Source organism: Acomys minous, assembly GCF_964271855.1.
Source record: "Acomys minous genome assembly, chromosome: 10".
Classification (NCBI taxonomy): Eukaryota; Metazoa; Chordata; class Mammalia; order Rodentia; family Muridae; genus Acomys; species Acomys minous.
In genome coordinates, this window is record NC_140491.1 from 48,688,438 (window position 1) to 48,832,616 (window position 144,179).

At 43.5% G+C, this 144,179-nt stretch overlaps 2 protein-coding genes and 1 long non-coding RNA gene across 10 annotated transcripts; all 3 read left to right on the plus strand.

The window, feature by feature from the left end:
- Positions 1-28,578: 28,578 nt before the first annotated feature.
- MTMR3 (myotubularin related protein 3) lies at positions 28,579-120,645 on the plus strand. 8 transcript variants are annotated; one of them, XM_084798677.1, is made up of 22 exons: positions 28,579-28,844; positions 61,038-61,222; positions 69,467-69,519; positions 80,831-80,908; positions 82,002-82,091; positions 82,648-82,764; positions 89,210-89,292; positions 92,122-92,288; positions 96,022-96,118; positions 99,295-99,408; positions 105,083-105,288; positions 105,951-106,082; positions 106,594-106,705; positions 108,864-109,059; positions 109,840-110,025; positions 110,685-110,855; positions 112,003-112,148; positions 113,164-114,562; positions 115,726-115,836; positions 116,244-116,332; positions 116,911-116,937; positions 118,638-120,645. In XM_084798677.1, exons 4-22 carry the CDS (start codon positions 80,906-80,908, stop codon positions 118,807-118,809), a joined length of 3,618 nt encoding a protein of 1,205 aa, XP_084654803.1. In that variant the 5' UTR covers positions 28,579-28,844; positions 61,038-61,222; positions 69,467-69,519; positions 80,831-80,905; the 3' UTR covers positions 118,810-120,645. The 8 variants fall into 8 exon arrangements, with proteins under 8 accessions (XP_084654803.1, XP_084654802.1, XP_084654808.1 ...); XM_084798676.1 differs by lacking the exon at positions 61,038-61,222; XM_084798682.1 differs by lacking the exons at positions 61,038-61,222; positions 89,210-89,292.
- On the plus strand, positions 116,944-118,592 carry LOC311607159. Its single transcript, XR_014782546.1, has 2 exons — positions 116,944-117,679; positions 118,180-118,592. It is a non-coding gene; the product is annotated as an uncharacterized lncRNA (long non-coding RNA).
- Positions 120,646-134,489: 13,844 nt separating the features above from the next.
- Positions 134,490-135,410, plus strand: LOC311606929 (uncharacterized protein). The gene is made up of 2 exons (XM_084798338.1): positions 134,490-134,531; positions 134,802-135,410. The coding sequence occupies exon 2, from the start codon at positions 134,975-134,977 to the stop codon at positions 135,281-135,283; it is 309 nt and encodes a 102-aa protein (XP_084654464.1). The 5' UTR covers positions 134,490-134,531; positions 134,802-134,974; the 3' UTR covers positions 135,284-135,410.
- Positions 135,411-144,179: the final 8,769 nt, after the last annotated feature.

The following is a 144,179-nucleotide window of genomic DNA, read 5'->3' on the forward strand; positions in this document are numbered from 1 at the left end:
GGAGGTCCAGCAACATTATGTTGAGCTTTGGGTCCAGTGGATCCAACAAGTCACTCATACCCACAACAACCAGCTCTGCCGCTTTGCTCTGACCCCAACAGTGAGGGATGTGGCCGACTCCTCTCTGGATCTTAGAGTATCTTTGAGTACTGATGGAACGGTGCGCTTCCTTCTTCTCTTCAGTGGCAGAAGGGACACATTTTATTCTCAGTTTCCAAGCCAGAGTCCTGGGAGTCACATTGGGTGAGGCATGTAGGTCACACGCCTGCTCCACAATTAGTGTGAGTCTTCAGTCAAATGGACGTGCAGGTTGGTTTAACCCCATCATTCTCCACCCCTGCAATTTAGGATGAAATTGCATCTCACATGCATACGGCTCTGTAGCTGCTCAGAAGAAGATCTAAGCACCATCAGGGCCCTATTGACTGTTTCCAAAACCAATCATCATACTGGAGAGAAGGAACAGAGGCTGTTGATTGGCTGGACCTGGCACCTAACTTGCCCCTAGGGTTAGTGGCATCCAAAAAAAAATTGGGAGGTCAGCCTGCCTCACTCAGTCACCAGGTTCCCTATCCCAAAATAGAGACGCTGTCAAAACAAAGGAGAGGAATGCTGGACACACAGGAACGAAGGGTGGATGTCCACTGCATGAGGCGGGGAAAGACAGTGAAGACTGGTGCTAGGGTGTCGATAGCGTGTACCAGATACTTCCGGTGGACCCCGGCTGATCCCTCCTTTATCCCAACCAGAGACTGGCGCTCTCAGGCGCAGCTTGACGGCACCTCGCCTCTCTCATCCTATGCCACAGGGGTGTGGAGCACCTGCCCAGCTAAATGCTCATCCGTATGTAAGTAGGAAGGATTAGACAATAGGCAATCGGTCCCCAGCGAGGCAACCCTTGCCCAACAGGAATAGGAACGGACGGACAAATGTGCTGCCCATTGTTAGTCAGAGGGCATCTTTCCAAGAGGTTTTTCCTGAGGCTCTTCAGAAGGCCTCCAAGGATTGAGCCATTAGTTACCATATTAGGGCCATTGTTTATCTTAGCATTAAAAAAAACAAAAAACAAAAACAAACTGCACGCCTGCGTGTGCCCGTGCGTGTGTGTGTGTGTGTGTGTGTGTGTGTGTGTGTGTGTGTGTGAGAGAGAGAGAGAGAGAGAGAGAGAGAGAGAGAGAGAGAGAGAGAGAGAGAGAGAGAGGAGAGCGCATGTGGAGTCCGGAGGCCAACCTCAAGTGTCATCTTCAGGAATGCCACCCATCTCCTGAGCCAGGATTGCTCAGTGGCCTGGAGTTCACCAGTGAGGCTGGGCTGGCTGGCCAGCATGCCCAGGAATCTGCTTGTCTCTACCCTCCCAGAGCTGGGATAGCAAGTGCATTCCACCAGCCCTGGATTTTTCCTCAGGTGTGTGTGTGGGGGGGGGGGGTTGTAGGGGTGGCGGGGGCGGGGGGGGGGGGGGAATGTGGGGAGCTTAGTTCCTCACATTTGCAAAGCAAGCACTTTATATACTGAACTAATGCGTTAGCCCCCGGTTTATTTTCATTTCATTTCATTTTATACAGGGTCTCATGAATTACAGATTCTCCTCCAATTTATTATGTAGTCTGAGGATGATGCTCTTAAATGTTTTTTTTTCTTCCTTCCTTCCTTCTTTTGTTTTATAACATATTAAAAAAAAAAAGGCAGGGTTTCATTCTGTAGCCCTGGCTGGTGTGGAACTTAGTAGGTAGAGAAGGCTAGCCTCTCAGTCACAGAGATCCACATGCCTCTACCTGCCAGTGCTGGGGTCTATGCCTGGCTAGTGCGATGCTGGAGACTGAACCTAGGCTTTGTGCACACTAGGCAAGCGCGCTACCAGCTGAGCCACGTTCTTTACTCCCATATTTTTGTTTTGTTTTGTTTTGTTTTGTTTTGTTTTGTTTTGAACACTCAGTATGTTAGCATTGGCTGTCCTGGAACTCACTATGTAGACCTCAAGGCTGGCCTCGAACTCACAAAGATCTTCCTGCCTCTGCCTCCTGAGTGCTGGATCAAAGGCGTGTGTCATTGACCCAGTTCTGTATTCTTGCTTATATTCTTTGCCTTCTGCTTCCTGGGGTTATGAACAAAAGCTGTCCACTTGGAAGCTTTATATCAGAGCTGCATTCTGGGTAACCAAGGACAATTAAGGACAATCAAGATTCCTATAGTCGGAGGTTTATAGTTTTACATTTGGTGTGTGTGTGTGTGTGTGTGTGTGTGTGTGTGTGGCAGAGCATGTGCACGCACACATACACATGTGCTACAGCACACATGTGGTGATCAGAGAGTAACGTTTAGGGATTTGGTTCTCTTCTTCCTCTGTGTAAGACCTGGGGATTGAACTCAGGACATCAGACTTGGTAGTAAGCACCTTTACCTGAGAAGCCATCTGGCTGGCCTGTCTTCATATGTATAGATAATATATAAAAGAATAAACATTTGGGGCTGGAGAGATGGCTCAGAGGTTAAGAGCACTGGTTGTTCTTCCAAAGGTCATGAGTTTAATTCCCAGCAACCACGTGGTGACTCACAACCACCTATAATGAGATCTTTTGACATGCAAGTGTAAATGACAGCAAAACACTATATATATAAGTAAATAAACCTTAAAAAAAAAATAAGTGTTTGGAGGCCTGAGGTTGTAGATAAGTGGCAGACTGTCTATTATGCATAAGACCCTTGGTTCAGTCCCCAGCAGAAACATGAAAGGCAGGATTTGCAGCTTCATATTAGTGTCCTGACTTTTGCTCAGGGGCTGCTGCATCTCAGGGTCTGAAAGTCAAGGTTTTGTAATCCTCATGAGGCCCAGGCCTTTCCTGCAAGGAGGCTGCACCCTGCCAGTTCTCGTATCTGGCAAGACCAGACAAATGGCAGAAGTGTCCCAAGATGCACTGCCATCCAGAGAGGTTGTCAAGGACTGACTTTTGGCCTTGCAGGCTTTATCAAGATGTCACTGGCCAAACAGGGAAGGCGGCCCTGACTCTAGCTGAGTTCCTATAATTCAGGCATCCCAGGACACTACCACGTCCCTGAGCGTGTTAAACTTGCTTAGGGTAGCTTGCCTGCAAAGGCAGAAAAACAGCCTTTGTGGAGATCCCGAGGGAGGGACTGAAGCACGGATCGTCAGCTTGTCTGCAGGAGCCTGTCCTCCACTGACCACAGATGACCAACACATCTCTGCTGCTTGCTGCCCTGGACTCAGGCTCCTTTCCCCCAATGCCTGCCGATAATCCCTGACACTGTTCAGAGGAATGCGTCACTTTCTCAACTATCTGGCCCTTGCCCCACCATGTACTGTGCCTCCTTTGGGATAAGGCTGTTGGCCACTTTCCCAGAATAAAAATCCTCCTTGTTCCTTGGTGATGGCCAAAGATGCTGCTTACTTTTCTCTGTAACAGAGAACCACAGCAGTGTCTTCAAGGTGCCCGCTTTATACACATCTAGCAGTGTCCACTCGGGATGGAGGCAGGACTGATTATCCCAGACTGATCCTTTTCAGTGGCTCCCATGACAGGTCTAAGGCCTCATGTGTCACTTCTTCAACTTCCGTCCACCCTTAAACCAGCTGTGTTGCCTAACCAGCCCATGCTATACTCCTCTGCCATGCCTGTGGCCCAGCAGGCCAGGTCTCTCTCTGCAGGATGCTCCATCTGCTTCTGTTTAATGCACGCCTTTATCTCCGGCATGCTCTGAGTCATCTTTCAGGTCCCAGCTATGCACTCCAGGAGTCTTTGCTAGCTCCAGCTTAGCAACGTTTCTTCTCTAAGCTCCCAGGTTGCCTAAAACAAGCCTTAGCACGCTGCCTTGTGCCCATCTGCTTATGTGCTTGTCTCCTGCAGTAGGCAATAAATTCCTAGACATTCAGGTCCCATTTTGAGTTGACTCATCAGGCCCTCAGGGTCACATAGAGAAGGTGGTTGGTTGAGACGTTGAGTAAAAGGAGCTCAGCTGTAGAGCAATTGTTTAGGGCGTGTGAAACCTTGGGCTGAGTTCTTGGCACTGTTCCCACCCTCCACCCTCCCCAAAGAATTTCAGATGTCAGGATGGCTTAATGGGCAAAGTCACCTGCCACCAAAGCTTGATCACCTGAGTTTGGTTGCTGGGACTCACATGGTGGAAGGAGAGACCCAACTTCTGCAAGTTGCCCTTTGACCTCCACACACTAACTATGTACACCCCCACCAGGTAAATAAATAGATAAGATAAGTTAAAAAAATTTTTAAATGTCTGGGCAGTTGTGGTGCACTGGTGAGGCAGAGGAAGGTGGATCTCTGAGTTTGAGGCTAGCCTGGCCTACAAAGTGAGTTCCAGGACAGCTAAGGCTACGCAGAGAAACCCTGTATTGAAAAAAAAAAAAAAAAAAAAGATTAATCCCGGCACTCGGGAGGCAGAGGCAGGTGAGTTTGAGGCCAGCCTGGTCTACAACCTGGTGTAGCCAGGACAGTCAAGGCTACGCAAAGAAAGTCTGTCATGAAATATATTTTAGAAGAAGAAGAAGAAGAGGAGGAGGAGGAGGAGAAAAAAATAAAAGGAAAAAACAAACAAAAAATTTAAATGTGGCCAGCTTGGTCTACACAGGAGAGCCAGGGCTACACAGAGAAGCCCTGTCTTGAAAAACACAAAACAAACAAACAAACAGAATTAACATGTGTGTTTTGGCGAATGTATTTGTGTGTATGTATGAATTTGAACACATACAATTATAAATAAATCAATTTTTTCAGGTGTAGTGGCACATACCTTTAATCTCAGCACTCAAAAGACAGAAGCAAGCTGGGTGTGGTGGCACACACCTTTAATCCCAGCACTAGGGTGGCAGAGGCAGGCAGATCTATGTGAGTTCAAGGCCAGCCTCGTCTACAAAGAGAATCCAGGACAGACAGTGTGACACAGAAAAACCCTGTCTCGAAAAAACAAAACAATTGAGACCAGCCTGGTCTACAGAATGAGTCCAGGACAGGAAGGGCTATTACATAGAGAAACCCTGTCTCAAAAAACCAAACAAAACAAAAACAAAAACCATGAGTTCCAGATCAGCCAATGCTATACAGTGATCATGTCTCATAAATAAATAATTTTAAAAAGTATCTAAGAAGTCTATTTGAGGGTGTACTCAGAGAAAGTGAAATCTCAGGTCTCATATAATTTTAAAAAAGAAAATAATTCACATGTTAACATGGCACATTAGTATTATCAAGTTATATTAACATATGGAGTACATATTTGCATAGGCAAGTATCTTAAGAGTCATACAAACTGGGTATGATGGCATATACCTTTAATCCCAGCACTCTGGGAGGCAGAGGCGGGTAGATCTCCGTGAGTTAGAGGCCAGCCTGATCTAAAAATCGAGTCCAGGACAGTCAAGGCTACACAGAGAAAGCCTGTCTCAAAAAAACAAAAACAAAACCAAAAACAAACAAACAAACAAAAAGCCATACAAGCACAAACTAAAAACTATTATTAAATGTGGACAGAAAATAAGCACACAGCAACAGAAAACACAAGCACCATGTTTCCTGCTAGCCCCTGCCTTTAGGCAAAAATATTTTTCTAAGTAGCAGCACATGCTTTTTCTATCCTTTCACTTAGCATTACAACATCAACATTTTTTTCCAAATTGGAATGATGACCTTTCAAGCGAAAAGGAACTTTAGAAATGGTCCCATCGGTCTGCTTTTTTAGAGATAGAAAAAAACTAAGGTTTAATACAAAGACTGATGCCAAATCTCCCAATAAAACGACTTTAGTTTCTTAACTTTCTGACCCATGATGTCACCTTCCTGCCCCATAGCATTTGAGATCTCTTTTGGTCATTTCTCTGTTATTGGTTCTGAATAAGAAAACACTTGGAAGCTGGGCATGGTGCACGCCTGTAATCCCAGCACTCAGAGGCAGAGGTAGGTGGATCGCTGTGAGTTCGAGGCCAGCCTGGTCTACAAAGTGAGTCCAGGACAGCCAAGGCTACACAGAGAAACTCTCTCTCGGAAAAAAAAAAAAACAAAGAAACAAAAACAAAAACAAAAAAAGATTCTGAGGCTAAGAACAATCAAAATTTGACTTGTGTGAAATCATTTATTAGAGTTTAATAAATAATGATGCAAAAATTGTGTAGTCCTGTGGATGTCTCACACACTGCTGGCTGGGAAAGTAGATTAGTTTGATTATTTTGGAAAACTAAAACTGTTCTAGAAGTTGGGCATAGTGGTGCACATCTTTCATCCTAGCACTAAGGAGGCAGAGTCAGGTTGACCTCTGTGAGTTCAAGGCTAGCCTGGTCTACAAAGAGAGTTCCCAAAGAGCCAAGGCTATACAGAGAAACCCTGTCTTGAAAAATAAAAATCAGGTAACAACAAAAAAAAAACCTGTTCTAGAATCTATAATTCATTTCCAGCACATTTTTTTCATCAGAAATGGGGGAGGGGGAAGCAGTGAGATAGCTCAGAGGGTAAGGTAGAGTGTGTGCTGCCAAACCTGGTGACCCAAGTTCCAGCCCTGGAGCCTATAAGGTAGATGGAAAAAATTGAATTATGTAAATTGTCATCTTCCTCCATGAGTGTGCACACACCTCCCTTTGTCACTCTCCATAAAAAAATGAATATAAAAGGGATAAGTCCTTAGGTTTACAAGCATCATATATATACAAGCATACGCTTGTATATTCATGGTGCCAGAAATTGGATACAAGTCCTATATCCACCCTCAGCAAATGCATAAATAACTTTCGTCTATTCATTAAAACAACAACTACATGGGGCTGGAGAACTGGCTGGGCAGTTTAGAGACTGGCTATTCTTCCAGAGGATCCGGGTTCAATTCTCAGCACCCACATGGTGCTGCACAACCATCTGCAACTCTAGTTCAGGGGATCCAACACTCTCTTCTGACCTCTGGGGACCCCGGACACACATGTGATTATACATAGGCATTCAGGCAACACACCATACACCTCAAAATAAAGTGAATAATTTTTTTAAAAGTAGATTAAAAACATACCGCACGTCACAAGGAAAACCAATGAACCATGCCACATGCCAGGTCAGAGGTCTCATGAACATAGGATTGACTGAACAAAGCCAGGTATAGGAAGGAACCTGGCTTGATTTATTTAAGGTTCAAGACAGAACAAATGATAACAACAAAAGAGCCCAATGGCAGAGAGTTCAGCTAGCATGTACAAGGCCCTGGCCTCCAGCCCATGTGCTATAACACAAAAATAAAAAAGAGTGGTGGCTCTGTAGGAGGAGGGGCCTGGAAACATGGCAGAAGCGGTGATAACATTCATGTCGATTAAAACCAATTATTTTGAGACAGAGTCCCAGCGGCCCAGCCGGGCTTGGAACTCACAGAGAGCAGCCTCTGCTGCCTGCAGACATTCGGAATTAAAGGACTGTGTCACCACACCTAGTGAACAAACAAACAAACAAAAATGACCACCAAAACTACACACAATTTAAAAATAAAAATAAAAAGAAGCATTTGAAAAAAAAAATGTGGGCTGGAGAGATTAGCTTAGAGGTTAAGAGCACTGACAGCTCTTCCAGAGGTCCTAAGTTCAATTCCCAGCAACCACATAGTGACTCAGAACCATCTATAATGTGATCTGACTGATGCCCTCTTCTGGCCTGCAGGTGTATATGCAGGCAGAGCACTGTATACATAAGTAATCTTTTTTTTTTTAAAAAGATACATTCGAAGCAAAGAAAACAATGTAGCTATAGGTGTCTTACATACATCAGATTAACGTGCAAAGGAAAGAACTGACTCCTGCAAGTTCTCAGACTTTCACACACTCACCATGTGCCCTTCCCTAAAATAACAAACAAGCAAGTAAATAAATCTAGTTAAATCGTTACATATCTTGCCAGGCAGTGGTGGCGCACGCCTTTAATCCCAGCACTCGGGAGGCAGAGGCAGGCGGATCGCTGTGAGTTCAAGGCCAGCCTGGTCTACAAAGTGAGTCCAGGACAGCCAAGGCTACACAGAGAAACCCTGTCTTGAAAAACCAAAAAGAAATTTATTTACCTTTATTTCATGTGTATGGATGTTTTGCCTGCACGTAAGTCTGTGTACCATGTGTGTGTAGTGCCGGAAGAGAGTGTTGAATTCTCTGGACCTGGAGCCACAGATAGCCCTGAGCAGCCATGGGGGTGCTGGGAACTGAACCTGGGTCCTCTGCAAAAGCAAGAAGGGCTCTCAACTGCCGAATCACCTCTCCAGCCCCAGTAAGTGTCATTTTTATAAACTGAAACCAACCAAACAAAAAGCATACCACGGTCTCCCAGCAGCATCCACCTGCCTCTGCCTCCCGAGTGCTGGGATTAAAGGCGTGCCTGGCAGGGTTAAAGCTTTATCCTTGGAGCATTTAACACCAGGACTCCAGCATGCATGAGATGAAAGTCTTAAACAGATTTTATGCCTCTCAGACTGGTACAATCTGATTACAATCTGTAGTAATCATTCATTATGTTCCGACAGCTTCCTAGCTTTGATAATGCACTGTAGTCAGGTGAGAAGTTGCTACAGGTGAGACGAGCGTTGAGTAATGGGTACGCATGACCTTGCTCTATGACCTTTTTGCCGTCTCTTGTGAGTCTGTAATTCCAAATTTGAAAATAAACTCTCTGCCTAGATTTTAAAATCGGGTGGTCTAAAGATAGGATTCTTAGCCGGGCGTGGTGGCGCATGCCTTTAATCCCAGCACTCGGGAGGCAGAGGCGGGCGGATCACTGTGAGTTCGAGGCCAGCCTGGTCGACAAAGTGAGTCCAGGACAGCCAAAGCTACAGAGAGACCCTGTCTCGAAAAACCAAAAAATAAATAAATAAATAAAGATAGGATTCTTTTAGTCATGTTACACTTACCTTGAACCAAAGTTTAAAAAAAGTTTCTATTAATTCTTTGAGAATTTCACAATACATTATAAACACACTTATACCCTTTAATTCCTTCCCTTACGACCCTTAGGACTACTATTATTATTGTTTTGGTTTTCCGAGACAGGGTTTCTCTGTGTAACCCTGGTTGCCCTGGGCTTACTTTGGAGACCGAGCTGGCTTCTTGTACTGTTATGGTAAGGCTTTTTCCTCTTTCCAACTCCAAGTCCAGTATATGTTCTGCCAGCTCTGAGGGGGACATTTCCACTTCGCTTCTTCTTCTTTTTTTTTTTTTTTTTTTTTTTTTTTGCTTTTTCAAGACAGGGTTTCTCTGTGTAGCCTTGGCTGTCCTGGACTCACTTTGTAGACCAGGCTGGCCTCAAACTCACAGGCTGTGCCTCTGCCTCCCGAGTGCTGGGATTAAAGACGTGAGCCACCACGCCCGGCTCCCACTTCGCTTCTTGTAAGCACTTACTACCCAACATTTTGGTGAATCCAAGAGCTAGGAAGTCTAGAATTTTCTATCTCATTTTTTTCCCTTGGCACTCAAATTTGATAGGTAGTGGAGCACGAACCCCTAATTCTTCTGCCTCTGCTTCCCGAGTGACGGCATTACAGGTGTGAGCCACCACGCCTGGCTTCTAAGTCTGGAATTATTTCTATTCTCCTCCCTGCTCCAACCCCTGGTGACCTGTGGACAGGCCTTTAATTTGTAAGTCTGGGTTTACCTGTTTGGAAATGTGTTGAATAATATATGCCTCCTCCCTCACCGGGGAGCTTTAATTACTGTTTGCAATGTTGCTTAAGATGTGGAGATGAAAGGTACCTTTAAAAGCCCATGTTACTGGCACTAGCAATAAAGCTGAGGAATTTGTTTGTGAATTTGCAAGGTTGTCTGTCATAGCTGGGAAAGCAGAAAGAAAGAAAAAAAGAAAAAAAAAAAGGGTTGATTTTATGTGGAAAAACCTTGTCCCAAAACCAGCCCACAGGTCCTGGTTGGTATAAATAGCAAGGGCATGTTGTACCTTAAAAGTACTTTGCAAATTCCACATTCTTGTGTGCTCCTGAAAAGACAGAGTCCACATTTGCGAAGTTGAAAACAAGGAGTTACCTGGGGTTAAGAGACAGGAAACCCGGGGGCCGGTGTCTGGCTGAGACCATTCTCTGTTCTCATCACAGTTTCCGAGAAAAATTCAGTTAGGGCACAGGGCTTTTTATTTATTTATTTTTTATCATCAATACTCTTCTTTTACTTTCTGATCGCATTCCATCAGGATCATAGTAAACTGGAACCTTTGGAGACCTACCACTTCAGGGGGCGTTTAGCAGGTGTTAAGATAAAGTAAGGCCGGGCGTGGTGGCGCACGCCTTTAATCCTAGCACTCAGGAAGCAGAGGCAGACGGATCTCTGTGAGTTCGAGGCCAGCCTGGTCTACAAAGAGAGTCCAGGACAGCCAAGGCTAAAACAGAGAGACCCTGTCCCGAAAAAAACAAAAAAACAAAAAACCAAAAAAACAACAAAACAAAACAAAACAAAAGATAAAGTAAAGGTTTCAAACGCAGCCTCAAAGCATTCCCCCATCAAACCAGAGGACAAACCGGACCGAGCGGCCTATATTTAGACTTTACTTCATCGTGCCCTGTCATTAATAATAACTGCCCCCTTTGCTGTGCCCAGAGTCCTTTGAAACGCATGACTTCATCCGATCCTCTGACAATGCTGGAATCTCAAGCTCAGAGAGAGGCGACATGTGATGCTCCTAGAATTTAAGCCCAGTCCTGGGAACTAGAAGGATCTGAGGGAACCGCAAGGAATTATATAGCCGGGAAGCCTTGGCTAGTCACAGGCCAAAGATCTGAGACAGGGCATCTGACAGAGAGGAGGCATGCTGTGAAGGTTGTGGGTGTGGAGGCTCTGGCTTGCTCTTGACTGCTAATCTCTGTGTGGACTGGAGCTCGCCATTCCAGGCTGAGCTTCCATTTCCTCCTATGCTAGACGGAGACATAACAGCCATGTTTCTTTCCTCCCTGGCTCTGTTAAAGAGATGACGTATAGAGGGCACAGAGTCTTAGAGAAGACTGAGTGACAAATAAATGGCAAACTCACCTTGAGCCATGAGGCAGCCATCTTGGAAGTTAAGAACAGCAAAACTCTTCTGAGATAAACATAGATTTAAATGCAGCTATAAGAAATCACTCTGCCGGGTGAGGTGGCACATGTAATGTAATCCCAGCACTCTGGGAGGCAGAGGTGGGTGGATCTCTGTGAGTTCGAGGTCAGCCTGGTCTACAAAACCAATCCAGAACAACCAAGGCTATACAGAGAAACATTGTCTTGGAAAAAAGAGAAAGAAAAGAAAATCACTCCAAAGAAGCTATTTCTCAGCTTCCTGTTCCTGCTACGCTGACTACTACTTGCTGCTGGACCCTACTCATTCTGATGGGCTATTATTCTTTTGGAACTGTAAGCCAAGATGAACTCTTTCATAAGATTAAAAGAAGCAAAAGCACCAGGTGTGGTGGCGCACACCTTTAATCCCAGCACTCAGGATCTCTGTGAGTTCGAGGCCAGCCTGGTCTACAAAGCGAGTCCAGGACAGCCAAGGCTACACAGAGAGACCCTGTCTTGAAAAACAAAAACAAACAAACAAAAAAGAAGCAGAAGCAGTAGAAACAGAAGAAAGAAGAAGAAGGAGGAGGAGGAGGAGGAGAAGAGGAAGAAGAAGAGAAACAGCAGCAGTTGCTGGGTGGTGGCAGGTACAGGTGGCACACACCTGCAATCCCAGCACTCGGGAGGCAGAGGCAGGTGGATCTCTGAGTTCGAGGCCAGCCTGGTCTACAGGGTGAGTTCCAGGACAACAGCCAAGGCTACACAGAGAAACTCTGTCTGGAAACACACACACACACACACACACACACACACACGAATAATAAACTAAGGGACTGATGAATGAGTACATTCAACGTTTAACACAACTTACCCATCTTTGGATTTTACCCGCTTTACAGCTTTCATTTATGTGTTTATCTCTGTCTGTATATTTACTTCTATACAATTTTATTACGTGTGTAAATTTGTTTGGCTAGCACCACAGTCAAAATACAGGCCATTTCCACTGAAAGCTTGCCTTGTGCAGCCGCAGCCCTCTCCGTTTCTCCCTAATTACCAGTAACCACCAATCTATTTACTGCCTCTACAATTTTCTCATATAAAGAATGTCTTATATATAGAATCACACAGTGGATTGGTTATTTTTCTCAATTGCTGCAGCAAAATATCTGACAAGAGCAGCTCGAGGATGGAAGGGGTATTTTGGTGTTTTTGTTTGTTTGTTTGTTTGTTTTGTTTTTGGCTCCCACTTCCAGAGTATAGTTTATCACAGTGGCCCGGGAAGGAGGCAGCTGGTCATGTTGTGTCTCTAGCCAGGAAGCAGAAAAAGGCGAGTGCAGGTTTCAGTTCATTGTCTCCTTATACAGCCTGGTACCCGCCTTATAGAAGGCAGCTCCGCTGCCTGTGTTCAGGAGGGGTCGCCCCAGCTCAATCAGCTCAGTCTGGACACTGTCTCACAGACTTGCCCAGAAGTCTGTTCTTAGCTGGGGCGTGTTGGCGCACGCCTTTAATCCCAGCACTCGGGAGGCAGAGGCAGGGGGATCACTGTGAGTTCGAGGCCAGCCTGGTCTACAAAGCGAGTCCAGGACAGCCAAGGCTACACAGAGACACCCTGTCTCGGAAAAAAAACCCAACCCCCCCCTCCGCAAAAAAAAGTCTGTCCTCAAGTTGAAACTCAAGATCCACCACCACATAGGGTATGCATGCCTTTGAGATATTATTTTTTAAATTCTCTTTTACTGGTTTCATCATTAGAGTTTCTTTTTCTTTTTTCTTTTGTTTGTTTTTGGAGACAGGGTTTCTCTGTGTAGCCTTGGCTGTCCTGGACTCACTTTGGAGACTAGAGGTGGCCTCGAACCCACAGAGATCCGCCTGCCTCCTGCGTCCCTGAGTGCTGACATTAAAGGTGTGCGCCACCATGCTCAGCCTAAAAAGGCTATTTTTTTTCCTCTACTGGAACTCTTTGGCATCTGTGAAATACTGATTGAATCTATTTATATAACTCTACTTCTGAGCCAAGAACCCAATTGGAATTTTAACTCGAATATTGAACTTGGGTGAACAAAATGCAGGAAGTCAATCCATACAGAGACTGAATGAAGACCAACAGGAGAAACCTTTATCAAACTATCTAATGTTCTACATAACTAAATACGACCCTGTAAGGAACTGACGGTGACTACTCTGGTCAGGAGCTCAGGGACGTGGTTCAAATCATCAGAACACCGACAGTGGAGCCAGGGAGCCTGGCATTTATGCTGTGAGTCTGTCACTTGCTACCCGACCCTGAGCAGGTAAACACATTAACTAGCCTCTTGGAGCATCCCTTCACTCATTCACTGTAGATCACATTAACTTGCCTCATAAAATTAGTTTGAGGCCCGATGAGTGGGTCCTACAAAGTGATTGACATTTTATTATTATTATTATTATTATTATTATTATTATTATTATTATTACTACTACTACTACTACTACTACTACTACTACTACTATTACTATTATTTATTTATTTATTTTTGGTTTTTGGAGACAGGATTTCTCTGTGTAACCTTGGCTGTCCTAGACTCGCTTTGTAGACCAGGCTGGCCTCAAACTCACAGCGATCCACCTGCCTCTGCCTCCTAACTGCTGGGATTAAAGGCGTGCGCCACCACACCTGGCCCTTATTATTATTAGTTTATTATCTCATGTTTATGGGTGTTTTTCCTGAAGTGCTATGTCTGTGCATCACCTGTGAGCCCAGTGTCCAAGGATGACAGAGGAAGGCATTGGAGTCCCTGGAACTGGAGTTAGTGGCATTTATGAGCCACCATGTGGGTGGTGGGAACTTAAGCCAGGTCCTCTGGAAGAGCAGCCAGTGCTCCAGGCCCTGACCCTGTTTTCTATAGCAGCCATAGCATGGCAGATCTAAGGAATAGTTTGAAGGTTTATCCCACATTCTCTGTTAGCAACTGCAAGCAGAGATGCTACAATTACACAGTATGGTTCAGTGTCTTCTCTCCTAAGTATTAGCGTCTTGTGTGTTCTTTGAAGGCCTGGCATTTAAAAATTTCTACCTAAAAAAGAAACCCTGGAGCCAGGCGGTGGTGGCGCACACCTTTAATCCCAGCATTTGGGAGGCAGAAGCAGGTGGATCTTTGTGAGTTCAAGGCCACCCTGGTCTATAAAGTGAGTCCAGGACAGCCAAGGCTACACAGAGAAAGCCTGTCTCAAAAGACAGAGAGAGAGAGAGAGAGAGAGAGAGAGATGGGGGGGCTGGGGGGGTGCTGTAGAGCTGTACATGGCTTACCAAGACTAAAATACTTACTGTCTGGTCCTTTATGGAAACAGTTTGCTGTTACTGTACCTTGTACAAATTAAGCATGAGACTTCCGGAACTGGGAGGCAGGGACAGATGGATCTGTGAGTTTGAGGCCAGCCTGTTCTCCACAGCAAGCTCGAAGCCAGGTAGGGTTACGTAGTGAGACTCTTATGTCAGCACAGACCAACCAAACCCCCTAACAACCAAAGGGGAGAGCACTATAGGGCTGGAGAACACACACCAAGGAGCTGAACATCCATTCACTCATCCGAGATGCTGATTGAGCTCAGCCTGTACCTAAGAATATATGCTTACCAAATTATGAGGCCAGTATCCAACGCTACCCAAGTGGGTTGTCAGTTGCAGGAATTTGCTCTCCAAAACCTATAATTTCCTTTTTCTTGTTGTTTGAGACAAGGCTCTCTCACTCTGTAGCCCAGGATGGCCTAGAACTCACTCTGTAGTCTGGTATCACACTTGTGGCATTATTTTTGCTTCACCTTTACAGGGGTTGGGATGACAGATCTGAGCCACCACCATACCTGGTTGTAACTTTCTTTTGTGAAAACACTGTGTGCACTAGAGTATAACAAGGCTCTGACTTTCTCTCTCTCTCTCTCTCTCTCTCTCTCTCTCTCTCTCTCTCTCTCTCTCCTTCCCTCCCTCTGTCTCTCTTTGTCTCTGTCTCTGTCTCTGTCTCATTCTCTCTCCCACCCCAAGATCTCACTATGTAGCTCAGGCTATCCTAGCACTCACTATGTAGACCATGCTAGCCTCAACTTCATGGAAGTCCACCTTCCTTTTCCTCCTCAGTCCTGCAAGTCACAGTCAGCATGCCAGCTCCTTGTTCTCCTTAGTTTTAAGACTGACTATGATAGCACACCTCACAACACACGGGAAATTCAGAAGTCACGGGCTGGAGTGGCTGCCTCTTTGTCTGAGACAGACTCAGGCAGCTTCTCTGGGTCTTTGATGGGAGCTGGAGACTAATTTCTGTATGCATTCTGGCACTCTTGATTTGGGACTTTAGAGCCTATTTATTTCCCAGACCTTAGGGCTGAGAGTCAGAACGACTCTGGCTGAATACAATTCTGTGATTTTTCTGGAGAGCCAGAGGCCTTCATGTCACAGTAGTTGCCCTTTGGTGTCACATGTGCCCTGATAAGGGAGGATGGGGGTCCATCAGTTTATACAAACTCAAGCTTAAAATGTCAGGAATGTGGGCCACGAGGAGGCAGCCGGAACAAGCACCACAAAAGGACCCATCACCGTCTAGAGACTCCAGGGACAGGGCTGGCTGTTCCTAGAGGTGCTGATGAAGCATTTGTCAAAGCGAAAGAATGTAACTGTATGGAACCCAGCCTGCCCTTTATGACTAACACCACATTAAATCATAGCATTTCAGCATCCTTCTCCTCTCAGGACCATAGTGAGCTGCTTAAGTAAACCAACACCTGCTTCAGTTCATTGGTTCAATGGTTCAGTGAGTAGATCAGCCATCTTTTGCCTCTTGTGCTGTGTCCTTTTTCTTTCCCCTCAAGTTTTATCTAATGTACACATCTGTTTCGATTGCTTGTTTTTCTTTGCTTTGAAACAGGATCTCATGTAGTCTGGTTTCCTCAGACTTGCTATGTAACAAAGGATGACCCTGAGCTCCTGCCTCCACTTTCTTCTTCTTCTTCTTCTTCTTCTTCTTCTTCTTCTTCTTCTCCTCCTCCTCCTCCTCCTCCTCCTCCTCCTCCTCCTTCTCCTTCCTTCCTTCCTTCCATTTTGTTTTGTTTGACAAGGCTTCTCTGTATAGCCCTGACTGTCCAGGACCTCACAGAGATCTGAGTGCTGAGATCGAAGGCATGTGCCACCACTGCCCCAGCCTCTGCTTGGTTTTCTGAATGTTGGTGTTACAGATGTGGGCCACCATTCCTGGCTGGTCAGTGTACATCTGGTTCCCCTTTCAGTCTCTAAATCAATGTTATCAGGGCCTTTGTGAGTCTAGGGTGGCTTCCTCTACATCGTCCCCACAGGGAATCCTTAGTTTCTCCATCTGAGCACTAACCTGGGCTGCTTGTTTGCCTACCTGACTAGGCTGTGGGTCTTAAGAAAGAAGGGGCTGGGCTTCTTCATTGTTGCATGAGCAGAACTTGTTCCTGTGCTCAGTCAAGGCACTGTTCAACCAATGCTGGCAACAAAGAGATTGACAAGGGTGGATGTGTAGTCAAACAAGCATGACGCTCTAAGCTCCAAACCCAGCACTGGAGAGAGACAGACAAACAGAGAGAGGCAGAGCGACAGAGAGAGAGAGAGACAGACAAAGAGGGAGACAGAGAGAGAGAAGAGAGAGAGAGAGAGAGAGAGAGAGAGAGAGAGAGAGAGAGAGAGAGAGAGAGAAGCGTGATTGCCTTTATTTTCCCACAAGGCAGAGACAGGAAGATCAAGACAAATTCAAAGCCAGCTTGGTCAACACAGTAGGTCCTAGGCCAACTGAGATTGCATATGGATCCCTTGTCAGAAATAACATGAATTTTGAGCCAGGCGTGGTGGCGCATGCCTTTAATTCCAGCATTTGGGAGGCAGAGGCAGGCAGATTTCTGTGAGTTTGAGACCAGCCTGATCTACAGAGTGAGTCCAGGACAGCCAAGGCTACACAGAGAAACCCTGTCTAAAAAAGGAAAAAGAGAGAGAGAGAGAGAGAGAGAGAGAGAGAGAGAGAGAGAGAGAAACCAAAGACGAACAGGAGACAGAGGAGAGGAAGGAAGAAAGAAAAGATTGAGCAAGTGTGTGCATCTCATGTGGCTCCTTAGTGGAATCCAAACTCTGGGTAGCAGCCTGGCAGACTCCAGACAGGCATAGCAGGGCTGGAAATGGAACTGAGATTCTCTGACACACTAGTTGTAAACTCTTTTCAAGCCTCTAAAACTTTTCTTAAACAACCCAATTCCTCCCCCAGCAGGAGGAATTCCCTTGGCCTCATTCTCTTCGGTCTTGTCATCATCACTGCAGAGGTTAAGACTGTTTAGAGAATTACTTTACTAGCAGATGGGATGCGGGGAAGAGGAAAATATCTCTAGCTCCCAGGAGCAGGAGAAATGCGGGCAGTCGGGCCTTGGATTTAAATGAGCCAGCAGATTTCTGCAAATCCTCTCTCTCCCCTTGCTGGGTCCCGTCTGCTTCACAGTCAGCAAAGGAGAAAGCCGGCCTGTGTCACCCATGATTTATGTCCTGCTGTTTGTTTTCTTCCCCTAGAACATTAAACACCCTGAGCAGGGCGGGAAGAAGAGGTAATCTTAGGATGCCTGCCTGCCAGATCCCAGAGCAAGCGGCAGGGGCTTTACCCTGCCGCCCCGGGGCGGCCGGGGCCAGGAGGAACAAGGGAGATTCTGTTTGCCTCAGCTCTGAAAAAAAAACAAACAAAAAACGATTGGCTTTCAAACCGAGAGACCTGGCTGCTCGATTTGCTCACTTATTAAGTGCGTGCTTTGAGAAGAGTCCTCTCTCGCTGTGTGCCTCAGTTTCTTCAGCTGTCAAAGGCTGGCCTGGCCGGTCTGAGCTTCCTTTGTGACTGGCGAGTCGTGAAGGAATGAAGACACTCTTAAACTGGCGCTGTATGTGGCACTCCGGCTCCCTGGGCTATTGAAACGAGACACACCCCAAGGGATTGAAATTTCCCCCAGGCCTTCTAGGAGAAAGAAGATGTTGAGGCTGGTGCCAGCCAGAAGGGGAATTTAGAATGCTGATTTTTTTTTTTCTGACCATTTTTCTTGCAGGAAACTACTTAAATATTTGTATCTCTTTTTTTGTTTGTTTGTTTTTGTTTTTCGTGACAGGGTCTCTCTGTGTAGCCTTGGCTGTCCTGGACTCACTTCGTAGACCAGGCTGCCTCTGCCTCCCGAGTGCTGGGATTAAAGGCGTGCGCCACCACGCCCCCGGCTAAATATTCGTATCTTTTGCCCTCTGTTTAACCTGACCCTCATCTTAGGACCCTCACATAGACTTGTATTGGAGGTCCCCTGATCTGTTTATCTCTTTTCGATGGGGATCACAGTGAATAAACCTTTTTCGTTATTAATTTGGCACTTTGAATTTGCTTGTCAAGGTCCATCCTGGCACAGGCCCAACTCTAAGCATGGCAACATTTTCAGCCTCAAGGGTCTGAAGCTGGTTGGTCTTGAGTGGAGATGAGTGTACCACCTACGGGGAAGGAGAGGATTCGTACTCTGTCTCTGCCTCCCATTGGTTGTGTGGCTTTTGGGGAAGCACCTCACCTTTCTGAGCTTCAAGTGGACTCTTGCATCAATAGCAGAGACTTTGTGTCTTTTGTTTGTTTGTTTGTGCTTTCAAGACAAGGTTTCTCCGTGCAGCCCAGGAGAGCGTAGAGCTCATGCTATAAACCAGGCTGGTCTCAGAGATCCACCTGCTTCTGCTTCCCCAGCGCTGGGATTAAGGTTGTGCTCCACCTCAAGCCCCACCCGGGTTTAGGCTCCTCTTTCTTGGCTTCCTGGGAACTCTAGCTAGGAGGAGACCTTGATGCTGGCAGGGAGCCAGCACTGAAGAGCCAGCCATTACTGGGGCTCCTGCTCCTGTGCTGGTGATCCATAACTCTTGGGGGAGGGGGGCTTGCCTGGTGCTCCTCTGTTTGAGTTCCTGCCTTGTGGCCTGCTTGAGTGGGGGCAGGGTTTCCTAATGAGCGCTTGGAAGTCCTGGGCGGGAGGAAAGAGGAGCTATTTTCACTGGGTTCTGGTTCTATTTGTAGCTGGCGAGTTGGCTGAGGCTGCAGTGAAGGCTGCTGCACCGTCAAACCGGTGCGGAGAGGGGTGTGTCCTGTTACACCGCGCGGAGGGGAGGAGAGCGAGGAAAGGCCGGAGCCATCAGCCCCTTTCTAACGTCTTGCCAATTTCATTTCCTCTGCCTTTCCGGGGAGAGTTTAGAGGGGTCACCTGACCTTTTAAAGGTGGATTTACTTAAAAACATAAAGCATCCCTCAAGCTTGTTAACCTACTGTATTGATTTTTCTCAGGCTCAAGTGAGGTTTGTATCCCCAATGGAGCTGCAAGTGCTTGTGAAAGCATGCGGTGGCTAAACTGCCAAACCTCAGAGTCATTTTTCAAAGTCATTTCCCCCACTGAGCCCTAGTAAGGACCTGCCATTTTCTCCCCACTCTTGGCAATGTGGCTAAAGCAATTGCTTAACTTCTCTGGGTCTCAGTTTGCTATTCTGTGAAATGGGATGTGGGTGCCAGGGAAGACAGCTTGCTCTTGAGTCCTTTCCAGGTTCGAATCTGTGATTCTCTGATGCAGCGATCAAACAAAGGCCGATCCTTTAATGAGAGCACGGTGGGAAAGGCCTGGCAGGCAGGCTCCAGAGTCTGTGACATCCTAACCTGTCATTTTCCGGATGGGAAAACCGAGGCTCTCTGGGTGAGGTCGGATCAGCCAGTGAGTCAGTGACGCAGGCCTTCCACCTCCCACGGCCCTCGGCCCTCGGTCACTCTGATCCTAGGCTGTAGGTAGCTCCCCTGAGAGGACAACAGAAGTCACTTGTGCTATCTTACTCTTTTAACACCTTCAGTGCCTTGTTTCCCAGATGGAAGCCACACGAAGTAAAGAGGGCTAGCCGATAAGCTTTGATTCAAAAAGGGCAGCCACGAGTGTTTTTGCAAAGTCCAGTCGTTTGGGAAACAAACAAACAAGCAAGCAAAATGTACAATAAAATAAGCAGAAAGGGCACTTGAAAACCAACTCTCTTACGCAGTGCTGTAACTATACAATTTATGCGCCATATAACTACAATCACTTGTGATGCGATCATATCTTGAACCAATGCCTTTTGTCTAATATCTTGTGGGCTTTTTTTTTTCTCTCTCGCTCTTTTTTTTTTTTTTTTTTTTTTTGGTTTTTCGAGACAGGGTTTCTTGTGTAGCCTTGGCTTTCCTGGACTCACTTTATAGACCAGGCTGGTCTTGAACCCACAGAGATTTGCCTGCTTCTGCCTCCCGAGTGCTGGGATTAAAGGCGTGCGCCACCACCGCTTTAACCCATAGTTTCTCAGTCGGCCTCAGTCCTAACCTTTGGTGACTACCTCTTTACTCTGTTTCTTTGAGACTGACTCCTTTTAGATTCCATATATAAGTGAGTGTGTTCTCTCTCTGTGTCTGGCTTTATTTCACTTAGCGTAGTATTCTATCTTATTCTATCTTATTGGAAACAGCAGGATGTTGTTGTTGCTGCTGTTGTTGGTTTTTTTTTTTTGGTTTTTCGAGACAGGGTTTTTCTGTGTTAACCTTGGCTGTCCTGGACTCACTTTGTAGACCAGGCTGGCCTCGAACTCACAGTGATCCACCTGCCTCTGCCTCCCGAGTGCTGGGATTACAGGCATGCGCCACCACGCCCGGGTTGTTGTTGTTGTTGTTGTTGTTGTTGTTGTTGTTCTTCTTCTTCTTCTTCTTCTTCTTCCTCTTCTTCTTCTTCTTCTTCTTCCTCTTCTTCTTCCTCCTCCTCCTCTTCTTCTTCTTCTTCTGGTTTGGTTTTGGTTTTTCAAGACAGGGTTTCTCTGTAGCCCTGGCTATCTTGGACTCACTTTGTAGACCAGGCTGGCCTCGAACTCACAGAGATCCCCCTGCCTGCCTCTGCCTCCTCAGCACTGGGATTAAAGGCGTGCGCCACCACGCCTGGCGGTTTTCTTCTTTTTTAAACCGAATAGCATTCCGTTGTATCTAGATCACATCTTCTTTATCCATCCATCGGCTGTTGTAATCCACATTTGGATTCCTTCCATTGTTTGGCTATCGTGACTGATGCTGCAATGAATACAAGATGGTAGATATTTATTCTACACATGACGTCATCTCCTTTGGCTATGCACCCAGTTCTCAGATTGCTGGATCCTAGTCCGCTGGTATCTTTAGTTTTCTGGATATGGTATTGTATTGGCTTCAAATTTACTATGTTGCCAAGGATGTTTTTTTTTTTTTACCCCCAAGGATGATCTTGACCTTTTGATCCTGCTGTCTCCACCTCCCAAGTGCTGGAATCACAGGCACGGGCCCCTGTTGCAGGCTTATGTGGCCATGGGCGGGGGTCAAGCCAAGGGTTTCTTGTACGCCTTGGCGGCATTCTGCTAACTGGGTTACGTCACAGCACTTCTTTAATTTTTTTGAAGTGTCTTCATTTGTTTTTCGTAATGCTTTACTGATTGTCGTGGCAGCCAACAGTGGAGTTTCCTTTTCTCTATATTTTCAGCAGCATTTGTTTGCCTGTCTTATTGACAAAAGCCACTCTAAAAGGCATCGTATTCTTTCTTTCTTCTTTTTTTCAAGACAGGGTTTCTCTGTGTTAGCCTTGGCTGTCCTGGACTCTCTTTGTAGACCAGGCTGGCCTCGAACTCACAGCGATCCGACTGCCTCTGCTTCCCGAGTGCTGGGATTAAAGGCGTGTGCTATCACCATCTGCCTACATTTATTTCTCAGTTAGGTTATTTGTTTGCTTTTTTTTTTTTTTTTTTTTTGAGGTCCTGGGCAACTAGCCTGCCATAAATCCAAACCTATGTATTGTTTGTTTTGCCTGCATGTATGTATGTATGTACGTATGTGTGAGGGTGTTGGTGTCAGGAACTGGAGTTACAGACAGTTATGAGTTGCCACATGGGTTCTGGGAGTTGAACCCAGGTCCTCTGAAAGAGCAATCAGTGCCCTTAACTGCTGAGCCACCTCTCCAGTCCTTTGTTTATTTTTGAGTTGACTTCCTTGAACAGTTTGTATTTTTCCTAGATACATGGTTTGCAAATACAGTTTCTTATTCTATAAGTTGTATGTTCACTGTTGCTTTCTTTGCTATACGGAAGCCTTTTGGTTTGATTAATCTTATTCATTTATTTTGCCTATGCCTTTGGGGCCATGTTTTAAAATCAGGATGGGCATGGTGGCACACACCTTTAATTCCAGCCCTTGGGAGGTAGAGGCAGGCAGATCTCTGTTAGTTCTAGGCCAGCCTGGATGACAAAGTGACTTCCAGGACAGCCAAGGATCTGTAGAGAGATCCTGTCTCTAAAAAAAAAAAAAAAAAAAAAAAGCCGAGAAGTGGTGGCGTAGGCACTTGGAAGGCAGAGGCAGGAGGATCTCTGCGAGTTCGAGGCCAGCCTGGTCTACAGAAAGAGTTCCAGGACAGCTAGAGCTGTTACACAGAGAAACCCTGTCTCGAAAAATCAAAAATAAATAAATAAATAAATAAATAATTTCATTGCCTAGATCAATGTTATGGAGGCTTTGTTTCTCTGGTAATGTTTGTTGATGCTGCTTATTTTATTTTTCATTTATTTTTTGTTTTCCTTATTTATTATTTGAAAAATTTATACTTGTATACAATAGAATATGATCATTATCTACCCCTATTTCCCCCTTCAACTTCTCAATTCTACCACACATCCTTCTCCCAACACCATTTCTTTTTCCTTAAAAAAAAAAAAATTAAAATGCCGGGCATAGTGGCACATGCCTTTAATCCCAGCACTCAGGAGGCAGAGGCAGGCAGATCTTTGTGAGTTTGATACCAGCCTGGCCTACAAAGTGAGTCCAGGAGAGCCAGGGTTATCACACAGAGAAACCCTGCCTTGAAGAATCAAATAAATAAATAAATAAATAAATCTATTTTTGTTTCTGAGTATGTGTGTGCACCTGCATAAATGTGAAACCTGAACTTGTTGTATTTACATCTGCATTTGGTTTGTGGCAATTTGCTCTGGTGAGAGTGCTAAAGAAGGGCCTGGAGAGATGGCTCAGTGGTTAAGAGCATCGGCTGCTCTTCCAGAGGTCCTGAGTTCAATTCCCAGCACCCACATGGTGGCTCACAACCATCTGTATTATGATCTGATGCCCTCTTCTGAAGTACACATGAAGACAGTGTACTCATATACATAAAAAGAAAGAAAGAAAGAGCTAAAGAAAATCTTGTCTCCTATAAATAAGATATTTGGGGGTATTTTTTTCTTGGTATACTAAGACTTGCCAGAGTCTACGGTTGGGTTGGGTAATTTATACTAATGAACTTTTAGCATTCTGCTGCACTGACATTCACTGGTCTACCTTCCCTTTGGAATGGTACCATCTGGTAATATACTGAGCTGATTCTATAGAAAATATTAGTTCACTGGGCTCTCTCTCTCAGCTTATTTCTTTATACGTTATCAAATATTCGCTTTTGCTAGTATTGTTACTCATCTCAGTAGAAAACACTTTCCTTTGTTTTGTTTTAGAGACAGGTTTTTCTGCATCCTGGAACTTGCTCTATAGACCAGGCTGACTTTGAATTCAGAGATCCACCTGCCTCCGGAGGGCTGGGAATAAAGCGTCTGCCACTGTGGCCAATCTTCACTAGGAGGGGCTTTATGTATTGAGAAGCAGTCAGACTTACTGTAGGACAGTCAAGTTTCCCCAAAATCATAATTAGGCTTTAATTTTATCATTAGTAACAAATACAATAAACTTTTTTTGCATGAAGTCACAAACTTTAAATATGTTTTGGGACAATTAAGCCAAACAACTAATGATGGCAAACTGGAGGTTGCATGTTAACCATTCTTTTTTTTTTGCCGGGTGTGGTGGTGCACACCTTTAATCCCAGCACTTGGGAGGCAGAAACAGGCGGATCGCTGTGAGTTTGAGGCCAGCCTGGTCTACAAAGTGAGTCCAGGACAGCCAACGCCACACAGAGAAACCCTGTCTCAAAAAACAAACAAACAAAAAACCATTTTTTTTGTTAAAGATTTATTTATTATGTATACAGTACTGAAGGTCAGAAGAGGGTATCAGATCACATCATAGATGGTTGTGAGCCACCATATGGTTGCTGGGAATTGAACTCAGGACCTTTGGAAGAGCAGTCAGTGCTCTTAACCTCTGAACCAACTCTCCAGCCCCCTCATTCTTTTTTTGTTTATTTGATTTTCTCTGTGTAGTCTTGGCTGTCCTGGACATGCTTTGTAGACCAGGCTGGCCTCGAACTCACAGTGATCTGCCTGCCTCTGCCTCCAGAGAGCTGGGATTAAAGGCATGCGCCACCATGGCTGTGTGTTAACCATTCTTTCATGTAAAAATAGTGTTCCTTAAAACAAGAGACTAGTAGCAGGGCGTAACATCTTTAATCCCCGACACAGAGACACCCTGTCTCCAGAAAACAAAAATAAACAAACAAGAAACAAAAAACAAGTTCTAATTTTAGCCAGACACAGTGCCACACCCTGGAATTCCAGGGAGGCAGAAGCAGGCAGATCTCTCTGAATTTGAGGCCAGCCTGGTCCACAACTTGAGTCCAGAACAGGCAAGGCTACCCAGAGAAACCCTGTCTTGAAAAACAAACAGAAGCCGGGCGTGGTGGCGCATGCCTTTAATCCCAGCACTCGGGAGGCAGAGGCGGGCGGATTGCTGTGAGTTCGAGGCCAGCCTGGTCTACAAAGTGAGTCCAGGACAGCCAAGGCTACACAGAGAAACCCTGTCTCGAAAAACCAAAAAAAAAAAAAAAAAAAAAAAAAGAAAAACAAACAGACTGGGCAGTGGTGGTGCATGCCTTTAATCCCAGCACTTGGGAGGCAGAGGCAGGCACATTGCTGTGAGTTCGAGGCCAGCCTGGTCTACAAAGTGAGTCCAGGACAGTCAAGGCTACACAGAGAAACCCTGTCTCAAAAAAACAAAAACAAAAACAAAAACAAACAAACAACCCTTCCAAAAAAGCAATAACAAAAAAAATCCCGAAAAACAAACAAACAGACAAACAAAAGAGACTAATTCATCTGCAACTCAGACAATGGCAGAAGGCTTTTCCTTGAGATAATGTAGGGAGCAACTGCTCATAGGACATAGGATTTTATTTTAGAGTGATGAAATGCTTTGGGCCGGGATAAAGGTGGTGGTTGCATAACACGGTGATGGTATTAAATGCCGCCAATTTGTTTGCTTTAAAAAGATTAATTGACTGCTTTGTGAATTTCAGCTGAATCCTTAAAAAAAAAAAATGCTTTATACAGAATTTCCATTTCATCATGTGGAAGTTCAAAAGGCTGTTAGTCAAAGGCCTGAAGCCAATGAAATTAACCTTTATTATTATTATTTTTAACTGTTTCATAAAGGGCATTTTGTTTTGTTTACCAGGCTGGCCTCACAGTGATGCACCTGCCTCTGCCTCCTGAGTTCTGGGATTAAAGACGTGTGCCACCACTCCTGGCCATAAAGGACACTCTTAAACCACCCTGAGATTTGTTTAGTACCAGCCCACTTAAATACAATGGCTTAAATACAAAAACACAGTGTGCCCACTGCTTTGAATGTGACAAAGCACCATCAATGAAACCGGGGTCCCCTTGTGCCTTTGGTATAAATATCATCATAGTTAAAAGACGGGTAACTAATTAGTATTGTTATGAAAACAGTTTTAACTCCTACAGATCCCTGAGACTTTCAGGTTATCTGAAGTACCTGTGGGCCACACTTTGAAACCCACTGTTTCACACTGAATTAGGACTGAAATAGAAATGATCCACTTTGATGTGTAGGGGAAGCATGTGCTGGGTGAAAAATCCTTGGAGATTTGTTTAACTTTTTTGCTTTTCTTTTTTTTAAAAGTTTTTCGAGACAGGGTTTCCCTATGTAGCCTTGGCTGTCTTGGACTCACTTTGTAGACCAGGCTGGCCTCGAACTCAAAGCAATCTGCCTGCCTCTGCGTCCTGAGGCTGGGATTAAAGGTATGTGCCACCATGCCTGACCTTGGCAATTTTAATTTAAGTACACACACAGTGATATGTTTTCCTTATTTTAGGTTTATATCACTGGATACAGATAAAAGTAAAAATTCTGGTAATGGCATATTGTTTTTAAAAAATGATCACTTTTGTGCTTTTTGTTAAAGTAATAATAATAATATCATTAATGCTTTTATCATTAATGTTATTAATGTCACTGTAATCTTTTAAAAAATTTTTTAAATATAGAGTTTCCTTTAAAATAGGTGCATATATATATATATATACATATATATATATATAATCACAACAATTAAAGAAAAAGAGACATGGATTTGAAAGGGGGGATGGTAAATGGGAGGGCTTGGAGGGATAAAAGAAAAAGGGAAAATACTGTAGTCATCTATAATCTCAAAAAGACCTTAAAAATAGACCCAGAGACAAATCCACATAAATGATGTTCCAATCCATTGTTAACGTCTTGCGATGGCACTATGATAAGAATGACTATTCTGAGGCAGGCACGGTGGTGCACGCCTTTAATCCCAGCACTCGGGAGGCAGAGGCAGGCGGATCGCTGTGAGTTCGAGGCCAGCCTGGTCTACAAAGTAGGTCTAGGACAAGCAAGTCTACATAGAGAAACCCTGTCTTGAAAACAAACAAACAAAAGACTATATTGTAGTTAATGCAACTTGGACTAGGGACTATGTAAAATTAGTTGGATATGACAAGAAGTTCCAAAAGTTTTCTGTCTGTCTTGAATTCACATCTGAAAGAAACAAGACTTCCTTCCAATTTCTGTCTGCTTCGGACAAGTTGTTTTTCAGCAGCTGGAACCTTAATTACCGTGTTGATGAGCCAGATTGGCAGGTGAAGGGGCTAGGCCTGAAGTTTCTGAGGACTGGAGGCTAAGCCACACAAAGCATCACAGAAGCAAGTGGTTTTTATCATTAAGCCTCATGACCTAGTGTTAGGAATTCTGCATTTTTTAGGGGTTGAGGGATCCCCAGGGGCACTGTGAGACTCTGGGAAGCCTCCACTCTCCAACAGTAAGCCTTGTCATCCTGGGCTACTTCAGAGAATCTTCAAGAAGCGGGAAGAATATTTTTCACCTTTGAATATGGGGGGCGGGGCCTGAAGCTGAAAGATAGCAGGAAGAGGAGAGGAGGGTCAGGTGTGCAGAGGAAGCCGTGTGTGAAAAGTAGGGCAATGAGAAGAACCTTCCTGAACTGACTTGCATTTCCTCTCTGCCTGTGACTCTCCCTTGCGTTTTGTCTTCTGCTTGCAGGGATCTTATCTACTGGCATAGTTTGTCCATAAGATATAAAATGTCCTCAAACCTTGGGACCAGGAGAGATGATGGTTCAATGGTTAAGAGCACTGGCTGTTCTTGCTGAGGACCTGGCTTTGGTTCCTAGTATCCCCACAGCATCTTACAACCATTTCTATCTCCACTTTCAGGAGATCTGGTGTGCTCATCTGTATTGGGTGTACACATGGTTTTGTTTTGATCCCAAGTGTGGGATTGGGAACGGACCTGTGAGAAGAAGCACCTCAGGTTGGGGCTTGGTTTTGCCAGCTGAAACACATCTTAGTACAGACTCTGAAAGGCGGATCACTGTGAGTTCGAGGCCAGCCTGGTCTACAAAGCGAGTACAGGACAGCCAAGGCTACACAGAGAAACCCTGTCTCGAAACAACAACAACAACAACAACAACAACAACAACAACTTTAGCCTTGAGCTTTTCTAGTGGACACAATCAGCTGCACTGAGGAAGAAGACATCAGTTTCTTGGGGAGTAAAGTGAAGTCTTTCCTAACTGAACTGTGATGTAATTCCTTCCTTGAGATTTTGTGATGTGGTGGGTACCACAGCCTAGTGAGTGATAAGATAGTCTTGCTGCCTGTAATTTTGCTATTGGTATAAATCATAATATAAACATCTGATGTGCAGAATGTCTGATATGAGACCCCTTGGATGAGAACCGCTGACCTAAGATAAGGTATTATAAAGTCGGACTCTGGGGTTCTTCCTCAGGCCACTGTAAGTTATTTTTCCCTTTTCTTTTCTTTTCTTTTCTTTTCTTTTCTTTAATACTGAGCTTTCTATTAGGAGCTGAGGTTGAGGAAGTTTGAACTTGTAATCTGGGCATAACCTGTAGTACACTATATTTACACGCACCATATTAAGTTAGCTTTATATTGACTATGCCTGCTGAGGAAATAATATCACTACTGTTCTGTTTTAATAGAAAGTAGAGTAAGCTGAAGTGCTTACTCTAGGTCCACTAGGTTAGGAAAGATTCCTGAGAATCTTTCTAGTCCTTGTTTTCCTTTTTCTTAATTTGTAACGGTTCTTCTATTTACTTCCCATTTTTTCTATCCTTTTTTTTCCGTCTGTCTCCTCCGGGAGCTTTTCTGCAGCCCCTTTCCAGCCAACCTGCAGCCCCACCCACTTCCTGGGGCGTGACCAAGGCGCCAGGCCCCGCCCCCGCCCGTCCCGTGACCGCAGGCCTACTTCTCCCTCCCTCCCCGCCCCCGCCCCGACCGCGGACAGCGCGCCCGAGCGTGCGCGCGCGCCCCCGCCTTCAGCTCCGATCCGTCTCGGGAGCGCGCTCTGTGTGGCCGCTGCCGCCATGTTGTTGTGGTTGTGAGAAGGCGGCGGCGGCGGCGGCGGCGGCAGCGGCGGAGCAGCCGGCGGAGACGCTCCAAGCGGCCCAGGCGCTGCCCCCCACCCCCCGCCGACCCTGGCTGGCAGCCTCGTGGGGTGGCGGAGGAGGCCGTGCGGTGGCGGGCCTCGCCATGTCCTGCCGTCTGGTAAGAAGACCACCCCACCGGCTCCGGTGGCGAGGAGGTGCTGGAGGAGGGGCGGGCCTGGGCCGGGTGCGGCGGCTGTCACCGGCCGGGGAGGCGGCAGCGGCGGGCGGACGGCCGGGGTGGGACGCGGCCTCCCGGGACAAGTTCTCGGAGTGGAGCGCTGAGGTCCGGCCGGGCGACGCGGGGGAGGCGGGGTCGGTCGCGGAGCTCGGCGGCCATCCTGAACCTGGCGGGCCATAGCGCTCGGATTGTTGGGCGCTACCCGTGGAGGCGCCCCGGAAAATGCTCGTGGGCCCCGGGGAGGTGAGCGTGTGGCCTGAGCCCCTGGCCGAGTCTCTGAGAGTCCTCCTCTGTGTCGAGAGGCCTGAGGTCGTGTTGTTGGGACCCGCGGGCGAGCCGTGCGGGCCTCAGCCTGACTGCAGCAGGGCATCTTCCTGACCTGGTGGGACTTGAAGGGGAGCGAAGGTTCTGGAGTGGTTGAAGGAGCTCAGGGAGCACTGGTCAGATAGCTCTGCAAAAGATGAGAGTGTTCTTTCTTTGGTAGAAATGGTGCCGGATGTATTGCATTTAATGACCCGAGTTGATATTGTTGGGGCCAGAAAACTTACTTCAAAATTTATGAAGTAGAGTTTGCGCACTCTGTTAGGCACCCTGGAGTCTGCTCGGCTCACTTGTGAGTCTTACACAGGGACTTCTGTAAGGTCGTCTTCAGACTGAGGTTTACATTTTTACTCTTCTTACTATCTTGACATCCACTTGGCCTTTTGACATTTAATTTTCTGTGTTGTGTGCGTATATCCTTGTAGTGGAGGCTCAGCTTCGTTTCCCATAATGTAAATAGTGAGCCGTCAGAGGTTATGATTGAATGATAGATGATTTAAAATGAAAAAAAAATTTTTTTGTTTTGAGACAGGGTTTCACTTCGTAGCCTTGGCTGTGCTGGACTCACTTTGTAGACCAGGCTGGCCTTGAACAGAAGATGATTCTTTATCAAAATGATTCTGTTTGTAGGGATGGGAAGGAGATTCTTTGAGATTCTGAGATGGTTTAGTATGGCACGAGACATATACTCTGTTTTTCCTTGGAGACCAAATAATGCGCGTTGGTGGCCAATGAAAGACTTCTTTTCCATGACTTGAGTGAGTAGAAGAGTTTAAGAGTTTATAGAATGACAGACGTTTTGGGTAAACGCCATGCTGTATGTTATTATGCGAAGTTTGGAAGCTTCTAGAAGGTTAGATTGATTGCCCGTGAAGACCTCTTTCACCGCTACCATTTTTACATTTAGGGAGCCCTGAGCAGAGTAGTGAATTTGTTCACAAGATAGTAGAACACAGTTTTACCAAATTCGATGCTGTCTGACTGAAGGCATGTCCAGAGATACACGCCAGAACCTAGAAGAGTCAGGCATGAAGTCCGCTTCCTGCCCAGAGAGGGGTCCTGGAGGTGCTCCCTAACATGCCAGCATTGTCGTCACTCCCGAGCCATCTGACTCAGGTTTCTAGTAAAGTGGAGGGTAGCAGGGTGTGTTACAGTCATTTGAGACCAGGGTTATGAACCTGGAAGGTGTACTGTGGGTTGTGAAAAGTTCTTGAAATCTGCCCCAGGCTGTGAGGCGTGGTAAAGTCAGTTTAAAAACCCGCTTACAGTCCTGGTTAATACTTCCTGTGGTAGAGTGGAATTCGGAGTTATCAAGGGATGTCTTCGTAATATCAGAAGTGTGTGTTGAGGATTGTTACAATCTTGGAAGAGGTGAAAGAAACTGTTGTAGTTGCATAGGGTTGAACCCTGTCATATCACAGTAAGATTTTTAGAGAGGTACACTCAGTTCACTGAAGACCAGGGCCTTGTCTTGTTTTGTTTCCTGATATCTCCCAAGCACTTAGCATAGTTCTCAGAATTTTCTTTCTTTCTTTTTTTTTTTTTTTTAAGCAAATGAATAGTACTGGTGTGAGAAACCCAAGTGTTAGTTATTAAGAATTACTTGATGTCTTACACTGAAGAGTGTTCATTCCTTGCAACTTTGACTTTTCCTTAAGAGACTCTCTTTTCTGTAGACTGTGAGTCTTAATGTATTGAAAACTTCAGGTGTTAATACATTTTATTTATTTTAGAGGTGGGATGGACTGATGGGAAATTCTGCACTGGGAGACAGATCTGGGTTATGATTTCATTTGTGGCATTAATTGCTTTTGGGATATTCTCTGAATTTGTATCACTTTATCAACGTAATTTAGAGCTCCCACTGAGACCAAATTTTTGCACGCTTTAAATAATTTTTTTTCCTGCCTCTGGGATTAAAGGGGTGCACCACCATGCCGGGTTCCTTCCCCTGCAACAGGGTTTCTCTCTCCCCGCCCCCCTTTCTCTCTCTCAATTTATTTAAAAGATAGAACTCCTCAGGCTAAAAATTGCTAGGAATTTGAGACCACTGTGGGCCGCATAAACAAGTGCCACATTAGGCACTTTAGGGCTTCATAGTATGACCCTGCCTTAAAAAGTGAAAACCTTCGGGTGGTCGCGCACGCCTTTAATCCCAGCACTGGGGAATCAGAGGCATGCGGATTGCTGTGAGTTTGAGACCAGCATGGTCTACAAAGAGAGTTCCAGGACAGCCAGGGCTGTTACACAGAGAAATGTTGTCTTGAAAAACTGGAAACAAACAAACAAACAAAAACAAAAAACCAGAAGCAGGAGAGAAGGCTCACTGGGTGAAGACACCGAGTTTGATCCCTGGACGCATGTGGTTGAGGAGAGAACAAAAGTTGTCTTCTGGCCTCCACATGCATGCAGTGGTGCACACACGCCTTCAATCCCAGCACTCGGGAGGCAGAGGCAGGTGGATCGCCGAGTTCGAGGCCAGCCTGGTCTACAAAGCAAGTCTAGGGCAGCCAAGGCTACACAGAGAAACTTTGTCCCGAAAAACCAAAAAATAAAATAAAATAATAAACAAACTCCTTTTTGTTTAAAAAAAGTATTGTGTCTTGGGCTTTGCTTTTAGCTTATGGATCTTACATGTTTTCCAAAAGTACTCTGGAAATTGAGTGCATGTTGCAACTATGCAGAAATAACATGCCTATGCTGTTGTAATTCTCTTCATGTTGAAATCAAGTCAAGTTTCACAGAGGGAACTTCATAATCTGGTGTGAAGGCCCAATACTAAGAATGTTTTGGGAGAAGTTTGTGCACTCTATATGTCTAGTTTTTTTTTTTTTTTAATTTTTAACAGATTACCCAGTTCTGTAATTTTAAATGGTGGATTTGTTTTTAAGTTTTAGAAATAAAATTTATTTGTGCGTATGAGTGTGGGTGCAACATGGTGCACATGTGTAGGTCAGAGGACAGTTTGTCGGAGTTGACTCTCCATCATGTGGGTCCTGAAGATGGAGCACAGCTTGTGAGGGCTGTCTGTCACTGCCTCTATCCCCTGAGCTACCTCCCTAGACGGCCTGTGGTGAATGTCTGTGTACCATCATAATCAGTGAAACATTGACTTAAAATTGAGTATGAGGGCACAGCTATATTGCATTGAACTAGGGTTCCCAGTAATTCAAGACTGCTACTACAGTTATTAACATGTCATTGCTATTTTTAATCTTTTTTGATCTTGATACTGGCGTGCGTTCATTTTCATTTTTGTGCTGTATCTAGAAACTAAATAATACCTTTAAAGTTCATATTTCTATCCTACACTAAAAATGAAAATTATTAGCTGGGGTTGGTGGTGCACACCTATAATCCCAGCACTCGGGGAGGCAGAAGTAGGCGGATTTCTTTGAGTTTGAGGACAGCTAGGGCTACACAAAGAAACCCTATCTCCCCTCCCTTCCCCAGTAGCCATAGTTGGCTTGTGTGCAGAAGTAAACCATGAGTATGTTAAATGCAGAATTTTAAATGTGACTGATAAGGCAACAGAAGTGGGGAAACCTTTCAGCACTTGCATCTGTTAATAGAAATGCTTGTGGGGTTGCAGGAGCTCCAGGAGAGTGGATCTCATCTTGTAGGGTGAGCCCTGGTTGGGCCTTGCTACTGAACTGAAGTAAAACTCATCAATTCAGTGCCCATAAGGACCAGGCTGAATAGGCTTAACTGTATTTGATCCATTTTCTTACTTTGGAGCTGTGGTGGAAGGTGGTTGGACCAAAGAGCTTAGCATGTTCTGTGTAAAGTTTTAGAGCTGTGTTTTTGATCCTTTCTTAATAAAATTTTTTATTTTATGTGCATGTGTGTATACTATGCATGTGCAGGAGCCTGTGGAGGTCAGAGAGATGTCAGATCCCCTGGAGCTGGAGTTATAGATGATTATGAGGCTTCATGTGGTTTCTGGGAACCAAACTCAGGTCCTCTGCAATTTCACCAGCCCCAGAACTGTGTTTTCTAAATGGCAAGTGCCATAATACAGGGTAATGAAATCAGTGTGGTTACTTTAAAAAAGCACTAAAAATTAGTACATTGCTAATGGTAATATTGTTGATTTGGGAACTGTGTTTATTATTATCTAAATTTATACTGGGCGTGGCATACCCTTTTAATCCCAGCACTCTGGAAGCAGAGGCATAAGGAGGGCATCCTGTTCTACATAGTGACCTCCACGCCATGCGTGTTCATGGATATGCACAGGTACACAAAGGCTAGAAGTTAACCCACTGTGTTCTTGAGACAGTCTCTCATTGGGCCCAGTGTTCTGTAGTTGGATTGGTCTAAGCTGACTAGCCAGCTAGCTGGCCTTCCAGCTCCAAAGAGCTACCAGTTTATAACTCTTCCCCTATACTGGGATTACAAGCATGTGCCACCAACACACAGCGTATTAGGTGGTTTCTGGGGATTTAACGCAGGTCCTCCTGAAGCCCTTTTCCTATTGAGCTATCTCCATAGCCTCACCAGTTATAAAGTTACAACTTGTTTTTGTGTCTCTGTATGTGTTCATGTGCAAGTATGGGTGTAGGTGGGCACATGCAGATACCACAGAGTGCATGTAGAGGTCAGGGGACAACTTGCTGAAGTCAGTTCTCTCCACTTTTTTGGTCCCAAGGATTCAACTAAGATTGTCATGTCGCTCTTCACAGCAGGCTTCTGCACCTACTGAACTATCTTGCTGACTTAAAATTGAAATTTCTTTTCTTCTCAGTGTAAAAATAATTTCATTCATGTATAACATTGTACTTTGCATTTAAATTTATTTACCCATTGTCCTTTTGTTCCCCCCTTCCTATGGTGGACTTTTTCCCACCTCTTCTGATTTCATGCTTTCACGTCGTGTGTGTGTGTGTGTGTGTGTGTGTGTGTGTGTGTTTGTGTGTGTGTGTACACATATATAGATACACACATACATATACATATATATATATACTTATATATGCCATGTATACACATACACATGTTAAATTTAAATTGCATGGGGGGATGAAAGACATTATTTACCTTCCCCCCCTTTTTCCCCTCGTCTCTCCTCATACAGTTCTATTTTAAAATAAAGTTATTTGTGATCATAAATGTAGTACATGTTCATTGTAAAAACCCCACAAGATGCTGGGTATAGTGGTGCACATGTGAAATCTCAGCACTTGGGAGGTGAATGTAGAGGATCAGCTACCTTTATCTACATAATGAATTTAAAGCCTGCTTGGGCTACAGGAGATTCTGCCTGAAAAAGCAAACAATCAAAACACATTCCCAACCCCAAGCAGCCCACCCAATGCCAAACCAGTTGAACCATTCCAGAATACATAAAGATAGAGATGGTCTATATGACTTGAATGTAGTTCTAACTCTTTCATTATCCATTATCCATTGGAATACTTAGAAGAAAAGTTTTCTATGTGAAGTTTATATTCTCATAGTGGGTAGTTAGTATTCTGTAATCATAGTTTACAATACTTTGTTGTTAATTTACATTGCTTTCTTTTTTCTTTTTCTTTCTTTCTCTTTCTTTCTTTCTTTTTTTTTTTTTTGAAACAAGGTTTTTCTGTGTAGCCTTGGCTGTCCTGGGCTCACTTTGTAGATCAGGCTGGTCTCAAACTCACAGAGATCCACCTGCTTCTGCCTCCCAAGTGCTGGGATTAAAGGTGTGTGCGCCACCACTGCCTGGCCCCCCCCCCTTTTTTTTTAAAACAGCGCTGTGATGAACTTGTATGGATATTTTTCTTTCTTTCTTTCTTTTCTTTCTTTCTTTTCTTTTCTTTTCTTTTTTTTTGTATTTTGTTTTACGAGACAGGGTTTCTCTGTGTAGCCTTGGCTGTCCTGGACTCGCTTTTGTAGACCAGGCTGGCTTTGAACTCACAGCGATCCACCTGCCTCTGCCTCCTGAGTGCTGGGATTAAAGGCATGCGCCACCATGCCTGGCCTGATATTTTTCTGAAGTATTTTTCTTATACTTGTAAGTTTGCTTATTAGGTCAAAGGGTATGCTTTTTTGTTTTTTGTTTTCTTCTTTTCTGGCTATTCAATCAAGAGCCTTGAACAATGCTTAGAGCCTCCATCCCTTGAAATAGAGGTCTTTTCAAATTTGGATATGTTGAAGGTATCATATTGATAGGATGGATGTCTTCATTTTTCATCAACATGTTACAACCTATTTTCACACATCCCTATTAGTAATTTACCACATAGCTTATAATTGTAACATTAAAGTGGATTAGAACTTACTCTTTTTTCAGCACTAAGACTTAACCTCTATAGTTTAACTGTGGAGGGGTAAAGATGAGTTAAGAAACAAAGTAGTACTTAAGGCCTCTGGTGTTGAGGCTTTTTGATTGCTTGCCCCATCAATAGAAAAGTGTGAGAACCAATCTTTAATACCTTAGTGTTTAATTTACAAACTATGTATTTGCGCTTTATGAAATGGAAGTCACAAAATGAACAAGGATGAGAGTTATAAATGAAGCTCAAATCCCTTTTTCTTTCACCCAGTGGAGCATCTTTGGGTTCCTCTTGAGGTATATTGTATTTTGTTCTGGCTGTCAGTGCTTAAGATTTCTAAGATGGCCAGGCAGAGGCAGGGCAATCACTATGAGTTCAAGGCCAGCCTGGTCTACAAAGAGAGTTTCAGGACAGCTAAAAACCAGAAAACAACAACAACAAACAAACAACCCCCCCACCAGGATGGAAATTCTTTTTTCTTTTTCTTTTTCTTTTTTTTGAGACAGTCTTTCAACCGTGTGACTGGCTAGGCTGAAAGAATGGCTGTGTAGACTGCTAGTCTGGGCTGGAACTCACAGAGACCCACGTGCCTCTGTTTCTCATGGGCATTTCTGCAGTTTTACAAATAGTTCTGCTTAGTTGGATTATGATAATTTATATAAAGTGCCCCATGCTCTTGAAAGTCATATTTGTATAAGAGTAATATACACCTAAATCACCAACTTGATGCTTTTTGTGATTTTTGACTAACTGAATTAAAGAGACAGACCATGTGATATAGAGAACAGTATAAACAGTCTGCTGCTTTAGGAAGAATAGATACTATGTGGAGTGGCATACTGTCAGGAAAGCAGTTCTGCTGCAGCACATCCTTATTCTTCTAAGGGTTTGGGTTTTGGCCCTCTTACCTCTCTCCTTCCTCTCCTGCTGTCTCTATCTCCCTCTCTGTCTCTCTGTTTCTCTCTGGGGTACCCCCTTTCCTGCTCCTCCATGCTCGTCCGTCCTTCCTTCCTTCCTTCCTTCCTTCTTTCTTTCTTTCTTTCTTTCTTTCTTTCTTTCTTTCTTTCTTTCTCTTTTTTGGTTTTTCCAGACAGGTTTCTCTGTGTAGTCTTGGCTGTCCTGGACTCACTTTGTAGACCAGGCTGGCCTTGAACTCATAGGGATCCGCCTGCCTCTGCCTCCCGAGTGCTGGGATTAAAGGGGTGTGCCACCATGCCTGGCTTTTTTTTGGTTTTTCAAGACAGGGTTTCTCTGTGTAGCCTTGGCTGTCCTGTACTCCCTTTGTAGACCAGGCTGGCCTAGAACTCACAGAGATCCACCTGCCTCTGCCTCCTGAGTGCTGGCATTAAAGGCCTTTACCACCATGTCCAGCCCACATTTTTATTTCTTTGGACAGATCATATAATTTATCTGGACCTCTTGATTTTTCTGTGCAACAGGGATAACATTTAAATATTTTGTAAAGTGATTAGGTAAAATTATAGGACTTTCTAATAGTATTTCTAGACAGGCATTTGTTTGGGTCATTGAATGTACTTACAGAGCAGGATTGTAGTTTATAGTAAAGTGACTGAGTCAAGGCCACACAGCTGATAATTATTAATGTCATTCATTTATTTTATCGTAATATCTAGTAAGGCTTACTTAAACAAAGCAAGCACTGACCTAAGTAACATTTATTTACTCTCGACTGTCTAAGTTTAATTATTGGAATCAGAATTGGGAGAGGAGCCTCATGATTTGACTACCGTTATGACTCTGGAGAAATTATATTAATATTTTGGGTTTTTTTAGTTTTTAGAGACATGATCTCACTGGTATCCCTGGCGGGTTTGGATTTGTGTAAACCAAGCTGACCTTAAACTCAGAGATCTGCCTGCCTCTGCCTCCTGAATTCTGAGGATTCTTGACTAAACTAAATTTCCTCTAAAACTACTAAGATTTGGATGTCTGTATAATTTCTTCCTTCCTTCCTTCCTTCCTTCCTTCCTTCCTTCCTTCTTTCTTTCTTTCTTTCTTTCTTTCTTTCTTTCTTTCTTTCTTTCTCCAAGACAGGGTCTCTCTGTGTAGCTTTGGCTGTCCTGGACTTGCTTTGTAGACCAGGCTGGCCTTGAACTCACAGCAGTCTACCTGCCTCTGCCTTCCGAGTGCTGGGATTAAAGGCACGCGCCACCACGCCCGACTTGTAATTTTCTTTTAAGAATAAGTTTATTGGGGCTAGAGAGATGGCTCAGAGATTAAGAGCACTGAATGGTCTTCCAAAGGTCCTGAGTTCAATCCCCAGCACTCACATGGTGGCTCACAACCATCTACCCTGAGATCTGATGCCTTCCTCTGGCATGCATGCAGAACACTGTATAAAAAATAGACAAACAAGTCTTTAAAAAAAAGAATATGTTTATTTATATTTAATCCTAAAGGAAGTTGTGACTGAGTTACAAACATTCTTTAGATTTCTAGGCAAAATATATGATGGGAAAAAGTCCATCCTTTTATCTCCCCCCCCCCCCCCCCCCCGAGACAGGGTTTCTCTTTGTAGCATTGGCTGTCCAGAACTTGCTTTGTAGACCAGGCTGGCCTCGAACTCACATCGATCCCTTGCCTCTGCCTCCCAAGTGCTGGGATTAAAGGCGTGAGCTACCATGCCTGGCTAAATCCGTCATTCTTGTTTTTATTTCAATATCTGGTTCTAGTTTTGGAAATAATTGAGATTCTATCACATCCATGGTTCCATGGTTTAAAAATCTTCTTTACAAAGATACACTTTACATACGGAAATGTGGTTCTGTATTATGATCAAGAAGGAATAGTTTCATTATCTCAAACAACTTTTAAAAATATTTATTTATTTATACAGTATTCTGCCTGCATGTGTGCCTACCTGCCAGAAGAGGGCACTGCATCCCATTATAGATGGTTATGAGCTGGGAATTGAACTCAGGACCTTTGGAAGAACAGCCAGTGGTCTTAACCTCTGAACCTGCAGCCCTCAGACAATTTTCTTATGGTCCTTTGTGTAGTTAGTCTGGCCTCTGGCTACTTATTTTGTCTTTATGGCTTTGTCTATTTTAGAATTCTATAATATGGATCATGGGGCATGTAGCATTTATTTATTTATTTTTAATTTATTGTTGTTGTTGTTGTTATTTATTAGTTTAGGTTTTTCAAGACAGAGTTTCTCTATGTAGCCTTGGCTGTCCTGGACTCGTTTGTAGGCCAGGCTGGCCTCGAACTCACAGAGATCTACCTGCCTCTGCCTCCCGAGTGCTGGGATTAAAGGCATGTGCTACCACGCCCAGCTGTATGTCCATGTCCCGTCCGTCGTCCCCCCCCCCCCCCCAAGACAGGGTTTCTCTGTGTAGCCTTGCCTGTCCTGGACCTGCTTTGTAGACCAGGTTGGCTTCGAACTCACAGCGATCGCCTGCCTCTGCCTCCCGAGTGCTGGGATTATAGGCGTGCGCCACTACGCCCAGTTGTATGTCCATGTTTTATGATGAAAAAGTAAGTACCTGAGGTTGAGGAGATAGCTCATTTGGAAGAGTGCTTGATAGAATTTATGCAGGTCTGAAAGATCTGAGTTTGGATACCTATCATCCACATATAAAAGCCAGGTGTGCAAGTGTCTGTCATCTCAGTGCTGGGAGAAGCAAAGGACCTCACTGGTAAACAAGCCTAGTGGAATCATTGGGTTCTGGATTCAGTGAGAGAGCCTGTCTCAGAAAATAAAGTGGAGAGTAACCGAGGAAGACATACTGACCTGGCCTCTACATATTTGTACACACAAATACAATATCTACCTTTTATGTTTGTTTGTTTTTTAAGACAGATTCTTTTGTGTAGCTTTGGCTGTCCTGAAACGCACTCTGTAGATCAGGCTGGCCTCTGCCTCCTGTTCAGAGTACTGGGATCGAAGGCGTGCACCACCACCACCTGCCTCTGACCCACCTTTCTGATGCTGTGACATGACATCTATGAATGTGCTGGGGCATACTCGGAACTGTTCTGGGACAGGTGTGTGAGCCTCAGGTTGGATATGTCTGGATGCTAGACCGTCTGTAACTTTACCACAGGATCTGAAAAGGCTGCTAATTTTTATGGAATATTGTTAGTTGCTTAGGACAATAACCTGTTTATATGAGTATTCTTTTTTGGGGGGGAGGGTTTCGAGACAGGGTCTCTCTGTGTTAACCTTGGCTGTCCTGGACTTGCTTTGTAGACCAGGCTGGCCTCGAACTCACATCCATCCACCTGCCTCTGCCTCCCTAGTGCTGGGGAGTATTCTTTTTTTTTTTGTTTTTTGAGATAGGGTTTCTCTGTGTAGCCTTGGCTGTCCTGGACTTGTTTTGTAGACCAGGCTGGCCCCAAACTCAGAACTTACATTGACCTGCCAGCCTTTGCTTCCTGAGTACTGGGATTATAAGCATGTGCCACCATGCCCCATGGTAGACCCATTTTCTTAAAATTTCATCGGTGTCAGTATTTCTTGAGAACATAACTGTATGTTGAGGATTGAACCCAGGATCTTGAACATGAAAAGCAAATGCTATATTTGTATGTTAGAGGGTCGTATGATTTATGATTTGGTGCTTGGACCCTTTTGTTTGCATAAAGTGGTTTAAGATAATGCTTTTTGGGGGCTGGAGAGATGGCTCAGAGGTTAAAAGCACTGCTTGCTTTTTCCAAAGGTCCTGAGTTCAGTTCCCAGCAACTACATGGTGGCTTACAACCATCTATAATGAGATCTGGTGCCCTCTTCTGGTGTACATGCAGGCAAAACACTGTATACTTAATAAATAAGTAAATCTTTAAAAAAAGAAAAGATTAAAAAAAAAGTATTCTAACTTAAATGCAAGCTGTTTGAATTACTTCTTAGGGACTATTTTGCCTTTATTATAAAATTATTAAATAGAATTACATAGTTTAGAGTTACATAGTTTATATATCCTAAAAATATCTAGAATTTTTATTTTTGTTATATATGTATAGCTTATTCATCTTGGGTATTAAATAAATTTTTATGTTTTTGATGAAGACTTTATTTACTAAAACTTCATAAGTGCATGTGTATTTCCCCACTCCCCCTCCTTTTTTAAATGGGATTTTCTATGCAGTTATCCATGTCTTCTCTCTATGTAGTACAAGCTGGCCTTGAATTCAGAGATCTGCCTGCTTCTGCTGTCTGAGTGCTGGAATTAAAATATGTGCCACTATGGCTGGTTTTAAAGGGAGGTAGAGCAGGCGGATCACTGAGTTCGAGGCCAGCCTGGTCTACAAAGTGAGTCCAGGACAGCCAAGGCTACACAGAGAAACCCTGTCTCAAATACAAAAACAAACAAAACAAAACAAAAACCAAAAACTCAACAACAACAACAACAACAAAAAACAAACCAAAAAACCCAAACCAATACAAAAAACATGTGCCACCATTCAAGGATATAGTCTTTTTGTGTTGCTTTTCAAGACAGAATTTTCTCCATGAATTTGTAGATTAGTCTGGCCTTGAATCAGAAATTTGCCTGCCTCTGCTTCCTGAGTGCTGGGGTTAAAAGTGTGGGCTACCACCACTAGGCAAGACCATAGTCTTTTTTAAAAAACACCTTTTTTTGTTTGTTTGTTTGTTTTGAGACAGGATTTCTCTGTGCGGCCTTGGCTGTTCTGGATTCACTTTGTAGACCAGGCTGACCTCGAACTCACAGTGATCCGCCTACCTCTGTCTCCCAAGTGCTGGGATTAAAGGTGTATGCCATCACTGCCCGGCTTAATGTTGTTTTTTTGTTTTTTAAAGATTTATTTATTTATTATTATTATATATAATGCTCTGCCTGCATGACAGAAGAGGACGTCAGATCACATTACAGATAGGTGTGAGCTTTCATGTGGTTGCTGGGAATTGAACTGAGGACCTTTGGAGGAGCAGTCAGTGCTCTTCACCTCTGAGCCATCTCTCCAGCCCAATGTTGAGTTTTTAAAATCAGTTAATTCAAATGTTTTTTTAAAAATAATTATATGTCCATTTAATAACAAAACTGAAACAGGCTAGGAATCCATGCTGGAGTTATGTTTTTGTGCACTGTGTAAATATTGCCTTTGTATATTCAAATGCTGGTTTCTGTGCTAGGAGGGATCTGGTTACATGCCCTTGGTGTTATTTTTAGAAAGCATCTCCTGTTTTAGTGTTTTGTAAGCATTGTTCTCCATCACCTTCTGATTGGTTAAATAAAGAGCTGAGTGGCATATAGCTAGGGCTGGAGGCAGGAATTCCAGCTGGAAGAGAGGGTCTGGGGGACCTGAGAGAGAAGTGGCCAGCTGGACAGGAAGTAAGAAGGTGCCAGGGAGACCAGCACTGAAAGGTGACAAGCCACGGGGCAGACATGGAATAATATAAATGGGCCAATAGAAGTGGTAAAGGCGTGGTGGCACAGGCCTTTAATCCAAGCACTCGTGAGGCAGAAGCAGGCGGATTTCTGTGAGTTCGAGGCCAGCCTGGTCTACAAAGTGAGTCCAGGACAGCCAAGGCTACACAGAGAAACCCTGTCTTGAAAAGAAACCAAACCAAACCAAACAAACAAACAAACAAACAAAAAAAAAAAAAGAAAAAAAAGAAAAAGAAACTAGTTGGAAACTAGAGTAACCGCAGGCCTAACGCTATTATAAATAGATGTTATTCATAGCTGAGACAGGCATAGGAAGTCCATCTGGTCTCACATACGACAGTTGAGATTCATACTGGTCATTTATTCCAGTGGAAACAAATTTCAAATTTGTTTTGTTTCAAACCAGATTTTTCTGTATAGCCCTGGCTCACTTTGTAGACCAGGCTGGCCTTGAACTCAGTCAAGGCATGCACTACCATGGCTGGCTTATTTTTTATTTTTTAAAATTTCACTTTCTCTAAAAATTATTTTTTCTTCTTTCTTCTTCCTCATCCTCCTTTTTAAAAATAAATGACATTCTCTTATAAGGTATAGGGGAGTAGACTTTCTAGCATTTCAGTGATAGTCTTGCCTGATATGAAAAAGTTAATATAATTTTTCTGTTTTCAGAGTTTATTTGCATAAAATCTACTCAAAGAAAATCAGGAAAATTTACAGGACAGTTTTGGACACTTGTATACAAGACAGCCTTGTAAAAGTCCCCTGCTTCTCTATATTACTCTTGTTTTTTACTCAAACCTTTTGTGTATGTGGGGAGGTCATATGCTAGTCAAACATTGGAGTGCCTTGCTTTGATATGCATCTGTATCCCTTGCTGGATAAGTACTTGAGGGAGTCTTGAAATGTGTTGTTTTACTCACTGTTCCTACTCTGCTAAAATATGGTTTCATGCTAAATCCAGTAGAACGCATGTTGGCAATAGTCCAGAAGCTGACTCACTAGGAGTAATGATAGGTACTTCGAAGGGAATGACCTATCCCAGGGTTTTATTTCAAAGCTTAATGCTGTGATTACCTCAGTAAAAGGCAGCCAAGAAATCAAGATGAGCTCTTTCTTGGACCTCCCGGGAGTAATGCTACACATAGGAAGCACCTTTCAGAGTAGTGTGCACTAGTCTCCCATTATGTATAGTCTTTATTTTATATATTTGCTAGGAGTTTGGGGATGGGCAATAAGTTGAGGGTTCATAATGGAGGTGGCGGCCACTGTGGGACTGAAGTACCTTTTCCCTTTTCTGGGCCTGCACAAGAATAGCCGCATGGTGACTAAGGGTTAACTCAGGAAGCTCAATGCAGATCAGTTTTCTAGAGCTAAAGGAATATACTTAGCTCAGAAGTAAGCACACGGATCATGTTCACGCCAGACACTGTAGCCTCTGTCTCCTAATTAGACAACCTGCAAGAAACCAAAGCAAGACCAGGCCCTTTGCCTATTTGCATTGCACATTTTAGGAGTAGAAATGGTTAGAAAATGAGCTTGCACCAGGTGTGGTGGCGCACACTTTTAATCCCAGCACTCTGGAGGCAGAAGCAGGAGGATGGTTGTGAGTCCAGGACAGCCAGAAATACACACAGAGAAACCCTGTCTCGAAAAAAGAAGAAGAGTAAACAAGAGACTACAGCAAGACTGAAGACTAATTAACCACATATTTTGAGATCACAAAATCTTCTAGCATACTTTTGTATTTAGAACCATAAACATGGCTGTTAAGGGTAACCTCTGATGTAACTGAATTAGCCATGTCTCCATGGTCATGGAGGTGTTCTGAATATTGCTTGGCTGTCCCAAAACCTAACATGGACAGCGTAGGACAGTTAAAGAGAAACTACACTCAGTATAGCCTTTTCCCTATCCTTAGGCTTGTAATAAAATAATTCACTACAGAGTCTGGCCTCTACAAAACTAGTCTTTTACTTTTTGTCCCCTGGGAAAACAAAGGAACACAGACCTAGATCTTTTCAGGAAAGTTCAAGGTGCTCAGTGGCCGTGACAGACAAGAAGTAAAGGAAGTGAGGAGTCACCCTTGTTCCATCTTCCGCCTTGAGATTTTCAGAACATTTTGACACCTTTGATAGTGATGTGTCCTCAACTTACATGTCCTTTTGTGCTTGGGACATAGCTCTTGAGAACATTTGGGTCCTGGGGCCAGTCCCCAGCACTGACACCTTATCCCAAGGATCAGACAAGGGTTCTGTCGGTGTGTTATCAGTCTTTAAGCAACAGCACTAATCCAGGCGTTAACCTTAAACGCAGCCATCCCTCTAATGAAAAAAGATTAATAATATTAAAGTAATCTACTTGAGAGTGGTGTGTTTTCTGCCCTTCAAGCACAGGTGTCACCGTTCGCTTGCTCTTGTACCTTGCATTGCACCATCAGTGTGTGAGGTGGTGTTAAAAGAGTCTCATTGAATGTTGGAAGCACACTACAAAGGCAGCTTCTTAATCTATGCATCTTTGGGAGTTTTAAAGCAATTTGACTCCTTGGAAAAGGAACTGTTGTAAGAGTGTGAGACTGCACCTGTATGTAAATATTTTTAGCAATAAAGCATGAGCTGAGAATGAAAAAAAAAAAAAAAAGAAAGAAAGAAAAAAGAAGAGGAGGAGGAGCTTGCTTTAGTACTGTGGAGTAGATACTAACTATTTTGGTTTTGTGGATTGGAATGATTGTACTTCCATTTTTAAATTTGATTTCATAGCCATAATTGATTTTTGGTGGTCAACTAAACTTTATAATCACTCACAAAGTTTTTTTTTTTTATTACTAGTTTGAATGTAAAATTCAGGAGCATGCCAGTTTTATGCTTAAAGCTGTTCCAGTGATAAGAAAAACACTTAGATTAATTTAAAGTATTTTTTAGAATAAGTCTGAGTATACTCAAGATTGACTCATTTTGATTGTGGTAGAACATTTGCCTTCTCGGTAAGATGTGTTACTCCTAGAAAAAGTGTTAAGCATGATACTATAATGTTTTGCTATAAAGAAGACGAAAGATTATGTTTAGCTGTTTGATGTATTTCAAGTTTACTATTTAGGAATGAAAAGTTACAGATGCGTTGCTTTAAGTATTTGCTTTAACATATTTACATTACATTTTGATTTTTTGTGTGTGTGTGTGTGTATCTCTAATTTGTAAATACATTGCCACCTTTTCTGTCATCTGACCTGGTCATTGCGTTGAAAGAAAAGAAATTCTTAGTTTCCTTTCATCTGCTTTTTCAGTCTTTTCTTTTTTAAATTTACCTTTATTTTATGTGCATTGGTGTTTTGCCTCATGTATGTATATTAATGTGAGAGTGTCACATCTTGGAGTTAGAGACAGTCGTGAGCTGCTATGTGGGTGCTGGAATTTGGGCCTGGGTCCTCTGGAAGAGCAGTCAATGCCTTTAACTGCTGAGCCATCTCTCCAGCCTCCCAGCCTTTTCTCTATGTAGTGCTTTGACAGTGGACCTTAGAAAAGTAAGTGTGGCTAGAGAGACGGTTCAATGGTTAAGAGCATTTGCTCTTGCAGATCACCTAGGTTCAGGTCTAGCACCCACATGATAGCTCACAACCATCATGAAAAATGATGAATGAAAAATTCAGGAGCATGCCAGTTTTATGGTTCAACCTATTACAAGGATAAGAAAAAATACCTAAATTACTTTAAAGTATTTTTTAGAATAAGCCTGAGTTCTAGGAGAGTAAGTTCCTTCTTATCTCTGTAGGTACCAGGCTTACACACAGTGCACATACACTCAAGCAAAACACTTACACACACGAGTAAATGAGTCTAAGAAGCAAACCAAAACAGCAAACCTCAAACAAGTCATTCGTTTAGTTACAGCATACAGGGGATATTGAACGCAGCACTCTGGTACTGAGGCCTTAGCTGCCCTTTTGTTTTTGAATTGGCTCTGCATGTATTTGGTCCTTACGATTTAAACCTGCATCTTTAAACTATTTATTGGTTAAGTTTGACTTGAGAAAGTTATTTATCTGTGCCTTAGTTTCCCTCTTTGTAAAACAAGGGCAATATTACCTGTCTTGTAGAGTTTTTTGTTTTGTTTTGTTTTTTGAGACAGGGTTTCTCTGTGTAGCCTTGTCTGTCCTGGACTTAATTTGTAGATTAAGCTGGCCTTGAACTCACAGTGACCTGCCTACTTCTGCCTCTCCGAGTGCTGGGATTACAGGTGTGTGCCACCACTCCTGGCTTTGCCTTGTAGAATCTTAAGATTGATTCATACATGATAAAGTTCTTAGAAGAATGTTCTGTACTTGTTAGCTATTATAAGCCAAGAATCTTGACTCATATTTCTCAGAGTCACTTTTGTTGACTCTGATTTTTCACAATTTAACAGGATTTTGTGTTAATAAATAATAAATTTCGCTTTGTATTTCTTTGTCATAGATAACAATTTACTGCTTATTAAATAGAACATTTTGATGAAAAAGATTTATTACTATGTATACAGTGCTCTGCCTGTATGTATACCTGCAGGGCAGAAGAAGGCATCAGATAAAATTTAGATGGTTGTGAGCCACCATGTGGTTGCTGGGAATTGAACTCAGGACCTCTGGAGGAGCAGTCAGTGCCCTTAACCTCTGAGCCATCTCTCCACCCCTCCATTAAAAAAAAAAACATTTAGTAGAATTATTGTTATTTCTAGATCTTATCTTTTTTGTTTTGTTTTGTTTTTGTTTTTTGAGACAGGGTCTCTCTCTGTGTAGTCTTGGCTGTCCTGGACTCATTTTGTAGACCAGGCTGGCCTCGAACTCTGCCTCCCAAGTGCTGGGATTAAAGGAGTGCGCCACCACACCCGGCTTGAGAGATGGCTCAGTGGTTAAGAGTCCTTGCAGCTTTCTTTTCTTTGGTTCTTTTTTTTTTTTAGTTTTTCAAGGCAGGATTTCTCTGTTATCTTGGCAGTCCTAGACTTTGTAAACCATGCTGGCCTCAAACCCACAGAGATCTGACTGCCTCTGCCTCTGGAGTGCTGGGACTAAAGGTATGAGTTTGAAGCCAGCCTGGTCTACAAAGTGACTCTAGGACAGTCATGACTACACAGAGAAATCCTGTCTTGAAAAACAAAACAAAACAAAACAACAAAAAGAATGTGCCCAACAAGAAATCCATGATTAAGAGTAAGACTTTAGGGACACTTCAGTCATCAACAGCCAGAGCTGTTACACAGAGAAACCCTGTCTTGAACCCTCCTCTCCAAATAATGGCTATATCTTATATCCCACTAATTACATACTATTCCATATCCTATTGCCCCGTATCCTAACTAACACTATCAACTAGACCTGGTGGTATATATCTCTAAACAGTATTTAGGAGCTGGAAGCAGGATGATTAGGAGTTCAAGGTCAGTCTTGGTTCAATAGTGAGTTCAAGACCAGCCTGAAGTACATGATACCCTGTCTCAAAACAAAAGAAGTTAAAAATTAAATAGTAGCTCTAAGAAATAAAAAATTTTAGTCTAATTGTGGTTTTTCTTTATGACTGTAATTACTAGTGATGTTGGGAGTATCTTTTCTTATTGGCCTTTTATAGACATTCTTTGGAACAATGATGTGTCTTTCAAGTCTCTATTTGAGGTGCTGGCATGGTTTAGTTTTTGCCTAGGGTTGACTCTGCTGTCTTTCATAAGCACAGTGATCCTGTAGGATCAAGCCTTACCTACATGACCGCACTTAACGTTACCACAGTGAGATTGGAGGTCAGTGCAGAACACTTGAAGCTTGACGGGCCATAGAGACCATAACAAAGTCCTTTGCCCACTTTATAATTTCGCTTAGTTTTTTTTATTGGTTGAGTTGTGGAAATTTAAAAATATTTTCTGGAGCCTGAGGTCTAGGACAGCCAAGGCTACACAGAGAAACCCTGTCTCAGAAAAACAAAAACAAAACTTAAAGACAAGGTTTCACTCTGGTCTTGGCTGTCTGGAACTAACAGTGTAGCCTAGGATAGTTGGAGCTCAACAGAGATTCTCCTGCCTCCGCCTCTTGAGTTAAGAGGCATGTATCATCATGTCCTGCTAGTTTTGAATTTGAAAAAAGTTCTTACTTTTCTCTCGATTTTAAGTTGCCTATAATGAGCACTTTTAGTTTTAGTTTTGGTAGTAGCTACCAAAATAAGACGGCTTTGACTGTAGATGGACTTTTCCAAAGCTGTACAACCTGACAAGTTGCTTTGCATTAGTACCTTCCAGAGCTCATTCTCTCTCTCTCTCTCTCTCTCTCTCTCTCTCTCTCTCTCTCTCTCTCTCTCTCTCTCTCTCTCTCTCTCGGTTTCTCGAGGCAGGGTTTCTCTTGTAGTCCTGGACTCACTTAGTAGACAATAGGGTCTTTGTAAAAGAATTAAAACATAAAGCTAAACCCCTTTCTCGTCATTCTTCCTTTCCTTCCCTTTTTTTCTAGTCATCTTTGGCGGAGTCTTCTAGTATAGCTCAGGCTGGTCTGTAACTTAGTATGTTGCCCGGGTGAATCTCAAACTCAGCAGCCCTCCTGTTTCAGCCTCCCAAGAGCTGAGATTACAGCACAAGGCACCATACACACAGCTCCTTTTACACATATTTTTAGTCCTGGTCTTTTTTGCTGTCTCTCAATCCTTATATTGAGTTTCTATTTTTTTCTGCTAGTCCTCTCAGCCCTCATATGTACCCCTAATTAATGTGTAACCTTTAAAAAATAATTTATTTAAGTGTATTTTATGTATATTGATGTGAGATTTTGGAGTCCCTGGAACTGGTGTTACAGATAATTATAAGTTAACATGTGAGTGCTCGGAATTGAACCTGGATCCTGTGGAAAAGCAGCCAGTGCTTTTAACCACTGAACTATCTCTTAACCCCATAACTTTCTTTTAAGAACACACTTTTTAAAAAATGTGTCTTCTTCCTGTTGATGCATAATAGGTTATTTTCAGTTTCTGTTCTCATGCTACAGTGAAGTTTTGATTTTTAAAGGTGCCTTCAGTGAACATGGCTGAGTTCTCTGGGTTTATAAAAAGTACTAGTTATTTGGTTATTGGGCTGGAGAGATGGCCCAGTGGGTAAGAGCACTTAGTGTTCTGCAGAGGACCCAAGTTTGATACCCAGCATTCACATTAGGCAGCTTACAACTGCCTGTAACTCCTGCTCCAGGTGATGTGACGCCCTTCTGACCTCTTCCTCCTCCTCCTAGACACACACGGGCACACAGACAGACAGACAGACAGACAGACAGACAGACAGACACACACACACACACACACACACACACACACATGAAAATGGTTAAAAAAACAGTAGTAGTTATTTGATCATATTATATTTTCTAACCATAATATACTTCCAAGACAACTCTTCAAAGTAGCTGTAGCAATTTTACCACCACCAAAACTGTGCATGAGTCTGTGCTTTTTGTGTTCATTTCCCACCCCATGCCAGTGCCATTACTCAAAATTAACCAAAAGCATGCTGGCTGCTTTTTTGTTTTTGGAGACAGGATCTTGCTTGGTAGCTCAAGCTGGTCTCCAACACATGATCCTCCTGCCTTGGGCTCCTTCCTGAGGGCTATGCTTACAGTCACTAGCCATATCTGTTTGTTTGTTTGTTTGTTTGTTTTGGTTAAAAAAGTAGTTACCATCACTGTTTTAATTTGCACTTTTCTTGTTATTTAGGAGGCTGATATCTTTTTATTGTATTGGATATTTGCACTTTTATTTTTTGTCAGTTTTTTCACTCAAAACAAAATTATTAATGAATATACTCAGTTTTATAGATTATTTATTTATTGTAAGATAGCTTTCAAAAAGGGTATATTTATTATTTATTTAGATTGTTTTTTGTAACTTTAAGTACTTAATATTTTATAATATTGATAACATTTGATAAAATTGATTTTTTTGATAATATAATTACATCATGTCCTCCTTTCCTCTCTCCAAATCTCCCTTGCTTCCTTTCAAATTCATGGCCCCTTTTTCTTTGTTAACATATATATGGATATATTTTTCTTTTTTTCAAGATTTATTTATTTATTTTATGTACATGAGTGCTCTGTTTTCATGCACACCAGAAGAGGGCATCAGATCACATTATAGATGGTTGTGAGCCACCATGTGGTTGCTGGGAATTGAACTCAGGACCTCTGGAAGAGCAGCCAGTGCTCTTAACTATTGAGCCATCTCTCCAGCCCCCATGGATATATTCTTACGTATATAAATGGAACTTAGTACTTGTATGTGTCGTTTCAGGGCTGACCTCTTGGCATAGGATAACCAATTGCTGTGCTCTTGCCTGGGGAAGACGATTTCTCCTACTCTCGTCATTCCTTAGTTGCTTGTATGTAGGTCCTTGTTTTGGGTTGAGGCTTTGTGAGCTTTACTACTTTCATCTCAGCTGTTTAGATCGTGTTGAGATACCATGCTGGTGAGACTTCATGGGGATAGCCTCTGACATTCTAGGAGACAAAGGCTTACAGCAGATGTCCTTTTGGTTTGTCTCCTTTGATCTTTCTGCTCCGTCTCGTACAATGTGCCCAAGCCTAGGTGCAGAAGATGTATTGTAGAAGTATCCTGTAGGACTGGGCTTCACAACTCCACATTTTGAACATTTGTGGTTTTCTGTAATGATTAGATTCGTCATTTTTAATGGCATTCTTATGCTAAAGATAGTTTATATTTTGACTGAAAATGGGAGTATTATGTGAAAAGTACAATAGCTGAGGGCCAGGGAATTCTGGGAGGCTCACTGATTCAGTTCTATACAAATAATCTGATTTGAGCCAGGTGTAGGATTTGTAGTAAGACACTTAAGGGGGTAGAGGCAGGAGGATTGCAAATTTGAGGTTAACTGGGTTACACAGTGATACCCCCTGGAAACAAAATAAGGCAGAAGTCTAAATATCCTAACTTGTTTTTAAGTTAAATCAATGTCAGTAAATTTTTGTTTGTTTTTGTTTTATGGAGACAGGGTTTCTCTGTGTAGCTCTGGCTGTCCTGGCACTTGCTCTTTGGATCAGGCTAGTCTTGAACTCACAGAGATCTACCTATCTTTGCCTCCCAATTGTTGGGATCAAAGGTGTGCACCACCATTGACACAACAGCTACTCTTAACTTTGTGTCATCTTTGTTCAACACCCTCCCTCCATGTTTCTGTTTTTTTTTTTTTTTTTTTTTTTTTTTTTAAATTAAGGTAAATTTATCTACAAGAAATTTGCTTCAGTGCATTCCCCCCATTTTTCGAGACAGGGTTTCTCTGTGTAGCCTTGACTGTCCTAGACTCGCTTTGTAGACCAGGCTGGCCTTGAACTCACAGAGACCCACCCACCTCTGCCTCACACAAGATGTACCACCACGCCCAGCTTACTTAGTGCATTTTTGATAAATATATATTTTTATAAAATTACTACCTAATGAAGATACCATTCCTTGTTTTTCTCTGTTACCCTAGCTAATGACTAATCTGACTGCTGTCATTAGAGGTTAGTTTGGACTCTTATAATTAATAAAATGTTCATACCCAGATCTTTTAACAGGACTTCTGAGCTTATGATTATACAAAGGTTATTAAAAACAAAGAAACCCTGTCTCAAAAACCCCTCAAACAAGCAAAAAAAACCTCATGAGCTAAAAAAAAATTTTTTTTGATCAATTTTAAGAACTGTTAGTTAAAAATCTTGTTTCCCCAGAGTTGTGGCTTATTTCTGAATGATGATTTGGCAACTTTACATAACTATTTAGTAAGCTACAAACACTGTGTGTGTGTGTTTAAATTCTGCAGTGGAAATACCGATAGAACAAAGTTAGCAGAGCTTGAGTCTCTGAAGTGAGACATAACACAGTGGAAGGACGACACATAGCTGATCTGCCTTCTCTTATGCTTTGGTTCTGAGCCTAGCCTTTAACGGCTGAGCCATCTCTCCAGCCCTGGTCTGCCCTTCTCTCTTGCCATGCTTGTGTTTTACATGTTCGCCTCCCAGCCCTGCTGACTGTTACATACATTGACATTTGCTTTGTATTGTTTTGTACATATAAACATTGTTTTGAACAGAAAACATATAAAGTGACACAGTATTTTTATTAAGAGTTACTTTAAAAAATGCTGTAGTCCTCTCAGAAGGGAGAAGGAACCACCACAACCACCCTCCTTCCCTTTTTATTTTTTTATTTTGGTGTTTGTTTGTTTATTGAGACAAGGTTTCACTATTTATGTTGGCTGTTCTGGAGCTTGCCTCCAATTCATAATGATTCTTCTGTTTTCTCAGTGCTGGGATTAAGGGTGTGTATCACTATTCTTGGTTTCTCTTCTTTAAAAAAAGCGGATGTATGTAGAATATGCTGAGATTACAGGCAATGGTTCTTAACCTGTGGGTTGAAACTGTTTTAGGTGTCAAACCACTCTTTGACAAGGATTACCTAAGACCATTAGGAAACAGATATTTACATTATGATTCATAACAATAGCAAAATTACAGGTATGAAACAGCAACAAACATAATTTTATGCTGGGGGGGCTTACCACAGTATGAGGAACTAAATTAAAGGGTTGCAGCATTAGGAAGGTTGAGAACCACTGGTGCTGTAGCTTTACAGTGAGGCTTATTAAAATGTTATCTACATGTAGACCCATGATTTATACATAAAATATGAATTACAGCATTTACAATGATTTCCTTAGGTTTCCTCCTGTTCCTTTTCAGTACACACTTGAGATAATTGCCATTTTTGACATTTATTACCGTGGTACCTTTGTGTTTGTTTTTTTGGTTCATGCTAGAAGTTCTTTTCAGAATGTTCCTTTTTTTGGTTGTAAAGTTTACAGAGCACTGAATCGGCATACCTAAACCATTAGCAAAGTTATAATCAAAGGAAGGCATGGAAGTGAAGCCAATGATATGACTCAGCTGATTAGCAGTCAGTCCAAGGACACTTTACTAGAATTAGAGTATAAAGTTCCCTTTCCTTTTTAACCTTAAGGAAACAAGTGATGTAATGACTTCCATACCTACCTATGACCCAACTTAATCAGTATTTATCTTGTCTCATTGTTTCACACTGTTTAAAAAAAAAAAAAGAGAGAGAGAGAGAGAGCAGTGTAGCTTGAAATTTAACACATGTTCTGGACCCTTTGAATAGTTGTTTGTTTTGTTTTTTATACTTGTCTCTCTGTTTTCTCTTTGCAATCACTTGAGAATAAGTTAGAGGCACTGTATTTTCCTTCTAAATATTTGAGAATTTACTTACCAAGAATAATAAGAGCATTCTCATGTATCTATAGCCCTTTTTTTTTTTTTTTTTTTTTTTTTTTTTTTTTTTTTTGGAGACAGAGTCTCACTGTCTCACTCCTGATGGGCCTGGAACTCCCACAGATCTGCTTTTTGTCTCCCCAGTTCTTGGATTAAAGGTGTACACCACCACCCTGTCCTACCCACTGACATTTTTTGATAGTTTTGTATAGTATTTTTTTAGTAGAATTTTGTTTTTTGTTTTGTTTTTTGAGACAAGGCTTCTCTGTGTACCCTTGGCTGTCCTTTGTAGACCAGGCTGGCCTCGAAATCACAAGAGATTTGCCTGCCTCTGCCTCCAAGTGCTGGGATTAAAGGTGTGTGCCACCACTGTCTGGCCAGTTGACTTTTTAAAAACAGACTTAATCTACTTTATTTTTCTTGTACAAAAACTCCTATGTGGTAGCCACAGCTGGAGCCTGCTCCTCTGAACGGAGACTTTGGTGTTGGTTTTCATAAGATGACCAGCGAATTCCTAATAAGGCTATTTGATAAACAAAGTCTCGTTCCAGGTGGTGGTCAGGATGCTGTAGGTCTTGGAGATGGCATCAAGTGTGGCCTTGGCAAAGTTGCCTAGTGTGGGAGTGCAGCCCCTGGCTGATGTGTACCAGTCATTAATACCAACCTTTCTCAGTAGCTTCTTGGGCACAGAAGCAGAGGCAATGCCAGTGCCTCTGGGGGCAGGAATGGATGAGACGCACCAAAACAGCCACAGTGGCCTGACATCTTGCTTGGAACAGTGTGTGGCTTGCCAGTCTTCTTCCCTCAGTAGCCTCTCCGCACAGGGAAGATGGAAAGCTTGGCCAAGATGATGGCCCCTGGGATAGCAATGGCTACCTCCTTGGAGCACTTAAAACCAAGACCAACGTGACTATTGAAGTCCCCAATAGTGACAGAAACCTTGAACCTGGTCCACTTGCCAGCCCGTGCCTGCTTCTGCGCTGACATGATCTTGACAACTGCATCCTTTAGGGATGCACCCAGGAGAAAGTCAGTAATCTTGGGCAGAGAGAACAGGTAGATCTCCAAGGACTTGATCTTCATGTCCTTAACCAGGTGGCCCAGCTTGGTGACAGGCAGCCACTCCTTGTCTTCGGCTTTACCTCTAGAGGCTTTTTGGCCTCTGAAGCCCTGGAAGCTGCAGCCTACTAATCCCGGGCCCCTAGGCCCTCCTGGTCCTCTGGGCCCTCCTGTTGCACCCGCTTCCATTTGGTGCCATTTGGTGTTTTCCAGACAAAGAAAAAACTTGAGTAGAATTTTAAGTCCATGTGCTTGGATACACCTCACAGCTAGCAAAATATTTTACGTATTACCTCAAATTGGCATATCATTAAAAATATTAGTATATTTAAATTTTTTAACTAAAAGCAAATGTACCTTGTCTTATTATTGGTCAAGACATTTTGAAGTCTTTTTTATATTTCACTGATGTCGTTAGCAGGTACTCTGTCTGAAAGCATCTTCACTTAATCTTTAACTGAGAGAAACATCTGTCATTCTTTTGGACAGAAACATGATGGTATAGGTCACAGGTACAGTAAGTACAGTGGTAGATAGCAGGGGCCTAGGTTCAGTTCACACGCATGCACGCACGCACGCACGCACGCACGCACACACATGTACTCGCAGAGGGCCAGTTTAACAGAGCAGTCATTTTTAGTTGTTCTTTCTGCAGTCTCCAGCTTCAGGCCTGTGTAAATGGCGTATCGTGCTTGTCCAGGTCCTCTTGTTCTTTATGTAGTAGCACCTGTGTTTAGGGTATTAATTTATGGATTAAAGACACTCTTTTCTTTTTTTTAAAAAAAGATTTATTTGTTTATTATTTATGCAGTGTCCTGACACACATGCCTGCCTGCCAGAAGAGGGCACCAGATCTCATTGTAGATGGTTGTGAGCCACGATATGGGTGCTGGGAATTGAACTCAGGACCTTTGGATGAGCAGACAGTGCTCTTAACCTCTGAGCCACCTCTCCAGCCCCAACATACTTTCTTTATATTATCTATGGAATCAATTAAATTTGTTTGTCAGAATTAAGGCAGTAGAGGTCTTAACACACAGCTAAACAAAACGAGGAACCCTGTGTTAAAGAACTTGAGAAGGTGGCACTAGTCTGCATAGTCCACAGCTAATGCTTTTTCTAGTATAGATAACTTCTGCAATTTTCAGGTTTGCATTTTAATGTAAACTTGGTTGGATCTCTTTTACTAAATGATTTTTAGTAGTTTATGATATCTTGTAATATTTGGAGAATTTGAAAAGATCTTACTAATGTAGGGGAGAATTGAGACAAACTGTTTTGTCGAGCGATGAGTTCTGCTCTACTCTGGTACTTTAGAATCTAGAAACATGCTAGCTCTTGACCTTGGACAAGTCGCTTAATCCTTGGGAGCTTGAAGCCCCCAGTGTAAAGTGTGTACCACATGGCGCACTTCAACAGTCCTGTGCTGCCAGAACGAGACAGTGCATGAGAAGTGTGTGTACATAGTGACTGGCAGGAAGGTCGGTGATTCTTGCTTTAAAGTGTGGAGATAATAGTGTTTATTTTGCGTTTAGTTTTATTTAAGATGGTACTTGTTACTTAGAACAGTTTTGCTGTGTTTTTCTGCTACAGTATTTAAACTTTGTATATGAATGTGTACACACACATACACACACACACACAAACACACAAACTGTAGTTCTCTTGTGAACTGAGTAGACACTTCTGTACTTAAAATCTTTTTTAAGAGTTATTTTTCCCATTTGTTGATGTTTTTAGTAATCCTTGGAGATTGTGGGGTGGGTCAGGAGAGATAACTGTATAATTTTTGAGGTTTGAAACAAATCCTGAGTGAAGTAGCTGTTGGTCTACAGTACAGTGTTAGTGGTAAAATAGCTGATAGGGGCATCTATTAGTCGGCTTAATCTATATGCAGTACTGTGTTTATCCCCATAGCATTGTTGGGCGCAGAAGCTGTTGACACCGGGAGAAAGACAAAGTGACTTGTGTAAGATTGTGTAAGATTTGGTTTGGGTTTTGAGGCAAAGTCATGTTGACCTTACAGCTGTCTTACAGAATATCTTGAAAAAAACATGGTTTAACTTGCTAGCATATACTTTCAGTTTTTATCTTACTGACTATTGGAATTCCTCTGAAAGACTTTTTGTAAAATAATAGGAACGGGAATGTCAATTCAAAGTAAAAGAGGAGATTGTGTTCAGAGTGTTGGTGTATTCCTTTAACCCCAGAGCCTCAGGAAGCAGAGGCAGATGGATTTCTGTGGATTTGAGGCTAGCCTGCTCTATACAGCCACAAACACTCTATATCTGCGGCACAGGATGTTTTGTTTTAAATCTGATTTTTGCAAAAGAATTTGCTCTTTGTTGAAGTTTGCTGCTTGGTTTGATTGACTATCCTTTCTCTACTACCTCATTGCAGGAGACAAGTTCAGAACACAGCCTTTTAAACTGTGGATGTTGTCATCTAACCCACTGTGCGTGGTTGAAAAATGAGCAACAGGAAAAGGTTTCTAAATTTCCTGTGACCAAAAAAGTAATTAAAAATAACATCTGTAGTGAATCTGAGTTTTGTCAGGGATCACTTGTGTTGCATCGTGTGACTTCACTATGGTTACAGTTCTGAGCACATGATAATGTATGCACTTTGCATGTGCTGTCACTCCCTGCAGGCCAACAAATGCCACCTGAAATATTATGCCTCACATTGTTGATAGGTTTTACTTTGGTATTATTCTGTGGTGGGTAGATGTATCTTTAGGTGGCTCTCGGAAGATAAGAAATACAGTAAATGACAAAATCTTTTAACCTTAATAAACTAATACTTCAAGTTCCTTTAAATTCTTAGAAAAATATACCCATTGAAATAAGTCTTTCTGCCGGGCGTGGTGGCGCACACCTTTAATCCCAGCACTCGGGAGGCAGAGGCAGGCGGATTGCTGTGAGCTCGAGGACAGCCTGGTCTACAAAGTGAGTCCAGGACAGTCAAGGCTACACAGAGAAGCCCTGTCTCAAAAAAGAAAGAAAGAAAGAAGTCTTTCTTGGGACTGGAGAGATGGCTCAGCAGTTAAGAGCACTGGCTGCTCATCCAGAAGTCCTGAGTTCAATTCCCAGTACCCACATGGTGTCTCACAACCATCTGTAATGGCATCTGATGGCCTTTTCTGTCTGCTCTCTAATGTCATACAGGCATACATGCAAATAGAGTGCTCATATACATACATAAATAAATCTATTTTTAAAAAAAGAAACAAGTCTTTCTTGGTCAGGTTATGTTAACATCGGCCTAAACTACTGAAATATTGCCTGTTTCTCCACTGGGCTGTGTGCATGTGTAGTACCAGTTTCTGACTTGGAATGATGATACATGTATTTCTGGCTATGAGAAAAAATTAGTTTTTTTTGGGGGGGGTCTTATTTTGGTTTTTTGAGACAGTTTCTCTGTGTAGCCTTGCCTGTCCTGGACTCACTTTGTAGACCAGGCTGGCCTTGAACTCACAGTGATCTGCCTGCCTCTGCCTCCCAAGTGCTGGGACTAAAGGTTTTCGCCACCATGCCTGCCCTAATATACAGTTTTTTGCTCTTACAGAAAGATAATGATTTAATTTTGAAAGAAGGACACTATAACTTTGGCAATATGAGTATCAAATTAGTGTGTCTTTCTATTGTATTAAAATGTTTGCTTTTTTGTTTGACTTAGTTGGTCAATAAATTTTGGCTTTCCAACAATTTCTGAAATGGCCCTAAATATACTGTTGCCATTTTGCACTGTGTATTTATGTGAAAGTGTTCTCAGTACTGACCACTATAAAAGCAAAATATCAATTGACTAAAAATATATTCAGAAGGCCCTACATCTTGCTCTATCAAATATTTGGCCATCATGTAATTCTCTATGTAAAAGTAGTCAAACACCCATTCTTATTAGTATGCAATTTTGCTTTCACCTTTAATGAGTTATATGTATTCAAAATAAGAGTTTTTATGATTATTAGTAAGTGTTTCACTTGTATGTTTGTTTTCTATATTTGAATACCTGGGCTCACAGAAACATTTCTGGAATGAAAGGGTTGCAAGTAGAAAATGTTTAGGAAGCTCTGGTTTAGAAGACAAGGACAACTCTTCACTTGTAAGACCCATAGATAAACTGTTATTTCTTTATTTGTACCCTGTAGGTGTACAATATATTGTACTCATTAGATTAGATTGTCTTAGTGATGAGAAATGGGGTACTGATGGGGGGTCTAAGAGAGGAGTAGAAAGTAGCGCCTGGCTTGAGGATATTTTTTAATAAGTATTTGACTTTTGAATGAATGGATTATTTGCTCTGTTAATTTCTGAAAATGCCACTAGCTTTAGGACATCTAGAACAATGTAAAACGCTGCAAGGTTTTTTAAATTCAGTGGCCATTTACTTGCTTTGGTAAGTTGGGTTGAGTGCTTCCTGGTTGACAAGACATCCTCTTCCAAGACTTTTATTTCTATGCTCTGTCTACCTTTGAGGTTCAGAAATTGCTTTATTTTTCTCATATATTTTCTTTCAGAAAAATTTGAAATTTTATAAAATGCTAGCTTTTAGAACAGTGGTCTTCAACATTCCTCATGCTGTTGCCCCTTAATACAGTTCCTTAAGTTTAGGTAACCCTCAACCATGAAATTATTTTTGTTGCTACTTCATAACTATAATTTTGCTACTGTTATGAATTGTAATGTAAATGTCTGATACACAGAATATCTGATATGTGACCCCTGTAGAAGGGCCATTTAGCTCCCAAGAGGGTCAAGATGCACAGATTGAGAACCACTGTTATAAAGTATAACATTTTGGTGAGTAATAGGGTTATGTATAATTCTTAGGTCTAAAGTAGTTAGCAAAACATACTTCATAAATTTATGTTAAAAGAGACTTTGTTATTGAATAATGGTACCAATATTTATAAAAGCCTGGTTTTTGTTTTATAGTTTTTCTTTGGCATCATCTTGTACTGAACAGATGCCTCTATAGATATTTAACTTTTTTGAAGTCAGTCTTTAATTTGCAATCATATACACAATTCTGGTCATACTAATAAAGGAGAAAATTGTATTGATTTTTTTTTTTTTTTTGAAGCTTAGGCGTTAAATTTTCTTGATCATTAGAGTAAGGGTATAACTCAGTTCTTTTCTTGCTTTTCCTGGAGAACTTTCTCAGGACTGATTTACCAAGGCATTCTCAAAAAATTATTGGGAGCCAGGCGATGGTGGCACACACCTTTAATCCCAGCACTCAGGAGGCAGAGGCAGGCGGATCTCTGTGAGTTCGAGGTCAGCCTGGTCTACAAAGTGAGTCCAGGACAGCCAAGACTACACAGGGAAACCCTGTCTCAACTCTCCCCCCACAAAAAAAAAACCCAAAAATTATTAGGGATTCCCAAAGTGGTTATAGTAGAGCATTAAATCAGCTGCGGGACTCTACAGAGCTATACATGTTTTGCCTTTGAAGATAGCTGTGTCTGGCTTATGTCCTAATTTCTTTTTTTCTTTCTTTCTTTCTTTTGGTTTTTTGAGACAGGGTTTCTCTGTGTAGCCTTGGCTGTCCTAAACTAGGCTGGCCTCAAACTCACAGTGATCCATCCGCCTGCCTCTGCTTCTGAGGATTAAAGATGTGCTAATTTCTTTATAACAGGAGATTAAGAAAATATATTTCCTAATTTTGTTGTATAGTTATATACTTTGACTTTTTAATTTGAAGAAAAAATTTGTACTGCAATTTAAAATACTCTTAAAATGTCCTATAATGTTTTATTTTCTCACTTAAGATCTGGATAAGGAGCCAGGCAGGGGGAGGCAAAGGCAGGCAGATCTCTATGAGTTTAAGGCCAGCCTGGTCTACAAAGTGAGTCTAGAACAGTGAAGGCTACACAGAAAAACTCTGCCTCAACCTCCTCCCCTTGAGGGGGATGCTTAAATGCTTTAACATATTTAAAACGTTTTATATTTTACCCCAAAATTGAGGCAACCTCCACAGAGGAGTTTTATCTAAGTAAGACCCTCTTTAAGTATTTTTTTAATCATTTTTATTAAATTATACTAAGCATCCTGGTGTGGTGAGGGCATGCCTTTAATTCCAGCATTCTTGAAGTAGAGAAGGCAGAGGCCTTTCTGTGATGTCAGGCTAGCCTGGTCTACATAGTGAGTTTTAGGACAGCCAGAGCTATATAGCAAAACCCTGTCTCAACAAACAAAACAAAACAAAAAATTTACACTAAGTAGGTAATAAACAATGCTGCATTGAAAGTAGACTTTTTGTTTAGAGGGGGATAAACTAGTCAAAACCCTAGGGATATGAAAAAATATTTCTCTTTGAGGCTAAATATCTTTCATATAGGCACATTCAGTGTGTATGCACGTGTACATGCCACTAATAATGGCATCCATATCCTCCTTAGTTTTTGTTTTTGTTTTTCGAGACAGGGTCTCTCTGTGTAGCCTTGGCTGTCCTTGACTCACTTTGTAGGCCTGGCTGGCCTCGAACTCACAGAGATCCGCCTGCTTCTGCCTCCCAAGTGCTGGGATTATAGGCGTGCGCCACCTCTTCTGGCCTGAGTCAGGAGCCTGAGCCAATCTAAATTCTAATTTTCATGTTAGTGTGAATGAGAAGTTAGAAAGAATGAACTCAAATGAATACTTCATTAACAAAACTATGGTAAGATTTTAAAAACCAAGTTTTGGTTAGATATTCAGTGTCTCATGGGTATCATCCAACAATTATTAGGAAAAGTATTTTGTGTTCACTTGATAAAGGAAATAGTGAACAGAATGATTTGTCTAGGTTGCAATAATTCTTTAACTTTGTTGTTTTTAACATACCGTAACTATGGTTTATTTTTCAGGACTTTCTGTTACTGGCGACACAGAGACTCAGTAAAAGCTTAAACAAGAGGGAGATATGGGTCTTTAGCAAAATACTGCAGCATTTTACATAATTGAAGGAGGAATTTAAAAGACAATTGAGCATCTTGAGGACGACAGGTCGGAATGAAGTGACTGCAGCTTTGAGGGATCTCCACGAGCCTTGGTATAGTTCTCTTAGGACTTTCCTGATCGTTGTTCCACAGCCCGGACTCTCGTTTTCCTCTTACTTCTCTCTAAATTATTTCCATAGCATTTCCTAGGCCAAAAGAAGTAGCTTAAGAGTTCTGCTTAAGTAATGAGGTGGAATCAAACATTTCTATCCTAATAACTATAGATATTTGAAAAATTAATACAAGGGATTGGTTATTTAGACTAGCAGCTCAGTAGCAGCAAAAGGAAAAAAACTTGAGTAGACGTTTCTCCAAAAAAGTTAATATGACCAGTAAATACAGGAAAAGGCCCCTTGATGTCACTAGTCATTAGGGAAATGCAAGCTGAAGGAAGATACAGCTTTGCACTCCTTAGGATGGCTATTATCCAAAAAGTGAAGGAGGAGGCTGGAATGATAGCTCAGTATTATAAAAGCACCTGTACCTGCAAGTTCAATTCTGAGGAATCCGGTGCCCTCTTCTGACCCCCTCAAATCCTGTAGGCATGAGGTGCACACACACAAATGTATAGACATTAAATAAGTATTTTGAAATGTTTTTAAAAGGTGAAAGTATTGACTAGGGTATAAAAAATTAGCACACTGGTGTCGTGTTTTAAGCACCATGGAAAACTTGTCTGGTGGGCTCAGAAATTAAACTACCTTACGGTGTGATTTAGCTGCTCTGCATCTGGCTATATACAGAAACCTTTACAAAAGGAAAACTCACAAACTACATGAGGTTGGCTGGAAACTCTGTCATCATCTCTTGCTTTAACCTCCCAGAGCTAGAGTTACAGAAGTGAGCCACCATGCTTGGCCCACTCAACAGTTCTTTTCGCCATTGTCCACAACATTGTTCATAGTATTCAAAGGTAGAACACTCTAAATGTCTACCAGCAACAAAGAATATGTAGATGGAGGAATGGTACTCTGTCTTAAACAGGAATACAGTTCTTTATATGCTGCACACAACAAACTTAGAAAATACTGTGCTAAGCCAAATAAGCCAGATACAAAATAAGTACTTTATGAGTTCATTTATTTGAGCTACCTAGAATGGCCAAATCCATAAAAACAAAGTGATTGTGAATAGGGAGACTGAGAGGAAGCAATGAATTACAAGAGCATGAGGGAGAAATGCAGCTTAGTAGGGTAAAAAATTCTACAATGTGGATAGTGATTTTTCTAGATATTGATTGTACAGCAGTGTGAATGCCCATTAAACTGTGGACTTAAATATTTGGAAAAAAAATACACTTTAAATGAGCATAGTGTATCAGGTATGGGCTAATGTGAGTTAAAAACAAAAACAAAAAACTGGTGTTACCAGGTTGTATACCAAGTTCTCCTGAAACTCAAAGATACCCTTTAAAACTTTAAAGATTACTGCGGGGGGTGGGGGTGGGGGCGGAGGCGCACGCCTTTAATCCCAGCACTGGAGAAGCAGAGGCAAGCAGATCGTTGTGAGTTCAAGGCTAGCCTGGTCTACAAACTGAGTCTAGGATAACCAGGGCTGCACAGAGAAACCCTGTCTTGAAAAACTGACAAAACAAAACTAAACTTTAAAGATAAAGCAGACTGCCTGGGTTTGAAATACACTTTGCTTTACAGTGTGACAAAATGCACTCAGGAGGCAGAGGCAGACAGATCGCTGTGAGTTCAAGGCCAGCCTGGTCTACAAAGCGAGTCCAAGACAGTCAAGGCTACACAGAGAAACCCTGTCTTGAAAAACCAACCAACCAAAAAAGACCCCAATGTTACAAAATGGCTATATATTTTTTTAACTTTAGGAAGATAGTAAATATTCATGGTTGCACATGTTTTTGTTTTTTGTTTTTCGAAACAGGGCTTCTCTGTGTAGCCTTGGCTGTCCTGGACTAACTTTGTAGACCAGGCTGGCCTCGAACTCACAGAGATCCGCCTGCCTCTGCCTACAGGGTGCTGAGATTAAAGGTGTGCGCCACCACCACCACCCAGCTCATGGCTGCACTTTATTGTGCTTACTAGTAAATAATGTAGGACAGATTGTAGGGCCATGTTTATCATTACTTGGGGTTTGCCACATGGAAGATCACACAGGGCAGAAACAAGACCCATGGTTTGGCTTAGTGTCAGTGGCATTCAACTGCTTAACTTTACTATTGAAACAGGAAGTTTCAAAAAGCAACTTGGTAGGCACGAAACCTTACTATTCGTGAATGCCATGTATCCCGCCTATTGTATGGTGTGTGTGTGTGTGTGTGTGTGTGTGTGTGTGTGTGTGTGTGTGTGTGTCTGTCTGTCTGTCTGTCTGTCTGTCTGTCTTACTGTCTTTCCAAGTGTGGGGACTGCTACATATAGCTATTTTATACGACCTATGTCCATTGTACAGTTTCTTATATGTATGACTGTTTTTCTTCCTTGGATGATTTGTTTATTTAACTATGTAGTTTTCTTTTTTCTGAATTGAGTAGTAGTTATTTATTTAGAGGTGGAAGTCATTGCCTAAACCTGAAGTCTTCCTGTGTAAGCCTCACCATTGCACCCAGCTAGTCTCTGGTTTTGATGTATGAGCACTGTTTTTGGATATAATGTTTGGCTGTTCTTTCATCTTGAGACTGTTTCAGAAGTCTTCTGATTTTTCAACTGAGTAAGATTAATAGTTGGCTGAGCAGTGGTGGCACACGCCTTTAATCCCAGCACTTGAGCAGAGGCAGGTGGATTGCTGTGAGTTCAAGGCCAGCCTGGTCTACAAAGTGAGTCCAGGACAGTCAAGGCTACACAGAGAGACCCTGTCTTGAAAAACAAAACAAAACCCAAACAAACAAAAAAACAAACAAAAAAACCCAAAAAAACAAAAAAAAGAAAAAGAAAAAAAAATTAAAAAAAAAATAGCTGAAGAAGCTTTTAAAGCCATTGTTCTGGATTTGGTCTTCTCTGTGACTCAAGGTTGTTTAAACTTTTCTGACCTGCTGACTTCAATGTAGTTACTTAACAGCACAAGGGAGAATTCCTTTTACTTAAAACATTTTATTAGCCCTTAACTTGATACTTTTGATTTTCTTTTCATAAATAAAACATAGTGGTGAACTCTTTGGCATTAGTTGAAAAGTTCTGGGTTGTTTTTTTTTTTTTTTTCATTTTCCCTGTATATATTATAATGGCAGCTATATATACCCTTTTGTTTACAGGAGTAAACATTGCCAATGTAAAGGGTAGTTGGTTTGAGTTTTGGTTTTTCCCTGAATATGTGTTGAAGATGCTGATTTCTGGTCTCTTGGCTTTAAATATTCTAAGAAGGACTGCTTAGAGAGGCTAGGTATTTGAGTTTGCTGCACAAACAGAGCACTCATTGTGGTATGTGGTTATTGGAGGTTATTTGAGTTTTTATTGGCTTTTTTCCAGAAATATGAGTAGCCCCCTACCTAATTGCCAGAGTATAAATTTTAACTAGGCCAGTAGAAGAGTAGGCCCTTTTTATTTCATACAGCCTTTACCTTGTGAGCTTTATTTCTTTGAGTGTACTATTTTCTGAATGCACTTTAGAGGCCGGAGAGGTAGACAGTTTTTTGTTTTGTACGTGCTAGGTAAAAAAAAAACAAAAACAAAAACAAAAAACCCTGTGTGTGTGCTGGTTTGCTTGCACTTTTGTCTGTGCTCCGCATGCATGCCTAGTGCCTGCAGAGGTTAGAAGAGGGCGTTCTGTCCCCAGAACTGGAGTTAAGGGTAGCTGTCAGCCACTGCGAGGGGCTGACAGTCAAATCCAGGCCATCTACAAGAGTGAGAAATGCGTTTAACCCCTGAGTATCTGTTTAGCCTCAAGCACAGCAGCTTTTAATTGTGATGACATAAGTGTGAAGTTTATTTTCTTATTTATTTGTTTGTTTAGAGGCAGGACTTCGCTGTGTAGCCATGGCTGTCCTAAGAAAATGTTCAGACATGATAAGCAGTGTAAAAGATCAGCTCAGTTTGGGGTACTGGTTCTTTTCTTTCTTTCTTTTTCTTTTTTTTTTTGGAGTGTGGTTTACTTTCATACTTTTCCAAGAATTCATGGTTAACGTGTCAAGTGTCTAGAGGAGATAGGAAAATAAGACACACATGGAAATAGTTTTTGGGTTGTTTTAGCATGCTGACCTTCAGATTAGGCTTTTTTTTTTTAAGAGTTTGTTAGGCAGCTGTTGGATATGAGGTTTAGAGAATAGTGTTCAGAAATTTCTGCTTTGTAGAAAGATTCAGGAGCATAAATACATAAGCAGTGTTAACTTGGCAGATTTCAAAACTACATTGATTTTTTCTTTTTCTTTTTTTTTTTTTTGTAAATTTTATATAGAGCTTTAGTGGCCTTTAAATTTGTTTTTGTCTTTCTAATATAACTTACAGGTTGAATAGTTCTTGCAATGTAAATATAGTACTCATATATGAGATTCTTTTAAAATTCTTTAAAAAGGGTTCTTAACTTAAAGATTATTACAGAATCCTTTTGAGAATTTGTTTAAAATTACTCCATCCTCATAGGGACAGGTATTTTAAATCTTTTATCTAAGAAAATCCATTTAAGTTTTTCTAACTATTGGGGAGCAGAGCGGATAGATTTTGTGGTTTAGTGCTAAGAAAATGTTAAGGGAGGAGAAGTAATTGTAAACTTACTATTAGGAGAATTTAAGTTTTTATGACCTTCTGGAATTTGAATTGTCTTTCTATTTTAATAGAATATCTGATCTGTGCATTGAGGACTGATTTAGTGCAAAGTAGGGGGAAAGGAATGTGGATAATGGCCACAGTTAACCAAGAGCAAGTGCCAAGTGTAAGACATTAATGAGTGTTTATAGGAAATTTGCCTTCCCAAAGGAACAAAAGTCAGGAAACTTTTTTTCCGGCGCTCTAGATAGTCTTTCTGCTGTTTCCACAGCAATTATAAATAATAAACTATCTCTGACACTTAGACAAATTGATCCCACTTGGCTTTTGATTATATTAATTTCTAGTGGTTGCACGGTAGATTTTTCTATCATTTTTCCCAAATAATTGAGACTTGAACAGTCTTAAAAAAATAATTTTAGAGTCTGGAAAGATGACTCAGAAAGCGAAGAAAACTTGCTGCTCTTCTAGAGGACCTGAGTTTATTTCCTAACAGCCATATGGCAGCTCACAACCATCTGTATCTAGCTCCAAAGGATATGAAGTCCTCTTCTGACCTCCCTGGGGCCCTGTATGTATATGCCCACATGTAAAATAAAATGAGAAACTTTTAAATGATTTTATTTACTTAATTTTTTGTTTGCTTGCTTGTTTGTGTGTGCACACATGGATGTGTGGCTGCCTTCAGAGGCTGCCTTGGGCCCCTGGGCTGCCCGATGTGGGCACTGGGAACTGAATGTGGGTCCTTATAATTAAGCAGCAAATGCTGCTAACTGCTGAACTCCATTTCCAGTCCCACACACTTTTATTTTCAGCAAATTTTGCCCCCCGCCCCGGAAGTAGGGACCATTCCCTCATTTTAGATGGTAAGCCTACCTAAATGCTGCCTTACAGTGTGTGGGGGGTGCACACATGGATTAGGAAGCCTAAGGTTGACATTGGGTGTCTTGATTTCCACCTTAGTTTTTACACAGTCTCTGAACCTGGCCTTGTCGCTACCTCCCTAGCACAGGTCTGTAGCTTTCATATGGAATCCAAACTGAGTTTGGTTTTTTTTTTAAGATTTTTATTTATTTGATGTATGAGTGCTCTGCCTTCATGTATTCTTGCATGCCAGAAGAAGGTATCAAAACCCAGTACAGATGGCTGTAAGCCTCCATGTGGGTGCTGAGGATTGAACTCAGGACCTCAGGAAGAGCAGCTTCTGCTTGCTGAGGCATCTCTCCAGCCCCTCCCCCAACTCATTGAACTATCTTCCTGCTCCAAAATGGCTTTTAATTCTTAATTTCAGTAGTAAAGTAATGCCTTCTTTATAGGGGAAGTCAGAAAACAACACTATAGCTTACTTGTGGAACTTTCTTGTATTTCTGTTAATGGCTTAATACATCTAAATCAAAGAGGAACAGAATGTATTCTGCACAGAATTATGAAGAGCAAATCAGAAGAATGTATTTTCTTTCCATTTTTGAAGTTTTTTTTTTCTTTTTTCTCTTTCTTTTGTTCTTTCTTATTTTTTGGTTTTCCGAGACAAGCTCTCTATGTAGCCTTGGCTGTCCTGGACTCGCTTTGCAGACTAGGCTGGCCCTGAACTCACAATGATCCGCCCGTCTCTGCCTCCCAAGTGCTGGGATTAAAGGCGTGCACCACCATGCCTGGCTGAAACAGGACTTCTCTGTGTAGCTTTGGCTGTCCTGGACTCAGCTTTGTAGACCAGACTGGCCTTGAACTCACACCTGTCTCTGCCGCCTGAGTGCTGGTTGGGCTTAAGGGCAAGCAGGTGGTTAAAAATCTTAATATCTAAAAATGGCTAAGCACAGTTACTTTGGTGTAGACTTGTTACATTTTGAGGTCCACTGTTGGAAAAGTTGCTGCCAGCAGTTGGGCTACTGATTGAACACAAATGACCTTCAACTCAATATTGATCACCAGCTGAAATCCTATTGGAGATAGACACTCTTTCGAGGAGTATATTCAGAATCTCTCCCACAGTCAAAAAAAATAAATTTTTATAACTCATGAGCCATACACTGTACATCCTTTGTCTAATACCACAGCTGTACCAGATTGGTCCTTTGGTTATTTTCTGTTGAAACCAAACATTTTCTTTTAGCATTGACAGCTTTGAACAACAAGGAGTTCAAAGCACCTTGTTACCAGTGTATGGTTTTTTTGATATGGAAGTGTAATAACATGGAGTCTAGCTGTTTCTGACAACTTATGCTTTTTTTTCCCCTCCAGAGAAGGATGGTTGTTTCTGTGCAAGGCATGATAATATTTTAGCTACTTATCTGTGCCCCACAGCTGGCAGAGAAGTGTAGTAATCATGCAGTTGTATTCAGGGCTCTTAGTCTTTAGTGTTTCTGGAAAGGTAAAAGAGACACAGCTTCTGGTGTTGATTTTAAACTTGTTGCTTGGTGGTCTCACTGCATCAGGACACTGACTCCTTCGGTATGTACTGATGTTTGTCTTGACAAAGCATGCTTATAAATGACAAAATGTCACTGTTTGAGAAAGTTGCACTCAGACCAGATGGCAGCTGCACAGGGGCCACATCACCTGCCCATCCACACACGCTGTTAGATGAGTGGCCCTCCATTACCTCATTCTTTGAAATGTGTCCTACTTTCCGTTTTCATTTATTCTTGGTTTCAGTAGCAAAGACTGCAAAGGAACTGTAGGTTCAGGGAACAAGTGTTAATCATAGTCATTTTGTTCAGCCTCTCCAGCCACGAATTTTTAAATGTCTCCTCTGTGTTCAATTGTGTCTGAATCTGTTTCTTACTCTTTTCCCCCCTCGAGACAGGGTCTCTCTGTGTAGCCTGGGACTTTGTACACCAGGCTGACCTCAAACTCACAGCAATCCACCTGCCTCTGCCTCTCGAGTGCTAGGATCAAAGGCGTGGGCCACCACGCCCAGCTCTATTTCTTACTGTTTATAAGCAAGAAAGTCCTTTTGTTTTCATTTCCGTGGAAAATAAGATTATTTAGAAATGAAGATTTAATATTACCTTCTTAAAGTTTTGGACTCTTACCCTCCATTTGAAAAGTGAGACAGGACCATCTAGAAAGTACTCCATTTTTCCCCGAAGACACACCAGAGCCAACAAGATCTGTTTACCCACTGTCCACCCCGCCAAAATAGTTTAGGGGGCCTTGTTTATTTGGTTTAACTTGATTTGTTTTTTTAGACAGGGTTTCTCTGTGTAGCCTTGGTTGTCCTGGGCTTGCTTTGTAGACCAGGCTGACCTCAAAACTCACAGAGACCCACCTGCCTCTGCCTCCCGAGTGCTGGGATCAAAGACGTGTGCCGCCACCACCGGGCTAGAATTCAGTTGTATGAACAACAACAACAACAACAACAACAACAACAGCACTCTTAAACTACTACAGCAACAAGACCTTTAAGCTAGAAGCCCAAGGCTAGGGTAGAACGGCTGGGGCAGCCGCAGAGATTTCCCTGGCCAGCTGTGAGAGGCAACGCTTGTTCGCGCATATAGGAGCTTCTTAGGTTTCTGGTCCATGTAAGAAGCAAGTCTGACAGTTCACCAAGAGACTCTACAGCAGTTCAACACGCTGTTGGTGTAGAAAAGGGCTCTGCAATGGCATGACTTGATGAGAGAATGTTTGTTTCTCTTGCAGATTTCCTTGTGAAACCTTGTAGAAGAAAAAGTTCTCAGGACAATACTCATTTGGTAAGCTTGTTTTTCTCCGGCAAGAACTCTTCTGATTTGATGCAGGGAAAATGTATTTACAAATTAGTTTGGTGACACTGTCCCTGTCCATTTTCATTAGGACTCAGGCCAGATTACCTTTCTCATATGCATTTGTGTCATAATGTGATGTTCTTTATGCCTGAAACTGTTAAATAGTTGGGCTTTGCGTTAACTCTTTTGTCTAAAGTAAATGTTTACCCTTCTGGAGCTTTTGAAGTTTTTAATTTGTGTGTAGGGTGTGTGTGTGTGTGTGTGTGTGTGTGTGTGTGTGTGTGTGTGTGTGTGTGTGTGTTTTCAATCTTCTGGAGCTGGAGTGACAGGTGGTTTGAAAAGTGTCCCATGTGGATCCTGGGAAACAAACTCAAATTTCTATAGAAGAGCAGTAATCACTCTTAACCACTCAGCGATCTCTCCAGCCACCATTTTGGAGCTTTTGAAACTGAACTTCAGTTCTTATTTTTACACTGTCTTAAATAGATATTTAAGTGAAAGTCAAGATCTCATTACTAGAGTAAGCAGTACAACTGTGAGATGTGTTATGTGTTTGTTTATTTTGAAGCAGAGTCTGGCCTTAGATTAACTATGTGACAGATATGTGATGAAGATGCCCATGATCCTCCTGGGATTACAGACTTGCACTATCAGCAAGTTTGGGGGACCAAACTCAGGGCTTCATGCATGCTAGGAAAGCACTCTGCCAACTAAGCTACATCTCCAGCTATTTATTTTATTTATTTTCAGAGACAAGATCTCAACTGTGTAGACCTGGCTGTCCTTGAATTCAGAGATCTGCCTGCCACTGCCTCCTGAGTGCTGAGATTAAAAGTGTATGCCACTATACTTAGCTCTGTTTTTAAATTAGCATATATTACTTATATATCGTAATGGGCTTATTATAATATTTTCACATTTGTATATATTTTGATTATGTTTACCCCCATGGCCTTTTTTCCTTTTCATTCTCTCACTGATCCTTCGTCATGTCTTTCCTTTCCTTCATCCCGCATCCCTCTCTTTCCCCTTCCTTCCTCCTTTCATGACCCACTGTGTTTAATTAGGGTTGCCTGGATGAAATGTTATTTATGATCACTTTACTTGTGGCTGTACCCCTGGAAAAAGTGCCTCTCCAAAAAAAAGAAAAAAAGAAAAAAAGGAGATGCCTCTCCTGCCTCCAGCTACCATTAACTTTGTTGATATTCTCAAGAAAGAATGGGCCTTCCTCCTACCCTCCTCACATCCCACTCCTGACATAACGCTGACCAACCCGTGCTCCTGCTGTGAGTGCAAGAGTGTGGTAGCCTGCCTGGGGCGATGGCTCAGAGAGAGTTCTGTGCAAGCACAGGTCTCCAGCACCTACATAAAAGCCGCCTGTCTGTAATTCTAGTACTTCCGGGCAGAGACCGGGAATCCCTGGTGCAAGCTGGCTAGCTAGAGCACCGTGTCGGCGAGCCTCAGTTCAGCAGCAGGCCCTGCCCTCGTCAGCACAGTGGCCACTGATTAGAGGCCTTCACATTGATGAGCACACATGCACATGCTCCACCTCTTCTCCACTTATACGTTCTCTCCGCCTCCTCCCCCTCCCCGCCTCCTACCCCCTTACAGTATTTCCTGAGTTTGGAGAGGGTAGTGCAGGAATCTCATGTATAGCTCAGCTTTCATCACTTATTTTGACCAGTTACAAGTTTCTACCTCCGCTCCCTGCAAAAATAAGCTTCTTGACCAAAGACAAGAGTAGCACTGTTTTGTGGGGATAAATAAAAATATTTAGAAGGCAGTTCGACAGGAATGCCATACTCACTTAACAAAAGGACAACAGTAGCTTACCTAGTACAGTGTATGACTTTCCAAGCCAGGGGATTTTCACTAAGTTTACAGTACCAGGCAAGAGTTCCCCTCAGTGGAGAGGTAAACTCAACCAGAAGCCGTTATTCCTTTAACAGACTTGCCATTGTTGCTCTAGTGGGCATGTCTGGCCTGTCTAGTATTGCACACAGGGTTCACAGCTGAGTCTGACTGCTAATGACAGTTCTCCTGCATGGGGAGCACCTTCTGTCTCTGTGAAAGCCTGCTAAAAGGGAGGAAGCTTCCAGTTTAGTTAAAACTTGATTTCTGTATGTCCTGTGACCAAAGCTTGTGGTGTCGTAAGGAATAGAGTTTTACTGTGTAATTCTAGTGGGCAATCAATGTAGTGGCATAGTGTTTGGGTAACCCACAGGCCTTCTTGACTAACAGTTCATAGAGAAGTAGCTCATCCTGGCATTTTAGGGAATTCTGGGAGTAGCTTTATCTACTTATACAAGGTACCTCTGCTGAAACATTTTTTTGTCTTAAATTTTATTTTGTGATTAGCTTACAAAGCAGCAGGTTTCTTTATGGATTTTTAAAAATATTTTTAATTTATTTAGTTTATTTTATTATTTACTTCAATTTATTTAGTTTATTTTATCTCATTTTCCCTGCACGTGTCTATGTGAGGGTGCCAGTTGGAGTTACAGACAGTTGTGAGCTGCCATGTGGTTGCTAAGAATTGAACCTGGGTCCTCTGGAAGAGCAGTCAGTGCTCTTAACCGCTGAGCCATCTCTCCAGTTCTCCGTACAGATTTAATATATTATTATTAGCTTTAGGGGACCTCCCCTAACATAATGGTCTGAGAAAACAGAATTTTAAAGAATACTGGCTTGTTTTCTAGCCTGCCCTCTCCTCAGTCACCCATACACAATGACCTTGCCCAGTGTTCGTGCCAGGTCAAGTGCCCTTAACCTCTGAGCCATCTCTTCAGCCCTCCACCTTTGTTTTAAAGCTTGAAGTGTATAAAGACTATTTTGGGGACACTGTCTTACCAAAGACAGCCTATACCTGTAGGAGCATTTATTATCTTATATTGAGTGGTAGTAGCAGTGACCATAAAAAGACAATTATGCTGCTGAGAATCCTAAAAATATCACATGAAGCTGAGACTCACAGAAATATGATTTTCATTTACAGTCATAACTCTAATATAGGCCTGGCATTCCTAATCCCCAAGCCCACAATCTTAAGTGTTCCAAAGTCTGAAGGAAAAAAAAATTCCTGAAATCTGAACCCTGCCAATCTGATGCATTTTTGATAAGAGATGCTCCACTTGTGCACAGCATAATCAGGACTTACAGCTGCTACATGCTCAGTCATTGCTTTATATCAGTAATTGTTTTTTGTAATCTGGTTAAATGAAACTCTTTTATATAATAGTTGTTTTCAATTTCCTTTTAAGTACGGCTTGTAGCTGGCATGGTAGTTTTGTTTCTGTAATCTGATCACTTGGGAGGTTGAGGCAGAAAGCTCTCTGCCAGTTCTGGGTTACAGCGTGAGTTCCAGGCCAGCCTGGGCTATAGTATGAGACTGTGCTAGAAAACCAAAGCCAGGGGCAGGAGAGGTGGCTTAGTGGTTAAGAGCACTTGTTGCTCTTACAGAGGGTGTGGGTTCGATTGTCAGCACCACATGGTGGCTCACAGTTGTTTGTGACTCCAGCTCCAGAGCACCCAATGCCTTCTTTTGATCTTAGACTTCAGGCATACATTTGGTACACATACATGCATGTAAGCAAAACACTCTTACACATAAAAAGTAGTAGTGGTAGCGGTAGTAATAATAATGCCTGATGGGGTAGTGTACACCTGTAACCTCATCACTCAGAAGGTTGAGGGTCACAAATTTAAGGCCAGCCTGGTCTAACACAACAAGAGTCCGCCTTAGAACTAACCAGACGAAACTAAACCCATCTAATTAGAAATGTAAATGTTGTAAAAGTATGAAGATGGGAAGACTCTCTTCCTGGTTCCTTTCTTTTTGAGATAGGGTCTTGTGCCACAGACTAACTAGTCCCTGGCTCATTCTGTAGCTAAGGGTAACCTTGAATTCCAGTCTTAATCTATCTCCCAACTGCTGGGGTGTAAGTGTGTGTTGTGTCACTGTACCCAGCTTTTGGGATCTGGTGATGGAGCCTCAGGCCCTTGCACTAACTCTACCAGCTGACCTGCATCTGCATCCCTAGTCCTCCTCCCCTCCTCCCCCATTTAGAGGGACTGTTAACTATTACTGTGTCATTTTTCTGTACACATACAAAAGTGCTTTATAGTTAATGCAGATACTGCTTATGTGTAATTTACCTTAATTTAAAAAAAAAAATAACAGAACACTTAGAACTTTTACAGAGTTGAAGCCTGGGGTGGGAATGTGCTTATAATCCCAGCTTCCAAGAAACCGAAAATTCTAAGTTTGAGGTCAGCTGTGCTTTCATTTCCTGATCGTGCCTCAAAAGACAAAGCAAACAAACAAAAGCAACATAGTCTTTGATATGCTGGTGATTTTAGAAGCATATGTATGTGTACTCTTTAGTAATAATAACCCTTATATTCCTTCCTCCAAGGTTTATATTTTTCATTTAATAAATTGTTTAAGACCCAGTACTACTGAAATAGTGACTTGTCTAGAGATGGAAGGATAGGTTTTATTGTTGTTTTAAATGGCCTTTTGAGTGATTATGGGAAAATGGAAACAATATAAATATTTGACCAAGTAGTCTGTAGATTATGATAGATTGAGATATAATGAAATATTGAACTGCAACCCAAATGTATGTACTGATAAAGGAAGAATTTGATTTATTATTCGAATAAAATAGATTAGAGAATAGTAAATATAGTGTGATTCTCTTAATTCCCCTTCCACTTTTGGGGTTATGTTTTATGTGTTTTTATAAATGCATACTTTTTTTGGAAATAAAAGTATAAAATAGTTAATGGTAGCTGTACATAAATGTGGGTGGAAAGAAGTGCAGCAGAGGATTGTTAATTCAGAACCTGGCTGTTCTGGCAAGAGAGCACATCCAAAGACCTTGTAGATCTGTAAGATCATCTGGCTGGATTACAAACACGCCTTTAATCCAGGAGACAGAGGCAAGCAGATCAGAGTTCAAGGCCAACCTAGTATAGAGCAAGTATCAAGTAAGAAAAGCTTAGGTCCAGGTGTGGTGGCCCATGCCTTTAATCCCAAACAATGAAGGTAGAGTTAGTTTGTAGAAGGAAGCACCCATGTTTGAAAGTGATGTCTGATTGAGTGGCAGAAAAGGTCACGAATCAGAGAAGACATGACAGAATAGGATACGCCCAACACTCATGAGAAGAGAGAGAGGAAAGGGAAGCTACTTAAGCAGTTTTACAGAGAGGAGGGGACAGTTTTCCTAGGACAATAATGGAGAGATGGGTTACAGAGAGAGCACTCAGGTGAAGATGGAACAAGCCAGAAAATGAGAAGAAGCTAGAAGATTAGAGCAGATTGCTGGGTTAGTTTGACGCCAGGCAGTGCAATTCTGGCCTAAGTTATAAATTCTCTAATTTTGTTTAGCTCTCACTGCCAGGCTTTAATACACACCCTTGTTAAATTTTCAAACATTCTTCAAATACCTAGTTTTTCTTGTCTATATGGCCCTGTCTCTGTTCTAAATAGAAATACCATCCTTTTCCTATAGTTGTTTCCTAATTTTTAAAAATTGTTTTCTTCCTCTAATCCATTTATCCCACATCAGCCAGAGGGCTCATAAAATCATCAGATCCTGTCAGTCTGCAATTGGTAGTTACTGTACTTGGAGTGCAGTCTTTACCCTGTGTTGACATGGTCCTTTCTTTATGCAAATCTCCACCTTCAAAATTTGCAGCTTTCTGATCCAGCCAGCACGTTTTCGCCTCAGTGGCTTTTTAGTTTTTTTTTTTTTTTTAAATATGTAAAGGTCTTTGTTGGGTCAAGAATGGATGGTGGTCCCTATGCCAGAAGATTGTCATTTCTGATTGGTCACCTTTATTTAAAAGTAAGCCTTTTGCAATCTTTTTTTTTAGGATCATTATTTGTTACAGAAATAGAAGACATTATCTTTGAGTGAATACTTTAAATTGAGTACAACTTTCATAGGATTTATACTTACAAAAAAGTTAGGCCAGGCATGGTAGTACGTGCCTTAAATCCCAGTACTTGGGGGGCAGAGGCAGTAGGATTTCTGTGAGTTTTGAGGCCAGCCAATGAGTTCCAGAAAGATCCTGTCATCCTGGCTTCTCTCCGCCCCCCAAAAAGAATTTGTTAGGAAACATAGCTTCTGTGTATATGATATGCTTACTCTCATCAAGAGTTTACTTTGTAACTGGGTCTTGATTTATACTTCACTGTCATTGATGTTGACTGCATTTTATTTCTTATAGCTAGCTTTGATATATGTGTCCTTCTCTAAATTTTCTTTGGAAATTTAGAAAAATATTAATAGACACTAGATGCATTTTGATAAATATTAACACTAGTTTTATGAGGCTGACACTTTGATTTTTAAATTAGTTCTCCAGTATTGTATATATGTATATATATCTACACACATATGTACAAACACACATGCTTAATTGGCACACAGTTATTATGAATTGTAGACTATATTAGTACATTTCTCTATGTGAATACAACCTGTATGATACATCTCAGTGTCTTTGTGTGAGGAGCATCTGGAACCCCTTACTCTCTGTATGTAGTCTCTTGTGCTGTCAGGCATTAGAAGTTGTTCCTCTTTTAACCACTGTACTTGTTTACCCACTAACTACCTCACTCATCTCCTTCCCCAGCACCCTTCCCAGGTTCTAGTGACAACTGTTACATTGTCAACTTGTTTGAGATGAAAATTTTAGTTTTCATGTGTCATATATAAAGTAAAAATACAGTATTTATTTTTCTGTTTTTAATCTACTTCTCTTAACATAATGCCCTCTAATTCCATCACATTGCTACAGTGATAGAATTCTCTTCTTTTTATGGCTGACTGTTGTTTCATTGTATATATAGTTACTCATTCGGTGAACATCAAGGTTGATTGCATATTTTGTCTATCAAGATATGGAATAATAGAGATGAAATGCACAGAAATGCAGTTAGAGCTTCAACATCCTCTTTGTAGTTCCTTTGAAAACTTAAAAGTGCTATACTGTATATTTGAGGGTCTTGAACGATGGTAAGGAAATTTTATTATTAAAAAAATGAATACAAAAGCGGAGAAAATAATTTCATCTCCATTTACCCATCTCACTGGTCTTGAAAAATTACAGCTTGTGCCCCATCTTTTTTTCTTTTCTTGTTTTAATTTAGTACTTTTACTTTATTACATGTGTATAAAACAAACTACAAAAGTACATACAGCAGGGAGAACCATGTGACAATCATGAGAATAATGAGTTCTATACATGTTACATTCATAGTGACTTGGTCATCTGCATTCGTCTCATTTGAAGTAAGTGTTTTTCCTGTCTTGTTGGGTCTAAATTTCCGAATGAGATTCAATATCTACCCTATCTCAACTCTAATAGCTTAACTTCTTTATCTTGATCTAAAATGATCTTGTCCCCTAACCAGCTAAACTTGGTTATAAAACTATACTACCTTGTCTTCAATGCCCCCCAGAGACTTGAGAAGGAATAAAACTTAAAATCCTGATTGAACCAGCAGTGTGGGTTAGCAGCTTCCAAAATATACAAATTGACTTAAGACAGTTTAATTCCTGACCGGTCACCCAATACACTTTATAACGTTGGAGACTCATCTTCAACTTTCTGGCCTAATATTTCTGCCAGACTTGTTCACAGGGCAGGAACTATTGAGGACTTGCTTACCCTGACTTGGCAGAGTGCGGCCGTCAACTCTGCCTGCATCTAAGTTGCCCATTTTTAGACAGATTCTGTTTGTGGCAGGAACGAGGACATTTTGCCACCTTTGAAGCCATGTCCATAAGGAGGCTCTTTGCTCATCATCTTCTTTGAGGTCGGCTGTGTGTTGTCAGGAGTTAACTTGTCTTGTTGTCGAAGAAATTTAGGATTGTAAGAACAGCTTTAAATGCCATATTCTGTGCGCCCCTGAGGCTCTTGAAGACCTTATTCAACTATTTTACCTCATATATCAATAGAGTCATATCTATCTGTTAGACTTAGGATATATATTCATGTGTTAAAATCTGCCAGGTATTTGACATGCCCATGTTTTGTATCAAAACACTAAATTCTATAGCAATGACTTAGACATAACCTTCCTTATAAGTAACAATTAAGGCATCAAGTTAAAGAGTAGGTTCAATCATCTAGCTTTTGTTCTGCCCTCCATGTTTCTTAAACTCCCTTTCTTTCTTTTCGGCTCCCATCTCCTTGCCTGCGTATGCAAGATAAAGGCAAAGAGAGACGTTCCTGCGTTTCCCCTAATTTTTTCTCTGAATAAGACCAATAATGACTTATGGCCACCTCCTGATGAGATTAAGCATTTGTAGATCAAGCGAGCATACAACAACCTATTCAGCGCCCCCCCCCCCCTTTGAGGGCATGGGGCATCGTTCTCTTAAGGTTTCTTCGGGTTCAATTGGGGCACATGATACTTGGGAGTGGGCCCCCCAATTTTAGAGAGAACAGTTAAGCAATCTAGTGGTTGCATTTGTGGTTCAGTTTCTAGATGTTGAGAGATTCCAGGCTTAGTAGGAGATTGAAATAATGGTCCAAATTGGATGAGAAGTTTTCTACAGTGTTGTCCAGCACTCACGCCCCGTGGTGTTGTAGAAGTCCTCTTCATTCCACCTGCCCCTTTGTTTACCATTTCATCTGTGTGTAGTTCAGTGATATAGTTAAAAGATGAACCCTTTTAGAAAAAACAAGCCTAAAACCACGTGCAAAAAATCCATAGCACAACTGTATATATAGTTAATAAGCCATGTAATAACATCAAGTATTGTTGTCAAAGTTCTCATAATGTTTCAATTTGTTTTTATACTCTTTTTGAATTAGGATCCAAGTAATGTCCTGATGTTGCAATTGGTTGAAACAGTTGCTTATCTTAGAACTATCTATACATTTCTGGATGTTTGTGTATGTACTATGTGCAGGCTGGGTGCCCATTCAATCAGAAGGTGTCATATCTCTTGGAACTGGAGTGACAGACAGATAGTTGTGAATGCCATGTGGATGCTGGGAACCGAACTCTGCTCTTCTGGAAGAACAAGTGCTCTTAACTGCTGAGTCATATCTCCAGTCCCCACTAGAGTCTCTTAATTTATAAGCTTCCCTTTCAACTCTGTTGTCTGGAAATTTATTTGAGAATTTGGGTAATTTCTTTTATAGACCAGATCATTCTTTGCATCTTACATTTTACCAGCAGTCGTAAGAGTAGTGTCTGATTCTCCCCTTTATGTAGTAGGCAGAATACTTCTTTCTTAACTACATAGGTTTTATTTGTATATGAAAGGCAGGGTGTTTATCTTACTGTGTTAGGAATTTAACCTAGGGCCTTATACTGCATGTGCTAGGCATGAGCTAGATTTCCAGCTCAGGCTGATTCTTAGCCAATATTTAAAAACAAGAGATTGTTTCCCTTGCATCTCCAGTGGGTATGTATCGGAGAATGTGTTTTGTTATGAATTCATATTTAAAGACAGTGAAGCTCAGTTCATTGCTCTTAACTATTTTGACCAGTAAATCTCTTTAGGTTGGCTCATAAAAATCATCTTGCTCTTTAAAAAAAAAAAGATTTATTTTATATTTTACAAATAAACATTTACTATTTTTATTTTATGTGTATGGGTGTTTTGACTGCATGTATGTCTGAGTGCCATGTATGTGCCTAGCTGGTGTCCATGGAGGCCGGAAGAAGGCATCAGGCCGCTGAGCTGCAGTTCTAGGTAGATGTTGTGAGTAGCCATGTGGCCTTGGGGATGTTCAACTTCTCTAGAAGAGCAGCCAGGGCTCTTAACTCCTGAGTCATTTCTCTTGCCCTTACATTATTTTGTATTGTGTGTTTGTTTGTGTTAACGTATGTCACGTGTGGATTGGTCCCCTTGGAGGCTAAAGACAGCATATCCTCTAGAGGTGGAGCAATAGGAGGTTCCAAGCCGCCTGATAAGGATGCTGGGCATTGAACTCAGGTCCACTGAAAGAGTAATACATGTTCTTAACCAGTGAGCCAACTCTCAAGTACGAGTCATTTTTAAAATATTAATATATTCTTTAATAATTTCATACATGTATATGAATCTCCCGAGTCTTTTTGACATCCTGTCTGAGGTTTGATAGTTCTCCAGTTTTCCAGTCTAGTAAGGCTTGAGGAAACGTTCACATTTAGTGGATTGATTTTGTTGTTGTTTTGGTGACTAGATGCTTCAAAGACTGTGGAGAATCTGGCAACAGCGTTTGTCAGTCCAGTGCTTTTTATTGGATTTGTCACTTCCAGCAGCTCTCAGTAGCTTCCTTTGCCCCTTGTTTCCATCAGCCAACTAGTACCAAGCCCCCAGCCAGAGTGCTCTGTGAAAGTCAGCCTCTTCTCATAGCCCAGCAGAGGTGCTTGGCCCTGGCCCTGCCTTCCTTTCATGCTCTCTTTCACTTACTTCATGCTGCTCCTACGGCAGATGAGGATCAGACTCCTCAAATATCATCTTTTGCCTGTCTGTCTGTCTTTCTTTCTTTCTTTCTTTCTTTCTTTCTTTCTTTCTTTCTTTCTTTCTTTCTTGCAAACTTCAGCAAAATAAAATACTGGATATATGTGTGCTAACCTATGCAGAGAAAGGCATAGCACTCCTAGTAGCCCACCTTTGCATTTTTCTAGTTGGGTGCTCTTCTTTTGTTCTTAGAAACACAGGTGAAACTATTACAGTAGTAAATAATTTTTCAGGTAAGCACAGGATATCAGAATAATAAAGTAATACCGTGTATCCTTAGATGGGGAGACCCATTTTCAGTAAGATAAGCTACACAAACATCTTGATACATTAGTAGACTATTCTGTTTGCAGGCTGATTTTCATTATTGCATTTTGTTTTGTTTTGTTTTGTTTTTCAAGACAGTGTCTCTCTGTAGCCTTAGCTGCCCTGGACTCACATTGTAGACCAGGCTGGCCTTGAACTCACAGGGATCCAACTGCCTCTGCATCTCAAGTGCTGGGAGATGCACCCAGCCTCATTATTGCTTTTTAAAAATCTTTCTGCAAGGTGTGTAACATTTGAAAATTACTGTCAACACAGGAATGTTAGTGTTTTCACTTTTCTTACAGAACTAGTTTAAGTTAGTAGTAGTGTCACAAAGGCATTATTTAGTTTAGAACTAATGATGACAATTTAGCTGGCTGATAGGCAACTTTTTCTGGGCTGACTATGGTTGACTTTCAGGTCTATATATGCAACCTCTTTAATTAGGGTATGGCCAAGTAGGGGAAAAACCATTGGCAATTTTACCCCTTTCTTTTTTTCTTCCTAAAATAAAGGTCTCAAGCAGAAGAGAAAGAAGAGCCTTGTCAGAGACTGGAGAAGGACGGACTCTCTCTTGACCTGGCCTGGTCATGGTAAGAACCAAAAATAAGAAAATTAGAGTTGGACTTTTGTCTTGATAATACATGAACACTAATATATCTATTTTTCTTTTGTAAGGAATAATCTTTTTTTGCCAGTCTCTAATTTATCTCTACCTCCTTTGTCAGTTTCTCAGTACCAATCCAATAGAAATAGGATAGCTGTATTTATAGAAGCTGAATCCTAAGAGCAGCATACATTAAGTCAGTCAGTCAGTGGAGGCAAGATTGAAATAGGCAATGCTTGGACTCCAGCGTTTTCATTTCCTCCTTTACTAGGAAGCTGGTTTGGGGGTGTAGCTCAGTGTATGTTGCATATGTGAGGCCCAGGTTCACTTCCTCTCTCTTCCTAAATCTAGGAAGCAAGACACAGTGAAAATGGTGTGTGTGTGTGTGTGTGTGTGTGTGTGTGTGTGTGTGTGTGTGTGTGTAGAGAATTGTGAGATAGCCACTCACACTTTTTTCTTTAATTGATTGGCAGAATTGTGAAATATTTATTGTGAAATGTATTGCAAAATAAGCATATAATATAGAATGGTCACATTGAGCTAATTAATGCACCTGATCACACATAGCACACATTCTATATGAACTTGTTTTTTAGACAGAAACAATTTCCTGCCTTTCCTATTGTGTCTTCAACACTCTTTTGACCCCATAGCAGATGGGGTGATGTACATACCCTTCCCGTATCTTTTACTAAAAAACACAGTGGGTGTTTCAGTGGCATCTGGGCCATATTGGCAGAAAAGATGGAACACAGCCAGATACATCTCACTAATCCTAGGGATGTATAAGCAAAGCTTTGAGGACTAAAGAAATTGTTCTCTGTAACATCGTCTGATGTATGTATGTATGTATGTATGTATGTATGTATGTGTTGTATGAGTGTATATGTATGTATGTATGAGTGTGTTATGTATGTGTGTAGTTTTGTTTTGAACAGAGTGTTCATTCCTGTATCTAAAGTATTTCGTGCTGGTCATTGGATTATTATTGTGATTATGAAAGTAGACATGGCAGAAAAATAAAATATGGATGATTAGTAAAAGTTTGAAAATTATTTAAACATTGTGGGATTTTCCAGGATGAAGAAATGCGGCATAGCCTTGAGTGCATCCAGGCCAATCAGATCTTTCCCAGGAAGCAGCTGATTCGGGAGGATGAGAATCTTCAGGTAATTACAAGCCATTTTAAATTCTGTAATATGAGCTGGGTGGTAGTGGAAACCTTTAATCCCAGCACTCGGGAGGCAGAGGCAGGTGGATCCCTGTGAGTTCGAGGCCAGCCTGGTCTACAATGCGAGTCCAGGACAGCCAAGGCTACACAGAGAAACCCTGTCTCGAAAAACCAAAATAAATAAATAATTAATTAATTAATTAATTAATTCTGTAATGTGTGTTTGGCATCACAGTAATGATGGAGCAGAACTAGTGGGTTGAAGTAATATATAGTAGACACATCTTAAATGGTACTTATAAAAATGCAACCTGGAAAACTCCATTCATTTTTGCAAGTTATTTCTTAAAAAGTCATTGTTTGAGATGATTATTCCCTTTAGAAGTCCATAATTTAGACTTTTTTTGGATATGCCATCTTTTGGATTCTTTCTTTAAACTTGTATGGCAGAGAGTTTGTCTTCTTTTCACGTGATGATTTATTCACCTGCTTGCTTTTGGAGATTTGGCTTCTCTGCTCTGGAGCTCTGAAAGGTTTCTTCTTCTGTTTTTCAGGTCCCTTTTCTTGAACTTCATGGAGAGAGCACAGAGTATGTGGGACGTGCTGAGGATGCCATCATTGCCCTTTCTAATTACCGACTTCACATCAAGTTTAAGGAGTCTCTTGTTAATGTAAGTGATTACCAGCCACTCTCCCTGTACAGGGAGACAGGAAAAGGAAGAGGTGTGAGTTGTCCAGGCGTAGGTGTGTGAAAGAGTTGTGCTATGCTTTACTCTCAGTTACTTTGATGCTCAAGGAATACCAGGTTAATAAGGTACTCTTCTGCTTTATTAAAATAATGCTCTTGTCTGCTAAGGTGGCCATTCTTAGTTAATACTAATAGCCTGTACTAGGCGCTGCTGTATCCTTACGGTATAAAGACCATATGGGCCTTTCCCTCCCTCCCCCATTCTTTAGTAGTTACCAGCTGCTTCCGCCCAGATCACTTTTTGGGTCTTAATATTAAGTGAAAAAATGTTCTTAGAGCTCAGTATAAATAGTCATATTAGTTAAGTGCTCTGGTGGCTATTAAGTAGGTAAGAATACATGTTAATACATTGTTTATTTGCATAGTGGAAAAGGGAAGCTTGAAGTTGTTACGAGTGTCTTTGCCCTTTTTGAGCTATGAGAGTCCACTCTGTAGAACTGGCTCTTCCAATCCACTGCTGTTTTAGTAGTCTTCAATGAGCCAACCCAGAAAGGCCCCCGAGTTCACAGATTGCCAACGGTGGGAAATGTTCTTCCTACTTTATTTGCCAGTGTTGTGGCTTTCTGCATTTGAGTGCCAGGCCATAGAAGTATGTTGTGATGTCTTTCAGAGCTCAGGCCTACATTAAGATTATGCTATTGGGGGAATTTTTTGAAATCCATTGCTTGCATTCATTTCATTCACCTTTCTAGAAATTACCTAAGTACCTAAGTTTCATTCTTTATGAAATCTTTGAGTTGGCACTTACTATTTATTTATTTTCATAGTTTTAAACATTTATGTTTAAGGAAACATTTATGTCAAGGAAAAAGAAAATATACTATGCTCACAGTTTTCTAGTGACTAAAAGTACCTTGGGGGAAGAAAAGGGTTATTTCAGCTGAGTGTGGTGGTGCACTTCTTTAGTCCCAGCACTCTGTAGGCAGAGGCAGGTGAATCTCTAAGTTGAAGGTAAGGCTGGTCTACAGAGTTCCAGGATAGCTAGGGACTATGCAGAGAAACCCTGCCTTTCGGGGAGGGAGGGAGAGGTTACTTCATCATTCAGCTTGCAGTGTGTCATTGAGGGCCGCCTTGATAGGAGCTGAAGCAGAACCCAGGGATGGCACTGCCCTCTGTGCTCTGTACTCTCCCCACATCAAGATCATCCCCTTGGCCAATCTAATGCAGACAGTTCCTCAGTTGAAGGGGCCCTCTTCACAGATGACTCTAGTTTGTGTCAAGGTAACAAAAACTAACTAGCACAGCAAGGGTTCATCTGGATTTGACAGTCATGACCGGTGGGGAAAAGATGGAAGTGGTAAAATAACTGCAATTGAAAATTCCCTACCACGTCCCATGGAAGTGAGTAACATTACTACTCAACTTCAACTTAATTTTTCTTCTTTTAATGATTAGAATCAGTGAACTTATAATTAAATTGCCTGTGAGAATGATAAGGGTTTATTCCATTACTTTTCCCATATCCTGTTTATCAGCTTACTAGGGTTGGGTAAGTATTTAAAGGTCTACTTTTAGGTTTGTTTGGGAATAAGGTCTGCTGGAGAATCACTTCACCCACTATCTTAAAGCTTTTGTTGTTTTCTTAATTTGTTCTGTGAAAGTCAAACTGTGCAGCATGATGTGCACCTGCGGTTCTTGTCCCTGCCAGCTTTTCTGTCCCCTTTTACTAGTAAAACTAGCCTTCCTGGACCACAGAGAGCAGGCAGACCTCATACTTTGCACATTTCCCCCTTCTCTCGTGCCTGGGAAACTTTCATCTCTCGGGACCCTCTGTGAAGTTCTGCTCCATTCCATCCCCTTCCTGGCAGTAATTGCTGTCAGTGGGCCGCTTCTGTGTCTTAATGCACTTTGACACATTTACTAGGCACGTTGTAACTCTTGTGGATCTTTGTATCTTCTTTTGTAACTCTTTGTATCTTACACCAACTCAGTAAGTGTGCAGTGAGTGAACTTAATATGGATTTGAGATGGTGAAGTTCACTTTAAAACTGTGTTTCTGTGACTAGGCCCATGTCAGTCATAATTTATCTGTTACAGTAGCTTTATGAGTAGGTTGTACTCTGATATTTTTTACCAAAGTCTAAGGAAACTGACTACTACACTTACTTTTAACCATTCCTCACATTTGTTTCCTCCAGCATTATAACTCTCTAAGGCTCTAAGCCTTTGTGTCATCTACAAAACCAGATACTGTATTTGTGCAGAAAATGATTATTTAAAAATTATCTTGACATTGTAGGGGCTATGAACATTATCAGTGAAGAGCCACCACAGTTAGTGCTAGCCTTACTGAAGCCCGAGCTAACTGCAGGACAAAGATGGCTAGTTGCTCTACACTGCACACTAGATGGTTCTCTCCATCGCTCTATTCTTTCTCCAGCAGATGAGTATTGCAGCAGAACACAGGAGGTCAAGAGACCCTAGTAAAGGTTATTTTATCTGGAGCTTGCACATTGAAGCCGTTGGAACCCACATGTGCTATCTCTGTGGTGGCATGCCCTACTTTATGTTGTTTAGTACTTCAGAACATGACTTGCCGCTGATGGCAAGTTTTAAATAGCTACCCAATATCAAACATTCTTTTCACAGAACATTGACTGTTTATAGGTTTGGATACTGTATGTACTATTACTCTAATCACCACAACCTCAGTCACACCCGCTACAGTTCCTAGGGTGAAGCTCCTCTGTGGTAGAATCCATTTGTAGCTTCCTGGTATGAGCAATCTGTTCTTCATTTTTCCTAAACTGTGCTCTTTGAAGTTTACAACTAAATGTTCAGGTAGGAGTTATGAACATTTAAAACAGTTTTTGTTGTTGAATAACCTGATTCTCACTCAGCCTGCTGCTTCTGAAACTTGAGTAAGTGGCATGAGGCTCAGGCAGAGGCTGCTTCACTGTTTGCAGCAAACCGCTCTTGAGTGTCAGATGCTCACCTTGCAGTCATGTCTCCTCGCTGGAGCCTGTTCCCTTTTACTGGTGTGTTTTGCTCTTATGAGCGTGTTTTGTAGGGTGTAGATAAAGCCCTACAGGGAAATCATGACCTTCAAAATGTAGACAGAGGCGCTGTGAAATGGCTCAGCACTGAGGAGCACTGCTGTCCTTCCAGAGGTCCTGAGTTCCCCTGCGCTGCCCACATGGTGACTCACAGCCATCTGTAATGGGATCCGATTCCTTCTTCTGGTGTGCAGACATATACATAAAATAAATATTTTTGTTTTTAATGTGGACTGAGGATAGAAGAGATATCTCAGCAGCTAAAGGCAGTTGCTGGACAAGGCTGCTGGCCTGAGTTCAGCCCCTGAAACCCACATGAAAGTGGAAGGAGAGAACCAATTCCCTGCTGTTGTCTTCTGACCCTTGTGTGTTTGCTGTGGTGCCTGGGTGGGTGGGTGCGTGTGTGCGTGCGTGCGTGCACGCGTGCATACAGAATAACATAATATTTAGAAAAAATGTAGACTTGAGTTTTAAGCAGAAATGATTTATAAAACTGTGTTTCTTGATCCGTCTGTCAGTGCCTAAGGTAGCAGTATAGCAGCTGTCTAGCAGTCACCTTTGCTCACCACACACCAGGAAGACGTTTTTGTTATTTGCTTGTTTTATTTTTGAGACAGGGTCTTTTGTATAGCCATAGCAGATCTGGTGCTGACTATGGAGCTCCGGCACACTGTGAGCTCCGATAGGCCTCTTGCCTCAGCCTCCTGGGTGCTGAGACTATAGGACTGAGCAGGCTGGCTTCAGAAGTATATCTCGTTAGCACCTAGTCATTCCTTTTGGCTTATAATTCTACCACAGGGGCCATTGAAAGTAGATCTGGAGGGTAAAACTTATTTATATCCAAAACGAACAGGAGTCAGTGGAGCCCTTTAATCTGTGACAGTCTTTTTTTTTTTTTTTTTTTTTTTTTTTTTCCTGGTTGGTTTTTAAAAGAGAAATTTTGGTGCCTTATTCTATTGCTTATGGCAGATCGTAGGCTTGATTCTTACTGGCTTTATTTTCACCATGTTCTGCCATGATGTGTGTTAGAAGAAGCCTGGGCTACGGAGCAGGCGTGGCTGTGTTTATAGTGCAGCAGTTTAATCTTCCTGAGCCTTTGAATCTTTCATTCTTTGTTTATGAGGCTGCATACTGGGTAGGAGAGGTGTTACGAAATAGAGGGGTTTGTTTTGTTTTGAATATGTGAGGGGTGTTGGGAAAGCTAGAGCAGTGTTGCAAGCCTTAAGAAAGGAGAAGCTTGCTTAGATGCATGGGGAGGAGAAGGTGGCCAATCCTCTCTCTTAAAGGAGGTGGAGCGAGCCTAGGACAGAAAGGAGAAGCAAAGGACAGAGTGGAGCCAGGGGTCTCTTGTTTTCTTACTTTTTGATTTCATTGATGCTGCTCTTGAGTGTGACAATTTTTGTATTAAAATTTGATGTTTTGTGGGACTGGAGAAGGTAGTTGAGTGGTAAGAACATTTATTGCACTACCAGAGAACCTGTGACTGGTTCCCAGCACCCACACAGTGGCTCACAGCCGTCTGCAACTCTAGTTTCAGGGGACCTCTGAAACTTCCTGGCCTCTGAGGGCACTGTGTGCATGACATACGGACATACATGCAGACAGAACACCCATACACACAGGGTAAATAAATCTTTTTTTAAAGACTTTTTTTTCTTTTTTAATTTTTATTATTATGGATGAGTGCTTTATCTGCATGTGCCAGAAGAGGGCAACAGATTTCATTATAGATGGTTGTGAGCCACTGTGTGGTTTGCTAGGAATTGAACTTGGGACCTCTGGAAGAGGAGACAGCACTCTTAACCTCTGAGGCATCTCTCCAGCCCAATAAATAAATCTTTTTTTAAAATCTGCATTTCTCCACATCTGTGTGTGATTCCAATTGACTTGGATGCAAGAACAACAACAACAACTACTACTACTACTACTACTACTATTATTATTATTATTTCTCCTCCTCTTCTAATTCTTTTTCTTCTTCCTCTTCCCCCTCCCTTTTTTCTTCTTTCTTCTTCAGTGGCTCAGTGATTAAGAGCACAAATTTGCCCTTGCCAGTGACCTGAGTTCAGCTCCCAGCACCTACTTTGCATGGCTCACAACCAAGTGTTATTCCTGCTCCAGAGAATCCAACACTTCTGTCACCTGAGGGTGCTGTGTTCACATCCACACACCCACATGTAGACATACACGCATTCACATAATTACAAATAAAAATAAAAGCTTTATAGTTCTCTCATTTGCCAGACTGGCAGATTACCTCATCATGTATTGAGAGATGGGGGAAAGATAGCTAGCTTGCAGGAATACATTAAAAATATATATATATCAAAACAAAACAAAGAGTCTGCCTGAGAACCAGTCATTGTTATATTCTAATCTTGTCTTTTTTCAAAAAAAGAATACTGTATTTCTTTATTGTATATGAACCTTGAACTCAGGTTGCCAGACTTGGCAGCAAGCACCTTTCTTTTCCTGCCCTAATCTCTTTCCTCTTGATTTCCCTATTCCCTCGTGATGATTTTATCTTTACTGACAATTCTCTCCCTCCCCCTCCTGCCCTCGAGTTATAGGCTCTTTTAGTTGTATCAGCTGCAGTTTCTGATGCAGCACCTTGGGGTTAAGGGGTTAAACAAGCAGAGAGATAAATGCTCCTTTTTTCTTGGAATATAAGCAAGAATGCATAGTATTCCTCTTACTCCAATTCTATTACAATTGTAAGGGAGTTTTTTATAGCTTATATACTTAGAAACAAGGCCTTCACCCTGAGGCAAAAACTTCTAGGCTTCTCTGAATAATATTATTTAGTTTGCTACTCTTTTTCAGTCTGTGCCCCAGTTTCTGTTTCTGTGTTTCAGCCTTCTAGCCCTGGACTTCTTTTTGACCCAGCATCCTTGTTCTGAGGGTTCTCTGCTGATTCTGGCAGCTGCATGGTAGGTCAGAGTTAGAAGCCTTCTTGGCTAAGAACTTAGGCATGCATAAACATACGCTGCCACCTGGGACAGTGAATACATGCAATCTTCTTTGCACTTGGCCTGTCGTGCTTTTGTGTAGTGCTCTCCAACTTTTGTATTACTGCACATCGTAGCTTCTTAAAGTAGTGCCTTGAGAGATGAGCTTGTGGGGTTGATACCCAAGGACTTAGTTCCTCTTCTTTTCCAGAGTTCATACATCTTCTTGGTGGTCATCATGCTGTGACTTGAGCTCACTGATTTAGGGAAAGCGAAACTCTAATCCACTCTTTAGTAAATTACCACTGATCCAACTAAATTTGCGATTCTGTTTGCTTCTTTCCTGTTAATCAGTTGGGCTGGATGTGCCTAGAAAGTCAGTGCCTTTTGAGTAAGAATGCTCTTTCCTTTTTAATTTTTGCAGGTTCCATTACAGCTTATAGAAAGTGTTGAATGCCGTGATATATTTCAGCTTCATTTGACATGCAAAGACTGCAAAGTTATCAGGTAGGTTTATGAGGCTGTGAAGTATTGGGGAAAATAGTCTTTAAGAGTGGTTACGTAGTTAACAAAATATCTTCTGAAGGTCAACTTTGTTAGGATAATTTCTGAGTAGTTAGTACCTGGAATATTTTATTCTTGGTATATATTGGTGCACAAACAGATACATTTAACTCTGAAACTTTACCCCAACTCTGTTATTTGCAGAGTGTGTGTGTGTCTGTGTTTGTGCGTCTGTCTGTGCGTGGTATGAGAGAGAGAGACAGAGAATCTTTTCTGAAAAATTAAAGTAAGTTTCTTCATTTCTCTCTTCAACTTTTTATTTGTTTGTTTTTGGACTTGCTGTGTAGACCAGGCTGGCCTCAAACTCAGAGAGATCCACCTGTCTCCCTCCCTGAGTTCTGGGATTATAGGCGTGTGCCACCACACGCAGCCAACCTTAAACTCTTTAAGTGTGCTTTTCTAACAGTAGAATATTTTGTTATATAATCAGCACATCATTGTCAGTTTTACAACTTTACTATGATAGTGCTTTAGCCAAATCTACTATCCCTGCTCCAGTGATGTCTTCTATAGCGCTCCTCAGCACTCTTTTATTCAGCACATTCAGTAAAGAATTCAAAGTCAGGTAATACATTTAGCTGCTATGACTATATAATTTATGTAGCCTTTGACAGTGACATTTTGAATAATACAGTTTTCTGTTTTAATAGATTGTTTCTCACCTTCTGCTTGTCTAGAGTTTCCTCAAGATTAAATTGAAGTTCTATGTCTTAAAATAGAATGTGTACACACACACACACACACACACACACACACACACACACACACACTCTCCTTTACAAGGTATTGTGTTACATCTAGAGACATCAATCCACTGGTCTCCTATTGATGAGTTTTGATTAGTCCAATCAAAGTGTTATCCAATTTCTGTATAATTTCTATATTTTCTTTCTTGAAACTAATAAACAATCTGTGGGAAACATTTTGAGAAAATGCAGGTGTCTTGTTTTTCTATGTTTAGCATTCATGATTTTATTAAATCTAATGTTAACTATGATGGTTGAAAAATGATGCATGAGAGGGAGCTGGAGACATGGCTCAGAGTTTAAGAGTGCTTGCTGTCAGCTCTTCCAAAGGTCCAGAGTTCAATTCCCAGCATGATGGCTCACAGCCCTTTATAATGAGATCTGGTGCCCTCTTCTGGCCTGCTGGTGTTATGTGCAGGCATAATACTGTATACATAATAAATAATTCAACCTTTTGTGTATGTGTGTGAGAGAGAGGGCGAGGGGGAGAAAACACTATGATGCCTGAAATATGTTCTTAATTTAGTAATTCTAGATATGTCCAGTTGTTGACATTTTTACTTCTTTGATCTGTTTTGGGGTACCAGTAAACACTGTATTGTCATGTTGATGAACTACATTGACTGGGACAAGGCAAGGCTTTAGTGGTCTCCTTGGTTTTGTTGTTGTTGTTGTTGTTGTTTTGAGACAGGGTTTCAAAAAATAGCCTTGACTGTTTTGGGCTCACTTTTGTAGACTAGGCTGGCTTTGAACTCAAAGAGATCTGCCTGCCTCTGCCTCCCCAAGTGCTGGGATTACAGGAGTAGACCACTGCGCCCAGCTGTTAGTCTCCTTGAAACTCTCTGTGCAGCCCAAGGTTGCCCAAGACTTCTTGGAATATTCTAGCTTCAGCTGTCTGAGTACTGGGATTACAGGAATGAGCCAGCACACCCATCTAATTTTTGATAGATAACTGGTAGCCTTTCAGACTTTAAATTTTACTTAGTTTCAGTTTTTAGAAATACATATAAAAATATAAATTATATAAGTCCTCAAAAAATAAATTTAGCATTAATTTTTGATTTTTTTGTTTGTTTTTTCTTGAGACAGGGCTTCTCTGTGTAACAGCTCTAGCTGTCTTGGACTCACTCTGTAGACCAGGCTGGCCTCGAATTCACAGAGATCCGCCTGCCTCTGTCTCCCAAGTGTTGGGATTAAAGGCGTGCGCCATCACCGCCTGGAAGCATTAATTATTTTAACCCTTTAATTGTATATCCTGGAAATTTCTGTTGCTAATAGAACTGTTTTGTTTTCTGGTGGTTGCAACTGAATGTTTATGTGTCCTCTGCCTTATTTTGGATCTGATTGTCCTGATTTGATGAGTAGACAAAATTTTGAAACCATCTCCCAGCTGGCTATGGATAGTATTGTGGTCTCTTTTTTAGGTTGGCTTGTGTTTTAACAAAAGAAAAAAGGCTCTTCTGAATATATTTCTTTCCTCCTTTCTTTTTCTTTCTTTCTTTTTCTTTCTTTTTCTTTCTTTCTTTCTTTTTTTCTTTTTTTGGTTTTTCAAGACAGGATTTCTCTGTGTAGCCTTCGCTGTCCTAGATTTAGTCTATAAACCAGACTGGCCTTGAACTCATGGAGATCTCCTTACCTCTGTCTCCCAAGTGCTGGAATTAAAGTTGTGTGCCACCACTGCCCAACTTGAACATGTTTCTTAAGAGATATAACTTGTAAAACTAGCTGAAGACGTAGGGTGAGACCTGATCATCAAGGAGACAAACTACTAATACTTTCTTTGATAATCACTTTCAGAAGAGATCCATTAGGTTAAAATAATAGATTTTCCACATGCCCATATTTTCTCCCACCACTGGCTAAAATGTGTTGCCTCTGTTTTTATTGTAAGCAGTAGTGAATGACTGTCTCACTCTTAGTTGTCTTTCTCTTCATTAAGAATAGACATTCTTGAAATGGTGGCTTTGCTTAGACTTTGTTATCAACTGTCACCTGATTACATTCATACCTGTTTTGCTTTACAAAGGTGTCAGTTCCCGACCTTTGAGCAATGTCAAGATTGGCTTAAGAGATTGAACAATGCAATCCGACCACCTGGTAAAATAGAAGATCTCTTCTCATTTGCATACCATGCTTGGTGCATGGAGGTCTACGCCAGTGAAAAAGAACAACATGGAGACCTGTGCAGACCAGGTAGGCAGACTTCTTACGGAACTTTGCTTGGAGGCCTTCGTTAAAATAAAGTCAATGGGCTGGAGAGATGGCTCAGAGATTAAGAGCACTGACTGCTCTTCCAGAGGTCCTGAGTTCAATTCCCAGAAACCACATGATGGCTCACAAAGCATCTATAATGTGATCTGATGTGCTCATCTGGCACACAGGTGTATGTGCAGGCAGAGCAGTATATAGATAATAATAAATAAATAAATCTTTAAAATAAAGTCAAAATACTATCAAAATATCATAGGAAGAAAAATAATGAGAGATATAAGGGGGAAAAAGAGAAGAAAGGAAATACTCTGCTAGATTAACTTCTAAGAATAAGAACTAAAGACATAAAAAGCTGGACCTTCATGGATGGCTCAGCAGTTAGGAGCACTGGCTGCTCCTCCAGAAGACCAGGGCTCAGTTCCCAGCACCTACATGACAGCTCACAGCCGTTTGTGACTCCAGGTCCAGGGGACTCTATGCCTCCTTCTGGACTCCATGGGTACCAGACATGCAACTGATGCATGGACATACATGCAGGCAAAACATCCACACATATTTTTTAAATAAATTAAAACTTTTTAAAAGCACTATTGAGTGAAAATATTACCATAAATGTAGTATAAAAGAAAAGGAGGAAAAGGGGAAAGAGGAAGTGTTAGTAGATGGCATGGAGAAGAAGGGGGAAGGTCAGCTTTCTGTTTTATATTGATTCATCCGGGCGTGGTGGCGCACACCTGTAATCCCAGCACTCGGGAGGCAGAGGCAGGGGGATCCCTGTGAGTTTGAGGCCAGCCTGGTCCACAAATTGAGTCCAGTTCAGCCAAGGCTACATGGAGAAACTCGATCTCAGAAAAACCAAAAAAAAAAAAAAAAAAAAAAAAAAAAGTGTTGATTCTGAGCCTGTATTGGATGAATAGCTAAAATCTGCCACTATTTTCTTCATTTGGGTAGCTTCCCATCTTTGTGTACCAGAGGCTTCTGGTGCCACACCCACCTTTTTAGTTGGTGGCCTAGACAGATTAGATTCTCCCACCTACTGTAGACTCCCTTTGGGGTCTAGCTAAAGAGTGTCTCCAAGCGAAGAGTGAGAAAAGCATCCTACAGCACTAAGATCTGCATGGGTGAAGGACCTGTTTTCATACACTCTAAGCGACAGTGTTGGTCATGGAACTTTAGCATCCTCAGACGCCAGTGTACAGTAGAGAGGTTGCTCAAGAGCCTGATCTACTTACTGACCTCAAGCTCAGGACTGTCCAAGTCTACAGTTACTGTCAGTGAATGAGACCTGCTCCTGGCCACAACTGCCTCTCAAAATGTCTATCCTCTTGGCTGTGGCAAGTTAAACGGGCTTCCTGCCCTATGGCTGTTGCCTGTTGCACGTCTCCAGCATAGCTCAATTTTAAACAATAATTGTCTACAAGGTGGTGCGCAGATGCTAGTGGTTGTTTTGTAAATTACAAGTTCCATCTAGGATATCAGTTTATCCTAAAACTGAGGTGTTAATATAAAAGACCGTTAATGAAAATGTATTCTACTTTTGTAAAACAAGAGGGAATATCTTTTAAAAGTGTATTTATTTATATAATTTAGTACATGTTTGCATATACATCTGCATACCAGAAAAGGGTATTGAATACCATTATAGATACTTGTAAGCCACCATGTGGATGCTGGGAATTGAACCCAGGACCTCTGCAAAAGCAGCCAGTGCTTATAACTGCTGAGCCATCTCTCCAGCCCCATGGGATATCTACTTTTTAACAAACTTGGAAGCTGCCACAGTTTTACAGCTTTTAAGTGGGAGCCCCCTGTTGAGTCTCCCAAGGGCCAGTACTCTTTACAGGTTTGTAGACAGATGGCCCCAAGCTCAGATAGCTTTTTTTCCTATTTGGGAGCCTGCTGTATTACTTCTAAAGCTTTTCCAAATGGACCAGATTTAACTGTTATTTCTCCCTGCCTGTCTGAACATCATCTTTTAGAGCTCTTCTTCTGGAATCATGTGATACTTAGCCTAAACTCAAGAAAGGTTGTTTAAATGGGACATATTTTCACAGGATTGGCCTTCGTCCATGCAGTCTGTGTTTCTGCCCTGACGCTCATCCCCCGGGGAAACTTTTGTCCTTCTCTCCACAGCAGCAGCAGTCTGTTGTGAACTTTTGTTCGTTGTGCTTTCTCGTCTAGTTCCGCCAGCATTTGTTTTACAGCTTGGCAACACGGGTGGCACACATCAGGAACCTACTCGGTGGATTTGTTTAGTAAGGTACTACTCTAGAACCATGCACTCCTTTGAGGAGCAAAGCGCCATCTAAATCTGACTAGGGCTGGCTCTGCCTTTGTTACGATCTTAAGGGAGAAAGGACCACATTTCAGAGAGATGTGGTTATATAGGCAAAAGGGGTGTGTTCTTATAGATGCCTAGAGTTTCTTTTAATAATGGGGTGTTCCCCGGGATTTCTGGTCACTGGCAGTTGGGATCCTGTGACCATTTGCCTGATTGTTCGCAGTCTCTGAAAACCAGAAGGCATTTCTTAACCTGAGCTTAACCAGTTTGACCTAAGCTGAGCTGACACAGTTATCTCACTTGGTGTGACATACCCATGAGTTCCCCTGAGGAGCTCTGATGAAATTGTAACTGTAGTGTGATAACACATACACTGCTCAGCTTTCTAAAAGTCAGGAAACACCCAGCTTCTGAAACATGACCCACAGAGTTTCAGATAAAGAATTTTAAATCTGTTTTACCAATCTTGGTGACTGAAGATGGATTTTATTTCTTTTTATGTATACTGTCAGTCTGAGTATGGAAGTAAAAAAGCAGGCCATGTGGTTACAAGAAAGAATTTGAACTTTGGGGCCAGAGTTATGTGTTATACTAACTTCCCCCAGTCTGTTTTCCCTCTCAAAAAATAAGTACAAGCAAATGAACACAGCAATACTCAGAGAGTGTTTAAGTAATACACTTCACCCCTGAGGAGACAGTGTCTTACTTTATAGCCTTACTGGCCAAGCATTCATTTTGTAGACCAGGCTGGCTTTGAATCACAGAGATACACTGGTCTCTGTCTCCTGAGTGCTGGGATTAAAGGTGTGCAGTGCCTAAAACAACATAATAATTCTAGTCCTCCTCCTCCTCCTCCTCCTCCTCCTCCTCCTCCTCCTCCTCCTTTTTTTTTTCTGGTTTTTTGAGAGGGTATTGAATACCTGTGGAGCCTTGGCTGTCCTGGACTGGCTTTGTAGACCAGGCTGGCTTCGAACTCACAGCGACCCACCTGCTTCTGCCTCCCGAGTGCTGGGATTAAAGGCATGTGCCACCATGCCCGGCAAAAGGACATGATTCTTGATATAAGTTAGTCCTGTTTTCTTTCTGTAATCTCCCCTTCCCTTCTCCCGCGCACCCGCTTCCCCCTCCCCCCACCCCCCATAGTTTCTCTGTGTAGCCTCGGCTGTCCTGGACTTGCTTTGTAGACCAGGCTGACCTTGAACTCACAGAGATCCACTTCCCTCTGCCTCTCAAGTGCTGGGATTATATAGGTGCTTGGCTTCTTTCTGTAGTCTTAACCTGCCTATTTTTCCACTAAAGCTAAATATATATTATCTATTTATATATTCCTGCCTTTAAAAAAATTTAAATAGAATAGAGTAAAAGCAGTGGTGATTTTGTTTTCCTTTTTGCAAAATTTATTTGTTTGTTTCTGGTGTCTGTCTCTGTCCTTAGGGGAGCATGTGACTTCAAGGTTTAAGAATGAAGTGGAGCGGATGGGTTTTGATATGAACAATGCCTGGAGGATTTCCAACATCAATGAGAAATACAAGTGAGTTACATGGATACTTGTAGACTGTTTCACAGCAGAAGCCTCAATTCTCAGGTGGCAGAACATTAAATTTAGGTCTTTTGAGATAAAATTTTTTTACCTCTGAATTCATGTTCTTCAGAGTTCTTCTTGAACCTTTTACTTAGTATTTCTAGAGTGGAAAATGATATTGCTTAATGAGTTCTTGAAACCTTCCTTTTAACCTCGGTGGCCTCTTTTCTTCCTGCCACATGCATGTCTAGATGGGACCGTGCTTACCGTCTCGCAGTAGTGTGTTTTCATCACCACTTTAGCATTACGTTAGAGAGAATCAGTGTATGTAAAGCAAGGACAGACACATGCTTGCTTATGTGTGTGGGCAGGTGTGGGCAGATGCCAGCAACTAGCCAGTATTGTGTGTTTTCCTTTATCACTGGTCACCTTATATTTGAGACAAGGTCTCTCACCAATGTGGGGCTTTCCAGTTCAGCACGACTAGCTGACCAGCAAGCTCTGAGGAGCCTCCTTGTCTGCACCTCCCCAGTGCTAGGATTACAGGTGTGTGCACCTCCCCAGTGCTAGGATTACAGGTGTGTGCTACCACCCCAGTGCTAGGATTACAGGTGTGTGCACAACCCCAGTGCTAGGATTACAGGTGTGTGCCACCACCCCAGTGCTAGGATTACAGGTGTGTGCACCACCCCAGTGCTAGGATTACAGGTGTGTGCACCACCCCAGTGCTAGGATTACAGGTGTGTGCACCACCCCAGTGCTAGAATTACAGGTGTGTGCACCACCCCAGTGCTAGGATTACAGGTGTGTGCCACCACCCCAGTGCTAGGATTACAGGTGTGTGCACCACCCCAGTGCTAGGATTACAGGTGTGTGCACCACCCCAGTGCTAGGATTACAGGTGTGTGCCACCTCCCCAGTGCTAGGATTACAGGTGTGTGCACCTCCCCAGTGCTAGGATTACAGGTGTGTGCACCTCCCCAGTGCTAGGATTACAGGTGTGTGCCACCACCCCAGCTTTTCACTGGGGATCTGAACTTGGCTTCTCATGATAGCATAGCAAGCACTTTCCTACTGAGTAATATCCCCAGTACCTCCTTGCTAATCTTAAAGGCAAATTCTCATAGCTATGATCATTTAACCATCAAATGTTAAGTAACTGTCATCAAATGTTCATTCATTACCTGTTTTTTTAAAAACATGTAAGTGCTTTGGTGAGAGAAGGTGGCTAAAAACTGTGATTTTGGCAATCTTCAGTTTGTGTAAAACAACATAGTCCAAGGGACTGAAATGAATATATTCTCCCCATAAATTTCTTCTTTGCAGCATTAATCATCCTTTGATCTTTTAAGTTATCTCAAATTATAATAGCCATTTTCTTGGTCTATTTTGTTGTTGGCCATTTTTCACTAGAAAATCTACAACTCTTTGCAACTCTTCACATGGGGCCTAGCCAAGAAGTTAAGAGCCTGGGGGTTACAAAGACACAAGAGCTTCACATGGCATAGTTCTCAGGGGCAAGGTGGAGGGAGAAAAGCTGCAGAAAATAGGCTTTGCTGAGTGGAACCTCCTTGCCCTGCGCTGGAGCCACTTACCCACAGTGAGCAGAGCTGACCTTTTGAGTGGAGCAGGGGTGGTGTCTGATCCACAGTGAGCACAGAGTCACCATGAGCAAGCCCCCTCCAGGACTGCCAAAGATTAGAACATAGGACAAGTGGTTAGAGCAGTTGCCATGTCACTGTCACAGGTCATTTTTAAGAGTTTGAATGGGTGTTATGAAGTTTATGTAGCTATTCTCAGTCACAACTGTCCTCCTGGTTTGGTGGCTTTTAAACTTCTGATTCTTTATTTTCTGGAAATTGAGAAGAGGAAAGAAAGAAATGTGTAGAGTGATTAAAACCCCGAAGTCCTAAGTTTCCTTCTAATGCATAGAATAGGGGAGGGTAGTGGAGGTGATGGTATCTTAGCTAGCATTTCTACTACTGAAATAAAACACCACTGTGGCCAATAGGCACCTTCAAGAGGAAAGTGTTTGTTTTGCTTGTATTTCCACATTACACTTATCAAAGGAAGTCAGGGCCTGAGCTCAGAGTAGGAACCTCAGGACAAGAACAGAAGCAGAGGCCGTGGATAAGTGCTGCTACTGGCTTTCTCTCCATGGTTTGCTTAACCTGCTTTCTATACCATCCACGACCACCTCCCACATCAGTCACCAGTCCTATGGAGGAATTTTCTTAAGTTTCTTCTTCTCATATGAGCCTAGTTGTGTCAAGTTGACATAAAAATGAGCCAGCACAGATGGTTTTTGAGTTTTAGGATTAAATTTCATACTGCTTTCACTGTTGAAGAGGAAGATTACCTAGTGATACTGTCCTGTAAATAAAATCTGTCAAAAGTACTGTGTCCCAGGTCACCAGCTTGACTAGAATGCATCTTCCACCTTTTGTTTATATGGCCTCTTCTGTACTATATTTTATAAAAATTATGATTATCAGCTTGTTCACATTACTTTCTTGTCTCACTGGGATTATTACTGTGTATTGTATCATATAACTCCTGGCTGCACTTGTTACTTACAATTAGGCTGTCCTGGTTCAAATCAGAGAGTAAGTTCATCTGAAGAGGTCTCTGGAGCTCTGACATGGTGGGCTTTCTCCTTTTTATGCTTCCTTTGACAAGAGCCTGGAAGACTAAAGCTCAGAGAGGTGATAGAGATGGTTGTTTTCTGTTACTGAACTGGTTAGAAATCACACACTCACACACACACACACAGAGAGGGGGGGGGAATGAATATGTCCCTTAGACTCTCTTGTTTCATTGTGAGATTTTCAGATTCCAAAAGGTAGCATCAGATCGAACCATCAAAGACAATGTGTATAATATGAGCAAAAACCCTATGTCTGTCCATTTTGTTAAGGAGACCAAAACTTCAAGTGATGCCCCCTCAGTTTCTCTCCTTCCTTCCCCCCCCTCCCCCCCCCCCCCCCCCCCCGTGCTAGAGTGTGAGTCTAGGCCCTTGAACATGGCGGGCAAGCCCCCTCACTGTCTTTTTAACTGCTCTTTGGTGGCATGAGTAGTTTCCCAGGCCTGGCTGATGCAGTATCCCTCTGTATCTCTCTCTCATTCCCCATCTTATCCCCTTCTCTTTCTCCTTTTTTCTCACCATAATTCTCTATTGCCAACAGATTATGTGGTAGTTATCCACAAGAACTCATAGTACCTGCGTGGATCACTGACAAAGAACTAGAGAGTGTGGCAGGCTTCAGATCCTGGAAGCGCATCCCTGCTGTCATCTACAGGTGAGTCAGGCAGGCCCCCGCTGCTGCTGCCCCACTGCATGCTGCTCTCTGTCTCTCCAGCTGCTAGCCTGCTGAGTGCAAGTAGGGCTGGGCTCAGAGACAGTCCCTAGCAGTTCCTTGCTTCTTTCTGCTAAAGCTGTGCCTGCAGAAAGAAAAACAGTAGTGCTTACTGTGTCCAGAACTCAGACTGGTGATTGATGTGTGTGAACCTATATTTTAATAGAGTCTGGGCCACCTTTGGCAGTGCACACCTTTAATCCTAGCACTTAGTAGATAGAGACAGGTGGTCTCTGTGACTTAGACATTAGTCTGACTACATAAAGACTTCAGGCTAGGCAGAGCTGCTACACAGGGAGACTTTGTCTTCCCCCCGCCCCAAAGTTCAAGTTAACATTCCTTGTACTCACTGCACTTAGCTCCAGATGTTGTGTTGAAAGCTTGGTGAGGGTTAGAATAGAGCTGAATGAACTCTAATGGTGTGGACGTGTGGAAGGTAGAGGTGGTGGGGCTGGTAGGAGATGTCAGGGATGCAAGGCATGGAAGCGAATGCGTGACTTCTTGTGGGTAGACGTCAACACACCTCTGTTAACCCAGGTAGGACATCGACTGCGCACACAAGAAACGGTTCCCCCTGAGGCCGGCTTGTTGACCAGTTGGGGCTTTTTAGGTTGCTTGTAGGAGCATGGGTGAGGAGTGAGTGAGAGGAATGTCGACGGCTCACAAGTGCGCAGCCATCACTGACAAACTCCCACTGCGATCCCTACTGCTCTGTAAGCAGCTCCACCGGAGTTCTTCCCAGCAAGTGCCTGCTGCTGTTTCAGCCTCAGACAGGGCCGTGTTTCTGTGTTGTGAGCTTCTTACATCCTTTCTCCTGCAAGGGGGACTTACTCTTAGGCTGTGTAAATATGGTCTAGGGGTGCAAGTTTTAGAAAGGGGTGGGTGATACAGAGACAGTCTAGGTTCTGGAGTTACAGACTTGACTTGTTGTGAGTTCTAACTGTAGCACCCTAATTGACTCCAGTCTGCTGCTGACTTGTAGAATGGAAAAGGTAGTTTTTACCGTGCAAATGTGGCATGTTAATGAAGGCCCCTTAACAATTTAATGCCTCCAAGTGACATTTGGAGTAGAGTGCTAGTTTTTCAAGTCAATGACTTTTTTTTTTTTTATTAACCTTTTTGCTCTTTCACAATCATGCTAAGTTTTTAGGAAGTTATATTGTGTCTTGTAATGTTAACACTCTTCATTTAAAATTTCAGTTTGTAGACTTTTTACACTCTGCCCAAGGTAAGCCAAAGCAATGGCTTAGTTAAAAACTATCACACCAAGGAGCCATTGCACTCAAATAAATATTGATGCTATAGGAAGATATGTTTCTTGTGGCATTCCTATAAAGATAACTAACTTGTTTATTTAGCTTGTTGAAGAAGACAAATTCTGATGCTCACGCTGAACACAGAATGTGAAAGATATTTGCTGTGCCTCAGTGGGTCCCATTAAGCCTTCACTTTCCATTTTCATCACTTGTTTTCAGACACTACTGGAAAGTAGGTCACCAAATTTACCTGTCACTCAAGTGCTGAGAATGGCATGGGAATTAGAGAACAGTGAAAGCTGAAGGGATTTATGAGAATGGGAAAGCAGCTGGCTGCTGTTCTGACCAACTGCTGTGTTAGCCTGGCATTTATGAGACTCGATGACTTGGAACAGAAGGGGAAAGTACTCTCACTTTCTGGGTAAAGGGCCTAAGTGAATCCTCCCCTTAGGCAGGAAGCCTAAATGTGCTAGTTAAGAAACGCTCCTTAGAATGTGATTTTTTAAAAAAGCTTTTTTTTTTTCTTTTCTAAAGAGACTCTAGAATATATACATAGGTGGAAATTTTCACTGTCAGTCTTGGAAAGAAAAATCTCTCAAGATTACAGTTGAAAATTTCTGTGTAGCCCATGTAAATCAAGCAGGTCTCCTGGAGCTGCTCTCTCCCAGGACTTGCGTTTTATATAGCTCTCTGTTCTCCAAATTGGGTTTCTATGTTGTTTAGTTTTGTAAGGAGTGTATGGAAGAATGTTTGGGACACTCCACCACTCTTCAATGCCAGCAGAGGTGATATCTTGGTCACTGTTTTATTGCTATGAAGAGATGCTATGACTAAGGCAACTCTTCTAAAAGGAACCGTTTAACTGGGAGCTTGCTTCCAGTTTCAGAGGTTCAGTTCACTACCATCATGGCGGGGAGCAGGTCAGTACTTAGGGCTCTGGAGCAATTCCTGAGAGCTACATCCTGACTTACAGGCAAGAGGGACAGGGCTTGGCGTGGGCCTTTTGAAATCTCAAAGCCTACCCCCAGTGACACACTTCCTCCAACAAGGCCACACCCACTCCCATTAGGCCACACCTCCTAATCCTTCTCAAATAGGGCTCTCCTTGATGACTAAGCACTTAACCATATGAGCTATGTGGGCCATTCTCATTGAACCCATCGCACTTAAACCACCACAGGTGGCAAAAAGACATTAAATCCAGCATTTCCTACGGTTAGTTACGTGTGGACTGCAGCAGTGAGTCCTGAGCAGCGCTTACTTGGCAGTACTGAGCTGAAGCAGGACCTGATTACAGCTGTGGCATAGCTCTAACACAGCAGGATCTTGGAAGGCCTCCATCTGTAATGCAGCTCACAGCGCCTCTGTCTGTGGACATCTGATGGGCAGCTTGCCTGATCACTGAATTATAGGCAGTTAAAGCCATTGTGTTTTCATGTAAAATGGAAGCATACTGTTCTAGTAAAGTCGGTTTATTTACTAGACCGTTTCACCTTTTTGTATTTTTCCAAGTTCTTTTTCTTACTTTCTTTTGTATTTTACCTTTAAAGTGATTGTAACTTAACTCTTTGAGCAATCTTTCACTCAATATAAAGCATTTAAGGAGATTAAGAGACTGCTGATACTTGTAGTGACCCAGTTGACCCAGAAGACCCAAGACCAGAGTGCCATCTGCTGTTCTGTCTCAGTGCTAGGAAGCCTTGGAGAGATAAGATGTCCAGGAAAGGCCCCACCACCCTTTTCTGGGAAGTTTGCAGTCATTCAGATCAGTGGTTTTCCAGCCTAATAGGGAGACATGGCAAGAATCCATGGAATTTCATGTCATTTGTTTCTTTTGTGTGTGAGCCAGTGTGGTGTTGATAATGATGTGCATGCTTAGCTACTTGCGGTGCACAGTGAGGGAGGATTGAAAACCTATAAACAAATTATTCTAGTGGGATTTGGTTACCACCAATTTTAATTTATTATTTGTGAATTTAAAGATTAAATTTTCTCACATTGTCCCTAAAGAAGGAAAAGGAATGGAATACTGTATTCTGTGTGAACTCATTTTTGTATTATGTGTGTACAGCCTTGCAGGTACAAGTTCAAGAACATTTTAAAGAATATGGACATTTTCATCAGTACATAGAACCAGTAGACCTTTGGATTTTTGCTTACCAGATTTTCCCCTATGTATTTATTGGAGCCGAGGAGTTGGCTAAATGTTAAGGAGCACTTGTTGCTCTTTCAGACGAATGGAGGTTGGTTACCAGCACCGTACTGGGCATTCACAGCTGCCTGTAATTGCAGCGTTTAGTGGTCTAGCCTCTCACCGCCCACACAGACACACATATAGAAATGAAAAAAAAAAGAGCAAAAATCTTTTTAAAAAAGATTTATAAAATTTTATTTATTTGTTGGTGTGTGTGTGTGTGTGTGTGTGTGTGTGTGTAAACATTCATGCCACAGCACATGTGATACAACTTTGTGGAATTGATAGTGCAGGGTACCAGGCTTGCTTAGGCGTGTGCTTCACCCATTGAGCTCTCCATCTTTATAGCCAGGTAATTACTTTTATAGCTTAAAAAAGCTTTAAATAGGCCAATACAACTTAGCACCCTTTAGTATATTATACTTAGTGATGTGAAGCTCACCTCTACAATCAATGTAAGTGTATTTTCTTTACCCAGAAAGAAACCTCATACTCATTAGCAGTCACTCCTTACTTTCCCAACTGCTCTATCCCAAGGTATGGCCAGTAATACACTGTTCCTCTAGATTTACCTATTCTGATTATGTCAGAATATAAATATGCCATATATATATATATATATATATATATATATATATATATATATATATAGATTGTGTGTGTGTGTACATATATATATGATAGAATCTTACAATATATGTCCTTTTTGATGGGCTTATTTCACATTCCAATTTAGCCATATTATAGCATGTGTATGAACTTCATTTATTTATTTATTTTTTACTAGTAAATATTACATTTTTTCCAACTTTTTAATTGACATACTAGAAAATACGTGAAATTTTAGTAGCACCTCAGAATAGACTATGAGAGTTATTTCTGCCTTTGGAAAAGGATCTGTCAAGAGTATAGTTTACTGGGATTGTGATTTCTTCCCTCTAAGAGCCTGAGGAAGCATGGCTGGGTCATTGAGTGCTGTGTCCATAGTAAGAATAACTTGTGGGCTGGAGAGATGACTCAGAGGTTAAGAGCACTGGCTGTTCTTCCAAAGGTCCTGAGTTCAATTCCCAGTAACCACATGGTGGCTTACGACCATCTAGAACGAGATCTGGTGCCCTCTTCTGGCGTGCAGGTGTACACTGTATACATTATAAATAAAATTTTTTTTAACTTCTTTTTTCTTTTTTAAGATTTATTTATTATGTATACAATATGATCAGATCTCATTATAGATGGTTGTGAGCCACCATGTGGTTGCTGGGAATTGAACTCAGGACCTCTGGAAGAGCAGGCAGTGCTCCTAACTGCTGAGCCATCTCTCCAGCCCTTTAATTTCTTTTTTAAAAAAAAAAAAAAAGAATAACTTCTGACTCATGAGGTCTCAGGAGAGTTTTATAAAGGATTTCACTGTGGGCCAGGTTAATGTTTCAGTTGCAGAAATAGGATATGTTTGAAAAGAATCTTTAAGCCAGCAGTAGTGAGTATATGGATACTCTGTGGACCCTCCCAAGTGAGGCAAAGCAATTTGTTCTGTGCCGTAGAGTCTAGTATATGTTGGGTTCAGTGTCAGATATGAGGTATTTATAATTAATAATAATTATTGCATAGTATAATTAGTTTACTAGTCATAGATTTAAAAAAAAAATTTCCCGGGGCTGGACAGATAGCTCAGCAGTTAAGAGCACTGACTGCTCTTCCACAGGTCCTGAGTTCAATTCCCAGCAACCACATGGTGGCTCACAATCATCTGTAATGTGATCTGATGCCCTCTTCTGCCCTGCAGGTGTACAAACAGGCAGAGCACTGTATACATAATAAATAAATCTTTTTTTAAAAAAAGACTCAAAGAAAATTCTCTTTTAAAAAAAAATCCCAACAGTAACGATTCAGAATATCTAAATTGTTAGTGTTAGTTTATTTTCTCTAAGAATACTCATTATCATTTGTTGGTAACTTTACAGAACATACTATGATAATTGAGAGAGTTATGTAGTTTTTGTTTTTTATTTATGTTCCTATTAGTACTGTAAGGATTTGTAACCATTTCAGTTCAGTGTTCAAGTGTCAAGCTGTTCATTAGAGCTTACAATCAACCACCACGCCTTTTTTGTGAGTATGGAGCATCAGATTGGGGGCCTTGAAATAGTACACTGTTGTCTCCACACAGGCACCAGAGCAATGGAGCGGTCATTGCCCGCTGCGGACAGCCGGAGGTTAGCTGGTGGGGCTGGCGAAATGCTGATGATGAGCACCTGGTACAGTCAGTGGCCAAGGCTTGTGCTTCTGACTCTCAGTCAAGTGTCAGCAAAGTTTCCGCTAGGAACAGTTGTCGAGACTTTCCCAACGGAGGAGATCTTTCTGATGTGGAGTTCGGTAAGGTGCTCTCTAGGTCCATGCAGCAGTTTTTAAAAGCACCTGGGAAGCTTTTCTGAAAGTGGCTTTTCCTTAGAAGACAAGATATTACTTTGGGTTTTTTGAGACAATGTCTTTGCCCTGGAACTCTCTACATAGACCAGGCTGGCCTTGACATCACAAAGAGCTGCCTGTCTCTGCTTCCTGACTGTTGGGGCATGCACCATCATACCTGGCTATGAAGTTACTTTTATAAGAGAGAATTTAGTGAGCATCTTTGAGGAATGACAAGTCTTGACAAGGCGCTGGAAGGCCTTCTGTTTCCAGCTTGACTTAAGAGCCTGCTGCTGTCTTCCTTGCCATTGGGACAGGAGTGAAGAGTTTGTCTCCAGTGTATGGAGAGAAATACCTCCTTTTATGAAAGAACTAGTGGGGTCGAAATGGGAGTAAGAGACTAGACGATGTGGGTCTTAATGTGCTGTGGGAATTGGGTTTGGAAAATAAATCAGAGGGCAAAACAGGGTACAGTGAAAGCAACTCAGTGCAAGAGTCTGGCTAAGGGGCTGCATTGATTTGAGTTCATCTTACTGTTTTTATTGTAATTTGTGCCTCTGGTACTAGTTTTTCACAGTTCTGGGAGAGGTAGGTTTGCTTAGTTTTTATTACCTTCTTGATGTCTGCAGATTCCTCTCTGTCAAATGCTTCAGGAGCAGAAAGTTTAGCTCTTGAGCCACAGAAGCTTTTGATCTTGGATGCTCGCTCCTATGCAGCAGCTGTGGCAAATCGAGCCAAAGGGGGAGGCTGTGAGTGCCCAGGTGAGTGAGTGCGTGACCTGTCCCTCCATCATCTGTCCTTGTCAGCACAGCTCACTCACAACCTAGGCTTAATCTAGAACAAATGGCAAGGCACATTCTTCACTTTGCACTCAGAAAGCCAGGGCATCTCTCTGGATCCTTGACATTCGTGCACGCTGGATGAGGTGCAGATCATCCTCCTGTGTGCTAAGCTTACGTAATAGGAAACAACCTACAGGGCTGTTGATGCTGCTTTCAAGGCTTTGCTTCTCAGTCTGTTCTTCTAAAAGCACTTGTTGTCTCTCACAGTACATATACAAATCATCACTAGCTTTCCACCATACTCCCCACAGACTTAGAAAAGTGGAGGTCAAATTGAGACAGTAAATACAGAATTCTAGTAAAGTGCCCTTTCTGAATCTGTTTATACCTATACTTTTTGGGTGCTGCTACTTTGCTGCCTTTCAATTTGCTGGTGTAATCTGTAAATTGAATGTATTTGTGTGTGTGTTTATATTGTTTTTCTCTCCAGAGTATTATCCAAACTGTGAAGTTGTGTTTATGGGAATGGCAAACATTCACTCTATCCGGAGGAGTTTCCAGTCTCTGCGACTGCTGTGCACACAGATGCCAGACCCCGGGAAGTAAGGCCTTAGGTTTAGCTTGTGTGCTTCTTTTGCTTGTTACTGCTTTGTTTGCTTTGTTTTTAAACGAGTTTGGAGGTGTCTTCTGTTTTTTAGTGAACCTCAGTTATACTTTCAGTTCCTGTGGATACTCTTCCTGGCTTAGGAGCTGTTTTTTTCCACAGCATAGAACATGAGCTGTGTAAAAAACAGATCTATTGCAGGGTTTTTCGTTTTTGTTTTTTTGTTTTTTAATTAAAATATAATTATGTTATTTTCTCCCTTCCCTTTCCCTCTAACCTTTCCCATGCACCCCCAACTTGTTTTCTTTCAAATTCATGACCTCTGTTTCTTTAATTATTGTTATATTTGTGCATATTTCTAAATATATATATATATATGACATGCTCAGTCCATATAATGTTACTTGTATTTTTTTTTCAGGGCTGCCCACTTGCTATTGGATAATCAGTTTGGAGGCTCTTCCCCTGGGAAGATGATTTCTTCCAATCTTGTTATTCCTTAATCGGCCTGTAGTTCTTTGTCTAGGGTACCTAGCCTCAACTGATAACACCTGTAGCACAGTTCTGTCACAGGGTTTTAGGATATGCAGCACATAATGGATTTCATTCCTCAGAACAGAAGCAGCACTTTGTTTTTCATGGGACCCCTTTTTTCTCTTCTTTGCTTTTAGCCCAAACAGTGTAATTCTTTGTTCCCTGAAGTACTATAGTAACACTTACTGTGAGTGAGGTATCTTTCTGTGAACACACACACACACACACACACACACACACACACACACACACACACACACACACACACCACACAAACAAACAAAACAACCCCTGCTTGGTCTGTTTAGAGTTACTTGTATAGGTCTGACTACTTGGTATTAAGAGAACCAGTTAGGGGATGTCTCTCCAAGAAAGACCTTGTCTCGTTCTGCGTCTTCCCCAGTTACAGTGCAGTTCATTGTCACAGGGCGGGCTCCTGAGAGAGCACCCTTTCCAGGTTAACATGCCTGTTGGTGCTGTATCAACATGGGCGAAGCACGGCCTTCTGGGCTTCATAGACCTCTCGGCTGCTGGCCACTCAGTAGTCAGGAGATCCCTCCCCTGGAGTCCTGTTGATCATTACTCGTATCTTTTTTATTTCTTTTAAAACAGAAAGAAACAAGTGACCCATCAGGAAAAAGTGTTTTAAGTGTATCTAACTAGGAGATAGGAAATCTTTAAGTTGAGTTACCTATGACAAACTTACAGTTCATTAAATAGAAGGATTCTTCCATTTTCTAAGGACAAAGCTTGGGATACAGCAATGGTGGAGACAGAGCGTCAGCCTCTGAGTCACAGTGTAGTTGGGAAAAACAGAGCTTGTACACCCTGTTCTGCCATTTGTTGCCTGGCAGGAAGGATCTCTCTTTCTTAGACTCTTACAAAGTTCATGTTCCTTCTTCAGGTTTTAGTAGACCAGCTTTGTCCTTTCGGCCTCATCCAGACCTTATCTTGGCAAAGCCTTCCTAACAGTCTGGACAGAATTACTCTTCCTTCTCTTTTAGTCTTTGAGGGGCTAGAATTGTAGCCTCTAACTACAAATCCGGCTACAGTTGGGGAAAAAACTAGAACTTGTTTGACTTTTTTATTTTCATTTTTGGAATTGTTTGGTTTGTTTAGAATGAGGGATGGAGGAAAGCGTACATGAAAAAAAAATGTTAACATAGTTGGGGGGTAGATTATGTAACCTTGTGCCAAAGAGGCAATTCCTTTTATCTGATAGTCTCTAAAGGAGTTTTGAAAAAGTGTGGTGGTGGGGAGGAATCTTTCTGAACTAACTCAACAGCATTGTGCCAGAGTATGTACTTAGGCATCTGCACTCACACATACACCATTTCCTATACACATAGTTAAAAATTAAAAATAAGTCTTTTTTTTTTTTAGGTGCTAGATGTAGTGTGACATTGTTAATTACAGTGGGCTTTTGTTGTTGGTTTTCTTTTTCCCCTTGCTTTTTTTTCCCTAAAGTTGTCCACTCAATTGTGGAGCTTGACTCTATCACTTGGGTACACTTTATTTGGAGACATGGGTCTTGGGGAATTGCTTTTTAATTTGATAGGCATTGGACATGATGCCATAAAATCATAAAAATCAGTATTTTCTTATCTTCCTCTTTTTTATAGTTGGCTTTCTGCTCTTGAAAGCACAAAATGGCTACATCACCTGTCTGTGCTCTTGAAGTCGGCACTTCTCGTGGTGCATGCTGTGGACCGCGACCAGCGGCCAGTGCTAGTGCACTGCTCAGATGGCTGGGATCGCACTCCCCAGATTGTGGCACTGGCTAAGCTCCTGTTGGACCCTTATTACCGAACAATAGAGGTGAGTGTTTCTGAGGGAGGGAGGGAGGGAAGGAGGGAGGGAGGGAGGGAGGGAGGGAGGGAGGGAGGGAGGAGTGTCTCAGGATAGGCTGGGGAAACCTTTAGGAGGGCTGTATGCTGGATCTATAGGAAGTACAGTTCATTGAAATCATGCCCCCATCTCTTAGAGCTTCAGTGCCTTATGCTGAGTCCTTTCACCTCTTTCAGTGGAGCAGTTTGGATGGCAGGTATTGAGGATACAGAAATGGGGTTTTTGCAGCTTCTCTACTTGGAAAGATTTTGTCTACCTCAGGAAAATGGGCTTCTGTAAAAGAATGTCCACATGCTTATGATGGTGCATCTAGACAGAATTGCACAGCATTCAGGAAGAAGCATCTGCTCTGAAGTAACCAGTGTTGAGTGAAAGATAGAAAGACAAAAGCATAAAGTATAAATACAAATATTTATAAAAACCAGTACTGGGGAAGGATTTTTACAAATAGTTTTGTAAATGTAATGTCAAAGACAAACATTAGTAAAAGAGAAATTTGGGTAGGCAGATAGCATTTGTGTAGTAAGTGAGAGAGACTACAAAAATGCCGAGATAGACAGTCAGTGTTCTTCCAAGTGAGTACTGAGTGGAATCGTGAGCCATTAAGGAGAGACCCTTTGGCTCTGAGCCTCTGCCAGGGGGACTTAGCAGGAGACTGTTAAAGGAGATTGCTGTTGGTGATATGAAGCTTAGGATGCCACAGATGAGACAGTACTGTACAAGTGGTCTCTCCTTGGTTCCTCCCTGCAGGGTTTCCAAGTCCTTGTGGAGATGGAATGGCTAGATTTTGGCCATAAGTTTGCTGACCGGTGTGGTCATGGGGAGAACTCAGACGATCTGAACGAGCGTTGCCCAGTGTTTCTGCAATGGCTTGACTGTGTTCATCAGCTGCAGAGGCAATTTCCTTGCTCTTTTGAGTTCAATGAAGCATTCCTTGTGAGTTTGGACTTAATGATTCTACATTTTGGGAGTCACCTACACTAGGGGCATGTTGATACAAGTGTTAGTGGGCCATTTCCACACAAACTATGCATTTTTCAAATTCAATTGGAGTGACTGCTTTATTTAAAAGCAACAGCAGTTAACAGGCATTTTATTTTTTACTCACTGAATCTAGGTGTGCCAGGTTTTCCAGAGCAAACATAGAATTGTTTTAAACTTGGCTTCTAATGTGTATGGTCGAACAGGTAGTTAGAAATAGGAGCATTCTGAAGTTGCCACTTTCCTCTCCTGTTCTACCAGTGCTGGCTGCCATGTTTTCTGCTCTCTTTCCTTTGGTGGAAGATGTACTCTTCCTGTCTTAGCCCCCTCTTCCCCATCCTCCAGCTCCCAGCCCCTCCTTTCTACTGACTGCCTCAGCATTTCTCCACTATGCCTCCTGCATTAGCCTGTCTTTGACATAGGAGTGCTGGTGCTGGGGTCAGTCAGACCCTGCAATTGGTAACTGTGAAGAGGAGGCTGTATATTAACTGCCTGTGCACACCTCCTACATTCCTGAGTGAGCTCAAGTATTCCCAGGATGTTATGGTGATTGTTCAGGACTGACCTCCTTCCTGAGACGATGTACCCCATTGTACCTCATTGGACTTGTGCAGGTGAAACTGGTACAGCATACCTATTCCTGCCTCTTTGGAACATTCCTGTGCAACAACGCCAAGGAGAGAGGGGAAAAGCAGACTCAGGAACGGACGTGCTCTGTGTGGTCGCTTCTTCGAGCAGGCAACAAAGCTTTCAAAAATCTCCTGTATTCATCTCAGTCAGAAGCCGTATGTACCCTTTAGCCTGTCTCTGAGATGAGCAGAAGGAATTTGGGGTTGGGGCATATATGGGAGATGGTTTGAGTAGTGCCTGTTTTTATGAAAATGTGTCTGCTGTCTCAAAGTCCTGCCTCCAGTTTTTCACTTTCCACCTGATAATGCTCTGTCTGCCCATGATCAACCTGGGCTCAAGGTTGTTTGGTGTAGAGCACATCTCTGCTTTGCCACTTTAGACATAAATCATCACCTGTGCCTCCTCCATAGTCCTAGAGTGTTGCCACTCTCCAAAGGAAAAGGCACTAAGGTTCCTTCTTGGATGCTTTGTACAGCTAAGAAGGGCCAGCGAACGGCTCCTACTTTTCTTCCACAAACCAGGCAATGGGACCCGCTGCAGCTCTTGTCTCTACACAGAACTCTTTCAGATGTTGGCATGTGTCTCTCTGTGACTGCTTTCATACATGGAGAGCTGGCAGGCCTTTTAAGACTTTGTCCCTTCAAAAGAATACCTCTGCTAACTAGAGGAAGAGAGGCAATGCATTTATGTATCAAAGTGTATTGGTGTTCCCTTGGTCGGATGCATTTTAAGCCCTTAGAAGTCCAGGCAGGCTAATCAGAGGTTGTATTGCTTTGGTGGGCAATTAATGCACTTCTCATCTCAGTTAAGTAGTCAAAAGAAAAGTTTATTACACCGTGTCTCTCCTTCCTTCAGCTGTGCCTGCTGGGGAAGTGACAGTGGGGGACAGGGATCCTTGTTTGTACATGATTAATTTAAGTGATTCTATAAAACAGGTTTGACAGCTTCTGCTGAAGTTGAGCTTCAGGGAAACAGACATTCATCACTTAACAAAGATTCATATGTGGTAAATCAGGCTAATGAAAACCAGTCATTCAATAAAGATCACCTGAGATAATTAATAAGAAGTTGACCTTTAAAGGATGCTTTAGATTTTTATGCTCATAAGAGGCTTTTTAGTGAAAAGTGTTGCTAAACAGAAACCCTGGTTCTGTACCTGTCCTCTTGGGAGCTAGACCTTCATTTACCGGTGCCACCTCTTTGTTGATCTGTGACCAGGGTGTGTTGAGCGGCCCACCAGGGTGTGTTTGTTCTTGCTCCTTAATTCTAGGACCTGCATAAACATGTGTCCTCCTCTCTCAGGTGCTGTACCCTGTGTGCCATGTGCGGAATCTGATGCTGTGGAGTGCAGTATACCTTCCATGCCCGTCCCCGTCTACCCCATCGGACGACAGCTGTGCACCATACCCCGCCCCAGGCACCAGCCCTGATGATCCCCCCCTGAGCCGGTAAGCCCAGAGCTGATGCCACAAGTCCCAGGTCCTAGGGGGTGTTTTCTCTCATGTTGTAGTATTCTTTCTCTCCCTCCCACTTCCCTCCTCTCTGCTCACTCTTATCCCTCCTTCTCCCTCCCCGCCTGGGAAGCTAACTTCAGGCTTGCAGTGATGTGACTGCTGAATTTACTGGCACAAACCACCACAACTGTTTGAAGTTTAGCTTCTTAAGAAGGATAGTCTTATTTCTGGAAGTGAGTTGGGCCTGTCACTACATTATCCTGCCATATGCACTGAGCAGTTTCTTGGTGCTGGAACACATCCGTGGCATCTTTGTAGACTGTGCTTTGTTTACACACTGCTCTCTGCTTCCCCTCCCTGCTCTGATTGGTCTTTTGAGGCTTGAAAGTCAGATGATGTGAGATGAGAGAAGCTGTTTGGCCATTATGAATATGCCTATTAAGATCAGAGTGATAGATAATCAATGAACTTAAAGTGCACAGCACAAAGAGCCAGCGAGCTACTTTGCCACTACCCAAGAGGCACAGATCATTGGGAGGCGTGCCTGTTGAAGGCTGCAGATGCAGTTCAGTTGGTAGAATACTTGCATGAAGCCCTGAGTTTGGGTCCAAGTGCCGCACAAACCTGGCATGGTGGCACATTCCTGAACTGTCAGCACATCGGTGGTAGAGGCAGAAGGGCCGGGAGTTCAAGCTCGTTCGTAGGCTATGTAGAGAGTATGAGGCCAACCCAGGACACATGTGCCCCTGTCTCAGAAGTCAGAAAAGAGAGGGAAAAAATAAAAGTATGCCTTTTAGAAATAGTGTATGCTGTTTGCTTATTTGGGGCAGAGACTGTCAGTAGGGCAGCGCAGACAGCACCTGTGGAGGCCCCGCCACTCTGAGCTCACTTCATTGATGTTGCTGTAGTGGCCCAGTTGTTAACAGTGGCTTATTAAGCGCCTGCTGTCCCCTGCGGCCCTCTGAATAGCCGCTAAGATTCTCATGTTTCCCAACCCCTTTTCTTTTAGCCTACCCAAGACTAGATCATTTGACAATCTGACCACAGCCTGCGACAACACGGTGCCTCTGGCCAGTCGGCGCAGCAGTGACCCCAGCCTGAATGAGAAGTGGCAGGAGCACGGGCGCTCCCTGGAGCTGAGCAGCTTTGCTGGCTCTGGGGAGGAGGCGCCTGCGGTGGACAGCCTGCGGAAGCCCAGCAGGCTGCTGGGAGGGGCTGAACTATCCGTGGCAGCTGGTGTGGCTGAAGGGCAGATGGAGAACATTTTGCAAGAGGCCACCAAAGAGGAGAGTGGGACAGAAGAGCCTGCCCACAGAGAGCACACGGAGGGGCCAGAGGTCAAAGAGGAGACACTCCTAGCAAAGGAGAGCAGGATGGTGGCTGAGGGCTCAGTTGTACTTTACCAAGAGCCAGAGCTGGATGATGCTACTCTAAGAAGCCATCTAGACCCCAGTCTGTCTTTGTCGTCACAGGGTATTCCTGAACAGCAGGCCGAGCACCATGCTCTCTCTAGTTCACTCCAAGATCCTCTCAGGGGAGAGGACTCCCAGGAGCTTCCTGTGGCGCAGCCTCAAGTAGAACATACTGCAGAGGACAGGGAGAGTGTAGCTCCTGGCAGCCTGGTAGATGCAAAAGTTGGCCTTGGTACCTCACAGTCTAGTTCCCTGCTGCCTTCCCAAGTCCCATTTGAGACAAGAGGACCACACGTGAACAGCTCTGTGCACGTGTTACTAGAAGATAAGGTGAAGTCAGAGAGTGGGCCCCAGCTCCATCACAGACCTTGCCTGGCAAGCAGTGGTAGGTTCAGCGGCAAGGACGCGCTTCCTCTAGTAGCAGAGCCCAGGGCTGCCGAGAGGCCCCAGTGGGACTCTGTGCTACACAGGACTTCTTCCCCTGGCAACACCCTCAGCCTGATGCGGGCTCCTTGTGCCTTGCCGTTAGACAAATGTAGACAAGGAACTGTGTGTAACGGTGCCCTAGAGACTGAAAACAAGGCCTCAGAACAGCCTGCAGGGTTTGGCACCCTTCAGAAGTACCCCACACCCAATGGGCATTGTGCCAATGGGGAGGCTGGGAGGAATAAGGACCCAATGAGCCACCAGCTGTCTGCTACAAGCTGCAGCTCTGCTCACTTGTACTCAAGGAACTTGCACCACAAGTGGCTCAATAGCCACTCGGGGAGGCCATCCACTACGAGCAGCCCTGACCAGCCTTCTCGCAGCCACCTGGATGACGATGGCATGCCTGTGTACACGGACACAATCCAACAGCGCCTGCGACAGATAGAGTCAGGCCACCAGCAGGAAGTGGAGACCTTGAAGAAACAAGTCCAGGAGTTGAAGAGTCGCCTGGAGAGCCAGTACCTGACCTCTTCTCTGCGCTTCAATGGGGACTTTGGAGATGAAGTGGTAAGTTAGCTCACAATTCCTTTGAAGCTGTCCAAGGAGGTGGCATACAGAGGCTGGCAACGTAACCCTTTGTACCCAAAACATGGTTACTGAAACAGATTTCTGGAAGGATTAGCAGGGTCTTAAATTGCCATGTTGAGAGAGACTGTTTGGGAATTAATTAGCCTTGGCCATGGAGAAAGAGGTCTGCCTCTATTCTGCTGTGCTGGCTTTTCATTCCCTTCTAAGCAGTTAAGAGAAAGGGAGGGCGTTAACATGCATGGCATGGGATCGAATCTCTTCAGAGACGGTCCTGGGTCTGCCAGGCTGTGTGGCCCAAGCCTGTAACCAAGCACTTGTGATCCTGGGGCAAAGCATTTCCACAGGTTTGAGGCCAGCCTGAGCTACATAGTGAGTTGCAGGCTGTCTTGGGCAACAGAGTGAGACCCTATCTCAGTTCACTCTAGCCCCAAGTAAAATATTGTATGTTTAGAAGGGCTTGCACACCTGTTCAGAATGGCATTTGTAGAGCAGTGCTGATCCTGTCGTGTGGAGTGTTTGGCCTGCCTGAGTCACTAGTAAGCTGCCTGCTTTCCCAGACATGGAGAGTGTTGAGAGCTTTGCTCTTTTTGAACAAATGTTTGTACCTACTCTGTGGCAGGTGCTGGCAGGAGGAATGGAGAGAAGGGACTGCTCTTTTCTAAAGTACCGATGAGGCTCGGTGGCTAGAAAGGAGAGTACCAGGACTCCTGGGTTCCCAGAGGGCCTTTCTTCTTGATGGGCCTGACGGTGTAGTCATCCCAGATCAGTAACTTTCCAACCAAAGGGACTTTGGCTTTTTCTTCATCCTAATTAATAATGGTTTCTCGCTGTCCCAAAGAGTCCTTCAGAGAAAGGAGGGCTGTACTGGAGCACCAGCACAGCTGACACGGGGGAGTTCCCTCCTCTTCTAGCTCACCTCACTTGCTTCCTGGACACTAAGGTCCATCTTACCACGCTTCACAAAACCCATGTAGCCTTCTGAGCCCAGCCCTTCTCTCTACCTGGCCAGCCAGAGTCTGGATGGCTGCAGTAACTGCACATTTGGCACCTTAGCGCTCAGTCCTGCCCGTAGGCCCCAGGGTTCCATTCTTCTTTGGGAGGAGACAGGTTCATTCTGCTCAGCTGTGTTTGTTTGCCAACAGACTTCAATCCCCGACTCGGAAAGCAATCTGGATCAGAACTGTTTGTCTCGCTGCAGCACAGAGATTTTCTCTGAAGCCAGCTGGGAGCAGGTGGATAAACAGGACACAGAGGTACAGGCTCAGCCCCTGCTCTGCGTGCCATCCATACAGGTGTCCTACAGTTCTTCTCCACTCCAGTCCCTGCCCATGCCCCTAAGCAAGGAAGAGTCACGGCCAGTGTTCAGCCTCATCCATCAGTTCTAAGACAGGCACAGCAGCGAGCTGGCCCTCTCTCTCCATTGCCTCTGCCAGCTCTCATGGCGACCCAGGGTGCCACTGCTGCCACGCTGTCTCGGGAGATTGGAGCCTCCTCCAGAAAACAGTTTGGACACCTTTCTTACATCGTTAGCAGGCCTGCTGGGCTGGTGCCACTGGAGCCAGTCTAGTCCTTGGGACTCTGGCTCCCCCTGGTGTGGCTCTGTTGACTTCAGCTGACTGGCCCGCCTCCTGTCACTAACCTGGTCCCATGTGTTTTACAGATGACCCGTTGGCTACCTGACCACCTGGCTGCCCACTGCTATGCCTGTGACAGTGCCTTCTGGCTCGCCAGCAGGAAGCACCACTGCAGGTGCCACTGGGGTGGCCTTTAGGGTGGGATGGTTATGGAGTCTGAACTTTGGCATTTTATCAGGCGTGAGCTGCCCTTGAGGTCATATTTCCGTGCTTCTCAAATTGGTGATCACTATTAAATTTTGAAATGTGGACATAACTTTGTTTCATCTTCAAGATTGGTAGGTAACAGCTACCATGCAGATCTTCATTTCTCATTTCCAACATAAAACTGACTGCGGCTACTTTGAGCAAAACCAGTTTTCTTACGTGGGCAGGGAGCCTGGTTTCCCTGCTTCCCCTACTCCCTCTGTGGCTGCTAAGTAGCTGTAGTTGGGGACTAGTAGACAGAGCTGAGCACACTCTCCAGTAAGTCACTACGGCTGCTTTGCCCAGGCTGGGTGCTGACTGTCAGTGTTCTTAGGATGGGAAGTTTATCAGAGTCATGCAGTGGCCCATGTAGAAGTGAGCCTGCTGAAAAGGATGGGACCATCTCTTTGTAGACACACATGACACTTTTGGGACTGTGGGTCTCCCTAACCCTGCACCTCTAGACCAAATGGCTTCTCCTCTGAGCTCTTTCTCCCCTCCTTGCAGGGACACTGACCGTGTTGATCAAACGTGGTGAGCATTTACAACAGCTTGTGTGTGATGTCTGCACACCCACAATAACTTCTCCACACTAACGCTGCCATTCCCTCTCTGCACTCACTGTGCTGCAGCCCTGTAAGGGAGAGCACAGGCAGGTGGGGGAGGGGGATCCAGAGCAGCTGATGAAAGAACCTGCCAAGGCTGTATCTGCTGCTGCCTCCTGCTCCACTCGGGAGTGTACAGGCCAGCTGGGGCTGTTAGGCTCTAGGCTCCTGATGAGAAGTGGTGCTTCCTCAGGGCTTCTTTGGGGGAGCCACTGGGCTTCAGAGCTTTTTCTGTCGAGGAGAAGAGGCAGTCATTCCTTGATGCCAGGATGATGATGCTAGTAACTGTCCAGCCAAACAGCATCACTTCTTTCTTCTGTTTTTAAAGGGACAGATGAACAGATCTTTCCAGAGAACTACTTAGCATGGGAAACTCCACTTAGGTCTTTCAGGGTCTCCCAGAGGAAGTCAGATAGAAAGCTTAATTGATCAAATTCATGTCAGGCTCTTAAGCAGCTATGTTTAACAAGTATATGTGTTGAGACGATTGCCTGTGGGACCACAAGTTCTTGCTGACTCGTGTTTCTTAGAAAGTTACAAAGTATTTCCTATATTAGAAATGAAGAGCTTTGTGTTGTGGTTCCCACCTTCCCTTCTCCAGTGGTGCTTTGTCTCCTGTGGTCTTCAGTGTCTGCTCCTCCTGCCTGAGGGCTTTTTCCAATGTGCTCTGCGTTCTGAGGAGTCCGGCTGAGAAGTTAGTGCAGTGTTTAACTCCGCTCTTCATCTGTGGAGAGCTGGCTCAGGTGCCTTGTGGAGCTGACCGGTGTTGGCTTATACTTCAGGGCTCAGCAAATGTAGGATTGTAAAGCGAGCAAAACTCGCCCTTCACTGGTTACCTTCTGTCTGGGGGGGGGGGGGAGGGAGGGAGGGAGAGGTCAGTTTGGCTGTACAGACCTGTGTTGCACAGGTGCAAAGAAATAGGGATTTTTGTGGAAAAAGAGAGGGGAGCCTGGAGATGCATGGGGAGGTGCAGTGAACCGTAGTTGACTGAGCACTGTCTGCAGGGGATGTATATGAGCATGTGTTGCTCCATGGCCTCGTCCTTCCACCTCCCTTTCATGCTGAGCATGTGTCATGTGCTGCTTGTGTCTGGTTTTGCATGTTGCCAGCAGCAGTCTGCATCCAACTTGCCTGTGAAGCAGTGGCCGCTAGGCAAAGCCCTCATCTCCAGCTGGACAGCCTAGTTGTTTCTCTTCCCTGAGGGCCCACAGGCTGAGTCCATTTGACTTTGGCCTCCCTATGACCTCAAGCTACGCAGATGGCCAGTGCCAAGGTTAGTGCAGCCACTGGGTACATCCCCAGGTCCATACTTAGCGCTGAGCTGGCAGCTGCTTCAGTGCTGGGCTCATTTGCCCACAAAGGGCTCTCCTGTGTGTCTGACAGCCTTGTGCCAGAGTGGGGAGACATCACATGTCATCCTTGGCCCGAGGTGAAAAGGACTTCACTAGGTACATACATCTTCCTACTGAGCCTGGCCTGGCCTGGAGAAATGAATGTGTTTCTAGCACATCCAGACTGTACACACCACATGCCGCTCTATGAAGTTGGGTGTTCCCACCCCCCCCACACACACACACACAAAAATCTACCAGCTGAAACTAATATTGTTCTATTTCTTCTTGTCTTAAGGAATTGTGGGAACGTATTCTGCTCCAGTTGTTGTAACCAGAAGGTTCCAGTTCCTAGCCAGCAACTCTTTGAACCCAGTCGAGTGTGCAAGTCTTGCTATAGCAGCCTCCATCCCACAAGCTCCAGCATTGATCTTGAACTGGATAAGCCTATTGCTGCCACTTCAAACTGAAGCTCAAGTGACCTGGGTGGCAGAGACCATGCTGCTGTTTCTTTAACAGGCTCAATACACAGCCTGGGCAGTTCGAGAGGCCCATACACTTTGGAATGGGGGCATGGAACAATCTGTATAGAGATGGGATGTACCACTGGATTGTAAATTGATTTCTGTTTCATCTTTCCCTCCCTTTCCATGCTCCTTTGCCTTCTAAAAACAAGAAGTTCCCTGGTTGTCTTAATTCTTTTTTTTTTTTTTTTTTTAACGGAAGCCCAGAGGTTGCCAGGCTCTTAAACTGCTGAGCCACTTGCAATCAGGCATGCTGGGGGATGGTGCAGTGCTTCCCTCTGAAAAGAGCCAGAATGAAGGCCTGAGAGAGCAGGACAGAAAGTCAGCCTAACATTAGTTACCACTCCTCACATCACAGCTGTGTCAGGACTGGGGAGGCTAGACGCCCCTTCCTTAAGAGTACTGTTCCTAAGAGGAGTAGGGCCATCCCACCTCACAGATAAAAAACAGAAAGGCCCTGGGAGGAGGGTACATGGGGAGATACTCTACAGGCCTCAGTTTGAAAACAGAGGTATGTGCTGCTTTTGAGTTACTGAGGGGCTGACATGTTGGCCCACATGGATCCTATCTTTAACATGACCAGGTTGGGTAGGGCTCCCTTTGCCTCCTTTGGGCTTGCGGACCTAAAGGTGCAGACTGGCCAGAATGCAGTGTCCTGCTGCTGTCAAGGCTTGCACTGAGTCGGGCACCTGGGAGGCCCCTCTGGAGCCTGGTCCCATAAGCAATCTCTTCCTCGGCCAGCACAGGGAAATCCAGACTCAGGGTTCCACAAGTTCCCCATTCCCAAAGCAAACCAATCATGCATCTCCCCCCAAGGGACAGAACCCTCATAGTTCCGAGGCTCTCCACACAATCAGCCTTCCTCTTCCCCTACATGTAGGGCAGCAGGAAGGACCCAGGAGTCCCCTGTCCTGCTTCTAGCTACCTGAGTGGGCACATTTCTGGCTTCTGCTACCAGTGAAGAGCCCCTTGGTGATTGCAGGGTTCTTAGACAGTGACATGGCCTGGAGGAGATTTGGGATACCTTTCCTCAGTGAGCTTTGACGTGGTCCAAGAGAGCCTTAAGCTAGTAGTCAGCCGTGGTGGAGGCGGGTGTGGGAAGGGTGGAGAGTAGTTTGGGTTTGTGCTTTGAATTGTTGGCATCTATGTCTATGCTCACTGTTAAAAACTGCAGACTGGTAACAGCACTGGGAGCTGGGTGAGGTTGGTGAGACAGCTCATTTCTAGCCTGGCTTGTGTCCCTGTCCCTCCCCTTCGGAAGCTGTTACCTGGCCATGGGCCTTCTGTGTCTCAGGAAGGTGGCTTCTGCGTGTTTCTGAGTGTGGGTGCGAGAAGCTGGAAGCCCTTCCCTAGCACTGTCGGCTGAAGGTGGCCCAGGCCACAGAGCACTGCTCATTCCTCCAGCAGCGAGTCACGCAGCAGGGTGACGGTCTCCTCCACGTGCTCTGGAGGTTCAGGTGGGGCAAAGTTGGCATAATTGAAAATTGTGCAGTTCCTAGTGACAGGTGCCAAGAGGTTATGATACGGGTTTCTTGGGTCTGTTGTATAGTGTGAATAAATGCTCGCAGCTCTTAGCCCTTTTTGATCAACGAAGCACTTTTTTATTAATATTTTCTTTGTATGTAAAGGAGGAACCGTAACTCTCCGCAGCTGTACATATAACCCTTTTCTCCTAAAGAGGAGTCAGTGCTCCTATATTTTTCATTTTTTTGTCAAAGCAAGAAGTAAATAGAATTGTTAAATATATAGATAAAATGAATAAAGTTGAGTGTCCGCACGGTGGCATCTGCGAATGAGTTCTAATTCTTTGTATAGATTCTCCTTACCCTCCCCCATCCCCACAGGAGAAGTGGTTTGAGGAACTGCTGGGAATTTGACCTTTAGCAAAGGAAAATGGCATATTTTAACTCTTCTAGGTCTCGACAAAGGGATTTCCCAAGATGGTCAAGCACTTTAAGCCATTTTCTTCGTGATTTTGTTTCTGAGGTCTTCCACGGTGAACGAGGGCAGACCACTTGGGCATCATAAGGACCAACTGCACATTCATGCTAGTAGTTAATATACCTCCAGCCTCTAAAGTCTCCCTGCCTCCTGAACTTGTCATGTTAAATTTGTAAGGCCACTGACTGAGACTGTTGACTGGGCCCAGCTAGCAGCTGACTGCCAAGGCTTTTCTCTGAATCACTTCAGTGCTTAGAACCTTCAGCGTTTCATACCTGGTACATAGGCAAGGGCTGAAAAACAGCCATTGAATTTGTTTTTAAGCTCTTGTTTTCCAACACCAGAGAGCAGTAAGGACTGTTAACCATAGAGTCATCTTTCCAGTCCCTGGCATGGAATTACATTTATTTATTCATTGACTATGTGCATATACATATGTGCATGTGATGTGTATGCCATAGTACACGTGTGGTGATCAGAGGACAGTTTGTAGCAGTCGGTTCTCTCTTTCCAGCTTACAATGTGGGATCTCATGGTGACAAGCATCTACCAGCTGTGCCATTCTGACAGCCCCATCTTTTTAAATAAGGTGCCACAGAGCCTCATCATCAAACCCTGGTACCTTACTACCTTAGGGACCTTAACTTAACACTTCAAGGGTAGGACACAGAAATAAGTGACAGGTAACAGCAACCAGGTGGAATGGGGCTCTTCTTTCAGCTCAGCTTGACTTCCCCTTCTGCCCCTAAGGCCTGAAAAACAAGCCCCCCCAGAAGGGCTCCTGTCTTCTGCCCTTCCAGCTCCCATGACTGACTGGTACCTGATGCTCTGGATTGTGCTCGTATCCCCAGGGGGCACCTGGCCTTCTGGCTGCCTTAACCTCCTCTCAGTGCACCTCTGCTGGTGCTTCTGCAGCTGCCCCTGTGCCCCTTGCTGCTCCCTGGTACAGGCACCCTGGAGTCCCAGCTCTCGACCTACAGCGCTAGCTGCCTGAGCAATCAGGCAGAGAGCAGCTCTGTGTTAGGGAATTATTTTTAATATTGGTAAGATTCAGTCCGCAGACCCCATCCTCCAAAAATGTTTCCAAAATGGGAGCCCTTTATGAACCAGAGTTCTGTAATGAATCTGTGCCAGAGATTCCTCGGAGGCTCCTCAGCTGCATCAGGTGTGCTGCGCCTCACCCCGCCCTTCTATACTAGCCCCGCCTTGTCAGCTGGATGGAGTGGAGCAGTAGGGCCTCCCCAGACCCTGCCTCTGTGCTCCTCTGCTTGCGGGGTCTGGTCAACTGGCCAACAGTAGTGCCAACAACCCCAGGTAGGAAGTTTGCCTTCTGGCTCTGTCTGTGGTTGGATGCCTCACCTGCATCGTCTGGGCCTGGGGTTTGGCCTGTTTGTGACGCCTGGTCTTAGTTCTGACCCTTAGCGGGGAGCAGGGAATCCCAGCAACTAAAACTGCGACATGAGGTTCAGGGAATCCCAGCAACTAAAACTGCGACATGAGGTTCAGTGTGATGCCAAGGTGAAGGGGTGACCGGGAGGGCAGCCCTGGTACCTTGCTCACTCTGTGCCTTCCAGGTAGACTGGCCAGTCAGAGCATGCCCTAGATCCCCATCAGAGCTGTCACCCTCTCCGACCATGGGGACCCTGACCAGAGCCCCAGCACGGGGACTTTGTTACCATCAGCTATGGATATACCCAGTAACTGATATGTTTAACATGCCATTGGCGGCTTCATTGACTCAGGTGTGTCCCTGTCTTGCTGTGCCATGAGATGGCATGACATTTTGTCTCTGGCTTTTTTTGGGGGGGTCCTCAAAAATACGTCACCTTTTATGGGGTGCAGGGACCAGCTGATAAGGACCCTTGTTCCTAAGCATGACAACCTAAGCTTGATTCCCCTGAACATATATGGCGGACGGAGAGACTAACTACTGTGCCTCCATATGCAGGCATGACAGGAGTACTCACTTCCAAATAAACACATGAACATACAAAAACGTGGAAAAAAAATGGAAAAGATACACTGTTACTAAAACCAGCATCACCTCCAGCCTGGCTGAGAACTTGTGACAGCTGCAGGGGTGGGGTAGGGTGAGGTGGGGTGCTTCAGGGCTGTGGTTCCTTGTCGGCTAACTGCTCCAACGCCTGGCATGACACCAGTGCTTAAATGAACAGCACAAACTGAACTCGGTGGGTGGGAGGGAGGGCAGGCAGTGCAGGCTATGAAGTTGGGACAGGGGAGCAGCTGATGTGGGTTTGGGAGAAGTTAGGAGAAAAGGGGGAATAAATAGGATCAAATTACACTATATACATGTATGAAATTCTCAGGATAAAAATTATACATAATTAATGTGTATAAATGCTTGCCTGCACATATGTCAGTGCGTCCTGTGCATGCCTGGTGCCTATAGGAGCCAGAAAAGGGCACCAGATGCCCTGGAACTGGAGTCACAGACAGTTGTGCACTGCCCTGTGGGTGCTGGGAACTGAACCTGGATCCTCTGCAAGAGCAGCTGGTGCTCTTCAGTTGAGGCATTTCTTCAGCACCTACCCTGAATTAATTTTTAGCTGACAAATGTATTTAGTTGTCTTTTACAAGAAATGTTGCTTTGCAGTGTGGGAGATGGAGCCCTGGACATGAGCTGGGCTGGTGCCCTCCTGTGGAGCTGCATTCTAGCCCTCAGTTTAATGAAGGAAATTGCATTATTTATCACGTGCATGGTTGGTGGGGGGGGAGGTGTATGTACATTGTAGGGTGGCTAGACTGAGTTAATTATCCTTTCATAATGAGAAAATGTAAAATCGGTGTAATTTTCAGTAGCAGTCCATTTTATTACTACCAGCTCTGAAGCCCTTCCTTCTGACCAAAACGTACGTCCTTTGGCCTCATTCCAGAGCCTCTGTTAAAGCAAGGATACTTCAAGAGGATGGGCTTGCAACTCCAGGCTAATTGTTAGCACAAAACATATATATTAGATGTCTCTCAAAATTATACATTGCACAGTAAGATAGCATTTCATGTTTGATCATTTTCATGAAATTCAGTCATGCTTTTTCTCTTTAACCCTTTAACTCTGATATTCAGCTCGTCCTTCATGAAGCACCTAACTGGTTAGCTCTGTGTAGAGCTGAGGGGAGCCCTCAGATCCCCATCTCCCAATGCTTGGCCTGTGAGAGCACTTTCCAGGAACCTCTCGACCTAGTGCTATGAAATGCTTCCTGCTTTGGAGAATGCCAGCTCAGATTTCACCGTGTCACCCACGCACCAGAAGTGTCCTTCATCACTGTGTGATAGGCATGGGGGCTGAGAGGCTGTGAGTGGTGGGCATTACAGGGAAGGAGCTTGGAGAATGTTGTCCGTGTCAGCAGGTAATGTTAGTCTCCTGAGTGCAGAAACAGCTCGGAAGGAGAAGGAACTCAAGCAGGGCAGGAACCTGGAGGCAGGAGCTGATGCATAGGCCATGGAGGGTGCTGCTTACTGGCTTCTCCTCATGCCTTGCTCAGTCTGCTTTTTCTTTTTCTTTCTTTCTTTCTTTCTTTTTTTTTTTTTTTTTTTTTTGGTTTTTTGAGACAGGGTCTCTCTGTGTAGCCTTGGCTGCTCTGGACTCACTTTATAGACCAGGCTGGCCTCGAACTCACAGCGATCCACCTACCTCTACCTCCCGAGTGCTGGGATTAAAGGCGTGCGCCACCACGCCCGGCATTTCTTTCGGTTTTTTGAGACAGGGTTTCTCTGTGTAGCCTTAACTGTCCTGGACTTGCTTTGTAGACCAGGCTGGCCTCTAACTTGCAGCAGTCCACCTGCCTCTGCTTCCCAAGTGCTGGGATTAAAGGCGTGCGCCACCATGCCCGGCTCTCAGCCTGCTTTTTCATACACCCCTGGACCACCAGCCCAGGGATGGCATCACCCACAGTGGCATTGGCCTTTCCCCATCAGTCACTAATTAAGAAAATGCCCTACTGGCCTACAGCCGTATCTTTATGGAGGCATTTCCTCAACGGGGTCTCCTCCTCTCTAATGACTAGTTTATGACAAGTTGACACAAAACCAGCTGGTACAGAGAGCTCCAGTTGGGGGGTGGCCTATATACTCAGATGACGTGGGGTCAGTGAACCAAGGAATCGCACCCCCATTCCCTCCAGTTCTGACTGGAGTGCCCCCTATCTGGCTCTGACAGGTCTGCTGTGGGCAACCCCCTGACCTAGGTGTGGGATTTGGGGGCGGGGGCGGGGTGGGTTGTGGTTTAAGATAAGGTATCACTGTGTAGCCCAGGATGACCATGCTGGCCTTAAATTCACTTCTGGGTACTGGAATTCCACGCATGAGCCAGCAGCTCCCAGTTTCCTGAGGAGGGACCTCGCATCACACTTCAGGAATGCCACCTGCTGTGTGATAATCTAGGCATGGCTGCTTACCTATACGATGTGGTCATCTAGCAGTTACCAGAACCTTCCATTGCATCTGAGGTTGCAGGTCACACAGCAATAGGAGCGCAAGCTTCAATCAGATCTGCATTAGGCTGACAAGCCTGGATCCTTGCCCTCCTGAGGGACCACTGAGAAAAGATATATGTAAGAAAGATGCTGCAGAGCAGTCCAGGGGGTTACAGAGAGCCAGGTGGTGTAGTCTCCCAGCACCCCTCTAAGCCAGACATTGTTCCCACTTTTCAGACAAAGAACAGTCGGTCTCAGAGATGCTGCATCACACACGACAGAATCAGGATTTTGCTTCCAGTCTGCTTGATTCAAAGGCCACTAACTGGCATTGCTGTTGGCAGCAAACACGGACCCAAGAGCACATAGGAGCTCATTGGAGTTTCCAACGGTGGAAGTTAGGAGAGGTGGGGCGGAGATGACGGACAGACAGCCTCAGAGTCGGCTGTGATCAGTGAGATGGGCAGTGAGTGAAACTATGGCTAGGTGGAGAAAAAGAAAAGAGTGCGTTTGGAGGGGAAGGGGGGAGAGAAAGGCATTCATTTAAACTTGATACATTCCACTTCAGGAAGTAAAATTGGTTGAGTAAATAAAAACGAATGAGGTGGCACATACCTTTAATCCCAGCACTCGGGAGGCAGAGGCAGGGGGAGGCAGAGGCAGGAAGATCGCTGTGAGTTCGAGGCCAGCCTGGTCTACAAAGTGAGTCCAGGACAGTCAAGGCTACACAGAGAAACCCTATCTTGAGAGGAAAAAAAAAAAACAAGAGAGAAAGAAAGAAATGGGGTTAATTAATTCTCTGCCCGGACCCTTTGCTCTGAGGCCCACACCCCAATCCCTATATTCTCCCCTCCCCTACATCTTCCTTCCAATCTTCTCACATACTGGCTTTCCCCGACTTAGCCCTGGATTCCCAAGCCAGTAAGGTAACAACGTCTTTAGTCACCTGTGATGGTTTGTGTTCTCATCACCCTAGAGGCTCTAGAATCACCCTGAGACCGCTCTGGGAGCGGCTGTAAGGAAGTTTGTAGACTGGGCTAGCTGAGGTACCCTAAACATGGGCATCGGCTCAGACAGACTGAAAAGGGGGAAGGCAGGCTGAGTGCCGGTGTTCTGTCTCCCTCCGCCTCCTGACTGTAGATTCAGCGTGACCGCCGCCCCTCCCCCGCCCGCCGCTGCCTCCCACCCCCTGTGCCACGATGGACCGGACCCTCAGAGAGCGAGAATAAACTTTCTTCCTTCAGATGCTGTGGTCAAGTATTTTGTCTCTGACACTCGGAAAGTAACTAGCTCACTGCTCCATGCTCTCCCTGAGGAGCGGTGTCCCTGGACAGACAGCTCATTCTCCGTACGAAGAGAGCAGCCCACTGCAAGAGGTCCTGCAAGATGGCCACACTCTACAGGCGCAGACTCTGCCGTGCGAGGGTCCCTACACGGAGAAGGACCTCACTCCGGGCTTATGGTGTCTGTGCGGCAGACATGATATAGTTAACAAGAGGCCCCATGTGTTTACTCTGCGCTAGGCCCACACATTTGGTGGCTGTTCCTATCCATATGTCTCCTTTGCAGTGCTGTGTGCCAGTGAGTGACAGTCCCTCCAGTCTGTGAGAGCTGCATCATTTCCAGCTTTTAATCACAGGGAGACACAGGGAAAACACGATGCCTTTGTTTCCGTGAAATACAGTTTTATGTCTCTTCCTGGGTAATAACTTAGGAGGGGGAACCCCTGGGAACAGAACCTAGGAGTAACAAATTATGGGCCATTAACTGTGCCTAATTGTTTCTTTATGGCCTGCAGTGGAGGCTGGGCTCAGCTGCCCCGGCACTCAGTTGCTGGTAATGAAGGAGGGTTGCTTAAATTTGACATGGAGCTCTGGGAGAGGCAGAGGCAGGAGCTGCAGGGGACTCCTTGGCTGGCTCCTGAGGCCCCAGCTACTACACCCAGTAATAACACCAACGTGGGTAACTGGGGCCCTTCCCTGTGGTCCCAGCTCCTGGTGATGTGCGAGTAATTGACAGGCACACCACAGCATCCTTCAGAAGTTGGTCTCACCCAACTCCCGGGCTCCAATCTCAGTTACTGTAGGACAGAGGTGTGCCTCGGTGTCAGTACACTAACTTAGTATTCATGGGGCCTGGGTTCAATCCCTGGCCCATGCTCCCAAAAAGAAATTAACCCCCCAAAAACATTAAAGCATCTCCTGCTAAGAAAAAATGCAGAAATATTATAAAATGCGTATAGTCACAGCACTTCTCGTCCTCAGCAAGGCAGTCTGATGCCAAGAGCACAGTCCCCTGAAATACTTTAATACCAGATTCTCAGTGAACATGGAGTACTGAAAATATATCTCTCCCCAGTTTCCAAAGACAGAGCCAATTATCAACCCAGACTGACAGGTCAAGATGTTTAAAGATCTGTCAGTCCGGCTGGAGAGATGGCTCAGCTGTTAAGAGCACTGACTGCTCTTCCAAAGGATCCAGGTTCGATTCCCAGCACCCACATGGCAGCTCACAACTGTCTGTAACTCCAAGATCCTGACACCCTCTCATAGACCTACATGTAGACAAAACACCAACGCACATAAAATAAAAATAAGTAAAAATAAATCTGTCGGACCATTCTATTTCCCCCACACCCGGAGTTGGTGTTTAATGGGTTGACATGTCTCTAGCCTCCAACCTCCAATCACAGACTCTAACCCTAAGTCTGGGTTCCTGCCACTCACCTTCCCAGCAGCCCCCACCCTGACCCTGGTGTTATTTACTAGTGTCTTTCTCCCCTCCACTCTCCCCTGGCTCCTTCCCACAGCTTGCTATGCTCTCTATGCATCAAGAGACACCCTTGCTAGGCTGGAGGACCCAAAGGAGGAGCAGACAGCCGTTCTCAGGAACACAGGAGTCCCACCAGGGAAAGTGTCTGGCTGTGAGGCTGGAACAGGGACCCCATCGGGCCTTTGGTTCAGTCTGAGTGTCAGTCAGAAAGTTCTTCTTGGAGATTACAGAGCTTAGGAGCTGTTTCAGGCCTATAAGCCCAGCACTGAGGGGCTATGGCAGGAGAGCTGCTGTGAGCTCCAGGCCAGACTGAGCTGCCGAGTGAGACCTTATGCCAAACAAACAAACAAACAAAAAACAAAAAACAAAGCAAAGCAACAACAGCAGCAGCAAACTGAATACGAGGAGAAAAACAAGGGGGTAGGGGGAGAGGAGAAAAAAGAGGTAACTTGGAAGTGGATGCTTCAAGCCACAGGGCAAGAAGGCATCTGAGCTGGGGCAGAGGAGCTTGTCTGAACAGAGCATGGCCTTGTCCAAGCAAAGGCAGCATAGAGCAGGTGTGTTGGAGCATCAGGAAGAGTACTCCACACAGGGGAGTGCTCCACACAGGGGGGTGCTTCATGCAGAAGAATGCTCCACACAGAGGAATGTTCCACATAGAGGAATGTTCCACATAGAGGAGTGCTCCACAGAGGAGTGCTCCACACAAAGAAGTGTTCCACCCAGAGGAGTGCTCCATGCAGAGGAGTCCTCCGCACAGAGGAGTGCTCTGCAGAGGAGTGCTCCACACAAAGGAGTGTTCCACCCAGAGGAGTGCTCCACCCAGAGGAGTGTTCCATGCAGAGGAGTCCTCCACACAGAGGAGTGCTCCGCACAGAGGAATGCTTCTCATAGAGGAGTGCTCCACACAGACCTTCCAGGAGGCACTGGACACTCACAGGAGATCACTACAAAGTGTCTGGGCAACAGAGGGGGAAAGGTCAGGTCTCTGTTATGCACACTGGCTAAAAGGAGTTGCTGCTTCCTGGCAAATCAAACAAGGCCACACCCATCCTCCCACCCAAATAAACTCTAGCCACAAAGAAATGTACCCATCAACAAGGAAATATCTGTCAAAGCTACACAGAGAAACCCTGTCTCGAACACCCCACACACACCCAAACCTCCCTCCGTCCAACCCCCCCCCCCCAAAAAAAAAAGTATCAGTCTGCCAAATCCCACTCCACCATTAGGACTTGGGTGACAGCGGATCCAGAGCTTTTCCTGCCGCAGTAAATAACCAACCAGTCCACGTGATGTCAGGCCTGCTGCTATCCTGTCAGCAGGCCGAGCTCCGGTGGGATCACATGCTGGCGTGTCTTGGTTTTATGAGACAGGGTAACACTGTGTAGCCCAGGCTGGTGTCAAACAAGTGATCCTCCTGCCTTGGCCTCCCAGTTCTTACTGGAAATGTTGAGAGGGGAGCCTGGTCCTGGCAACCCTAACAAGCCACCTTTCCTCAATCAAACAGTCAAGCGGAGAAAGGAGATTTATTCAACACGGCCGCTTTGGGAAGGACAACCAATAAAGATGTCTAGTGACCTCACGCCCTTCCGCCCGTGCACGTAAACTCATCGGTCAGGTCCTGGCGTGAGGTTTAGGTTTAAACAGAGGGCTAGGACCCTCTGTTTAACTAGGGACCCACTACCACCATTGTGCCGGCTCCAGGCTCTCCTGCTATGTGGTCTGTCACGGTGTCAGAACTTATTAAACTCCACTGGGGAGACAAGTTCCTCCTCCAGCTGCCCCGAGCTTCAGCCGTTTCCCTTTCTTGCTTGAGATTCCCGAGGAACTGTGGTTCCCTGGGTTCCGTGGTTTTGGCAGTGACAGGCAGAGGGAGGGCGGAGCGTCTCCTTCCACCTAGGATGGTTGTGTACGGGGGATGGGGGCGGTGGGGGGTGGGGGGGTGTTATAACCCCTCTTCACTGAGCACCCCGTGACCTGGATACACCATCCCCATCAGCTCAGCGGCAACAGCACACGTTTGTTCGCCGTTGCTTCCACAAGTGGCTGGGTTTTCGGCCCAAGGAGCTCCCGAGGCTGAAATCCCGTGCCACTCCATGAGCCACCCCACACCTGCGGCTCAGGGCTGCTTTCTAGCTCTTTGGTGCTTGGATTCTTTGCAGTGTGGTCCTTTTCCTGCAGGACAAGGTCAAGGCATCTACCCCATGGCAAATCCCACTCTCACCTAAAATCCTTTTTTAAACCAACCAACTCCAAAGTCCTCGTTGTCTTCACTGCTATGATTGGTGCTGTGGCGTTTTCTTGTTTTATTTATGAAGAGCATGTATTTTATTTTTACCTGAAATTACAAACCAACTGGACACGGTGGTGGTGCACTCGTTCAATCCCAGCCCTTGGGAGGAGGCAGAGGCGGGTGGATCTCTATGAGTTCCAGGCCAGTCAGATCTGCAGAGAAAGTCCTAAGACAGCCAGGGTGACACAGGGAACACTTACCTCAAAAGAAATAAAATGATAAAATAACAAGCCAAACTGGGCTGGGTATATCTCAGTGATAGAGAACTTGTCTATTATATATAAGGCCCAAGATTTACTCTCAGCCCCGAGAGAGAAAAACGACAAAAATACAAACCTAGCCTGTGCTATCTCTGCAGTTGCCTGGCTAAGCCTGGGCATCACAAGCCCTGCCCACACCTCAGGAAGGTCATAGCTGGGTCACCAGCAGCCTGGGCCTCACCTGACTGCGCTCAGGACAGGCAATCAATCCCTACCATATCTTGCATGCTTCAGGGCTATTTTCATTAGATGCTGTGAAAACTGGTATTTCATAATTTTCTAATTTTATTTTTATTTTTTCAAATGTCCCTAGATTTTTTGTAAAAAAACAAAAACAAAACAAAACAAAAAACCAAACCATTTTGGGTGGCTTAATGTCTCTCTGAACTTTCCAGGCTTGGCTTGGTGCCAGTGCATCGGCGAGGCGCTCGGCTCAAGGCCCAGCACCTAAAAAAAAAAAGAAATGTTGAACTGTAATTTTCTGCAGCCCTAGGGTGGGGGTAGGAAAGAAGCTCACGGCCTTGACTGAGCATGCTCAGCAAGCACTCTCCCTCTGAACCAAATTCTCAGCCCGTAGTGTTCCCTTTGGAAGCTCACTCTTAGTGACTGGAGAAGCCTCAGACTCATTACCTCGTTCAAAATGACCTGGGACACCTGACCCTCCATCTCCACCTCCTTAACGCTGGGGTTACAGAGAAGAGCCACCATCCTGGGAGAAAACAATTCCATATAGTATCTGGCGTTCCTCTGCACAGGGGATTTACCATCTCCTCTGTTGATTTAACCATCCTTTATTAAAGGCAAATAGATGCCTGTGGTATTTACTTCATTCTCTTGTTTGTAGTTCAGGGCGGACATGAATCTCTGCACAGCTGGTACTGCAGTCTTTCAGAGATGGATGGCACTGTCTTTACATATAATCATCTCTTTAAAAAAAAAATATTGGGCTGGAGAGATGGCTCAGAGGTTAAGCACACTGACTGCTCTTCCTGAGTTCAAGTCCCCAGCAACCACATGGTGGCTCACGACCATCTATAATGTGATCTGGCCTGATGTACATGCAGACAGTGCACTGTATACATAATAATAAATAATAAATCTTTAAAAAAATTATTATTATGTATACAGAGCTCTGCCTGCATGTACACCTGCAGGCCAGAAGAGGGCATCAGATCTCTTTAACAGGGTCCTGTGTCATGCAATCTTTTCTAATTCCAATAACTTCCTGCTTCACTCTTGGTGCTCAAAGTCATCCACTTTGGCCTTTGGCATTTGTGGTGGTTTGAATGAAAAAATGTCGTTCCCCCTGCCCCCACCCCCCTGCCCCGCAGGCTCAGAGGGAGCGGCCTTATTCGAAGCAATTAAGATGTGTGGCCTTGTGGGAATAGGTGTAGCTTTGTCACTCTCCCTTCCTGCTGTGTCGCGATCCGGAGGTAGAACTCCCAGCTCCTTTTCAAGCACCATGTCTGCCTGCACACCTCCTTGCTTCCCGCCACGAGGACAGTGGACTAAATCTTAAATATTTTCCTTTATAAGAGATGCTGTGGTCATGCTGTCTCCTCACAGCAATAAAACTCCTAAGAGCATTTTTTGGTTAGCCCCTCTGCCCCATAAAAGCTCATCTTGGTGGGTTCTCTTGTGGGAGATGTCATTGTTCTGTTTTTTTTTTTTAATTTTTTAATTAATTTATTCATATTACATCTCAATGGTTATCTCATCCCTTGTATCCTCCCATTCCTCCCTCCCTCCCTCACTTTCTTCTCTTCAGGAGACCCCGCCCTCACCGTTGTCCGCAGTCACACGCTGCCAAATGACATCTGGGTTGATGGCAGACAGCATAGCTGTCAGTGGTCCCAGGAAACGATGACGGAATTGAAACTTTCCTACTGCCTGGTTGTATCTTGGTCATCCTAAGGTCGAAGTCCAATGAATTAATCATCTGTTTATGCTGGCGCTGCTGTCAACAAGCCTGCTGAGTTGCCAGTATGTGAAAACAATGGCGCGTGCAATTACACACACCGAGGAATAGTTGATGTGATAATGGGCAAGCTGGGCTACTGACTTAAGTGCTTACAACCTGTGGGGGTCACTCACACCCAGGGCTTCCTATGTGCTAGGCAAGTGCTCTATCACTGAACTACATCCCCAGTTCCTCACTTTTAAAAAAAAATTTTTTTTTTTCATTTTAAGAAAGGTCTCACTAAGTTGCCCAGGCTAGCCTTGAACTTGTAAATCCTCCTGTCCTAATGTCCTGAGTCACTCACTGAGAGCTGCAGGATATTTGATCCGATTGTGAACTGTAAAAACCTGTCTTTGATCCCATTGTGATCCCTGAGAGTGTGAACTGTAAAAATTCGTCTTTTGTTTGGTGCAGTTGAGCCCTAACGTACACCTTTAATCCGAGAGCTTTCTGTATACTGATTGTGTGGGCATAAGACACCCCATCCCTTAGGGTTCACCCAGGACAGCGGAGTTACACTTGGGCTGCAGTTCACCAGGATTCTAAGGCCTAGGGCACAATTTCTCTTCCACAGGTTGGTGTCCAGTGTGCCCCGCCCCTGGCCCCGCCCCTGGCCCCGCCCCCATTCCTCTCCACCCTTCCCGCATCTTAGTCTGAATCCTAAACTCTGTGTCCTCCATAAAACAGAAGTAGCAGCTCTGTGGAATTGGGAGTCACGTTCCTCATCCACGTGCGCTACAGGGGGAGGTCTACACAAGGACATCCCAGACGTGCCTAGAATGATCCTCAGCACTAAAAAGCCACTTTAGTAGGGCAGGAGGGAATAAGTGAGCCATTCGATATTCATCTGAGACTCCAGACTGCTCTTGATAACAGAGTTTATCTACAAAGCCTGGAGATGTGTATGATTAAGCGTTTATGGGATGTATTTTTACCCCGGGATGTATTTTTACCCCAGCCCTGAAAGGCTCTGAGCTGCCTGAAGAGGTTGGAGGGAGCTGTCTGAGCAAGAGGCCTTGTTGTCTCCTGGCTTTAATCACTCCCCACAACTGTGAAGCCCCACTGAGCGATGTGCTCGCTCCCCTGTTGTGGAAATGAGAGAGCTGTTTCTCCTTCTCAAAGTTTAGCCATTAAATATATTCTCCCTTAGGAAGATGCAATTAAGTATTGAAATAAAAAGAGTTTTAATGTGGTCCGTGGCTTGAAGATCTGTTCTTGTTTTAACAATTTAAAATAATTTTAATTTGTGAGGGGGGAGGAAGCCCTAGCATTATCTGTTGCGATTTACAGAAAAATTGGAGAATGTTCCTGACTTAAACTAAGACCAGGGGGGTCTAAGTAGTACAAAGATTTCCCAAGTCATTTAAAGACAACTTTCAGGAGCTGGAGAGATGTGTTGGCGCCTCCCAGACTTGCTGCTCCTGCCGAGGGGGCCAGTTCAGCTCCCAATATGCGCAGTGAACAGCTCCCGACCCCCAGTGTGACTCCAGCTCCCAAGAACTGACGCCATGTGTGTGTGGCATAAACACACAGACCATAAATAAAAATTAAAATCTTTAGAAACAGTTCACAGGGCTTTAGGTAAAAAGAAAATGTTGAGAAATCCCGAGTACCTGTGGGAGTGGTGGGGTGGGGGTGGGGGTGGGGGTGGGGGTGGGGTGGGTGTATGGGTCAGTGTTTGAGACAGGATACAAGTGACCTTTCTACCCTTGTATTTTATAAATGGATGCTGAACACATAAGAACACACTCATTCTAGCCGTGCTGTCAGATGATCGTCATCCCTAGGAAAGTGGAGACAGAGGTCACCTTGACACCGACTCAGCCACGCTGTGCTTTCATCTACCCTGCTGGCTGGAATATGGTCTCGCCATCAAACCTGGAAAATGTCGCGGAGGGAAGAGTAGAAGCAGTGGGAGATCTGGAAGGCCCTGCGGATGCAAACTCCGCTCTGAAAAGGCATTTAATTTGTTTTCTAGCCACGTGCTGAAGAAGCAACCAAGGGTGGTGAGTCAGAGCCAGGGGTCAACCTGCCGTGAGGGGGTGCGGGGGCATGGGGGGTAAGGGAGGCACACCGTCTATGAGACTCGGGAGGGTCATGAGGTCCAAGCTGTTTTCCTAATGATTCTAACCTGCTATTTGTCTTTTCATTTGCTTTGCCCCCAAGTATACACTGGAGTTTCCCAAGGCTCATTAATATGAGGTTGTAACAAATTAAATACAGGCACAGGTTTGTTTGTTTTTTTTTTTAAACTCGGCTGTTTTCTTTTAAGCCAGACAGTAAAGAAATCTGCAAAGAAGTACAATCATGTCACCTTTCTCACCAAGGAGAGTCTAAATACCAATTTTCTCATGAATGTTTTTTGGAGACAAGGTCTCGCTACCAGCCCAGGCTAGCTTAGAATGTACAGTCCTTCTGCCTCTGCTTCCCAAATGCTGGGATTGCAGGCATGCACCTGTGGCTTGATGCTTATGATGCTGATGCTGATGCTGATGATGCTAATGATGACGACGACGACGACGACGATGATGATGGTGATGATGACGACGACGATGATGATGAAAATAGAGCTCTCCACACTCCCTCTGACTGTGAAGAACAAGGAAGCCACGCTGACAGTGATATGACTGCAGTTGCACAGTTGAGAAAGAGGGACATAAAAGGCTTCTGTGACAAGCCCTACCCCTACCCCAACCCTCACCCCCTGCAAAAATGTAAGGAGCAGCCTAAACAGGAAGCCGTGGAAGAGAACTCTTAAAAAGCGTGATAAGGTTGCAGAAGTTAGCTATCCAGAGTGGATGGCTTCCGTTGAGGGTGAGGGAGGCGAAGGACTCAGCTCTAGTTAAGGGGCAGCTCACTAAGAGTTTGGCCACGCTCCAGTCAGTATAAAGACAATGCAAATTGGACTTGGTTTGTTTGTTTGTTTTTGTGTTTTGTTTTGTTTTGTTTTTTTGAGATAGGGTTTCTCTGTGTAGCCTTGGCTGTCCTGGACTCACTTTGTAGAGCAAGCTGGCCTCTAACTCACAGCGATCCACCTGCTTCTGCCTCCCGAGTGCTGGGATTAAAGGCGTGCGCCACCACTGCCCAGATGTTTGTTTTGTTTTCAAGACTTATTTATTATTATATACACAGTGCTCTGCCTGCATGTACATCTGCAGGCCAGTATAGGGCACCAGATCACATTGTAGATGGTTGTGAGCCACCATGTGGTTGCTGGGAATTGAACTCAGGGCCTCTGGAGGAGCAGTCAGTGTCCTTAACCTCTGAGCCATCTCTCCAGCCCCTTGTTTTTGTTGTTGGTGTTGTTCGGGGGAGGATACAAGGGAGTGAGGGGCGGACATGGAAGAAATGGGCAGTGAGTATGATTTGGGTGCATGATGGGAAACTCCCAAAGAATCAATACAAATGTTATGTTGAGTAAAAAATAGCTTTTTCATAAAGACACTCTTTATATCAATATGGAATGAGTTTTATTTTATTTTAATCAGTTAATATTTTTAAAATTCCCTTTTAATTTCTAAAATGTTAAAAGCTGATAGACAGAAAACAAAAACACAGGCTTTTGGGGGATCCTCAACAATTTGTTTTACTTAAAGTTTTAAAAATTGACTTCTAGGGCTGGGTATGGTGGTACACACCTTTAGTCCCAGCACACAGGAGGCAGAAGCAGGTGGATCCCTGAGTTCAAGGCCGGCCTGATCTACAGAGTGAATTCCAGATAGACAGAGTTACACGGTGATACCTTGTCTCAAAAACAAGACAAAACAAAACAAAAACAAAAACAAAAACAAAACCTCACGGAGCCAGGCGTGGTGGCGCACGCCTTTAATCCCAGCACTCGGGAGGCAGAGGCAGGCGGATCGCTGTGAGTTCAAGGCCAGCCTGGTCTACAAAGTGAGTCCAGGACAGCCAAGGCTACACAGAGAGACCCTGTCTCAAAAAAGAAAAAAAACAAAAACAAAAACAAACAAACAAACAAACAAAAACCTCACGGAGTTTATATACAATAAAGTACACAAATCCTAAACACATACCTTATTTTTAACATAAATGCATACATCATAGCCTGTGTCCACTTTAATGAACGGATCACTGTATCACCTTGGAAGAGCCACTGTGTTCATTAGGCCAATGCACTGTCTATCAGAGGTGACCAGTGATATATATCGCCACATATTAACTTGGCTTAGTTTTTCATGGCATATAAATGAAACCATATAGTATGTACTTCAGGGTTTCGAGCCAAAGCCATATCCCTTACTGAGACAGGGTCTTGCTAAATTGCCTAGGCTGGACTTGACCTTGTGGTCCCCCTAACCCAATCTCCTGCGTAGATGGGGCTATAGGTTTGATCCAGATCACTGGTTGTTTATATTCATGTGTGTGTGTGTGTGTGTGTGTGTGTGTGTGTGTGTGTGTGTGTGTGTGTGTGTGTTTTGTTGTTGTTTGTTTGGGTAGGAGACTGACTCCAAGGCTTGGTGCATGTTAGGAACATGCTCTGCCCATAAGCCAGCCCTATATCTGGCTTTTCTCCCAGCGTGCTTTTGAGATTCATCTGTGTTCTGTATATTAGTAATCCATTTCTTTTATTACTGCTAATCATATTACATTATAAGGCTATATCACAAATTGTTTTAGTTTCCTCTTGATGCATATTTGGATTTTGTCTCATTTTAGTCAATTACAGAGCTGCCGTAAACATTTCTGTAGCGGTCTCTTGGTGGGTAATGCACTAATTTTTGCTTATTGATTTGAAGACTTTTTTTTTTTGGTATATTTTGTATATAAATTCTTCAACAGTCCATAGCTGGTCTACCCCCCCCCCTCTTTCTTTTGTGAGACAAGGGTCTCACAATGTAGCCCTTGACTGACCTGCAACTCAGAGAGCTCCCTGCCTCCCCCTCTACGTGCTGGTATTAAAGGTATATGTCACTGTAGCTGGCTCTGCTTCTTCTCTTCTTAATTTAGTTTTTACTTATGTGTATGCCTGTGTGCCTTTATGTGTACCACATGGGTGCAGGAACCTGCAAGGTCAGAAGAGGGTGCTAACTCCCCTAGAACTAGAGTTGCACACAGTTGTGGGTCTCCATGTGGGGGTTGGGGGCCAAGCCCTGGTCCCCTGCAGGAGCAGCAAGCACGCTTGACTGTAGGGCCATCTCTCCAGGCCCTCTACTTATTTTCTAAAACAGTGTGTTTTGAGATGCATCATCAGTTAAGAGTGCTTGCTGTTCTTCTAGGGGACCTAAGTTCAGTCCAACACTTAAATCAGACAGCGCACAACCACCTGGGACTCCGGCTTCAGGGGATCCGTCACTCTCCTCTGGCCTGTCGGACTCTGTGCACATGGCATGCACTCCCACAGACATGCACAGAAAATAAAAATACATTGTGAATGATATATTTTATTTTTGCTTTGTTTTGTTTTGTTTTTAGAGACAAGGTCTCTCTGTGTAGCCTTGACTGTCCTGGACTCGCTTCGTAGACCAGGCTGGCCTCGAACTCACAGAGATCCACCTGCCTCTGCCTCCTGAGTGCTGGGATTAAAGGCGTGCACCACCACACTTGGCGTAAATGATATATTTTGATAGCCAGATGTTATTAATTTTGTTTCTCCCTCCCTCTCCCATCCCCTCTGTGCGTGTGTGTGTGTGCGTGTGTGTGTGAAAACATTGGTGTCCAGTCTGAGTCAAGGAGTAGAGTTCCTTACTCTCCATTTTATGCCATTGTCCCACACCCTTGAGCCATGGAATTATCGAGGCTGTGACCGCACGCACGTGCACGCACACACACACACACACACACACACACACACACACACACACACACGGCCCCTCCCTTCCCCCATGGTTTTGATTTCCATAGTTTTATCTAGTCACAGTTCGGTTCAGTACTATTTAATGCAAAATTCCAAATTAAACAATAACTTTTATTTTATTTATTTATTTTTTTTTTTGGTTTTTCAAGACAAGGTCTCTCTGCGTAGCCTTGGCTGTCCTGGACTTGCTTTGTAGACCAGGCTGGCCTCGAACTCACAGAGATCCATGTGCCTCTGCCTCCTGAGTGCTGGGATTAAAGGCGTGCGCCACTACGCCCGGCTGTTTTTGTTTGTTTGTTTGTTTGTTTTGAGACAGGGTTTCTCTGTGTAGCCTTGGCTGTCCTGGACTCACTTTGTAGACCAGGCTGGCCTCGAACTCACAGCAATCCCCTGCCTCTGCCTCCCGAGTGCTGGAATTAAAAGCGAACAATACACTCGGGAGGCAGAGGTGGGCGGATCGCTGTGAGTTCGAGGCCAGCCTGGTCTACAAAGTGAGTCCCTGTCTCGAAAAACCAAAAAAAAAAGCGAACAATAACTTTCAAATTCTTCGCTTTTAGTACTGTTTAGAACAATGTGATGAAATCTCATAGTATTCCATTCCATTTTCACTTTTTTGTTTGTTTGTTTTGTGGTTTTGGGACCTGGACCCAAAGTCTCATACACAAGAGGCAAAGTGCTCTGGTGTTGGGCTACTGGTCCCGCTCCATCGCATTCTGCACGAATCATCGCTTTGTTCAGCGAGTCTAGCAAACCAACTGTCTGGGCCGACCTCACACCAGCTGCTGACTGCCGCCATCACGTGGCTGACTGGGTGTGCTGTTCACGCTCTGTCCAGCTTCTCAGCAGAGCCATGCACTGTAGATTCCTTGTCCAGGAAAAGATAACAACTCAAAGTTCAGTGTCTGATTTCTACTAGAATTCAAAACTACCGCATTTCAGGCTTCTGTCGGGGCAGCTGGATTATCCGGGAGGACAGCACAGCTAAGAGTCTGCCTCTGGGTTTTTCCTCCTATTTCTCTACACTTGACCCCAGACCCTATGGGTCATATCTGGAGCCTTATGCAGACATGTGAACCTGGTGGTTAAGTCCACCAGTATTTTCTTAATCGACACTCCTCAGCCATTCGGTCTCTTTCTCTGCACATGCTGGCTCACTCAACATTAAGCTATGATGGGGTCCACGTACCAGGTCTGAGTCCTTCTGATGAAGCCCAAGGACTCAGAAGCCAGAGACCAGAATCAGTCTCCCGTCCCAGCCACTTACTATCTGTGGGACTTTGGCTATTAATTCCTTGCTCTGGGTTTCTGTTTCCTCATCTCTAAACTGAGATAATAACAGTAACTATAACACAGGGCGCTCACATGTCAGATATTAAGCATTATATGATATCCTTGTGTTTGTTAAAGTAAATAGAACAGACACATATTTTTTTAAAGAATATGAAATTGAAGGGTCACAGAGCCCAAAGAAAGAAAACAAGAAAGCGTTCGACAGCTTCAGCATATTCAGAGTTCACTTGCCTCCATTTTATTTAAAAATGAAAACATACAAAGTGCATAAATATTCAAGTCTATTGAACTTTTTTTTTCTTTTTTCTTTTCAAGACAGGGTTTCTCTGTGTAGCCTTGGCTGTCCTGGACTCACTTTATAGATCGGGCTGGCCTCGAACTCATAGCGATCCACCTGCCTCTGCCTCCCGAGTGCTGGGATTAAAGGCGTGCCCCACCACACCAGCTGGGCTTCTTTATATTAAAAAATAATGATTGCAAGTTGAAATAAATGAATAATAGTGATAGCAGTAGCGGCCAACATAAAGAAAGCATCAAGGGGTTAATTAAACAAAATATCACGAGACATACACAATGAAAACTACAAAACACCGCTGAGCGGAATTGAAGACGACGACGACGTGAATACTCCATGCTCATGGATTAAAAGCCTTGAATCGTTAAGATATTAAACCGCCCCCAATTGATCTAAAGATTCAATAGAAGCCCAGTTAAAAACCCCATCAGGTAATTTCGCAGAGATTGACACGTTGATTCTAAAATTGTCGACGCCAAAGCAATGCGGAAGAAGAACGTGAATGAAACTGGAGAACTAAACTACACACTTTCAAGTCTTATTCGTAAAACCATGGAAACCAAAATCGGAGGCAGCATAAGGACACACATACAGATTAACAGAACTGCACAGGGGCCAACACCGACTCACACACTGCGGCCATCGGTTTTCTTCCAAGGTGCCAATATACGTTAGTGGGAGGAAGGAAGGTGTTTTAAATAGACAGTGCTGGAGAACCAGCTTGTCCGTTTGCAGAAGCTGTGTCCCAGCTCAGACCCTCACCTCAGATCCATGTCACTAAAATGAGAGCTGGAAGTGTAAACCGTTCCTATTCGAAACTAGGAGCTCTTCAGCTGAAGACACTGTCAGAAAGAATGAAAACACAAGCCACAAACTCGGCAGGGCAGTGCTGGGTTGCCTGTGAGCCTCGAATGTGAGCGGCTAAGCCAGGCAAGAGGGTTGCTGGGAATTTGAATCCTGGGCTGCACGTTGTGAGTCCTAGGACATCCTGGGCTGCAGAGTGAGGGTTTAGGATAAAGGGCCTGTGTTCAGACCTGTGATGCTTTCTAGCTAGTGGTGGGCACCTATAATCCAGCACTAAAGAGACAAAGCAGGAGAGTTGCCATCAGCTTGTTGTACCACAAGACCCTCTTCAGAAAACCACTACATAGCCAGGTGCAGTGATGCTCGCCTTTAATCCCAGCACTCGGGAGACAGAGGCAGGCAGATCTCTGTGAGTTTGAGGCCAGCCTGGTCTACAGAGTGAGTCCAGGACAGCCAGAGCTACACAAGGGAACCCTGTCTCGAAAAACCAAACCAAGTCAAACAAAAAACCAACAACTAATACACATACAAACATGCATGTGTTTTTATAAAGAGCTTGTAAAACTTTGTAATAAGATGAACTGTCCTCTGACCTCCAGATGAATGCTGTGGTACACCTCCACTCCTTCCCATGCACACACGTACAAATAAATAACCTTTAAGTATTTTATGTAATCTATGTTATATGTATGAGTGTTTTGCCTAGGTAAATGTTTGTGTACCATATGTGTGCCTGGTGTCTGCAGAGGCCAGAAATGGGTATCAGAGCCACACTGGAGTTAAAGACGGTTGTGACCCACCAACTGAATGCAGATCCTCTAGAGAAGCAACCAGACTCATTAGCCTAGAACCATCTCTCCAGTCCCCATATAAATGTAATTTTATTTATTTATTCATTCATTTATTTTGGTTTTTTCGAGACAGAGCCTCTGTATAGCCCTGGCTGTCCTGGACTCGCTCTGTAGACCAGGCTGGCCTTGAACTCACAGCGATTTGCCTGCCTCTGTCTCCCGAGTGCTGGGATTACAGGGTTGCGCCACCGTGCCTGGCTAAATGTAATTGTAAAGGCATGTTTAGCAGGGTTAGTCACCAGATGAATGCCAGTTGGAACCATGTTAACCACTATACACTCAGTAAGCGGCTGAGGTTAGAAAAGGCTGACAGTAGCACGTGAAGCTCTGGGTCTCTTTCCCACATTGCTAGTTAGAATACAAAATTGCAAAGCCATTTGGAAAACATTAGGCAACTCTTTCCGAACATACTCAAGTAATCATCTTTTCCAGTGTTTTACATAAAAGTGCTGCAGTATATCCACATAAAGAACTAAATATGTGTTCACGGTATCCCCAAACTGGAAATAACTAAAACGAACGGTGGCGCATCCACGCAGCCCAACACTTCTCAGCGGTGAGAGTACGCCACTCACGTAACACAGACGAAGCTCACGAAAAGCCACAGCAGCGACAACGACACTGCGTTAAGCTAAAGAAACAAGGCGGACACTAAAGCGTATAATTCTGAAACCACGTGGCAGAAACAAGATGGCGGTGCCCGGGGCCACCGAGTCTATTGAGAAGGGTCGGGAGAGAGAGGCTGAAAGCCGAAGCTGAGGAAGAAGAAGAGAGAAAGGGGGTGGGGGTGGGGGTGGGGGTGGGGGTGGGGGGTGGGGGGTGGGGGGGGATAACCAACTTCCTGTAGGTGAAAGGTGAAGGCTCTGAGCTAGTACGTAAAGAAAAATAAGTCGCATGCGCAATAGGAGAAAGTGCTGAAACTTACGCTGAGTGCAGATTTCTTTGTGAGATCACGAAGAAGTGAAAAGCAGCCCGTGCTGGTGCCGGTTTTGCTGTTCTGCTTCCAACTGCAGAAGTAACGAGTGCAGCCTGTGAGGCATTTAGCTGCCACAAGAAGAGCGGCAGTGAGTTTCGGCACTGGCCTCTGCCTCGGGCATCCACTGGGGGCTGTGGAGTGTCCCTGCCAGGGGAGGGGGCGTCTACAGGAGGATGGCGTGCTGAGTGAGAAAACTGGAAAACACAAGAAGGCTAGGAATACAGCATACGAGCTACACGCAGAGTTCTACCACTTAGGTTTGGAAAGGTCGACACTGAGGTCTGAACCTATTCACCTTGGACTCCTTGGACTTCTGTAACTCGTAGCCAATAACACTCTGTTGGGATCAAACCTATATATGTTGCAAGTGCTAAGTGACATGAGGGTCACGTACTGCAGTGGGCCTGGCAAGGCTGACCACCCAGAATAAATGGTTTGGAGCACAAATGGTCCCCAAGATAAGGTAGTTTGCTGATGGGGTTCAGAAAATGTTGCTATGCTCACAATGGGGGAGGGGCTGGAGAGATGGCTCAGAGGTTAAGAGCACTGTCTGTTCTTCCAAAGGTCCTGAGTTCAAATCCCAGCAATGGCATGGTGGCCCACAACCATCTATAATGTGATCTGGTGCCCTATATTGGCCTGCAGGCATACATGCAGGCAGAACACTTACTATACAAATAATAAATAAATAAATCTTTAAAAAACGATTTAAAGTATACTACAATGAAAGGCTAGGGATTAGGATCATAAGGAGAAAGGCACATGGGAAAAAGTCCAGAAGAAAGCAGACACAAGCATCCCAGATGACCACTGCTGGTCCCAGAGAGAGTACTCTCAGCAACGATGTACAAAGTGTCACTAAGTAGAGGCTCTCTTGGGCCTCAGAGTCCAGGACTTTAACTGTAGTTCACACAGTCAGGCTAACTGTTTGTTAAATGACCACTGTGGGTCTCAGTGTCAGCATAATTCCTGGGGCCAAATGAGTATTATGGGGTCAAGGTCCTGGGCAGATAAAAGCCCAGGGCAGAACAGTCAGTGTTCCAGGGGCCATCTCCCAGTGCTGGGGAAGGGACAGTCCTTTCCTGAATGTGCAGTCTGTGTAGCTTGAACCTGTTGATTTATCTCGTCACAGCACACACTATCAAGGTTTTAAAATTAGGGTATGTGCATAGGAATATATTCACCTATATATGGACCTAACACTATCCAAATGTGTCTATCTCTTCTCTGCCTCTGTCTCTCTCTGTCTCTGCCTTCTCTGTCTCTGTCTGTCTGTCTGTCTGTCTGTCTGTCTGTCTGTCTCTCTCTCTCTCTCTCTCTCTCTCTCTCTCTCACACACACACACACACACACACACACACACCAGGGCAGCGGCCCTTATATATCCCAGGCTGACCTCTAGCTCACTATGTAGCTGAGGCTGCCCTTGCAATCCTATCTTCCAAGTGCTGGGGTTACAGGCACGGGTCACCACACCTTGCTTATATCTTGCATTTTATGTATGTGTGCTTCTATTCCAGGCAGGAATCTCACAGCTTTCATCATATTATTAGTAATTCCAAGAGCGGGGATGGCAAGATTGTGGGATGAAAAGTCGCAGACCAAAGACACTGACTTTATCAC

What these genes read in the sequence shown, in the direction of transcription:
- MTMR3 (XM_084798677.1), top strand. An exon ending in GATGATCCCCCCCTGAGCCG is followed by an intron (nt 112,149 to 113,163) that starts GTAAGCCCAGAG and finishes CTTTTCTTTTAG; the next exon opens with CCTACCCAAGACTAGATCAT. An exon ending in GACCGTGTTGATCAAACGTG is followed by an intron (nt 116,938 to 118,637) that starts GTGAGCATTTAC and finishes TCTTGTCTTAAG; the next exon opens with GAATTGTGGGAACGTATTCT.
- LOC311606929 (XM_084798338.1), top strand. Translation starts at nt 134,975, where the DNA reads ATGCACCTGTGGCTTGATGCTTATGATGCTGATGCTGATGCTGATGAT.